This window comes from Carcharhinus amblyrhynchos, chromosome 5 (genome assembly GCF_965287045.1).
Source record: "Carcharhinus amblyrhynchos chromosome 5, sCarAmb.v2.hapA, whole genome shotgun sequence".
Taxonomy (NCBI): domain Eukaryota; kingdom Metazoa; phylum Chordata; class Chondrichthyes; order Carcharhiniformes; family Carcharhinidae; genus Carcharhinus; species Carcharhinus amblyrhynchos.
Window position 1 is genome coordinate 39113839 of NC_137328.1, and position 144179 is coordinate 39258017.

The 144179-nt window shown below is 42.3% G+C and overlaps 1 protein-coding gene and 1 long non-coding RNA gene across 6 annotated transcripts; both read right to left on the bottom strand.

The window, feature by feature from the left end:
- Nucleotides 1-1149: 1149 nt before the first annotated feature.
- Nucleotides 1150-68311, bottom strand: cdkn2a/b (cyclin-dependent kinase inhibitor 2A/B (p15, inhibits CDK4)). 3 transcript variants are annotated; one of them, XM_080188685.1, is made up of 6 exons: nt 68226-68311; nt 24541-24672; nt 13433-13662; nt 10411-10526; nt 5529-5681; nt 1150-3769 (listed from the first exon to the last, which is right to left on the bottom strand). In XM_080188685.1, the coding sequence occupies exons 5-6, from the start codon at nt 5649-5651 to the stop codon at nt 3506-3508; spliced, it is 387 nt and encodes a 128-aa protein (XP_080044811.1). In that variant the 5' UTR covers nt 5652-5681; nt 10411-10526; nt 13433-13662; nt 24541-24672; nt 68226-68311; the 3' UTR covers nt 1150-3505. The 3 variants fall into 3 exon arrangements, with proteins under 3 accessions (XP_080044811.1, XP_080044812.1, XP_080044813.1); XM_080188686.1 differs by lacking the exons at nt 13433-13662; nt 24541-24672; nt 68226-68311 and having other exon boundaries at nt 10411-11420; XM_080188687.1 differs by lacking the exons at nt 10411-10526; nt 13433-13662; nt 24541-24672; nt 68226-68311 and adding an exon at nt 7407-7534.
- An 810-nt stretch (nt 68312-69121) lies between these two features.
- Nucleotides 69122-78823, bottom strand: LOC145342989 (uncharacterized). 3 transcript variants are annotated; one of them, XR_013886672.1, is made up of 3 exons: nt 78749-78823; nt 72622-73186; nt 69122-71371 (listed from the first exon to the last, which is right to left on the bottom strand). It is a non-coding gene; the product is annotated as an uncharacterized LOC145342989 (long non-coding RNA). The 3 variants fall into 3 exon arrangements; XR_013886670.1 differs by having other exon boundaries at nt 78312-78818; XR_013886671.1 differs by having other exon boundaries at nt 69122-71402; nt 78312-78818.
- Between the last annotated feature and the right edge of the window lie 65356 nt (nt 78824-144179).

Here is a 144179-nt window from a genome sequence, read left to right on the forward strand (position 1 = left end):
TCACACAGCGAGTTAAGTTAATCAGTCCCCCCCCACCCCCCGCCACCATCAGAATGATCAGAAACCTTTCCATGTTTTAAAAATTAAAGGCGAGCTTGATCAGTTCGTTTTAAGCCTTCCGAATCTAGTTGACTCGCTGGTAGTTTGGAAATTGTTAACAGATATGCGGTGTCGTGGCAGTGAAATTGGCATCAGTCTGGACATCCCGTTATAACTGTGTGTGTGTGTGTGTGTGTGTGTGTGTCGCTCAGCAGTTGACTCAATTTCAGAGTGTGGCTCGACTGAAATGCATTTCACAGTGTGGGTGAGTAAATAACCAACTGCTACTGAACACTGTTGTCATCTGACAGCAAGAGGTGTCAATTTCCTTCCGAAATCGGGAGCGTCAATCCCGCGAATAATCGCGGTTGACACAGCGGCAGAGACAAGACGCGGAAACTGTAACTTTCATCATGAAGAGATGTTGCTTTCGAGAGGGGCGTTAAGACACGTTAAATACAGGAACGTTTGTTCAGCATTGCACAAGCGTCACTTTAAAAACGTGCCAAAGGGCAGGATTGGCAAAACTATTCACAACACATATTAAAGACGAGGACTTCGTAAAATTAACAGCGGTTTATAACTAATGTTTACTAATTGTATTACAAGATTAAGTGCGATTGAAACTGCAGGTCAGTCGGACTTTTTAAAAAATCCGTTCTATTCACAGAGATTCGCTGATTTCATTTCTTTAAAAGGTGGACACCTTTAAATAAACTATTGACCCGATTTCTTTCCCCTTTGCATTTGTATTTACTTTTGTGTTAGTTACTCGTTACGGCATCAATAAGATTTCGAGTCGTTGGCCGAGATTGATCACCACACCGAGAGTAGCCCATTCGTTTTAATTGATTTATATCAGGATTACAATTGGAAACCTAGACCATTGATTGAAAAGCGCTTCCTCACATCTAAAGTCAAATAAAAATAAAATTAAAAGATAAATAAAAACTTGGTTTAATCCAAATGCAACGGATTCACGTGCGGTTATTTGATTTACATAATATAATAATGTCCATCATTTCTGAGTGAAGAATTCAGATGGTGCACTAAAGTTTTGAAAATATATTAAAAACATTTAGAGAACACACATGAATCCTTTAACTCAAATGTAATGTTTCACAGTATTTCAAAACCAAACACAAATACCATTTGCTCTGTCGGTTTCTGCAAATACAACGCTGCAGTTTTTCAGTAATATTGGCTATAATATATTTTGGAAGATAATATTCATTTCAAACCGAAATTCTACAAATATTCCATGCTTGGGATATCAGATGGTCCCAACAATGCACTAAGACGAAGGATATTTGCAGAGATATCATTAACTTGTGGACTGTTGATATTTGGTAAGAATTTTGGAAGGGTTTCAGTTAAACAGGAGATGGGAAACTTCAATTTACAAAACTAAAGATATGAGGAACATTAAGTGCAGGATAAAAGGAGGAACTAGAAGGTGCAAAACATGGGAAGGTTTTATTTACATAAAAGTTTTTGTTGAAGAAAAGTTTGATTCTGTTCTGCTGTAAAAATTAAGGGACACTCCAGTTCAAACCTGAGGACTAACAAGGCAAAATTCATTATTACAGTGTACACAAACACTTAATGTAAGGTAAAGTCACAACGCATAAAGAAGTGAGAAATTGAAAGCTCAGTCACTGTCGACAGTACAAAAACACTTTCATAACTCACCCAGCATAATGAGATTCATTAGTAATTACAGAACCCGTCTTTTCTCTAAATGACATATGTTACATTTTCTCTTAATGCCTGTACCTCCAGAGCTTCCTGTTTTAATTTCGTTTCCAGTATTTGCAGTTGTGTCATACAGGCATTAAGATATATCAACGGTGGAAATCTACAGTTTATGGCAGAATGCATGCGGAATCGGGTGCATTTTTATATACCAGTGGCACATACAAAGAGGTATTGCAATTGCATAAAAATAAATAAATAATGGTCTAAATTATATATTTTTCATCTATAAGACATTTCTCAAGTGCAGCACCCTAATAGGGTACAACAGAATTTCATCTAAGCTTTTTAAAAGTGACAAGGGATACGTGGCATTTTTCATTCTGTACCCAATAGTCATTGAGGGCGTAGATCTGTGAAATGTTTACTCCATGAATCATACTTAACTTTAACATGTCACGATAGAAGAAAGCGGAGCCCATTATTGCCTTAGGACATGTAACCGGATTGGATCACACATTAAAACCGCTTCTAAATTTTAAAATAAATACCCTAGAACTGGGAGTTAAGGGTAATTATTTGCTCTTTCTTTTGGAGGAAATGCAAAACAACATAAATTAGGATTCAAAGACGAAATGGATTTCGCAATTGTAAATGCATCAGTCGAATGTTTGTTACACAGATATCTTGTCACAAGACGTTAAATATATTTTAAAAACGAGCGCATCCATGTGAAGTTTCGGGAACGCCGTGCAGAGATGGGGACGATTAGTAGTGAGTTGATCTGATTGAAAAAATTACAGTGAATAAACCTGGTGGCCCACTGTTTGGGCCAGAGTCAATTGACTTTCAATTCTAATGGGTGAAGAGGCACATATATTAAATGGAGTTAAACTTTATTGCTGGGTTGAAAGATTATGGGGAGAAGGCAGGAAAATGGGGATGAGAAGCATATCAGCCATGATCGAATGGTGGAGCACACTCGATGGGCCGAATGACCTAATTCTGCTCCTATATCTTATGAACTTATGCTGGAGGGATATCCGAATAAAGGTGATACTATTCGAGTTTGCCCCCGCTCCCCACCCCTCATGTGAAAAAAATAACATTGTACTCCAGAACCCTCTGCGGAACGTACATGGTATATAGAATTAATTTACCTAAACCCTTCCAATTCTCAATTACCTCTAAAGATGTCATTAAGTATGGAATGAATCAGGCAATTCTTTGAATATTAGCTGAGCTGTTGAAAGACTGCAGGGAAATTATAGAAATACATTGTTTCGATAATGAAAATTATAAAAACTTGGAACGGGCGAACGGTCCTATAGACGAGTTAATGCAGTCATCAGGGACACTAGAAAATATGTCAGCTCAAATAAAAATAATTAAAACGCGCTTTAAAGGTAATCAAAAAGAAACATTAGGAAATGGGATGGCAGAAAGAGATGTGCGGAAAAGTGGCCAAAATTTGGTTGAGCCATATGGGGGAACTTTCTTTTCTAGAAATCATAGGCTATAATCATATGTCATTACTGTAAATGTAGCGATTTGTCTATAAATTAAATGCCAAAAGATGTTACGGCACGTATTTCATTTGAGTTTTTATATACTATTTCTTAAAACATTTTTGTTGTATTTACAGTACTTTTATTTGAAATCTGTACATTTTACAGCAATGTCGAACTTTAAAAAAAAAGTCCTCCAAAACACCTTTCAAAATCAGAAACGAAAAGAAAGGCAGCATGTCTCCCAAGAAAAAGACAGTCAGTCAATCGCCTTGATTTAAGTTACCTAGATAGTTCACCACATCCCAGTGGCCGTTTTGCTCTGCCAGATCGATGGGTCGACAGTTGTTATTGTCCCGGAGATTGGTGTCAGCCATCCCAACTTCTACCAGGATTTTCAGCGTGTCCAAGAAACCTTCCCTGGCTACATCGTGAATTAATGCGATTCGATACTTATCTTGCCGGTTGGGATCTGCACCACGTTGCAGCAGAAGCTGACAGATTGACGGGCAGCCCATCTTCATCACCTGAAATAGGAGAGAGAGAGAGAGATTAAAAGAGAGAAGGATATTTACCTTTAAATTGCGACTAAATAATTAAGACCCAGTGCTCATGAAGCTGAATTTGCCACATCTAAATTTGTATTCGTCCCCTTCCTTACACCCCAATGGCTTTTTTCAAACAACTTTTTAATATTCGCCAATTATCTCAATGGACTAGGTGGCTAAATGCAGGCGTGTACTTAAATCTGTTAGCAAATTTCTTGTTTTCTTCATTCTATTCCATTTATTGCTCTAAATGTTCGAATAATTGAATGCGCAACTTCCCGAATTTGTTACTTCTGAAATTTATTGTTACAAAATGGTTCCATTCCTAATATTAAAAAAAAACAAACAACGGTACATTAAAAACCCGTAACATTTACAGCAAAGTCTTGCCTCAGATAGCTAACAGCGCAACGGAAGTTAAAACTTATAATAATTTCGATAATGTCTATCCCAGTTTAAATGGGATAGACATACGTCAAATTGAAAGGGGGGGAAATCGCCAACAAATCATAACTTCCGAATGAAAAAGAAAATCCGGGGTTAGACAACACATTACAAAATAAAATATTAGAAAATACAATTAGATGCTTTTAAATCTGAAGACTGCAAATAAAACTACTACAAATGTAATAGTAAGAAGTCTCCCAACACCACGTGACACTTCCTACTGTGCCCATCTCAGTCGAAGCCAGCATCTCCACATCACAAATATAGCAAATACTTTAGACGTTGATAGATAACAGTAAAAAAAAGTCACACTTTTAGACATTTATTTAGTTAACCTATATACAATAAGAATTAAAATTGTAGTTTATGATTTTTAAAATGCAGAAAAACATTTTACCACGCCCAAACCTTTGTTACATTTCCTAACCTCTCTTTCTGGCTGCGCATTCAATTTTCTAATACCTCGCCATAATGCTCTTTGGGTTGCTGTATATTTTTAAGGCGCGTTTTTATGTCGCTTAGTTTGGGTTCAAGTCTTCTCCCAGTCAATCTTAAAATGTACAATCTCAATGATTAATTGTTCAATATCCAGAGGCTACTGCTAAAGCAATTCATTACGAATTATGCCACATCAGATTAAATCAGTACGGATCCTTGGTCAAGGCTGGAAGATTAATTTTTTTCTCTTTGGTTTGCATCAGAATCGTTAACTTAACTGCGACCTTCTGAATGTTTCGTATTTCCTTGTTTAGTTTCAGATCAGCAGCAGTCTTTTTGAGTGCATTTTGGATAAACATCAATTTCGTTAGTTTTTTCCGCTATTGGGGTTAATAAAATGAATACATACTTCATTAAAAACATACTCCACCTAAATCGACCGATATTTAAAGTTTCCTTGTAATGTAGGCGTTAAAATGGCGCCAGAGTAACGTTTCTTTTGTAATCTATTACAAATAACTGAATAATTTTACAGTTAGTATTTTCTTTGTACCGATTTTTTAAACATTTTGTATCCGTCGATTAAAGTGTGGATCTGTTTAAATGATTTCCGGTATTTAAAACAGCCAGCTGTTTTAAAATTGGAATATTCTCTTGCCGCAAAATTATATTCCCACCTCCAAAAAAACCCAGAATGAGATTGAGGAAAGTGCTGACACAAATAAACGCTCAAGAGGATTGGCAATTGTTTAGCCATGCAAAGATTAATAATCAAGTTGCGTAAATCATACAGACATGTCTTAATGCAATCAGGGAAACGCAATATTACGCACATTAAATTGAAAAGATGTACCTGTATAGGAGTCCTGCCAAAACTATTGACACCATTGGGGTCTGCTCCATTCCTTAACAACTGAGTTACCTTGCCAATGTTCCCTTGGGCTGCTGCATTTGCAAGTTCGTCGTTATTTGCCATGGAGTTTGCTTAATTTGTTTTCCTTCTGCACTGTTTAGAGAATAACAGCAACAAGAATGAATTGCAACTGGTTACTCCTCTCAAGCCTCCAACCTGTTATCGCCCTCAGTGGACAGGTTCCTTTGGGTTGAGAGTATTTGAATAGTTGAAGTGGAGTGACGTCAGTAGACCATCCTCTGGGTTTAGAGTGGGGTTGGATGAGTGGCGGGTAGCTGGCTGGCTGGGTCTCTCTGCGCATTGAAGACAGTGGGGGGCCCCCGGCTAGGGGCGCTGACTGACAAGACGTTCCGCTACGATATGTTCAGACATGTCCTTGCTGCGCCTGTGCGTTTGACTGGTGAGGCCTGACGTCACTGTGCTGCGGCCGTCGGCGTCAGCGAAGGCCCGCCCAGTCCTGCGCGCCTGCGCAGAAACTGTGGCCGCGCGCCTGCGTAGCACGCTCCCACAGAACCGGGCAAGGGCATGTGGGTGCCGGGGAGGGCGGGAGGACAGTGACAGCGCTGTGGAATGGTAAATTCAGCACACAGAACAGCTGCCCCCCTCCCCCCACCCAGGATTCACAGATAGACAATCCCAGACTATTCTTCTGTCTGCACCCTCTCTGCAGGGGAACGGCAGCCGGGAGGGGGAGTGCGAGAGGGGGCAGGAGAGGAATCCGCTACTGCAGCCACCGAAAGGGCATGTGTCTGTTTTATTTGTTATTTTAATTTTTGCACGAGAATGTTTGCTGATTTAACTGCATGCATGCGGATAATTTAACTTGATTTCTTGCTTTCAAATGATACAGTGTTTATAATTAGAGACAGTGGCGAGGTCAGGTTGGGGTTGTCAATAGTTTTTTTTCCTGCAAGTTTCGCACTCTGGAGTGATGACCCTGCATTCATTTGGAAGTTCTGAGCCCGTCCCCCTCCCTAAAGAAGTAGTCATGTAGTTCAGTTTCTGAACTGTTCACACTTGCTTCCATTGTTACTCTCTTAAGTAAGTTTCATCCAGTTCAGCAGCGACTATACTGTTCAGTGGCTGTGAAGCACGTTTTGACGTCTAGAGGTACCGTAAAGCGCTCAATAAATGTCAGTATCACTTTTTTTCTCAATAACCGGAAAACACAGGGAACCGGAAAGATAATTATAATGCAAATAAATTTTAAAAAGGTTTAGACCCATCATACTAAATTCTGCCGCATTGAAAAACATAAACCTTCACTGGAAGTGCCAATATGGAAAAGGGTGCCAGTCGGTTTATCACTTGGAACTCATCTAGTAGATGAGAAGAAGGAGAACGCACATTATTTCGTTTTAATAGCAATACTGTGCAGATTTTACCAAGTCTCTGTGCACAACTATAAATTTTAATTGCGCCCTTTCAAAATATTGGATGATGCAAACCTGATGCAATAATTTTGGTGCAACAATCAAAACAAATACTGACATGCAACCGCTGCCGATGCAAACTTTCCTGACAGATTTCAACAAAAATATCAATACCCATTACTGTAAGTTCACTGAGATCATATATTTATCGCACTGTCTGTGTTGGTCTGTTTTATTCCGGGAAGAATATTAATTAATTCATTTTGTAAAACTCGCGATAATCGGCAACCACCACGTGCAGTGTATTTTGTTTCTGTTTTTAAAAAGCAATGGTTGAAATAAAAACATTAATATATCCCCGGTTCAGAATAACGGTGAATTGATACCGAAACAATGAATCATTGACATTATTGGTCCACAGTCGTAATATGAGTGAAAATTGTACCTTCTCAGCTTGGTTGCCACTAAGAATGTATTCCTCTGATGAGGTACTCGTTCCACGGACTTGTATATGCGGATATTCTGCTCATTTCTTTATTCCGGGTTTCCAAACCCACCCTCTGTGGGGGGTTTCACTTTTATTCATTGCTTTCCTTGCTGTCTACAGGGCTGAACACCCCTTAAATCAGTTATAGTTTCGCCCCGTAGTTGTATATAAATAAAGGTGTTGTTTCCTTTCAAATAACGATCACCACTCACCACCACTCCACAATCCAAAGTGAGCCCCCGCCCCCCGCCCTCAACACAATATCAGATTTTCTACTGAACTGATACATTTTTATTCAATGAAGATGATTTTTTTCCTAATATTAATTACTTCGGGGACCTGACTGGAAGATGAAAATTATATCTGCCCTTTAATGTTCAAAGAGAATAGATATCCAATGAGGTGAGCAATGCTGTTTGGTATTTTACTTGCCCGACACTATTCCCTTTATACTGTTTGCATTCTTCCAGCACCCAAATCATGTTCTTTTTCTTTTCAAAATGGCTCCCCTTTCTGGCAATATTTTAAATGATGTAGTATTAAGGACGAGAACCTCTATTGCTACATCTCAATTTTCACTGTAATGTGTTCATTGACAACTGAACAGTGCAATCTGCCAAATGTAATAATTTGAAGCTGAGCTCCTTAACCAGCCATATTTGTGGCAAATGTGGAACGTATTATTCCAAGCAAATTCGTTTTTTCTTTCGCAACTTCCCTCTACATACTTTAAGCACAGACATAGATACTTTTAATTTACATTGATATGAAGATACATTCTGCAAAGAAGAAGCAGTTGTATGAATAAAAACGAGCTTTTTTTTCTCTTAGTATTTGAAGGCTGTAGAAGGGCTGATTAATAATTGGCAACGTGACTGCATCAGTTGGGAGGAAACTTTAAAGAATAGTGCAGACAAGTTCTCAGCTGTCACAGGCCAAACGCTGTGAAATAACTTTGCACCAGCATGGAGGAAATGATAGGCTTGAAGAAGACATTTTAAAAGTTGTCGTTTGAGGAAACAAAATAAATCAACACTTGCCTAATGTGGATAGACAAGATGATCTGAAAAGCTTTTCTTCATTGAAGGTCATCATGTGTGATTTGCATAATAGAAATAAATAGAAATTAGTTGAAAGTTAAGAAGCTCTCTTAAATGAGACATTTTGCCAAGGAGGCGGCTGTTCGGCCCTGTTGCTTTGCCCTGAGTTTGCACAATATCCAGCCGAGCACTTTAATAAATATTACTCATGTTCAGATTCCCTCTGTATTTCAGAGGGGTTTGTTTTATGGATTTCTACCCCGTCCCATTTAGTAAGTTGTTGGAGAGCTGGAAAGAAACATATTCAAACTGAGAGGAAATGCTGGTACACTTTATGTTTCTAGAATGACACCAGCCATTCGTCATGTATTAGTATGTGACAGTTAAGCATAAATCAATAAATACAATATGCCTTTATAGACACTGCACCATAAAAATTAATTTGTTTTATGAGATTTGTGATTCGGATTTTGTTTTCTCAGTAATGTCAATGATAATAATAAACAGACAGAATGAAAACATGGCCTAACCATAAAGTTGCATTTCGCGAATGCCAGTAGTTCTATTCCCTTGGTTGTTTTAACATTTACCTCCTTTTACGAGATCTGCACAGATCCTATTTCAATTCAATTCCACACGTTACCCGAATTCAGGACGTTCTAAGACTTTCTTTATCCATTTGATTGAGTTGATCTCTAGTAAGATTGTTGAAACGACTTTGAATAACCCACACAGTCGACAAAGTCCCAAGAACATTGGCTGGGAATTGGAATCACATTTGTCGCATTAACACTACTGTTCTAGTACAAGTTTGCACAAGCAGACACAGAATGGAATTATTTAAAGTTAAAGTTAATTCTGGGATATTCACGGTGAGATTATGAGAACAAAATAGTGCCATTTGACAGGTCTGTGCAGAAATAGAAAGAATACCATCTAAACAGTCTAGGCGAACAATTCGCGTTTTTTCTCACCCACATACACATAGCTTTTGGGCTTTCAGTATGATTTTGCCCATCTTTGTTTTTAATTTGTTAATGCTTGTGGGGATTTGCAAAGCATAGTAAAACATTGGAGTGGTCGGGTTGTCTTATGTTAGACAAGCTAGGCTTGTAGTCACTGGTGTTAGCCCAGTAAGAGGCGACTTGAATGAAACATGCAAGTTCTTGAGCAGTCTTAGTACGATGGATGTGGAAAGAATATTTCCTCTACTGGGAGACTCTAGAACTAAGGGTCACTGTTTCGAATTAAGGGGTCCCCAGTTGAAGACAGAGGCTAGAGGTTTGTTTTCTCTCAGAGGGTGGCCAGTCTTTAGAACCCTCTCCTTCAAAAGGCAATGGAAGCAGAGTCTTTGAATATTTTAAGGCAGGGCTGGATAGGTACTTGATAAGCAAGGGAGTGAAGGGTAATGAGGGATAGGAGGGAATGTGGGCTGAGGTTAAATTCAGATCACCCATGATTTTATTGAATCGTGGAGCAGGCTAGAGGGGCCGCATGTCCCACTCCTGCTCCGAATTCGTACATGCGTATCACCTGTATCTGAGCAGCCTGAAGTCAAAGAACCAAGAATTTTCGGTAAAGTAGTTTCTAATTTCAAGGTTTTGGCTGCTGTATATTACTATCCACTCAATTATTTTCGAGCGATTACAATGGGACGCCTAGGGCGTGTACGTTGAGTGCTTGCAGTTAATAACTAAATGATTTAGAGTTCATTGAATCAAAAGACCCCTCCCAAAAGGACACGCGTATAATATAAACATTTTAAGTAATGAAACGTAATATTTGATGTTTTATACTTTAATGTAAATTAACGATTGGGAAGCGTGTCTGTCCAGGTGTGAAAGAAGTGAATATTGTGAATCTGTAGTCCTTTCCCTCTTTGCTTTCTCTTTCTGCGACACCGTCGGACTTCTACAACAAACCTGCTTTGAGCGTTGTTTGTGGGTGGGCTCTCTTTTCCTTGTCTGAGACCTTGCTGTGAGTTTCTTTAAACCCCAAACTCGCTTAAGTGAAATACATGACCATCTGGTGCTTCGAGCTGATTTAAGAAATAGTACATAAGATGAGATTGTTTAAATACTGGGAAGAAACATGCTTACCCAAATAAATGCATCTGGGGTGCAATAAACTATTGCAATGAATTGGAAGGAATTGTCAGAAACACAAAATAGACATAAAAATAAACTCAGTAATTAATGCTTTTAGTACAGAATTACAATATCTTACATTCATTAATTTAAGTCAAATTTGAAATGTTCTGCCTTGGTTTTATGCATATCCTGTTCTTAAATATTTATTTCGAAAATATAGCGAGCACATTTACATTCGACAGTGTTGCATTATGAAGTAGTTAGGCTGAATCCCTGACATGAGGCATCGCAGGGTCTATATCTGATATTATAATTTTGAACTCTACACACACTACACCATCGAATTGTATATAACCTTATCAAATAAAATGCCGGAGACGTGGTGCATTTCCTCGGCTAAGCTTAACAACATTGGGAAACTAAGGATTTCTTTCGTCGCCTTATGTGGGGACCGTGGGATGAATATTTCTTTTCCAAATTGTTTAATTCAATTCAACTCGAAAGAACCAAGGGGAAAGGAGTTGGAAAATCAAGGGGGAAGGAGCTAAGCGATAAACCAAGGGGTTGGTTTATTACAGGGATTGTTGTGATCTGCTATGCGGCGGAAGCAGATTTAATAGGAACTGTCACAAATAAATCGGAAAAATACTTTTAAAGGAAACATTTGCAGGAAGGATATTAGGATATAAATTAGGCACCTCTTTGAAATAACTAGCACTGGCAATATAGGCTGAGTGGAATCTTCTGTGCCGAATCTGTGATAAATACCGAAATCAAATCATTACAAATGTATTTACTAACCTCTAATTATATACACATCATTTTCATCACACACAAAAACAGAATAAGCGGGATAATCTCAGCAGATCTGATAAGGACTGTAGAGAGAGAACAGAGATAACGTTTCGAGTCTGAATGACCCTTCCTCAGAGCTGTGAGCCAGAGTCATACAGACTCGAAGCGTGAGCTCAGTTCTCTCTCCGCAGATATTGTCAGACCTGCTGAGATTTTTCAGCATTTTTTTGTTTTCGTTTGAGATTCCGGCATCTCAATATTTTGCTGTTATCTGTTATGTTCATTTTTTTTTGTTCAGATTAGCACTAGAGTGCCTACCCTATCGGTGTTGTAAAGCACTTTGGTGATTTCGACGGCAGTTTATATCTCATATTTCCAATATGAGTTGAATGAGTAATTTACTTCATTTGCAACGAAACTTGAAACAGGAACGTGGTCGTGAAACTGACATCAGCGTTCAATATGTTAAAACCACTGATCAATTATGATTCAGCATGGCTTATGTTATCCCCATGATATACACGGTTACGAAAATGTAACACGCATATTGGTGAGGATATTATTTAGTATCTAAAATTCTTTACATCTTGATCATCATCTAAAAACATTTTGTAACCTTTCATCAAGTATTGTTATGCAGCGAATACTAAATGTTTAATGTTGCAGTAAATTTGCTGCAGCTGTTTGCATAGAATACAATTGGAAGAAACGCCTACTCAGATCAGCCACTTTTTATGAACCACTTACGATGGGTATATGTTTAGCGGAAGAAATAATTTACATTTATATAGTTCTTGAAAAATGAATAAGAACAAGCGCACTGCAAATACTGAAGATGCTGGAAAATCTCTGCAGACGCTGTCAGATCTGCTGAGATGTTCCAGCATTTTCTCTTTTAGTTTCAGATGCAAGCATCGGCAATACTTTGCCTTTATCACTGCAAATACTGTAGTATAGACAAACACGGCAACATATTTGAACACTGTAGGGTCCCACAGGTAAGTTAGGTTAGCGACCAGATAATACGTTTTTGGTGGTGTTGGTTAAAGTATAAACGTCGGTCAAGGGGAGCTTTTTACTCAGAAGGTACCTTTGGATCTTTTACATCCAGCCGACAACTGCAGGGCTTTAGCATCCCACCTGTGACAGCAGTGCTGACAGTACAGCACGCTCCCCACACTGCACTGAAATATCTGTATTCACGTCTTTTTTTTTAATTGTTAGTGTCACAAGCGGGCTGACATTAACGCTGCAATGAAGTTACTGTGAAAATTCCGTGCAGTGGAGTGAGAACCAATAAATCTGCCTTAGAATTAAATTAGTTTTTTTGAGGGTAAGTTTAAGATAACCTTCATTTACAGAACTATAATTATAAAACAATGGCAGTTCACTTCTGCAATTTCAATTTAATTGTACCCATAGAGGAAAACATTGCCTTAAGTCTCAACAGATCAAAGTATTCATGCCCTTTCAATTTTTGATTTGAATATTGAAATTCTCAAAAATTCTTCCTTTAGTGCCCTGGTCCTGAATTTCATCTTCTGGGTCAAAAAAGCTACTTTGTTTCTCATGCATGTCACCAAGAAAGATGGTGCGCCCTCAGCCAGTAAACTAGTGGATACACATTCTGACAGCTAGTACAGCTTCACAGTTGGCTTGGTTGAGAATATTGGTAACTGAAACCTTTTTGTTACTGCTAAGGATGTGGGAAAATGACTGGCTGGCATTGATTAGCCAGCATCCGTCAGCAGATAAGATTATCAGACTTAACAAAGTACAAATTTAGCAACAACAATACCCACTTTAAATTTATCTGGTACCTTCAATATAATAAAATATCCTAAGGCACTTCACTGGAACATTATAAAACAACATTTGACACAAATATTAGGCCAGATGACCAAAAAGCTTTGTCAAACTGGCCTGCATCTGAATTTATTTTTATTCATTCATGAGACATGGCTGTCACTGGCTGGCCAATATTTATTATAAGAAGTCTCACAACACCAGGTTAAAGTCCAACAGGTTATTTGATAGCAAATAAATTTAGACTTCTTACTGTGTTTACCCCAGTCCAACGCCGACATCTCCACATCACAACATTTATTGCCCATCCCTTGCCCGAGGGCAATTGAGAGTCAACCACATTGCTGTGGCCCTGGAGTCACATGTAGGCCAGACTGGGTAAGGATGGCAGATTTCCTTCCCTAAAGAACATTAGTGAACCAAATGGGGTTTTCTGACAATCGACAATGCTCATCAGTGGATTCTTACTGATTTCAGTAGATTCTGAATGAAGAAAGAGAGATAGAGAAATAGTAATTTTAGTGAGAGCTTTGGGCCGAGGAGACAGCTAGAAGTATGTCCACAAATCTTAGACCAATTTAAATCCTGGACTTTTCATGAGGCCAGAAATAGATAAGTGGAATTATCATGGAGGATGATGGGAATGGAAGAGATTTACAGAGATGGGGGATGATGAAGCCATGGAAGGATTTGAAATTATAGAAATTGAAGACTTTCTTAATTGGGAGCCAAAATAAGCAACAACGAGTGTGGTAATGAATGAATGTGGCATGGGTGAGTTGGAACATGAACAGCAGAATTTTGTGTGATCTCAAATTTACAGAGGGTAAAAATTGGGAGGTCAATTCAAGAAGCATAGTAATAGTCAAATTAGAGGTAAAAAGAGGATTTCAACAGAAGACCTGACACGTGAATGGAGTCAGGCAACATTACAAAGGTACAAATAGGAAGTCCTAATGATGGAGAGCAAATGAGTTTGGTTTCACGGTCAAGTATGACATCAATATTGTGAGCAATCTAGTTCAGCTGCAGGCAGTTGTCAAGGAGGTGGATAGAGTCAGTGATTAGGGAATGGAGCATTGAAGACAGCAGCTTCAGTCTTCCCAATATTTATTTGAAGGAAATTTTTCCTCATCCAATATTGGATATCTGATAGGCATTTTGAAAGTTTAGTAACAGTGGAGGGGGTCAAGAGAGGTCGAGGTTAGGTACAATTAGATGTCATCTGCATGCAAGTGGAAAATAGTCTGTGCTTTTAGATGAGGTCATTGTTGGGGATGCATATAAGTGAAAAACAGGAGGGACCAAAGATAGATCTCTGGGGAATACCAGAAATAACAATGTGGGAGCTGGAAGGGAAGCCATTGCAGGTGAGTTCCATAGCTTTATTTAGATAGGTAAGAATGAAACCAGATGAGTGCAATCTCACTTGGCAGGATTACCACAGTACGCCTAACTATTTGATGGAGAAATGCAGCTCACCAATAAAACTGGCTAAATGTTAATACTTACTTTTAAAGGAGGTGAATATTGTAATATTTGTACAGACACATCATACAATCCCTACAGTACAGAAGGAGGCCATTTGGCCCATCAAATCTGCACTGACTCTGCATTTTATCCAGGCCCATCCCCTGCCCTATCCCTGTAAACACTTGCATTTATCACACTAATCTCTCTGACCTACACATCTTTGGATACTAAGGGACAATTTAGAATGGTCAATCCACCTAACATCTTTGAACTGTGGGAGGAAACTGGAGCACCTGAAGGAAACCTATGCAGACATGGGGAGAATGTATAAATTCTACATTGACAGTCACCCAGGATTGCCACCAGAATTGAACTCGGGTCCCTGGCATTGTGAGGCAGCAGAGTTAACCATCCATTCATGCAAGTCATTTCTAATTAAACATAGAGACTTAAGCATATTTTATTACCTTGTTCACTTTGAGCACTGTGCTAGGAAGCCTGTGTATGAGACTAAGAGGAAGAGCAGTATGCTAACCAAATTTAATCTGAAGCAGGAAAATGTTGCACAGCATATCAGGGTATCAGTTCTGAGAAATGAACTAAATAAATCAGTCAATTCAAGAGTCAAATCAGCCACCATATGATGAAGGATGGAAGAAATAGTTTCCTATGTATTGTTCATTTGTGCCAGTAAACTGTTGGTTTACTTATAGTCATTTCTGGCACCAAATAAGTATCATTAACAGCAAGTTGTGATACCTTACCATCAATACTCATTAAGTAAAATGGGACTAACGTCCAGGTTAGCTACATTAGAGATCCACATACTGTAGATCCTGTGAACTATTGTTGTAATCTATACCTCACAGGCTACCTTCGAAATATAGACTGTTTACCATATCTTGCTTTCACTGTACAAGTCAAAAGTGAAAGCATGCTCATAAGTTAACTTTCAATTTTTTAAGCAAAACTCTGTTTTGGAATGAAATGCATTCAACTGTATCTATTTTCAATGTACCTGCATGTGGAGTATGTACTAGTATAGTGCTGGGTTACTGTATCCTTTTTCTTCATTAGCACATGATCACACAAAAATTGCAAAGAACCATAATACATAAATATCCCTTCTAGCATACAACAGCAATTTACATTGATAAATCACCTTTAACATTGGAAAATACAACACCCAAAGATGCTTCACAGAGGCACAAGGAAAAAAATGGATGCCGAGGGAAAGTAGGAGATAGTCGGAGGAGAGACCAGAGGCTTGGTTGAAGAGTCCAGTCTGTGACAATGGCTGCAGAGGGTGATGGAGTCAATGCCAAGGCTATGGAGTTTGTGGTACAGTCACAGGCGGTGACTTCAGTCTTACCAGTATCAAGCTAGAGAATTAAGTCAGGGTGTTGGATCAACAATCTAAAAAACATATAGGAAATGGAAGACCAAAATAGGCAGTGGTGAGGTAGAATTGGGTTTCAGCAGCATGCAAATGGATGTTGGTCCCTTAACTGCAGGCAAAGTTGCAAGTGACCAGCCTGTAAATGACAAAATGAAAGAAAACACGAGACAGTCTACAGGGGATTCTCTGGAGGTAACCGGGCAGTAGTCTGAAAGGAAATTACTGCTGTGGATCCTGCTATGATTGGATGGGTCCTGGTTGAATAAAGAGACTGTAGTCCTGCTGAGTTGGATAATGGAGATGAGTCACTGGGACGAAGATAATTTGTCAACAATGCAGAGATCAAGGAGGATGACTGGGGTTAACACATCATATTCACAGCTATGGAGGATGTTTTAAAAATATTTTAGGTTTGGGCTGTTTCACTGCAGTATCAGGGTAGACACATAATTGGGAAGATTCACAAAGTAAGTTGCAGGAAAGTCAGAAAGGAATTTGGAATGTCATAACAAATTCAAAAACTTTGTAGAGGAAGGGTGGATTTGAGAAAGGGCTGGAACTTCCAAAGGCAGAGAGACCAAAGGTTTTATTTGGGATGCTTGATAATGGTGGTTTTAAAAGGGAGAGAGCAGTGTTTGAGAGAGAGACATTTCAAATATCAGCTCGCTTTGGGTGAAGAAGGGGAAATTAGATGATTAGCAGTATTAGCTTATGGGGTCAATGTGGTAGAAGATGGGTCTTTTGAGTTGAGTGCAGCGATGACATAAGGGAGATGAAAGAAAAAAAATGAGTAGATTGGATTCAGAGCAAGGTAAAGGGACTTTGGGGATGAGGATTAGCCTCGTGGTCAATAGGAAGCAGCAGAGGCAGCTGAACACAACAAAAGATAAGGTTTCACCTTGATGACAAAGATGACAATGAACTTCTTGCATTTGTTAGAAGTGAGGGTGGAGGGACAGAGGGAAGGCTTTTAAGGCAATAGTTGCAGTAGAGAGTGATTATTCAAGAGCAGAGTGAGACCTAACAGTCCCTGATTTGTTGGAGCCAGCTCTGGTGATAGATAGCTAAACTGGCTGTGCAACAAATGAGGTGGGGGAATCTGGACATATCAGGCAATGTGTTGCCCGTTCTTAATTGCCCTTGAACTGAGTGACTTAATTGGCCACTTCAACGGGCAGCTAAATGTCAACAACATTGCTGTGGATTTGGAATCACATGTTGACTAGGTCAGGTAAGGATGGCAGATTTCCTTCTCTACAGGACATGAATGAACCAGGTAGGTTTTAAAACAATCAATGACAGTTTCATACTCACCATTACTGAGATGAGCTATCAATTCCAGATGTAATTAATTAAATTTAAATTAAACTAGTTTCTATGGTGGTATTTGAACCTGTGTCCTCTGACCATTGGTCTGGGCCTCTAGACTACTTAAGGGAATGAAGATGTCACATATGTTGGGGAAACAATTGAGATAGCAGAGACTAAAGAACAGTAGCAATTAAAAAGTAAATTTTTATATGGGTACAGAGGGTGCAGTAATGCTTTTCTGGGAAATGTAGTTTGAAATTGCTAAAGACAAATAGTTTATCAGTCTCAATTGTGTTTGAGTGAAGCATTTTTTATTTTGAGCATCCTGCCATTTGGAATTTGCTCTCCACACTCCCAACCCTCTGCTTTTCAAACCAATCTGTTTGTAATGTGTTTGCAGAAGACAGTGCAAGGAGACACAGTGAAAAGGATGGTTTCCACTCTGCTGAGGAGCTGAATTGTTTCTACTTGTTCCCATATCAGAACAAATGAAGGATTTTGTAACTCATTGTTCGCATTGACCATCCACTGCTGGTCAGCAAGCTAAAAGGAAGTGTTTTCCCTCTCTCCCTGTTGTTTTGAAAATTCTATTGATCAGCTGAAAAAAGATCTTGTTTTCCTGAAGGGTGAAAATCTGCTGTTATTAGGGGCTGGACCAAAGTCTCTCTGGTGTTTTGGGAAGTTGTCTTGTCTTCAACCTGTTCAGAGTGAATTCAGAGAACTGCACACTTCAACCAAAGGGCTGAATTTCCAGTATCATGTGAGCATTAGTCTGTGCTCTGTTAAACCTGTAAAAAGGATCTTCTGTCTGTGGGATTGTTTTGATTGCAACATTGTGGATATCTTTATTAAGGGTTTTATATTATCTTGATTGTTTGTTTCTTGTTTGTAATTAATGTAAGTTCTTGCTAATAATCTTACTATACATGTTAACTATATTTTTAAATAAACTTTGTTTGATAAAATTTCCCTAGTGGGTCACTTGAATCATACCTGGTGAAACATTTCGTTCTTATCCTAGCCAAATTCAAGATGCAAAACATACGTTCCAGGCCCGCTCCATAGCATGCTTTGGAATTTCTGAGTTGAACTAAAACAGAATGAAGACAAAGAATGGAATTTAATGAAATCTGCAAGAATGGCAAATGTGCTGTACAGGATGACTTAATTAGGAGGGGTGCAAAATCTCAAATTCCTAATGGTGGGTGGAGATGCAGAGATAAAGTCAGTGGCATGTGTTGAATCTCACACCAGTTTGTGGCTGCTTCATATTTGTAATATATTTGTGTTCCAAGTACTCACTGGCATAAACTCTTTAACATTAGGTCTTACCATCAGGCTAAATTCAAAGGTGCCTGGGAACATCATGGCACAAATCCACATTTGTTTAAAGATGGCGTGCACCAGTTGGCTTTGTACAGTTGTGTGTTAAGTTAGTGATTTTCCTTGTTTAGCTCTATGACACAAGGAAAGGGGGCAGAAGGATGCTAGCTTGCTCAAGACTGCCAAAGGTGTCAGTGCTTAGGGAGGGAAGAGAGATTTAAGGGATGTCAGGGGGTGTCATTAGGGGTACGTAGCAATGGTATGGGAACAGCCTGGCATCCTGGGTGTGATGGGACACGTAGTGGGAACAGTCAGTTAAGATAAGAAAATAAGGGGCGTAAAAGACAATGTCAATACTGTCCATGTGATTGTCTATCTCAGCATGTTGGCTGGCAGAGTCCTTGCAGGGGCATTGAGTTCACCAACAACTTTTCAATTATTCCCACTGAGTGTGAAAATGTCCTTTATAATATGAAGGAGGGAGATTTCTATACATGGAAATTCACCCACAGAGTGGCAAGTACAACATTGACGCTCAGGTGAACATTCTACATGGAGTGAACAAAGAAACATATTGGCCGGAACTCTACCACCTCACCTGCCACAGAATCACAGCAGGCGAGGGTCCGCCAATGGAAATCTCCATTGATCTCGGGTGGGAATTTCCAATCTTGACCAAGTGAGGTTGTAAAATCTTGCCCATTGAGTGGAAACTTATCAAAAAATGACAATGTGTCAGGATCTGACAGAAAACTGCTGTGTTTCACAGGCAGATTTGCTTTCCAGATCTTATTACACTTTGTCAAAAAAAAAGATGGCTGGGTTTCACACCATAATTTTGAGGGTGGGGCCTAAACATGGCAGCAAACCTGGCTCTACTGAGTTAGGAAAGGGCAATGTGGTTACCTTCCACCACCCCACCACACAAGTCTCAGGGGCTTCCTCCAATGATCAACGGAGGCATTCCCCCGCCACCCCTCCCCACTAATCAATCAACAATCAAACAGTCATCACTGGAATCTCATCCTCTCTCTCCCTCCCCCTCCCTTCACCAACTGTCATCGCTGGCATTTCCCTCTCTCCTCCCAACTACACACATCAACCTAGCAGTCCATTCTATGTTGGGGTCAGTGCCCAGACATGTCCCTCTCTCTCAGGGGATACACTCACCTTTCGACCCTCCCCCATGACAGTTTTGCATCTGGGTGACATTGCATTAGCAAGGTTTGAAAATACGGTTAGGGGACAATATATGGTGGGGAGGGTGTTTAAAGATGTTAAAATTTATTAAAATACATTTAAATGAGGTTCTCGTCCTTTATGGGTGTGACCCTCATGATGTCACTGACAAGGAATGGGGAAATTGTAAACGTGATCTCTCCAAAGAGAGTCACATTTTTTGATTCTCTCCAGATTTCTCCGGCCTGCATCACCGTTCTCTCTAATGACAAATGCAGGCTGAAAATTTCCCCCAATGATTCTTCTGCAATAAAGAAAATTTCCCTAATTCCTGTGTAACTCACAATGTGTGCTAATTATGAGGCATGCCTGTACCTTTCGCTCTGACTGAGCTAGTCTCAACAAATAATGGTGAGGCATGCATGAATAAAGTAAAACCAACACAATGTGAAATTTTCACAAGTGAAATTTCATGTTGAAAAATACCCCGTGTCACCTTTGTGGACTCAGCCAATGGTGTTGGGCAGGAAGATTTTGGCTGTGATTCTGTGCCCCCCTGTATAACTAGGAGGTTCTTTAATAGCCCCATTGTAGCTGCAGAATTGAGAGCTCATGGCATCCTCTTCAGCATAAGCATATGCTTCTCTGGAGCATGTTGCCAAAACTTTGGGAAATGGGAAAAAGCAAGAGAGCAAAAGTGGTGCACACATCTGCCATCAAGAATGGGCCTGAAGTGGGAGATGAAGAGGATAAGCACATCTACAGCTGTAGGAGACTTCACAGATGTGGAACTGCACTCCTATGAAGGGGCTTGTAGAGGAGGGCAACATTTTCAAATTGGTGAATAGGAATGAAAAGCTATTACCTTATTTCATATGATGCAAAAGATTGTCAAGAGGCATAGCATTGACACATAAGAGAAAATGCTTGGGAAGGAATTTGGGACATATCCTCTGATTCCAGAGTGGAAGTGTGACCAACTGACCCAAGATGACCCGAGAGAATTTGTTTAGATATAACAGAATAGATCACGTGAAGCTGGGGAGCAAAAATATAATCTTGAGAAGAGATGTACATTAATTGTGGGATTTAACACTGAAGTTGGGATGTGTTACAGGAAGGATATGACACATACTAGAGTGCATTGTCAAGAAATAACACATGGGCAGTTCAAATAGCTTCAAAAATTCTAAGATTATTTGAGCCTTGAGATATGTTAAATCCCTGAAACAGAATTATATAAAAATACAGCACAGAAACAGGCCTTGAGGCCCAACTGACCCAAGCCAGCACTTATGCTCCAATTGAACACCCTCTGACTTTTCCTCATCTAATTCTAACAGCATAATCCTCTTTTCCCTTCTCTTTCGTCTATTTATCTAGTTTCCCCTTACATCTATACTTTTCAATTCAGTCTTTCCCTGTGGTAGCAAGTTCAACGTTCTCAAGATCTCTAGGCAGAGACATTTCCTCTGAATTCTCTATTTGATTTCTTAATGGCCAGCTTATATTGATGGCCCCTTCCCAAGTTCTTATTTTCCAAGTAAGGCATGATTGAGTTCATCTGCTTTCCAAAATGTAAAACCTCATACTTAACTGTGTTGAAATTAGACTGCCATATGTCCATTTTGGATTTTTGTTAATGTATGCTGGTACATATATTTGAACCTGTATTATTTTGTGTGACATATGAAAAGTTGTGTATCTTTATTTTCATTCTCAGGTCTTACCAGCTGGAATCGCAGAATCATAGAATCCCTACAGTACAGAAGGAGGCCATTCAGCCCATCAAATCTGCACTGACCACAATCCCACCTATGCCCTATTCTCGTAACCCCACATACTTGCCCTGCCAATCCCCTGATACTAGGGTCAATTTAACATGCCAATCAACCTAACCTACACATCTTTGGACTGTGGGAGGAAACTAGAACACCCAGAGGAAACCCATGCAGACACAGGGAGAATATGCAAACTCCACACAAACAGTGACCTGAGGCTGGAATTGAACCCAGGTCCCTGGTGCTGTGAGGTAGCAGTGCTAACAACCACTGTACCACAGAGCCACTCATTGTGAGTGGAGCATTGCTATCATTTTCCTGAGGGGAAGTTTGCAACTATCAGTGTGCAGTTTGACTTTTTCAAACTTCCAGGAGAGAGAAAACAAGCCTGTTTGTGCCTTCCCTATATTCAACTTTTGTTCTATTTGTTACAAAAACATACAGCTTTTTGAATGTGCATGGAAGTTTCCTGAACCACCTTGGTCCAATGGGGAAATATGTCCAGATTAACCTGTAATTACCCTTAAATATCCAGATCAGCAATACCAGAATATTTTATCTCCAGGCCCCAGTTGGAGAGTTGCTGCTCCCAAGTAGGAAATTTTAAAAAATGTTTTTTGTTTCAAATTTGAAATTTCGGAATTACTTTGCTGTTTGAAAAATTGTTTTGAAAAATTAAAAAAAACTCAAACAACTTTAAAAATACAATAACTTCTTCAATCTCAGAATAAAAAGGGTCCTTAATGGCAAATGTATCATATTGCCAATGTCCTTTTCCAACTGAGGTTACCTTCTCGCACTGGAGGATTCTCTCCGTTAAATACAAAGCTCTATCTCCGTCCGTCACTCTCACTATTCCCTCTGCATTTTACCAAATTCCCCGTTGTGTTGCCACATTAGCTCGCCACCCCCCTCCTTCCCCAAACATACACACACCCCCTCCCGCTCCTGAAATATGTTTCCTCGGTCTGTAGCAATCCTAGCTCACGACCTCACCCAGATTCTCTCCCCTCTCATTTCCTTCACATCATATTCCTCTCTCTATCGCTCTCCTCCCATCTCCCTTCCTTTACTTTCTCCAATGCTCTTCCACTGTCCCCTTCTCCTGCCTCCATTCCCCTGCCTAACCCCGGATTACCTGCCGACACTGATTTTGATTTCCCCCTCTACAGCACCACACAAGATTTTACATGAACTATTTGTGTGAGTTGTGCCAAATGACAAACATGTCATTATATAGTCCCGTGAAAGGGCTACATGGACTATAAACGTTAACTCAATTTCTCTTCACGGATGCTGCCAGACCTGTTGAGTTTATCCAGCATTTTCTGTTTTATTGCAAATATCCAGCACCGGTAGCATTTTGCTTGTATTATTTTGTCAAATCATAGGTTGATATTTTGTGGTGTATTTTTGTTGGCCCTTCCTTCCTGTAACCTTTTCTATGCTCAAGGCTTCTTAAATGTTTTCTGTGCCTTTGTTTCTGATTGTGTTGCACTCTCTCTCTCTCCCCGATTCACATAATACTTCTGGCGCTATTATGATGTTTGACTCATTTCCTCATTAATGTTTTTCTGAAAGAGAGTATCTTAAATGTCATAGGACTGCTACTGCATCGAGTAACGAGCTTAGTTGGTATCAGCAGTATCTGATAAAGGTCATTTATATCAGAGGGATTACCTATTCTGAGCAGTTTACAGGCGTATGCAAACGTTTGTTTTGGAAATGTCTTGTTAATGTGCTACCAGGTATAAATCTATTTAGTTTAGACCACTTCCTCCATTGTTTATGTGTGTCTCTTTATTGCCATAACACTCTCTCCTTTGGTGAAAGACAGCATTTATACCTCTTGTCTTTGATAAATTCCTAACACTGGCAGATTTTATTAATGCATTTATTAATACATGGGAAAAAGTCTCACTCCGTTCAGTTTTCTGACAGATGCACGTTAGACTTTTACATAAATTGATAGATTCGCTGCTATAAAATACGCGGAATTATTTTGATTGCAATTGTATCCTGCAACATATTTAGAAAAACGTGGATTAAATAATTTAAGAAATTAAATAATTAAAATATATAATTTTAAGTTGATTTTATTCGGATAGTTTCTGATTTAAAAAATGCTGAAATATCCTTGGTCTTCATGGGACTTGACATACATGTATAAGGCTGAACATGCTACCATGTGCCCTCGAGTGAATATGTCACTAGCTCCCAGCGCGGGCAGCCCAAGGAATATATGTTAAACAATGCTATTCAAATGGATTTGGATTTCTGAGTTGTAGTTATCGTTATGTAAGTTGAAGGGGGGTGTGCTGCTGAAAGTAAGCTTTTATTTGACAAAGATCACCGTGCTCGTGAAGCACCAAGGGACGCAGCGACTATCACGATTTGTATTATTGCCAAAAGTTACAGGTACATGGAGCACGTGAGTGCATTGCACAATGCACAGAGACTTTTAATTTACTGAGTAAATAACCAGGATGATATATACACCCTCAACTGGCTAATTCACATTCCGAGCTCAGAATGGACTGGAATGTCTGGGTGTTCGGCATTTGACGGGCGTTATCTCTTTAGAAAAAAAACAAAACCTACGACTAAAATAAAATAATCTTTATCAGAAGGTTCTTGACTGAAAGAAATAATTAGGTGAATTCTGACTGAATGTTTCTGGTGTGCAAATGTGTAATTCAGCCTGACTTGAGGCCAGTTAATTTTAGGGTGAAAAAGATCACCTCGGAATACTTCAAAAGCAAAATACTGAAATCTGAATGAATCAGAAAATGCTGGAAATACTCGGCAGGTCCGCCAGTGTCTGTGGCGAGAGAAACGGATCAGTGACCTTTCATCAGAACTCCACTTCTTTCCCCTCACTAATGCCAGACCTACTGAGTTTTTTTTCCATCCAGTCGTTTTCTCATCCAACCTCCGTCGCTGGATTTTTTTTCTCTCTTTCCAAGTCCAATTAAGTGTGAGTCGTACTTTAGCTCCAACTGATTTCGAAAGCAGAATACTGGAAACCTGAAATAAAAAATAACAAAGTGCTGGAAACACTCAAGCAAGTCATGGCAGATTCTGATGAAAGGTCATGGACTGGTGACATTAACTCTGTTTCCCTCCACAGTCTTTTGAGCTTTCTTGATATTCCAATTAATATTACTGACTGATACACTCCAAATTTATCCTGCTTCATTAGGCTCCACTTTCATTTCTGCTCCTGATTTTCTGCTGTGCTGACATGTATTAAATTTGGAAAGTTCCCCAATTCAGGCTTTGGCCTCTTTTAGATCAAATTCATGCTTTGGAAACAGCACCAAACATTGACTTTACTGATGTCCGTGGACACACACCCTTATCTCACACCCAATCCAGCAGGGTTAGCGGTTAGCACTGCTGCCTCACAGCGTCGGGGTCCCAGGTTCATTTCTGGCCTTGGGTCCCTATCTGTGTGGAGTTTGCACATTCTCCCCGTGTCTGTGTGGGTTTCCTTCCACAGTCCAAAGGTGTGCGGGTTAGGTTAATTGGCCATGTTAAATTGACCCTGATGTCAGGGGGATTAGCAGGGTAAATGTGTGGGATTACGGGAATAGGGCCTGGTTGCGATTGTGGTCGGTACAGACTCGATGGGCCAGTGGCCTCGTTCTGTACTGAGGGGATTTTATGAAAAGTAAGGTCTCCATGAGCAGCGAGACTTTCATTTCGAAAGTCCCCGCAGCTGTCATAACTTGTTATCGAATTCAAATTCGGAAGTTTATTTAGAAGAAATCTGGAAAAGAATGACTTTTTTGTGATTGCCTTAACAGCGATTTCAGAAAGAAATAATATTCTCCTTTGATTACCATTACTCGTGTTTTACAAATTAACATAGGACGAACCGAAATTAAGCGTTGCTAATATTACATCGGAGATGTTTCTTGAGAAAAGACGATTTATTTTACACCCTGAGTTTGGGGGTCGTTCCTGATTTGTTCCCAAATTTCTGGCTGCACATTAAAGCACCCAACCTATTCCCCAACCCTAGTAAAAGGGGTAACTTTCTGGTCAGCTCCACCTGATTGCTCCAATCAAACGCGGCTAACAGTCATTTATTTTCCACCCGTTTAGCATTAAAGTTGTAACCAAAGGGTAGGTTGGTATAACACTTTCACAGATCCTGGTCTATTTCTATTCCGAAACCCACTTTTAATTTAAAAAAAAATGACTGAATTGGGCATTTTGGATAGAAAATCGACAATTTTTTTTAAAAGAACAACCCATTCTGCCCGCCTGAATACAGTAACATTTATATCTCAGGCTGAGGCAGTGACGGTTTCTTACTGTGTCAACTCACACAGCAGGAAATGGACCCAGAGTCAGCCAATAGGCAAAGGGACTCCAAGCAGTACTCTCCTTCACCTCTACCCACTGTCACTGCAACGCTTGCATTTTGATAATTTTATTCAAAGATACAAAATAGAAGGACATTTTATGCAGAGGCTATTTTTCCGTTCTTTATAATAATCTGCAGTAATTTCTCTTCCTATTAGTAAAACAAAAACGCAGCGATTTAACTATTTTAAAATAGAGCGTGAGAAAGTCCGGGGGTGATCAGCCACATTTTACCGGCTGATTTTATTGTACTTTGACTGCTCCCGTACAGTTTAAGATTTTAAAAATTAATACAGTTTAAAAACGAAACTTTTTTTTGTAGGTTTAATGGTAGGAGGCGATCCATCAGGAATCAGTTCAAGAGTACACGCACTTAGCCACCGGGTTCCCACGCATTCTATATATCTTTTTAATGATCCCGTGAAATCATATTGGAAAAAAAATGCTGGAAGATTGAACTTAGCCGGACATTCCTTTTGACCCGATACTTCCTCTTCAAAATGACTCCCTCAAGCTCAACAAGATGGAAGGCTTAAATCCCGCGTATATTTCGTTGCACCTCTGAAATCCTGACCGAATATCTTCTGAGAATGTGAGTGCAAGCTTAAAGAAAATGCAACTCCTGATCTTGAGAACCCCGTCAACAATCACCTGCTGGGCGGGTCCGGGATTTATTCATGATTACCAACAGAGCGATGCGACAGTGCATGTATATGTTTGTTTAAAACAAACACTTACTGACAATTTTAATATAAAAAAAACGATGGCGAATATCGAAAGGGTGTGTCAGTCCGCCGGTCGGACTATCAGTTTGAAGCAGCTTCCAGCTGTAACTGCACACACAACATTGTGGTTAGTCGCAATTTCAAAATGTTATTTTGATATCTGTAAAGCTTGCTCCGTCTCTTCCCCCTTCCTGAGTGTTTGCACAGTGTTTCAATAAAGCATGGGCTGTTAAAGGCGTTTTCATGATAATATTCCTGGCTCTCCATCTGTTCCATCTCAAACGCACATTTACATGGTAGTAGGGACATTAGCACAGAGATAGGCCATTTAGCTCCTCCTGCCTGTTCGGCCATTCACTGATCATGGTTCCTGGGCAACTTCGGTCTACATACTGGCCTTTGTCCTATATCCCTTTGATAACTTCAGCTGACAAAAACCTATCAAAGTCATTTTTAAAAATAACTGTTGGTCGAGCATCCTTTATGCATCAGAGTTCCAAATTGTTATCCTTTGCTTGAAGAAATTGCTTCCTAATTTCTCGCTTCAAAGGTCTATTTTTTTATTTTGCTTCCTAGCCTGGGACTTTCCAAACACCAGAAACCTAATCTACCTCATCTATTTCTTTTGTAAACTTTGATCAGATCACCCCTGAATCATCTAAACTCGTAGACCTACAATACCAATTCTGTATTCTCTTCTGATAAATGTGACCGTTGCAGTCTAATATGAATTTCTGGTATGAGGAGGCAGTTTGAGTTTATACTCGCCGGAGTTTAAAAGTGGCACAGTGGTTAGCACTACTGCCTCATAGAGCCAGGAAGCTGGGTTGGGTCACTTTCTATGCAGAGTTTGCACATTCTCTCTGTGTCTGCGTGGGTTTCCTCCAAAAAGCCTGCTGGGTTAGGTGCATTGGCCATGCTAAATTCTCCCTCAAATTAGGGGATTTTCACAGTAACTTCATTGCAGCGTTAATGTAAACCTACTTGTGACACTAATAAATATCTTAAAAGGAGTGGGTTTTGATTGAGGTATATAAAATTTTAAAAGGGATAAAGTAAACACAAACCAAAACTTAGACCTCTTCCATAACAAGAGGCCACCAATATGGGTTGAGTGGGGGTAGATTTGAAACTGAGATGAGGAGGAACTACTTCTCACAGAGGGTGGTAAATATGTGGGATTCATTGCCCCGTAATGGTGGAGTTGGAATTATAGAATCCCGACAGTACAGAAAGAGGGCATCGAGTCTGTACCGACCAGGCCCTATTCCTGCAACTGTCATTTACCCTGCTAATCTCCCTAGGGTCACTTTAGCATGGCCAATCAATCTAATGTGCAGATCTTTGGATTGTGGGAGGAAACAAGAGGACTTGGAGGAAACACACACAAACATGTGGAGAAAGAGCAAATTCCACATAGTGACCTGACGCTGAATTAAACCTGGGTGCCTGGCACCATGCCACCATGCCATTCTAAATTGTTGATGGCTTCAAGGAGATAGATATATTTTTGATAATTGGGGATATGGGGAACAGGTACAAAAGTGGAATTGAGATCAGTCGTGATTTAATTGAATTGTAGCATCCCTACAGAAGGAGGCCATTCAGCCCATCAAGTATGTACTGACCTCAATCCCACCAAGGCCCTATTTTTATAACCCCACACATTTATACTGCTAATCCCTCTGACACTAGGTAGGGTCCATTTAGAATAGCCAATCAACAGCACATCTTTGGGCTGTGTGGGAGGAAATTGGATGGCCTGGAGGAATCCCACGCAGACGCATGGGGAGAATGTGCAAATTGCACACAGTGACCCGAGATCAGAATTGGACCTGGGACCCTGGTGCTGTGAGGCTGCAGTGCTAACCACTGTGCTGTGCATTGAATACAGGAGCAGGCTGAAAGGCTGGATTTGTCTACTTCTGCTCCTAATTCCTATGTTCCAAATCCTCTTGTAAAATATTTCATAATTGCTATCTAAATGATCTTGTCCCAGTAGGCTTGAAGATGTTTTGGGGAAAAAAGCTTTCCTGTCTGGGAGGTATGTTATTGCTGTGTAAAATTTTCATCAATATTTTACAAAAAAGCATATAGAATGACAGAGATCAGAGATAACCCCTTTTCAACATAATGCATGTAGAATTCGGATGAGCTCATTTCTGTACAGACCTAATAGTAACTTTGTGGTGAGATTATATTCATTGCTGTACTTCTCAATGTGTAACAAATCATTTTTGAAGAGATTGATACTTCCAAATTCTCTTACAGAAATTATAGTGTATTCTGAGACCGTTTTGTTTGCTGGATCTACATCTAAATTTACTAACAAAGAACAAAGAAAATTACAACACTTAAACACTTAAACAGGCCTTTGGGCCCTCCAAGCCTGCACAACCATGTTGCCCGACTGCCCTTCCAGGGCCATATCCCTCTATTCCCATCCTATTCATGTATTTGTCAAGCCGTCCCTTAAATGTCACTATGGTATCTGCTTCCACTATTTCAACCGGTAGCGAGTTCCAGGCTCTCAACACCCTCTATGTGAAAAACCTGCCTCGTACATCTCCTTCAACCTCTGCCCCTCGCACCTTAAACCTATGCTCTCTAGTAATTGACTTTTCCACCCTGGGAGAAAGCTTTTCACTATGCACGCTGTTCTCAATTCTGCATTGATTGGACTTCTGGTGATAATATCGTATTTTAATATCAATGTTGACCACAGAACTCTCACTATCTCGGATAGGGATTGAGTAAAAAAAGTTTTAGCACAATACAATTGTGATATGTCATTTTCTCAATGTAAAATCTTTCGAGACAACCCATTTTCACTCATTTCACCCCACACCTCTCGCCTGCCGTCAATCTCTAGGTTGTGATTCGTAATCTCTAAAATGTGAAATGATTCATGATTTAATTCCAGATTTGATTGAAGAAGTTTCATTCTTCCTCACACACGGGCCGAATTCATGTTTTTAAGCGGTGTGGGATTTACACATTATTGAAATGAGCTTTTCAGAGGCACAGCATTGAAGGGGGCTGGAGGAGGGGGGCGGCATTTGTGCCTGTGCTTAAAATAGCAGCAGTGAGGCAGATGAGGGCCAACGGTTAGTGGAATCAATATCACAAGAGCCAGTTCAAGACCGATGGACAGAATGGTCTCCAGAGCTATGTGATTGTGATTCTCTTTCTATATCCGTCAGTTTTTGACTAAAGCTAACATACAGACTCACAATATCGCATGATGTCAGAAAAATTGAAAGTAACATTTCATTTATTTTTAAGTCGCTGTTTCCTATAATATTAATTCGCCCTTTGATCACATTTGAGAAAACATTATCTGGCTTTGCTTTTATTTGTGTGATGGCGTTTTTTCGGTCGGCAGTATCAGAGTGAACCAAACACGGCGGGCAACGTTGGGGGAATTTCCCCAACTCATTTCAATGTCTAACGGAAAATTAGTCAGATTGAAACTGGCTTTGTTCTGGACTCGGCAGCCTCTGCTATAATTCCCCCGTAATCACTAAAGGGGTTTGGCTTTATCTAAGTGATCTTATCCTCTCTCTACCGCCCCAACTATTTTTAACACTAACAGCAACGGTCAATCTTGTACATTTGTGAAGCTATTTCACAAATAGTGCGGGGGGGGGGGGGGCGCGTAAAGCAGAATATTGCAACATTGGGCTGTCACCGTTCATAAACCAGTCAAAAGCCTAGTGTCTAAGGTAAAAAAATGCCTAAATGAAATGGTGAATGTCTGCCTCTGGAAATGCATGTACTGTGTTTATATTCACAGCTCTAATCTTTTGCACCATGTAGAAAAAAAAGATAATATAATTTGTGTATGTCGCATTCATAGTTCCAACCATTTGCTGCACTCAGCTGGTAAAATTACTCATATTCGCGAGTTGAACGACAACCAAAACTATGCTGAGCAAAAATGTTCTAATTAACATCAAGCAGTAGAAGTTGTTTGAAGTTCCTCCCCTTCTTTGCCCTTTTCTACTACTCTTGGGGTGTATTTGCGTCTTCTAATGTGGAGATAATTACATGATACTTGTTCATGGTCTCTGCCATTTCCTTGTTTCCCATCATTAATTCTAAGTCTCATTTTTAAGGGTCCAATATTTAATAAATTTATTTATTAGTGCCACAAGTAGGCTTAACACTGCAATGAAGTTACTATGAAATTCCCCTAGCCGCCACACTCCGATATCTGTTTGGCTATAATGGGGGAGAATTTTGCATGGCCAATGCACCTAACCAGCACGTCTTTCTTTGTGAGAGGTAACTGGAGCACCCGGAGGAAATCCACGCAGATATAATGAGAAAGTGCAGACTTAGCTCAGACAGTGACACAACCTGGGAATCAAACCCAGATCCCTGGCACTGTGAGGCGACAGTGCTAACCGCTTTGCCACTGTGCTGCCCCAGGGCCACTCTCTTCCTTTTCATATACTTCTGGTAGATCTATATTTCTTGCTAGTTTACTCTCAATTTTCTCATTTCCCTCTTTTTTAAATTCTTTGCTGGTTTACAAAATGACTTTAATGTCCTGGCCTGCTACTAATCTTCACAGCTTTGTACATCTTTTCTTCAAATTAAATTCCATCCTTAATTTGTCACTGATGGTGTATCATTTTTGTAGTTTCTTTCTTCATGTTGGAATTAAACAGTAAAGACAATACTCCCATATTTAACCCTTAGGATTGTTTCAGGAACCAAAGACAAATTATAATAGACAACAGGAAGCAGAGATTATGGAATAATTTGCTACTTTTTAAGTATATTCAGGACACTTTTGATGGTTTTAAATATGGGATTTTTCTTTTAATAAAGTCAATCTATGCACTGCCCCATTACAGGCCTTGTACGACCAGCTCATCACAAAACTGAACGTTCCTCTAAATACTGACAAGAATAACACAATGGGACCACCAAAAGTAAAGCCCACTGCAGATCTTGGTGCCTTATCAGGATAATAAACACAATGCATAAATGCAAAGTCACTGACTTAAAAGCTCATGAGTTACTGCTTAGTTTTAGGGATGTATTGGTTCTGAGAGATGCTTAGTAAAATCCTGGTAGATTTGCCAAACAAAAGATTTTATTTATGTGTGAGGTTAAAGAGCCGCCTGTTCAATAATGGATGTCCTTACTTGCAGCACACATCTAACCTTTCACCGACATGGAATAATCCTATTAATATACTGAGAGTATGATTAATATACGTATTAACATTTAGATTTGACTGATGGAAAAACAATAATTTTATAGCATTGCCAACACATTTATCTTTATTGTAACAAAACAGAACATGAAGGAGAAAATTATATATTAACACTGTTTAGATGACCACAGGAAATAATCACTTTGGAATAGTACTGAACACAAAATTGTAGTGTGATTACTGTTAACTTTTATTAATCGTTTGAGACTTTCACAGTATCCAAATATGGACCTTGTTACTCTGATGACAGCTGCAAACTCCCTCTAAATCCTCATTCCATCCAAACTCAGCAACTTCCTCCAATCTCACAGTTGTCCCACCCTCTATGGTTTTTCATTGCTCTCCACCAATTGGCCAGCTGCCTCAAAACTTCTTGCTTGAAACCCTCTGTTTCTTTCAAAAATCTTCCGTAAATCCATCTTTTTGGCAAAGCCTTTTGCCACCAGTCTTAGATTTTGTACTACAGCTCAGCAATGTTCCTTTATTTCTTTTACTGATTTTTCTTTTCCCCACCCATCCATATGCCAAGTATCCTTGCATTTTTCCACTTTAAGCCACTATACAAATGTGGTTTCTTACTGAAACAAAAGTAATTTGCAGCAGTTCTCAAGACTGAATGTTCAAAGGCAAGCTAGAGAAAGATGCAAAAGAACAGTGATGTGGTTTTTGTGGTATAAATTAATATTTTAATTTTTTTTTGTTTGTCTTCTGAAATGCCAAAACAGCAATTAAGCTTTAAAGGTTATTGTCAAATAATATAATATTTTGGTACATTATAGTGAAAGCAAAAGGGAACTTAATTCTAAACAGAATGAAAAAGCTATATCTGCATTCACCCATTAATTGGAACAGGCTGCCATCTGGTTCACACAACAGATTCATCTTGCCCTTTAGGACAAATACATTTACTGTAATGACTGTATTGTGCAAGAATCAGTTGAGTTGATCCTTGCACTTCTTTTTCTGTCTTTCCCTAATCTAACCAAGGTGGATATGAAACCTTCTGGGTTGTTGTGGGTAAATAATACATTTGAAATATAGTATAAATCTTGTCTTGAAGATGCGATTTACCTTCATGCAAATTGTGTGTCCTCCAAATACTTATATTTCAAAAGGCATGGTTCAAAGGTCAGGTTGTTCAATATGGTTTGAGAGAAAAAATAGCTCTTGGCCATCTTTTTGGGACTGGTTATAAGGCAGCATCAGGAAAGCACTGAAAGATGTAAAATAATATTCCTATTTCAACCAGGACTCTGAGTAACTTAAACATTATCTTTTTTCACTATTACTTACATAATGCATCATTAACAAGACCAGGCCAGAGGCTAGCAATCCTGCGGTGAGTATCTCACCTCCTGACTCCCCAGAACCTGCCCATCAGCTCCAATGCACAAGTCAGGAGTGTGATTGAATACTCTCCATTTGCCTGGATGAGTGAAGCTCCAATAATAGTCAAGAGGCTTGACACCATCTAGAACAAAGCAGCTGTGTTGACTGACATCTCTTTCACAAACATTCATTCTCTCTACCAATGAACAGTGGCAGCAGTATGTACCACCTACATGAGGAATGCAGAAATTCACCAAGCCTTCTTAGACAGCATCTTCTAAACCCGTGACTGCTACCATCCAGAAGATGAGAAGTAGATACATGGGAACACCACCACTTGCAAGTTCCCCTCCAAGTTGCTCAGCATCCTGACTTGGAAATGTATCAGGTTTATTTGGAATCACAATCTTTCAGAGTTTGCTCCTTCATCAAGTGAGTGACTCACTTGATGAAGGAGCAGCACTCTGAAAGCTTGTGATTCCAAATAAACCTTTGGACTTTAACCTGGTGTTGTGAGACTTCCTACTGTGCCCACCCCAGCCCACCATGGAAATCTGTTGCCATTCCTTCACTGTCATTTTGTCAAAATTCCAGAGCTTCCGCTCTAATAGCACTATCTACACCACAGGAACTCAAACAGTTCAAGAAGGCAATTCACCACCACCTTCTCATGGACAATTATGAATGGGCAATAAATGTTGGTCTAGCCAACAACACCCATATTCCATAACGGATAAAAAAAAAGAACGTGAACTAGTGGTATAGGCCGTAGGTGCCTATGGAAGAAACATTACTGAGGTTTACATGACCTACATTCATTCCGGTCTGCTTTATTCCAGTGCTCTGAGAGAAGTGAAGTTATATTTTTGTCATTGAAAGCTGAAGTTAAGTTGTAAAATGCTTCAGTCATAGAAAGTGAGAAAGAGTTCATTACACAGGGAAGATTATTCCCATGTCCCAGCATCACCTAATTCCTGCAGATGAAATAACATGCTTTAATGGACTACATATGAGTCACATTGCTGGAAAAATAGTGTAGCCACAATCAAATGAAACACTTCATTTATTTCTATAACAGCATTCACACATTCTTTTAAATTCCCCCCATGGTGAATTGCAGGATTAAAATTAATAAGGTCACCATATATTTTAATTTGAAGAAATATTACATGCTAGTCAGTTACTTAAGTAGCCTTATTGCTTTACAGGCTTTGTTCTTGTAATGCCACTAGATTTTATCAGTAGTTTACTGTTAGTAGAGATACGCTATTGAATTTGACATTTGCTTGTAGTACCTAAGCTGATTCCAAATATCTTCATACTACTTACCATTTTACCTACATTTTGGAGAAATACTAGACAATGAAGGACTTGTGTACACTGTATGAACATTGCAACCTTGTTGGATTAACACTAGATTTGAAAAAAAAACTGCAATAGTAACACACTGATGGCATTTGCTTTCCCTCATTCCTGTAATGTAGCTCCAGCAACACTATAGTACATTTTAGATAAAAAGTAATGAAGCCTTCCTTCATAAATTGCTGGATGAAGCCAATATTTTCACCTATCAGATGTAAAATAAAATTCAGACACAACACTTAAACTAACTTCAAAATACTAAGAGGTATTTAAAAAGGATTTACGCTTCAGCAATAATGTTTCAGCTTCTTGTGTCAACTAATGGAACTGCCACAGCTTTAGTTAAGTTTTTGGAAATGGAGAAGAGAGTAAAATGAGAAACAGCTTTTACAATGAGCCCAATCTTACTCTGCTGTTACAATATGCATTGTATTCCTGGCAGGTTAACCCATTATACTGAACCATTTAACATTTTACTTCAAAAGCTTTTAAGCATGTGATCTGTTCAGTCCAAAACTGAAGGAATATCAGAAATGTCAATATATATATTTAAATATATCATACCCAGGTGATGGTAAATTCTACTTTATATAGTCCACTGATGTCAACTGACATGCTACACTGCAAAAATCTTTTTAAAAATAGTCACACAAAATCTAGCATTGAACTGGATATGCAGATTTATTGTGTGAGTGTTTTAGATTTCTCTTCAAATTCTTTATCAATAGTCTGATCGTTAGAAAAGGAAAGAGACATCACCAAAATGGGCACTATCTGTCTTTATCAACTGATTTTATTGCAATGTTATTACTTAAGTACAGCTATTGAAGATAAGTATTATTCAAGTACTAATGAATTGTGATTAACCAACATATTAGTCTCCTTTCAGGACCCAATTATTATGTAAAACATTTCCCTCAATACAAAGGAGATAATGCAATATCTCCTCTCATTCAAAGCACAATTAAAAGTAGCAAAAGGGGTTTTGGTAGGAGTGGGAGGATTTGGATAGAGGAAAGTAGTGGCTTTCTGTGGAGATTAGCTAGATGGGTGATTGACATTCTGCATTTTGTTGCATGCATGGGCAAGTGTAATTATCTGAATTTTTGTATGCAAAGAATACTTTGAAGGGGGAAAATTATTAGATGAATTATCCTTTTGTTCCTGGGAAAATTGGATAGTTGACAAAATCATTTGTGTCTGACAAATGTTGCAACATCAGTTTCCCTTGTTGAGTTATAAATATTTTATTCTGACACTGCAAGGAAAATATGTTATAATCTTGTGATTTGTGATAGAGTACTATCAGACTGGAATCCTAACACAAAAATCTGGAGCAATTATTGTGTTCTGGACGTAGTCTGCTTCTTAAATTTTTAGTTCATGCACTGTAATGCTGAAACTTTACAGCAGGGATAAAGCTATTTAAATGGGAAGACCTGTTTTGTTACAGCCATATTAATTCTAAAGCAGAGAAAAGCTAAGGTATAATTTTAAATCAAATTTTTAAATTCTAAGTATCTGCTTGCTTGCCTTTCTATTTCACCATTTTCTTTTTTATTATTTCAACACTAGAAATGTTTTTTCTTTCCATTGCAATTTGATCTACTCTAATCTTTCTCACTTAATATTTTTAACTGTAACTACTGATCTGGAGACTGTTAGGGTGCTGGACCAGATCACTGGATTTTCAATAGGAAGCCAGACTAGACCCCAACAATTTTTTTCTATTTTGGCATAAATGTGAGGGTGGGATGCTTCACTACAAGAGTAATTCCACTGATAACATAGGGATCTTTTATGGAAAAATAAACTTTATTCAATAACACAACTTAACTATAATTCTAACAAATGAAACAGCTTAACTGTAAACCTTTGAACAATACTTAAAAATGAAAACAACTTCAATTTCTGACTTATCACTGTTACAGCTCCAAATAAGCACCATTCATTCTGCAAACTCAAAAGCCACTTTAATTACAGTTAGCAACCACAAATATACTTGTTATAATGAGTATAGGTGGCCTTGAAGCTTTCAGAGAAATTTGGTGAAGAGAGCAGTTTGTAGAAAATCTCAGTCTTCAAATGAATCCCAGCCAGAACTGAAAAGCTGTTTTTCTGCTACAGACCTAGTTCCTCCCATTAAGTACACTCTCACCTCACCCTGCCTACCTAAACCCACATTCCATTCTTTCAATCAGAAGCCCCAGAAGACCTTTTTTGTAAACAAAAATCCATTAGTTCTATCTTAGTAAACACTACATGGCTAAAAGGAGTAATTATCCTACTTGTCCAGCATCTGAGCTGCATTCATGCCAGGCACATTGACTGCCAGTAGCAACAAGAATGAAAACATTTAAAATGCATTATCTCCCTTCCACCCTCAAATATTTGCTTTTCAACCTGAGACATATTATCCTTACTATCTCCAATGGGACCTCTTTTGCCTTGACCAGCTGACGACTTTGCTTCCCCAGTTTCTATCCCTTACAGACTGAAATTGAGGTCAAGACCCAAACCTTGATTTATGAACAAATTCAAAATGATTTGCCATTTCTGCTGCCAGTCTCACAGTTTTAACCCTTTGTTCTTCATTGGAATTCTCACTACTTCAGGAAGTGAATTTTTAAATTCTTCCAAGATAACCATTTCCCTAAGAGTGTCATATGTTTGGTCTATTTTTAATGGTCTTATCCACTTATCAAAGTTTGTTTGATTCTTTCAAATTCACTATGCCCTGGCTCTTTCCTTAGATTTCTAAATTACTGCCTGTAGCCTTCAAACACTAATTCATATGCACTCAAGATGGCCTTTTTCATCTCATCATAATCCCTAGATACCTCCTTTGACAGAGACACTAACACTTCACTAACCCTACCTACCATCTTTATTTGAATCAACAATATCTGCATGGTCTGTGGCCATTGCAATTGTGTATCTACTTTTTCAGATGAACTGGAAAAGGCTTTTACATCCTTCTCATCAAACCTTGACAATCCATGATTACATTTAAACATATCCCAACAAGGTCTTTGATGAAGAGAAGTTAATTCCTGCTCATTATTCTCCTTGACGTCTGCCTTCGCCGCCACCATTTTAAATCTCTTTGCAGTTTGAGTTTCTGAAGTTCAAATCCTCTCACTTTTCTTTTATCCGTTACCCATTGTCTCTCAGTCTCTCTTGCCGCCCTTTCTTTCCTATGCTTCTAATTCAAGCTGTTTCATTTCTTTAGTCCATTGTAACAGTTTCAAATCTGTTTCTTGTTGCAAGAAACAATTTTGTTTCTAGTTATAATTATTTCATTTGTAATTGAACTTTAGCCAATTCCAATTCTTCAAACTGTGTCTCTGGCAACCTTAAGTGCAGAGCTATCACTGAAATTATCTCTGCCTCCCCATCCCTTCAGCTACAGTCAACTGCAGCTTGGTCACCTATACCAAAAGCTTTGTTTTAACCAGCCTTTGTAAACCATCCCTGAGTGACCTCTTTTATACCCAGGAAATCTCATTGAAGGAGACATTTTCACAAGGCATTCTCCATTTTAATTAACCAAATGCAACACCTGAAAGAATGCGCCAATTCCTCACACCCACTGTGTTCAATAACCCAAGTCGAACAAGGAATTGTACTTTTTAAACCTGACAAGAGCCCCCAGTTTTTGTCAGGGCAGTGGATCACAGCCCAAGTATACATCAGGAAGCCATATTGGAACCCAACAATGTTTCTACTTTGTCGTAAATGTGAGGGTAGGTTGCTTCACTCCAGCAGTAATACTGTTGACAAATTAGGGATTGCTTATAGCAAAACTAATTTTATTTAATAGCACAGCTTAACTATGACTCTAACAAATGGAGCAGCTTAACTTTTAACCATTGAACAATATTTAAAAATGAAAATAAAAAAACTTCAGTTTTCAACTTATTACTGTTTCAGTTCCAAATAAACAACATTTCTCCTACAGACTCAAAAGCCACTTAAATTATAGTTAGGAATCATAAATATACTTGCTATAATGAGCACAGAGGCTTTGAAGCTTTCAAAGAGATTTTGTGGAGTGAGAGCTGCTTGTAGAAAACCTTTGTCTTCAAACAAACCCTAGCCAGAACTGAAATCTGTTTTCTCTGCTTCAGACCGAGCTCCTTCCATTAACCACACCTTAAATGGGAGATTTCCTATTTTCAACCTGTGCCCCCTAGTTCTAGACTCTCCCTATCATTCCCTCCCTGTGGTGAGTTTAGCACCTAAATCCACATTCCATTCCTTTATTCAGAAACAGTAAGAAGTCTCACAACACCAGGTTAAAGTCCAACAGGTTTATTTGGTAGCACTCACCTGACAAAGGGGAGAGAGCGCTCCGAAAGCTAGTGGCTTTTGCTACCAAATAATCTTGTTGGACTTTAATCTGGTCTTGTGAGACTTCTTACTGTGTTTACCCCAGACCAACACCGGCATCTCCACATCATGTTTATTAGAAACCCCAGGGGACAATTTTTGTAAACAAAGGTCCGTTAGCTCCATTTTAGTAAACACTACATAACTAAAATCAATAGCTATCTTGCTCTCCAAGCACCTGAGCTGTATTTCTGCCATACTGACTACCTGTGGCATGGAGTTGAATTTTAAACATTCCCATTGAACACAAAAACTACATTCATATCAATTGCATCACTATTATCAAAAGACTATGGGGGTGATCTTGAACCCACACTCTCCATCTGCGAAATCAGTGGTGGTGGCTCAAGATCTGGTGAAACCGAAGAGTCAGGAATCTCGCTGGTGTGATCCCAATCTCCAATTTCTGCCACCCTTCACCGCCAATGAAATCCAGTTCACATCCATAATGAGCAAGAACCTGATTTTAATATATTTAAATACATTTTAATAAAATTATGCACATCTGTTGCTGTATTTTCCCCCTTTATTAAATTTTTGTGGCATGTCAATGAAGCTAACAATATGTTCACCCAAATGTGAACCTGTTATGGGGGTCTCTTCAGGGGCGCAAAGGTTAGCTTGGAACTAAATCATCATTCTCTCACTCCTGTAGAACCAAAATTCTAAAACCCCTCCCTAACAGCACTGTGGGGGACATCTACACCACATGTACTCTATGGATTCAAGGCAACAGCTCATCACCATTTTCTTAAAAGCAATTTGGAGTGGCCAATAGATACTGGACTTAGCAGCAATGTCCACATCCCATGAACAGATAAGACATTTTTTTATCGCTTGCTTAACAGCTTTCTTATCCATTCAGCTCCATTACTTAGAAGTAGGAACTACTGCAATATAAGATTTAAGCGTTATGCTGAACTTGATAACATTACAACTGTGAGCAGATCAATACAAGATAGGGCAAAGTATTTCAAACAAAGGCATACTCATCAACAGCCACCACAGTCTGACAATACATGAACAAGTGAACATCTTTGCAGTGCTGGATAATGGTAAGTGTAAAAATGGAACATGCTTGCAATATTTCAATTTATTAAGAGTAGCTATAAAAAATCGCATCTCATTTTTTTTTACAACTTGTGGCTTTGCAGGTTTAGACTACTTGCTTTTGAATTATTATAGTTGCAGAATTTGAAAGTTATCACTAAAATATGCTTATAATTTTGAATCAGTTTTACTGAGAATTTATAGAAAACAGGAGAGACCAGCAACTACTATAGTTCAGACTGATGCGCATTGTACAGAACCCATGTTGATGTGTAGATCCTTTAAGAAATTGTAATAAAGTGCTGTTTCATGTTGACAGAGCTCCTTGGAGATGATTAGAATATGTTATATTAGTAAAATTTCCATGGTATTGGTTTCAATTAATCGGACAGAGGAAAAAAATGGGTACAGAGCTAAGTAGACAAAAACAACGGGATGGATGAAAGATTTTTAATTCATTGAGGATTGAGGTAGGAGACAGAAGCAAGAAAAGCTGACAAAACAAATGGAAAGGGCCACAGCGCCACCTCTGGAGTAGTAGGAATAACAGCATCACCAATTAATTTCAATAAAGAAAGCAAGAATTTATATTCCCATGACACTTTGCAGGACAGTTCAAAGTGCTTAACAGTCAATGAAGCCCTTTTTGAAATGTATCAGTTTGCATAAACAAGGTCCCTCAAATAACAATGAGATATTGACCAGATAACCTGCTGTCATAATTGAGGGATACCAGTTTAACCACATAGCAGGAAAATTCCTCTTTCAATTTTGCCATGGGATCTTTCACATCCATCACAGAAGGAAAACATGTTATCCAAGTGATAGCACTTCCGACAGTGCGCTACTCCCTCAGTAATATGATAGCATAATGGTATTATCGCTTGACTATTAATCCAGAAACTCCAGTAATGTTCTGGGGACCTGCGTTCGAATCCCACATGACTAACTGTGGAACTTGAATTCAATTTAAAAAATCTGGAATCTACTGATGACCATGAAGCCATTGTCAGGAAAAACCCACCTGGTTCACTAATGTTCTTTAGGGGAAGGAAATCTGCTGTCCTTACCTTGTCTGGCCTATATGTGATCCCAGAGCCACAGCAATGTAGTTGACTCTCAACTTCTCTCTAAACAAGGGCATGGGCAATAAATGTTGGCCAGCCAGTAATGCCCATGTCCCATGAATGAATAAAAAAGATATCTCTGAGAGAGTACCTGAGTACAAAACCTCCTAATGCACTACCAGTGATCAAAGCTAAACATTGAGTTTGTTTTAAATTTGCTTCCCCATTTCCATGGAACTACTTGGGATCAAACCTAATCTCTCATACATGCAAAGCATTTACTACCATTGAAGTCTGGTAATGTCAACTAGCTCAAATATTTAATGCTGATGTTGATCTTCCCAATAATCTACTACTAATTATTTTTTGACAGGTCAGCAATGATTATATCACAGTTTTCAATCCATTAACTATGAAGTTACCCCACATCAATTACATGCTGACCTTATCACAGACAGTAAAACAAAAGGATCATATAAAAAGCACTCAATTTACTGTAAAGATTATTATGTAACAAGAATAACCCCTAATCGCTTAACTGTTGAATGGACAGAGTACAACTGAGTTAATGATTACAAGCAATTCATGGAATGTGTGAAGTTAGCTGGTCTCCATCAGGCTGGCAGCAATGATGCTGCTATTTTGCCCTGGCAACCTGGGGTAAAGAGAGAGAGATAAAAAAAATCAGAGTTTCCGCTTCTGATTGCTTTGCTGGCAAGTGTGACTGTGAGAGCAGTGGACAAAAGCAGATTCAAATTTCAGGGGCTGTGATGCCCCTGTGTTAGACTGGGTTTAGCCAGGAAGAAAGGCCATATGAGTGAAGTACTGATGGGCATCTCCTGCCTTGGAATTACAGCCTAGTATAAACCTATAGTGACGGCAGAAGAGAGGAAACATATGTAAAAACAAACAGCTGAATTGGAGTGATTCCAGAACTTTAATCATACAAACTTTGGAGGTCAAATGAAGGTCACAAACCTAGTCAATATTGACATTTTAGAATATCATCTGAACTCTTCAATGATTTCACTAAGCATAATTCTATGTGTAATATAAACTCACTAGTTTACATACCAGTACATACTGTTGAAGATTAACTGATTAAAACAATCTCATTTTGCTGCAGAATCTATCATGTAATGCTTTAAAAATTCATTTACAGGATGCAGGCATCACTGGCAAGACCAGCATTTGCTAATTGTTCTTGAACTTAGTGACTTGCTGTGCCATTTCAGAGGGCAGTTGCTGAGTCTAGAGTCATAGACCAAGTGAGGACGATTGCCTTTCTTGAAGCAAATTCGTGAACTAGGTAGGTTCTTACAACAATTGTGCCGCAGTCATCATTAGACTTTTAATTACAGATTTTTATTGTATTCAGATTCCATCATCTGCCATGGGGGGATTCAAACCTGGCTCCCCAGAGCATTACCCTGGGTCTCTGGATTACTCATCCAGTAACAACACCACTACACCCTTGTAATGCTGATTTCCTTTTGGTATCACAATGAACCTTAACATTTTTCACCTAAACTATGTAATATGCCCATCACTTGACAAGTAGAAAAGCAGATATTTTTCATACCAGCTATTCACTGCATAGTATCCTCGTGTCTGTGTGGGTTTCCTCCGGGTGCTCCGGTTTCCTCCCACAGTCCAAAGATGTGCGGGTTAGGTTGATTGGCCATGCTAAAATTGCCTCTCAGTGTCCTGAGATGCGTAAGTTAGAGGGATTAGTGGGTAAAATATGTGGGGATTTGGGGGTGGGCCTGGGTGGGATTGTGGATGGTGCACTCGATGGGTCGAATGGCCTGTTTCTGTATTGTAGGGTTTCTATGATTCTATGATAATATGAGTTCTGCAAATATTCATGAATCACTTGAGTTTTTTTTACAATTTATGATATATTGTCTGAGTCCAATGCTTGAATTGTAGCTTTGGAGCTAATTTGCCCAATACCTGTTGCTCTGCATGTCAGTGAAAACATCAAGTGCTGCAATAATCCATATGCTATGTTAAACAGTGTTTCTCTCTGAGGGCTGCAATAATTCCTGGTACAACTGGTTAGATTTTCCTTGTTGGCCATAGAATGTTAATTATATTTCTGTGTTCAATTTTTTGAAGTAAACAATTAGATGTTCTTGGCTACCTTCCTGAATATGTTTATGATAAAGGCTGAGAAAATTCTGAGAATAATCTTTCATGAGACACTCACATGTCTGGGCATGTGTTTGAACAGTAGGCAATCTGTCTGGGTTATATAAAGCATTGTGAAATCTTCATAGACCAAAAAAACAACAAAATTGCTGGAAATCTTAAATTATATTTACTGTGATAAAGCATGTTCTCTTCAGTTTGACATCTGCTGTGCTTCAATCTAGAATTTTGAATCCAAATTACAGCCCAACATCACTAAATATGCATTACATGAAAGATCCATGTTTATTTGTGAGACAGTCACTTCTGTTTCTTCACGTGTTAGCTTAGGGCGACATTATCATTTGGTATGGAAGATTGACTCTGAGCAAGATAAGCATGGTATTGTACTGAGCTAGTAACAGACAGGTCATGAGTTCAAATCTGACCAGGACAACTTTTAAAATTAAATTCAGCAGATCTGTTCACCTGCAACAGAAAATAAATCTATGAAGTTTGCCAGATTATCATAAAATCTGGTTCACTAATAGGGCTTGTTTATTCCTTCTTGCATTTGTCTGCTTATATCCTGTGAACTAAGCAAGCCACCTAGTTTTAGCCAATCTTTAAGAAGAATAGGAAAAAGATGGATGTGGTGACAATGAGCCATTATCCTACCTTACACCATTGTCAAAGGGTTATCATTACAAAAAGTATTGTAACTCAAGCAGGAAGCTCACTTTGACCTATACAGGGCAACAAAATGTGGGTTTTAACAGCAGACTTTCCAGCATCACCCATTTATGAGCAAGTAAAAATTAATTTCTTGAAAAAGTTTGGTTTGAGTTGGATTTGATGAAAGGCATTTAATTTGTTAATGTACTCTGAGCACAGAGGGTAAAACTGCTCAAGTCATTCATAGGTCTACAGCACAGTAGATTGCCATTTTTATCTGTAAGGCAATAATGTCTACAGGCAGCATGGTAGCACAATGGTTAGCACTGCTGCTTCACAGCTCCAGGGACCTGGGTTGGATTCCTGGCTCGGGTCACTGTCTGTGTGGAGTTTGCACATTCTCCTTGTGTCTGTGTGGGTTTCCTGTGGGTGCTCCAGTTTTCTCCCACAATCCAAAGATGTGCAGCTTCGGTTGATTGATCATGCTAAAATTTCCCCTTAGTGTCCTGAGATGCATGGGTTAGACGGATTAGTGGGTAAAATATGTAGGGATATGGGGATAGGGCCTGGGTGGGATTGTGATCGGTGCAGACTTGATGGGTTGAAGGGCCTCTTTCTGCACTGTAGGGTTCTATGATTCTATGAAAAATGTTGAATTGTGTTTTTCTAATGAACATAATAGATAATATTGAAAAAAATTAAATCATTATTTGCATTTCTAATGTAAACAGTAAAGCTAATAACTTTTAAAGTTTATTTATTAGTGTCACAAGTAGGCTACATTAACACTGCAAAGAAGTTACTGTAAAAATCCCCTAGTCACCAGACCCCGGTAACTGGATACACTGAAGGTGAATTTAGTACGGCCAATGCACCAAATCAGCACACCTTTCAGTCTGTGGGAGGAAACTGGAACATCCAGAGGAAACCCATGCAGACGTAGAGACAACTTGCAGGCTTTACACAGTGTCCCAAGCCAGTAATACAGACCTGGGTCCCTGATGCTGTGAGGCAGCAGAACTAACCACTGTGCCATCAATACTTTTGAGGGGATTTGCTTTAGAGTTACTGCATACACTTTTTTTTTCCAACATCTCTACTTGCATGCTTATTAAATTTGGTAATATAACTGATCTTTTATTCAGAAATTGTTCAGTTGTTATAATAAGAAAGTCCTTTAATGTAATTGCTGAAATTGCTTTGCACCCCTTGTTGAGAATGAACTGTTCCACAAATGATGATGCCAGTTGCTTCCTGAATGACTAGTTCAATCAGTGAAGGAGCTCAACATAAGTGATAGAAAAAATGTTTAGTTGTCAGAACTTAAATAATGCAATATTAGGCCAAGGCTTTTGTTGGACATTCATTAAAGTTAGCATCTATGTTAGCCATAAAAGTAAGACTTTAATGCCAGAATAAACATTAACTCAATATAGTACCAGGAAAATAATTTTCTTGGACACCAATCATTTTTAACCTCTGTTACTTAAGTATCTTATAGTATTGTATATTTGGACAGCACAGTGGCACAGTAATTAGCACTTCTGCATCACAGTGCTAGGGTCCTGGGTTCAATTCCACCCTTGGATGGCTGTGTGGAATTTGCACATTTGTCCCCGTCTGTATGGGTTTCCTTTGTGTGGCACACTCCAAAGATGCGTAGGTTAGATGGATTAACCATAGTGAATGTGTGGGATAATGAGGATAGGTGAGGGAGAGGGCCTGGGTAAGATGCCCTGTCAGAGAGTCAGTGCAGACTCAATGGGGTGAATGGCTTCCTCCTGCATGGTCGGGATTCTATACCTATGCACACCTATGCATCCTTTAATAACAGTGCACATTTGATCCAAATGTTAATGAACTTTACTGAAGTATTTTCCAGATGTGACAAATATTAATGAGATATACAAAAGAGACAAACCATATCATGGGAATATGAAGAATAGGAGGGAAACATATTTCCGATGGCCCCTCCCTGAATACCCACTTGTTGTGAGTCAGAGGAAAAGAAATCCCTCTAATGTAACCTGCAAATGAAAATATTGATAACAATCGGTCCAACTCTGACTGCTTCCCTGAAAAATACAAGTTGCCTGGAAACATTTGAGCCCTTGATACCAGGGCAGAGAATGGGGAAAAACAAAAACCATTGTATCAAAATGAGGAAAAGTGAGGAAAACTCGAATTCTTCATCTTTGGAATGGGGTAAACAAAATGGGGAGGGGAGGAGGGTTGCGATGGAAGGCGGCTCATAGTGGTCTATAGAATAGGTACTAAATAGAATAGAGAAAGTTAATATTAAGCACTGTTTCAAGTTAAACCTTAACTACACTGGCAACAGGATATAGGTACAAACTGAGAAAAGGTAAGTTCAGGGCTGCCTGCATGAAGAAATGCTTCCTGACAAGAGTAGTCAATATCTGGAGTGAATTTATGGATAGGGTCAACAGAATCCATTAAATCAGTGGTTTGTAATCAGTGTACAGTGGCACAAGATTCAAAAGGATTGAAGATTTATGTCACTAAATTAACCTTCATCTTCAGCACTGTGGTTGGCATCTCCAAGACCTGACAAACCTCAGGCCTCCTGTGCATGTGCTGGCTGGGAAAGGGCCGTACATGCGTGGTTTAGATTTTTTTCATTGGTCGGGTCCAACCACATGACCACCAGGGCTTGGAGCTGAAGACAAAGGACCCATCTGTCAGCACAAAAAGCAAAAACTCAAAAGGGGCGCAAAAACTCTGATGAAGCGAGAGAGACAGAGAGATAAAAAATGGGATATGATGTTCTGAAAATCACTATATTGAAACCATGTCAATAATTTGTATCTAGAGTTATGTTCATTGTGATTTTGATTTTACTACCACAATTATAAAATAGTTAAAAGTGGATATTCATGTTAGTGTATTGAAAAAATAAATAACTCCACAGGTAACACAAATACTTCAAAGGTATGTTCATCACCTAATCCCTCCTTAGACAGAAACCTTCCACAGCTTGCTTGTCCATCATAGTGTTCCCATGTCACACCATACCTTTATACTATATTAAAAAAATTGAGGCACACTTCCTATTTTCTCTGAATTGCTCTCTAGTAAAAGACTAGCAAACCATAATGTTTGAATATTTATTACAAGATCACTTTAGAAGTCTTTTATAGTTAGAATCATAGGATCCCTACAGTGCAGAAGGAGAGCATTAGGCCCATCAAGCTGGCACTGGCAACAATCCCACCCAGGCCCTTCCCCCCAAACCCCACATATTTACCCTGCAAATCCCCTAACACTAAGGGGCAATTTAGCATGGCTAACCCACACATCTTTGGAGTGTAGGAGGAAGCCAGAGCATCCGGAGGAAACCCACTCTGTCACAGGGTGAATGCGCAAACTCCACACAGACAGTCACCTGAGGCTGGAATTGAACCTCAGTCCCTGGTGCTGTGAGGCAGCAGCTCTAACCACTGTGCCACCGTGCTGTGGTTGTACAATGTTCCACTTTTTTTTGTAGACTCAATGGAACAGAGACAAATGTATTTGGGCCTGTTGTGATATTGTTTTGAGTTCAGTCACCTTAGTTGTTACATTGAGGAGAACCTATGTTCTGCAGTTGACTCACATTCAATAGCCACTTCCATGATGAAACAATGCATCACTCTTGACAAACCGGATATGTGAGCCAATCTGGAAGCCTCCCACATGATGAAAATAGTGTGACAGAGCCCCCCAACAATGATAGGCCATGGCCCCATTATTGACATCATTGTGGTTTGGCTGATATTTTCCCGGGATTACCGCCAGACAAAGTCCAACAGCTGGGTTAAAATTGAAACTGCAAGACAGAATCCTATAATGTACAATGATAAGCGGAGCATGCACTGTGGACCAAAGGGATCTCACAGCTGGGTTACTCTTCATTGTATTGGGCTGAGAGAAGCAGGAGTGTCTTTTTGCATATCTGGAACACCCTGAGGAAACTCATACAAATATGGGGAGAACATGGGTTCCCTCCGAGTGCTCCGGTTTCTGCCACAGTCCGAAAGACCTGCCGGTTAAGTGCCTTGACCATGCTAAATTTTCCCTCAGTGTACCCGAACAGGTGCCGGAATGTAGCGACTAGGGGATTTTCACAGTAATTTCATTGCGGTGTTAATGTAAACCTAATTGTAACACTAATAAATAAACTTTAACTTTACTCATTCAGTCGGCAAATTGTTCGCACTTTAGTGAGTCAAGGCTAGAACAAAATACGCAATGAGGGTTAGTGAACAGAAGAGCAACACTACTGATGAGCCTCTGTTGATTCAATCAGTACATATCTTTACAGAATAACACGACAGGAACATTACTATTCGCCAAATCAGCCTCGTCTAACTTGACAAAGCTTCTATCGACCCTTCGGCGTCTTTTAGTTGAGCGAAGGCCTGTAGTCAGTCGCATTCTGTTTAAAAACCGAGGGGGGGGAAATGTTTTCCCGGTATTGCTGCTTCCAACGCCGCGACACCGATGATGTGGATCCCCCGGGCTCAGGCAGCCTCGCTAGCCGCTCCCGGCGCCGCCTGGACGGGCTTCTTGAACGGATTCCTCTCGCTGAAGGTTAGAGTCATGCTTCTGTACCGGTTTGCTATCCAGCATTCACCACCAGAGCTTTGTCAACCTCGAGGGAGTTTCTAAACTGAGTTCTTTATCAGTGATGACGGCAGATTTCTAAATCGCTAAGCATTTTCAATTTCTCAGGCAACAACTTCGATGATTAATATCTTAATATCTTAACCACCGTTTATTTAAGGTTTTAAATCTTGCGAACGCCCTTAAAAAAGCCTAATATTTAATCACGTGCTCTCCCAGAATACTGTTCATGAAGTTAGAAATCTAGATATATTACACACCCACGCCCATAGCAACTGTACAATACTGAAATATTATACACATTTTATATTATCACACAAAATTTGCGTGCATTTTGAGAAATGAAGATTGGTTCATGGAAAAAGGTTTCTTGCTACACTGGATGTACCTTGCAATTCTGGGAGGCTTCATCCAGCCGATACAGTAAAAACATTTCAAAGCTGTGGTCCAAAAATAACCTGCAGGCAGCAATCTCAGAGCTTATGGTACACTCACAGCATTGATTCAGCCAGAGTTTCTGGGGTTTTACATTAGATATACGACACAGAATCAGGCCACTTGGGAGATCATCAAATGTAAAGTTTACTTATTAGTGTCACAAGTAGGCGTATATTAACACTGTAATGAAGTTGCTTGAAAATCCCCTAGTCGCCACACTCTGGTGCCTGTTCAGGTACACTGAGTGAGAATTTAGTATGGCCAATGCACCTAGCCAGCATATCTATCAGAGTGTTGGAGGAAACTGCGGCACCCGGAGGAAACCGACGCAGACTTGGGGAGAATGCACAGACTCAACACAGACAGTGAACCAAGGCAGGAATTGAACCTGTGTCCCTGGTGCATGTGAGGCAGCAGTGCTAACCACTGTGCTACCATGCCAAAGAGCCAGCAAGCACTCAATGGTGACAGGCACCTCTCCAGTGCCCTGCCTACTCTGTGAGGTTAGAAAAGCTGGTGTTGCCTATCTTCTTAGGTGGGGGTAGTGGAGGAGGAATAGACCAGATCATTCCCCTCTGAATATCCACTGTGTCCTATTCTTGGTTTCCTGTGTATGTCCTTTTGTAAAACAAGTGAACAAATATAAACTAAAGGGGTACTGTAACAAAAAAAAACTTTCAAAGGAAACTTAAAAATTAAACTAAAATGTTATTTCTGGGGCCACAGCCTACCAGTAAGGTTGGGCTCTGGTGTATGGGCAGACACTGCTTGTCCCCTCTCCAGGGACACACAGATGTGAACATAGTCTTGGAGGAGGGGCAGACAGCCCACTGTCTGGGACCATTAATGGCCAACTTAGCCAGGCCCTGGAGCAAGCTTGCAAAGTGATCCTCTGACCCCTCCCTCTACAGCCACACCAAAGATCAGGGGAATGATTTCCCCCAAAAATTCAACATGACCAATGGGTGGAAAAACAAGAGGCTTAGCCTCCTGTTTTTTGGGTGAGCTGAGTTTAATGAATTTACAGTTCTCTGAGGAATACAGAGGCTGTCAGGCCATTCACACCAGTAAGGTGGAGACAGAGCCTAAACCCACTGGAGAGGCTGGCAACGGAGTGCTCAGGGAGCCACTGGGCATGTGCCTATCTCCCAGCATACTGGGAGATCAATCGACATTCTCTCCTCACCACCGCCCCCCCCCCAAACCCTATGATCGCTGGCCTCCCAATTGCCAGCCTCAAACCCCCACTCGCCAGCTCCAACCTCCCCACCCGATCACCAGCCTCCCGATGGCCGTCCCTGAGTTCCAATGGCCAGCGCTGCCCTCTAATGGATAGCCCCAACCTCTAATGGTTGGCCCCACCACTAGCCCCCACCCCATGATGCTGAGTTACACCTCCCCCTCACCAATTCTACATCTTCCCCAACGCCATCTGTGCCCCCCATGAGGTCCCACCCCCTCAGGTTTAACCTCCTGGGCACTGCCCGTGGAGATGCCAGCGTTGGACTGGGGTAAACACAGTAAGAAGTCTCACAACACCAGGTTAAAGTCCAACAGGTTTATTTGGTAGTAAACGCCACTAGCTCTCGGAACGCTGTTCCTTTGTCAGGTGAGTGGGGAGCAATGCCCAAAGGGGCAAAGTCCTCAACCTCCCGGGAGCCTCAATGGCCTCTGGCCCCACCAGCAAGGCCATCACGTTTGGTCCCCATCATTGGAAACACTGTGATTCGTCATGGTGCGGACCTCCACCAGCGAGGTCAGAAACCGCGGTGAGCCTGGACAGTAGTATCCTGAGCTGGCTAAACAGATTTGAATCAGCCACTGAATATTAAAATTAGCCTTCCACCGTCCCCTGGCGTGAGGCTGATTATGTCACTAAAACTTTGTTTTAAATTTATGATTACTAGTCAGAAATTGCTGAGCCAATTTTGATAATTGTCATTAAAAGGAGCTCTCAGTGTGCGAAACACGAAACACAACACAAAAAATAAAGTTGGTATTTTATTTGAATATCTTTTGGAGTTAATTTATGTTGGTTCACAACAAATTAGTTGCAAGTTGGGCTATCGAATGAAGCACAGGACATCTTTGGAATGGTGTGTTAGGCTATTGCATCATGCACATGTGGACAAAGTTTATTAGGGACCCGAGTGACTCAGGCATTTAATTAAATATCTTTTCTGTATTCTCACTGGCTGCAAAGTTCTATCTATGGTGGTTTCAGTGTTATCCTGTGGGGTTGGCTGTTGAGACGGCTCCACCTCTACCCTTAGCCGTGGTTAGGCTTGTTAGATATAATACGCAATAAGGTACATTGCCAGAAGCATAAACCTGGTTAATCTAGCATAGCTGTATTTCAAAACATTTCCTAATCTGTCCAGACCTTTGGGTAAATAATAATTTGTACTGCCATTACCCACTACATTCATCAGCTTCATTGTATCTGAGCTCAGTTTCTGATCATGAAAAGAAAAGGTATTATTGATCAGGGCTGCAGAGGGTCTCTCACGTTGCAGCGTTTACCCCAGGGAGACCCCTGGCTCAGTTTGATTTCAGTAGAGGATTGGAGGTCAGTGTGCCTACAAAGCAGAAGAGGCTTGCGTTCTGATGGGTAAAAATGGCTAAATGGATGCCATTGTGGGTGGGGTATGGGATTGGGGTGGGGAGAGCCCGCAGGCCAGGACATCAAAAGAGTGGTGATTAGATCCTTAGACAGGAGCCATGGAGACTGGCCTCGCTGGGGTGAGGCACGTAAAATCCCACCAAATGGAGGCCAGTGGAGAATTCCATTCTGCGATCCGCGTCAGCCCTGATTCTGGGTGGTAAAGTACCAGCCATTGAATAGGCTCTGGGCAACCTCACCTCCCAGAGCTGGGCAGGTGCCAGGGTTTCTCACTGAAAAGGATAGCTGGACACTAGAATTGCACCTGTAAGGGGTCATTTTAACAACAAAAGAATCTCAAACTTAATCCCAGTCTGCTCCATCATTCCCATCAAATCCCTGTCTCAACTCCCAAACTCCCCTGCCCTCTGGGTTTAAGGTGAAAAAATGGGGCAGTCAACTAATCTGCTCCCAGGAGTTACCTACTTAAATATTATAATGAATTTGCAAATCTCATATCTAACCTATTTGGAATGGATAATCCTGACTGGTCAGTTTTCCCAGACCTTGGAAAACCCAACAACTAAAGAAAGGTGAATAGTGATGTGTTGGGAAAGTGAATACCTTTATTCGCACGAGTACTTTCGTCTACCCTACCAAGCCTACCTTATTCCTGGCCCTGACTCCTGTTTCCAAAGGTTCCTGATATCAGAACATCATCTTCCCCTCCTTTGGGATTGTGGATTCAACTCCCCATGATCTGACAATTCCACTCACTAACACTATTCCAACAACAGGTTCCTGGGGCTGTGATCTCCTCCAGAGTGTTCCCTACCTGACAGAGAGCCAAGACAGGGGTAGATTTTGGGCAGGGAACCCATAAGAGACAAAAGGCAGAGGAAAAACCCAACATTCTTGAATAAAACTCTTCTCCCCTACTCCCAAATACTGCCCCAGTAATTATTCGGGTCATACTGAGATGCACATTTGACGTCTCCCTGTACATTCAATTTTTGCCATCCAATGCCATTAATTAATGTTGATAAGTTATCGTACTTTGTCAGTTAACAGTGGCCATTATTTAAGTTAAGGCTTCAACAAATCTCAATACAAATGCTTGTCTACTCAAATGAGTGGGAAATAACTTACTGCTGATGTTCAATGTACAAGCTAAAGAACAAAAATGTCCATGTTCAATACAGGCTTGGTCATCTATTCTATAAACTGCACTTGAGAATATCATAGAATCTCTACAATGCAGAAGCAGGCCATTTGGTCCATTGAGCCTACATCTTCAACAATCCCATGCCCTATCCCTGTAACCCCATATATTTAGCCTGCTAGTCCGCCTGACACTAAGGGGCAATTTAGCACATTCAATCAACCTAACCCGCACAGCTTTGGAGTGTGGGAGGAAACTGGAAGCACCCGGAGGAATCCCATGCAGACGCAGTGAGAACGTGCAAACTCCAACTGAGGCTGGAATTGAACCTGGCTCCCTGGCACTGTAAGGCAGCACTGTGCCACTGTGCCACCCCAGGGCTCATTTTCTAAAATGCCAACAATACTACCAATATTTGAAGGTCAGTTAGGCTTAGCAAAGAAAATGCAGTTGCTAAATTTAGTTGAACTTTCCAGGTTGAGATCCAAAGATGTGAAAACGATGGCCAAAAACACATCTTAATGCCGAAATATCAAAAAGCACAACTGAAGTAGTCGTCATGAAAGAGAAATCTAATTTAGCTGTTGGGCCAGACTGTAAAGGCCTTGAAAATTATTTTGAAGGCAAGTATCTATCCAAGGGTCCCAGGCTGCTGATAAAATAAGTTACATTTGGTTCTCACATGTAATTTTAAAGTACATAGTATCAATTTTGGTCATTGAAAACAGTTTAACTGTGAATTACTTTTAGCAACTTTAATATTGTAAGTACTATGGAATGCAAATATTATGACAGTGTAATTTAGCTAAGAAACAAAGGATATCAATGCAGCTTAGCAATTTGCCTGAAAATGTACATACCAAAACTCCTTTCTACAAGAGATCCCTACTTACGTTTCACTTGCGTGCATTGAATCTCCATAATTATACCTGAATTTGTCTCCAATTCTAAAGCATGTATTCTCATTAGTAATAATTTGCACAGAATCCCTTTAGTGCAGAAGGAGGCCATTTGGCCCATTGAGTCTGCATCAATCACAATCCTAATTAGGCCCTATTCCTGTGACCCACACATTTACCCTGCTAATCCCCTGACACTAGGGTCAATTTAGTATGGCCAATCAATCTAACCCGCATATCTTTGGACTGTGGGAGGAAACCGGAGCACCCAGAGGAAACCCACGCAGAGATGGGGAGAATGTGCAAACTCCATACACACAGTCACCTGAGGTCAGAATTGAACCCGAGTCCCTGGAACTGTGAGGCAGTAGTGCAAACTACTGTGCCATTGTGCTGCCCCGTGCATCTAACGGTTGGTCCTAAAATTGTTATCTTTTAGTTCCACTCCGTTAGTTGAAGAAACCAGATTATTTCTGACCAAACGGCAGAGAATCAATAACTTTCAGCCTGTATCCATGCAAATAGGGGAGGAAACCCACTGTCTGTAGGGTCCAACAATTTCGCTGGATTCCTCACAGGATCTGCCGTCAGGAACCTCAAACCTTTATTGAATTCTGACCAACAGCTGAGAACCATTTTGGTCACAAGAGGTAGGTGACAACATGTCAAACCCTCTCCTCCTCCCAATTATGCATAGAATCACACTGAGTCTACCAACTGGTCTACAGCAGTGTTTATGCTCCACATATAATTCTTCCCATCCCTATTCATCTATTTTTATTAAGATATTTTTCCATTGAGGTACCTTGCAGAACAGTCCATGTAGCAGCAGAAGTAGCTATGAGCAAAAACCAAGGGAGGATAATATTTTGGAAATTCCAGAAACACTGTTAGGAGAATGAATAGGAGCAGCAGCATGGTATCATGGTGGCACAATGATTAGCACTGTTGCCTCATAGCACCAGGGACCCAGGTTCAATTCCGACCTCCTATGATTGTACTTCCTCCCTGTGTCTGCATGGATTTCCTCCGGGCACTCTAGTTTCTTCCCACAGTCCAAAGATGTGCAGAATAGGTGGTTTGGTCACGCTAAATTGTCCCTTAGGGCCTTATCTTACCATTTTGATTCTAAGTGCTGGGCGGACTTGACACTGGGAGTGTTTCAGATCCAACTTTTAGACCCATTCTGAGGCGCCCCTGTACACACTCTGCCTGCCAAAATATCAGTGAGTCCAAATCACACTGCACAAGCCTTTGGGTGGGGCTTAACTTGCCCAAAACCCTGCAGCTCTGATCAGTGCCATCAATATCGCACGCGCAGAAAAAAAAATAGAATGCTGCTCCACTGCCACATCCCTCCTGGGCTGGAGAATGCCTCCCCCTGGCCCCACAAACATTGCCTCCCCACCCCCTGCAACATTACTGACCCCTTTATTCCCCCCACCCCCTCCATCACCCAGACCGATTACAGGCCCCTCTCCCCCACTGATCTCAGGCAGAGTGGCAACAGACCCCCCTTTCCTCCACTGATTTTGGGCAGAGTGGAGTGGATCCCCCTCCCCCCACCACTGATCTCAGGCAGAGTGGCAGTAGACCCCCTTTCCCCCTCTGATCACAGGCAGAGTGGCAGCAGATCCACCAATCTCAAGCAGAAAGCCTTCAGGCCCACCACCTATCTCAAGCAGAGAGCCATCGGATGCTAGGCACTTACCTCCTCACTAACCCTCACTGATTGAGTGCCCGAGTCAGACTTATATGGAGCATGTCTGTTTTGCACTGATTCTGGATGGCAAACATGGTGGTAAAGGGGAAAGTGCCAGTAAAGTTGAGCATACAGCCCATTAAGTCAACTTAAATGCATGCACATGCCCATTTCCAATGCAGTTCCAATCATGGCCATTTTCAGGCCTTGGTAAAAGGGGGATTGGCGCGGAGGCAGGTGTGGATCGTGCTACTTGTCCCACGCCCAACCTTACAAGTTTTTGACCCCAAAAATGAGTGCACTGTGAAGGTAAAATCGGGCCCTTAGTGTGCCAAGATGTGTAGGTTAGGTGGTTTAGCCATGGTAAATGTACAGGATTATGAGGGTGAAGTGGAGTTTAGGCCCAGGTAAAATGTTCTTTAAGAGAAGTGGCGCATACTTGATGGGCTAAATGGCCTCCTTTTGCATTGTAGAGATTCTATGGATCTAGGAGCAGGAGCTGGGGCAGATTGCTTGTATTATATGATACAATTGGACTAGGTGTCGTTAGTTGGGCTATCTACTCAATCTGCTCAATAGACTGAAGCCAAACCTAGTTCATTTTGCTTTAGGGTGTAACTGTTCAGAGCTCTTTTAAAGCATCAGATGGCCTTTCCAGGGGAACATGCGGCAGCATGTTTCACCAATGGTTCCCCCAACCTGCAAAATACCATTCGGTGAATGGGTCCTTAATAAAGTTCTGTTGTCAGATTTTTTTTTAAATATCTAAAATTTTTAAAAGGCCATACTTTAGGCTTTTTTAAATCATATTTGTGTTCAATAGTTTTGACTTTGATGGTTTTGTTTAGCTTTGCACAGAAACATGGGAGTTAGTTTTAACTTTGGGCTGGATTAAAATGCTGTGACTGCCCATTACACAACACACATGAAGTTCTCTTTCACTAAGGTCGATGGGAAGGAAGCTATATAACAGGCAGAACCAACCAATCTTATTACCCTTTTCACAACATTACCCCAAAGTTAAATTTATCCTCCCAAAGATTAAGCAGACCCTGACTGAGAGGTCTTTGCATACTGTTGTACGTAAGAATATAAGAAATAGGAGCAGGAGTAGGCCATCTAGCTCCTTAAGCCTGCCCCGCCATTCAATAAGATCATGGCTGATCTGATAGTGGTTCAGTTCCACTTACCGCTCTGCTCCCCATAACCCTTAATTCCTTATTGATCAGTATTCTATCTCTATCTACCAGTGACTTAAACACATTTAATGAAGTAGCCTCCACTGCTTCAATGGGCAGAGAATTCCAAAGATTCACTACCCTCTGAGAGAAGAAGTTCCTCCTCAACTCTGTTCTAAATTGACTCCCACTTATTTTGAGGCTGTGCCCTCTAGTCCTTGTTTCCTTTCTAAGTGGGAAGAATCTCTCTGTCTCTACCCTGTCTAGCCGCTTCATTATCTTATGTGTCTCTATAAGATCCCCCCTCAGCCTTCTAAACTCCAACGAGTACAGGCTCAATCTACTCAATCTCTTCTCATTAGCTAACACCCTCATCTCTGGTATCAACCTGGTGAACCTTCTTTGCACTCCCTCCAAGGCCAATATATCCTTTTACAAATAAGGGGACCAAACTGCGCACAGTACTCTAGTTGCGGCCTCACCAGTGCCCTGTACAATTGCAGCAAGATCTCCCTGCTTTTATATTCGATCGCCCTCGTGATAAAGGCCAACATTCCATTTGCCTTCTTGATCACCTGCTGCAAAAACTTGACTCATGCACAAGGACCCCCAGGTCCCTCGGCACAGTAGCATGTTGTAATTTTACACCATTTAAATAATAGTCCATTCACCGTTTAAATAATAGTCCATTCACCATTTAAATAATAGTCCAAATAGTCCAAAGTACATATATACTTAGTCACACAAAATACTTTAGATAACAACAGAGAAAATTTTTTATTAATTTTGCACCCAGTATGATTGTATACCATTTTTCTCGATGCTGACATAAAACAGACTAATTCCTTTTTGCTGTCTGTGCCCTCTTTACTCCCCTTTAGCCCATCTCCCAAACCAAGTTTTTATACAAGTTGGAACCCATTTGAAATCTGACTGTTGTTTGAATATTCAGTCTCATTTGCACCGTCGTTGTGGCCTGAACAGGCATTGCAGGGTTGGTATAATAATTGCTCTGTGAGGTGTGCAAGTGATGATTCAAAGAGCATAACAGTACCATTCACTGAGAGCACATTCAAAATATTGCATCATTGTAATCTGAGAAAAATAAATGCATTGTACATAAAGCAGTTGTCTGTGCTGTGGCATGTTAATTGTCTCTTTCTCACTGCAATATTTTGAATGACAATAAAAATCCCCTGTCTTTCAATGAAGGTCTGGTCCGAGTGTAACTTAAAATTCTGCTCACAAACCCTCTACTTTGAAGCGATACTCCATATAACGGGTGGGATTTTCCAAACCCACTGCTGGTGGGCAGCATGGCAGTCAGCACCAGAAAATCTGGAGTGTGGCCTAAAAATATTTTCCCATTGGAATAAGAAAGGGCTGCAATTTTCCTCTCCTAATTTTCATGGTGGGTCAGGTAACCCATCCTCCTTTTGCATAGAAGAATCATAGAAACCCTACAGTGCAGAAGGAAGCCATTTGGCCCATTGAATCAGTGCTGAGAACAATCTCACCTATCCCCAAAACCCCACACATTTCCTCTGCTAATTCCTCTAACATTCACATCCAGGGACACTAAGGGGCAATTTAGCATGACCAATCAACCTAACCCGCACATCTTTAGTATGCAAAGAAACCAGAGCACCCGGAGGAAACTCATGCAGACACAGGGGGAATGTGCAAAGTCCACACAGACAATAATCTAAGCCCAGAATTGAACCCAGGAGCCCTGGAATTGTGAGGCAGCAGAGCTAACCACTGTGCTGCCTTGATGGATCCCACTCATGGTGATGGCAATGGTGTGCAGGTCCGAGTGTATATCTAGCACAAACTGCTGGATCAATGTTTATACAAGAATCGCCACCATTCCAATGGTGACCTTGATGCACTGCATGTCATTACCACGGCATCAGACAGAATGGGGACAGACTCCTCCATCCTCTGTTCTAATTTGCTGATAGCCTTGCTTGCTGTTCCCATGCCTGTCTTTGGAGCTTCAACAGTTCTCTGAAGGCTGGTTCCAGAGGCTCGGCATTAGTCAGCAGGAGCCTGGTCTTCAGCAGTCCTCTCAGTGTTGATGATCCTGGCTGTCATTGCCTCCACCGGCTGACCAGATGGTGACCCCAAAGCCTCTCTAAAACTAGCTCCCACCGAGGTGTGTGTATTTCTGAGTTAATGCAGAGTGCAGGGGAATGCACTGATGTCTCTACAGCTGATGGATCCTCAGGAGCCTCATCCAAGGTCACCTGGGAGCTGATTTGCTGACTGGTGGTGTGCCTCCTCATTTTCTTGCTGGTGAGTGTAACAGAGAGAAGAGATAATTAGCGACTGGCTGGATAGTCATCTACATTAAATAGCACTCACAGTGTCAGGGGTGGGTGAAGAGTAGCGGATGGGGCCTCACTGGGTGTTGGGAGATGCATATCTCGCCTTCAGCACTGGAACAGTCCCTGTCTCCTGCTCCTCAAAGAAGGTGAATGGCATGAGCTCCCACATTCCCCCTTCACTCTGGGATGTCTCCCTGTTATTTTGATTGATCTTGTCCTGCGTGAAGACAGATGGGCAGACTGTGAGAAGGATGGATGCCAGAGCAGATTATAAGCTTGCCTATATTTTGTGTGTGCTGCATGGACCTTTGTAAGGTTTGAAGATATGAATTACACAGGATATGACAAGAGATGAAGATGTTAAAGTGTATGAAAGAGCATTAGTCATGATGTCCTTGGTGTTGGTAATGTGTGAGATTCCTATAGACTGTAGCACAGTGAATGCCTATAGCCTTCTGGGAGTGTGGGCAGAATTCTCTCATTTGGAACTAAGTCATATAAACATCGAAATATAGAAAATACGAGCAGGGGTAGGATATTCAGCCCTTCGAGCCTGTTCCACCATTCATTATGATCATGACTAATCATCCAACTCAACAGCCTGATCCCGCCATCCCCAATATCCTTTCCCTTCGTCCCAAGAGCTATATCCAATGTTTTAGCCTCAACTACTTTCTGTGGTAGGGAATGCTACAGGCTTAGCACTCCCTGGGTGAAAAAATATCCCAATCCTAAAATGTTTACTTAGACAATGATCCCTGGTTCTGGACACCTGCACCATCGGAAACATCCTTTTGCATCTACCCTGTCTCATCCTGTTAGAATTTTATAGGTTCCTATGAGATTCTCCTTCATTCTTCTAACCTCCAGCCAATGAACAACTCAACCTCTCCTCATATGTCAGTCCTGCCAACCTAGGAATCAGTCTGGTAAACCTTTGCTGCATTCCCTCTAAGGCAAAAACATTCTTCCTCAGGTAAAGAGACCAAAACACAATATTCCAGGTAGGGCCACCCCAAGGCCCTGTATAATTATAACAAGACATCCCTGCTTCTGTACTTGAATACTCTCACTATGAAGGCCATCATGTTATTTGGTTTCTTTACAACATACTGTATCTACATGCTTACCTTCAGTGACTGTTGTGTGAGGACACCTAGATCTCATTGCACATTCCTTAGAACCATAGAACATTATATCACAGAAACAGGCCTTTTAGCCCTTCTTGGCTGTGCCGAACCATTTTTCTGCCTAGTCCCACTGACCTGCACCTGGACCATATCCCTCCACACCCCTCTCGTCCATGTACCCACCCAAGTTTTTCTTAAATGTTAAAAGTGAGCCCGCATTCACCGCTTCATCTGGTAGCTCATTCCACACTCCCACCACTCTGTGTGTGAAGAAGCACCCCCCCCCCCGAATATTCCCCTTAAACTTTTCCACCTTCATCCTTAACCCATGTCCTCTAGTTTTTTTATCCCCTAGCCTCAGTGGAAAAAGCCTGCTTGCATTCACTCTATCTATACCCATCATAATTTTATACACCTCTATCAAATCTCCCCTCATTTTTCTACGCTCCAGGGAATAAAGTCCTAACCTATTCAACCTTTCTCTGTAACTCAGTTTCTCAAGTTCCGGCAACATCCTTGTAAACCTTCTCTGCACTCTTTCAACTTTATTAATATCCTTCCTGTAATTAGGTGACCAAAACTGCACACAATACTCTAAATTTGGCCTCACCAACATCTTATACAACCTCACCATAACATTCCAACTCTTATACTCAATCCTTTGATTTATTATGGCCAATGTACCAAAAGCACTCCTTACGACCCTATCTACCTGTGACACTACTTTTAGGGAATTACATATCTGTATTCCCAGATCACTCTGTTCTACTGCACTCTTCAGTGTCCTACCATTTACCTTGTATGTTCTACCTTGGTTTGTCCTTCCAAAGTGCAATACCTCACACTTGTCTGCATTAAACTCCATCTGCCATTTTTCAGCCCATTTCTCTAGCTGGTCTGAATCCCTCTGTAAGATTTGAAAACCTTCCTCACTGTCCACTACACCTCCAATCTTTGTATCATCAGCAAATTTGCTCATCCAATTTACCACATTTTTTCCAGATCGTTGATGTAGATGACAAACAATAGTGGACCCAGCACTAATCCCTGACACCACTAGTCACAGGCCTCCACTCAGAGAAGCAATCCTCCACTGCCACTCGCTGGCTTCGTCCATTGATGTGGAGATGCCGGCATTGGACTGGAATAAACACAGTAAGAAGTCTCACAATACGTTAAAGTCCAACCAGTTTATTTGTTAGTAAACCCACAAGCTTTTGGAAACGTGTGGAGAAAGGTCTAATCAGAAGTTTCCACACACCCGACGAAGGAACAGCGTTTCCAAAAGCTTGTGGGTTTACTATCAAATAAACTGGTTGGACCTTAACCTGGTGTTGTGAGACTTCTTATTGTCTTCTTCCATTGAGCCAATATCTAATCCAATTTACTACCTCTCCATGTATACTTAGCTTTATTCTTCATTTATAGCCACTCAAATAATAATCTGTCTTGCTGTTTTGCTACCAAAGTGAATAATCTCACATTTATCCATATTATGTTGCATCTGCCATGCATTTGCCCACTCACGTAGCTTGTCCAAATCACACTGAAGCATCTCTGCATCCTCCTTACAGCTCACCCTCCACCCAGCTTTGTATCGTCTGCAATTTGGGGATACTGGGGGTGATTCTCCTTGCCTGCTGTGCTGCTAGAGCAGGGCAGTGGGCTGGCAGTCTTCAGCGGACCTCATTTCACAGGCTTCCCACTGGAAGCCCAGGCCTCTGCATGTCTCCCAGCTGAAGATTTCCAGTGTCATCAGCTCCATGCCGGAAATCAGCGCAGAGCTGATTACAATAGGAAATCTTCATTTCCATGTGACTAGCGATCTGGGACTGAAGACTCTGGGCTGCTGCTGTCTCCCACTCCCCCCACCCCTCGGGAGTGATTTACTCCAGTGGAGTTTACTTCTGCTCCCCACTAACGGGCTGGAGGGAACAGAGGTCATTGAGGTTCCCCAGGAGGTCAGGATAAGAGAGTGCCCTTGGGCAGTGCCCAAGGAGAAAACTGGCAATTCCCCCCTTGGCACTGCCCACTGGGCATTGGGCAGTGCCAAGGGGTGGGGCTGATTGGGGTGGGGCCTATTGGGTGGACGATCATTGGGGGTGGGGGGTTCCCACTGCCACTCTGCACAGGCATCACAAGCAGAAGGAGGGGGGATAGTGATCGGGGCTGGCCATCCAGGTGGAGGTGAGGGATTGGGGAGATCGGAGCTGGCTAATGTGGGTGGGCCATAGGAGTTGGTCTGGTGAGGTCTGGAAGACCAGCAATCGGGGTATGGGGTGTTAGCAAGGGCAGTGATAGGGGGTTGCAGGGCTGGCCAGCGATCAGGCTGGTCAACAATTGAGAGGCTGGCAATGCGGGGTTACTGCACATGCACTTATCTCTGCTCTGACAGAATGGCGCACGTGCAGTGGCCTGCTCAGTGCAATACTGCTGGTCTCTTGGGTGGGAATAGGCCCCACTCCCTAATTTTCAGAGGAAATCCCGCTAGGGCACTCTGCAGTGCTCAGAGTGTCAGAGATTCATTCTGAAAATCACGCTTAAAAAAATGGACAGGAGTACTCCCATTTTCATGCAAATTGGAGACCTAGAATTTTTGGGGAAGAATCCTGGCCATTACATTTAGTTCCCTCATTCATTGATATATATTGTGACGGGAAACCAAACCAAATCTTCCGGCCCTGCTGTCATTAATTATGCACCTGAGGTTTAGCACCATATTCTGTGGTGGGACATCCCGCCAATGTATCTGGGTGCCATACTGAAAAGGTGTCCAACATCACTGACCCACCATTGAAGAAAAAAGATGGACCTCCTGAAAAAGACAATGAATCTCCAGGAACACTCCGAGACTGGAAGGTGGAGCTACTTGATGACACTGAATCTGGAAGATCCACCTTTAGATGATTCCGCTCCCCCCCCCCCCCGCCGCCCCCCAACTCATTGCTGTGGTGTTCTGGGGTCCAACATTACTAATGGCCTCCACCTTGAACTCCAGAGGCAGCCCCAAGCATTGTTCAGGTAAGTCCCGACTTTTGCACGCCATGCTGTTCCAGACATGTTCTGAACCAACATGTGTGTCACGGAGAACTGGGCCTGTGGGGAGAACCCAGTCAGGCCTTCATTTACATCTGAGGACTCTGTGGGAAATTCATGCCAGCATAACACCAACTTTTGGGCTCCCACAGAATTCTACCCCCCCTTGCCTGCCATGGGGGGACATGGGGAGTTGTACCCTGAGAGTTGAGAATGAGGAGAAGGTTGATATACCCTGACAAAGCAGATGAGATCATTCATCCTTTATAGCCACTGGGTAGCGGTCCTCTCCTGAGGGCTGCAGAGACTGATCGCCCTGGAGTCCTTCCCCCAAGCCTCAATACTAAGGTTCGTGGATCTCCAACTCCCATCATGGGGGTAAAGAATCTCCCCCCACCATATCCCCAATTGCCTGCTGGAATTTCGCCAGTGCCAAGTCGCTGAACTTGGGCAACATGATTTGTCTCTGCTGGTTGCAATTCTGGCGCTTGTCATAACATGTCCTGGACGGCAGGGAGTGATTGAGTGTGTGGGTGCAGTTAAAAATAGCACTCGGAATTATGACCTGATGAAGTAATGGGAGGGTAGATGAATCCACCCTCCCATGCACTGTTCATTCATACATATATAATGAGATGAAAAGTCAACAATTTGGAATGGCAATCCCACCTCACCTGGTAGCACGAACCACACCCAATGATCTGGCTCCGGAGAGGAAAATTCCAGCAGTGATGTATTTTGAACGTAACTATTTTACATTTGTTAATTCATGAATAATTTAATTTTGATATTTACTTCTCCAGTTTCTCCTAAAACCAATGACTTATACTTGGGTAATGTTAAATTGATAATATCAGCCCCTCACCCAGTGCCCATTCAACGTACCAGCCTAGATAGTTACCCAGAAATTGGTTCATGCCAGGCTTTCAGCAGCTGATAGGAACTGCTGTGCCAAAATGGCGAGAAACAGACAACATTGATCCATTTGTGTCACCAAAGCATGAGGGGCTTGTGCGAGGCAACAGTTGCACCTCAAGAATCAGTTTGCTAGGAGAAGGTAATCATCAGCTGTCATGGATATGAGCACCAGAGAAAGAAGTAAGTCTGGAGGGAGATGTGATGGGATCAGGACAAGGCAAGCAGAGATTGACAGTACCCTGCAGTTTTAACATGAAGCTTGGAGAAGCACTCCTGTGTCTTCTGCTTCCATATTCAGGTTAATTTTTTTAATATACATTTGTGGTGACAGAAGGTCCTTTAAGGGGTATTGGTTTGGCTGCTCTGCAATGTGAGTATTAGTCACCTGTCCTTCAGCACCTCAACATCTGATGAGGGGCCCGCAATAGGCCTATTTATATAGGCCGTAAGATTAAAAACAGTATCAATTTGGTGCCCTGAGAACTGAAAACTAATATAATGTGTAACCTAGAATGACCATATTTGACTTTGCTGTGTCTGTTTTGTTCCTTTAAAAGCAGTCAGTAAATCTAGGCCTGAGTGCTGGCAGGGTATTTGACTACAGCTAGCAATACAGACAAGTCAAATCTCATTGTCAACTCTCTTTCTAGAATAGGTAACTAGACAATGATCAGGAACAACAAGCCATGACTGGTACCAGAAAATCCTGGCACATGACTGAATACCCTTCTTAAGCCCAGTGACTCTGAGGCACCCCAGTAGTGTCTAAGAATGGTCTTGCAGGTCTGCAGGTTCAGTTTTATACCAGACAGCCATCAATGATCGATGCAGTCACTGGATAGCCTCACAAAGTGATGTTTTAACTGATCAATAACTTTCGTCTTTCACTTGTTTCATAAACTATGAAGTAGTGCTGCAAACACTAGTGCAATGCCTGTACCTCTACAGATATTATTCAAAAGAGGAGATAGAAAGGTCAATGGATATAAAGTGCTTCATTTTGAAGTGCAGGGAACTATAATTACATAGGTAAGCACGGCACAGGATGGGTATTAAAAGTACTGCCAGTGATTCTGTAACGTTGGTCGAGCAACCAATGTTATTGACATGAAGCACAGCAAGAACCAGTGGGCTTTGGCTTACCCACAGCACCTATCACTGTGCATGGGGTTACCTGTGACAGCTCTGCTTTGGAACACAAAGCTTTGGCATTCTATTTCCTGTACTGGACACAATGACAATTTTTTTTGGTAAATCATTCCATCTGTCCTGTCACCCAGATTTCTGTACAAAACTACTTGACCAGCTCCCTACTCAGTTTTGATTGGGTTAACAGCAACGCTGCAAAAGCTTACTGTTTTCTGTGTGAGCAGTGCATTCAATAGTTTCTGAATTCAATACTATGAGCAAGTGATCTGAGAGTAGATTTTCCTTTTGCCTGCATCCTGTGCTGAACCGGAGAGCTGAGATTTCCTGTCTAAGGGCCCTGGTGTGGCCTTACCACAGTTTAAGGTCTAAGGCCTGCAGGAAGAGAGGAAATACAGTATTGGCCATCCAGGATTGGCACAAGATCTCCATTGGCAGTCAGAAGATCCCAGTCGTCTCCAAAAATACTAAACTAAAAAATAACCACTTACCTTTCCTTTCTTTGGCTTGTTCCTGGCCTGCTTGGTAATGATCTGAAGGCAGGCCACATTGTTATGGTTCTTTGGATGTCTCAGAATTTCTGTGCTCAGTGAATGGTCTTTCAGAAAGGAGGCCAGAAATGGTCCTGCCAATTTACCTCATGGTATTGTTGGGCTTATGCCTTCTCTAGATGTTTTGTGGGGAGGTGGTGGCATAGTGGTATTATCAGTGGTGATCCAGAGACCCAGGATAATGCTCTGGGCACTCAGAATCCTGCCATGGCAGATGGTGAAATTTGAATTCAATGCAAATTTAGAATTAAAGTCTCATGAAACCACTGTCAATTGTTGTAAAAACCCACCTAGTTCACTAATGTCCTTTGGGAAAGCAAATCTGTCTTCTTGACCTGGCCTGTCCTACATGTGACTTCAGATCCACAGCAACGTGGTTGACTCTTAAATGTCCTAGGAGGTGGGCAATAACTGACGGCCCAGCCAGTGTTGCCCACATCCCATGAATGAATAAAAAAAGTATAGGGCCAGGTCCATTCATCCCACCTTCATAAAATAAAAGCAAACTACTTCAGATGCTGGAATCTGAAACCAAAAGAGAAAATGCTGGAAAATCTTAGCAGGTCTGGCTGGATAGAAAAGAGCTGATCTTTCAAGTCCAAATGACCTTTAGTCAAAACCCATCTTCATCCCTGCGTGCATACACACACACACACACACACACACACACACACACAAGAAGCCTTACAAAATTCCAGAACAATGTAAAAGGAGAGATGCCAATTAAAATCAAACTCTGACCTTTCTCCTGATCCTTGAACCTAGGAAAATGGACTTTCCAAGGGGGGATGTGCAGTAAGCACATTTTACAAGGTTTATCATTAAACACTGATTTGAGCATATTTACTGTACAGGGAGAAAGTATTTCAATATGAATGCAGAGTACTGAATGCAGCACCTGGTAACCAAGGAAACTGACTTCCTATGGCAATCAAAGATAGGCTTCTTCCACAGCTATAGAAAATTGATGAAGGGCTATTGAGTTAAACTGGCTATCTTCTTTGTGAAATATTGTCATGACAACCAACAGTACGACAATGAGGCACATGCCAAAATACATTAATTTGCATTATGAAGTCTTAAATAACAATCTTGCTGCTGTCTTTACTTAGAGAGTGTCTTAGACCTACTTCAGAGTGAAAGTGCCTAGGGTGGCTATAATGACTGCATGACTTGCCAACTAGACCACTACCAACACCAAAGCAAAAAAAAAGCCCAAAATCTGAAATAAAATTAGAAAATGCAGATCAGGCAGAAAATCTCAGGTATTCTCCCTCAGGCTCTCTCTCTACAGATGCTGCTTGAACTCGCATTTTCAGTTTTTATTTCAGATTTCCAGTATTCACTTTTTTTTTGCTTTCGGACGGTTGCCTGCTCACAATCCAACAGCATGTCAACAAACTCTGACGCAGCCTTTCTGCTAATTCCATGCCCAATATTGCTCCTCATAAAGATACGGCAAGGGCCAACATCCTCTTTAATGTCGTTTGTTATTCATAGTGGTCAAAGTCCCTGAGAAATGGCTAAAGGTGGATGCCAGAGCATCCTGAGAATGCCACTGTGGGCGGCACAGTGGTTAACACTGGTGCCGCACACTGCCGGGGATCCGGGTTCGATTCCTAGCCTCGGGTGACTGTCTGTGCGCAGTCTGCATGTTCTCCCTGTGTCCGCATGGATTTCCTCCGGGTTTCCTCCCATACTGCAAAGGTGTGCTGGTGAGATGCATTGACCATGTTAAAGTCTCCCTCAGTGTACCCAAACAGAGTGTGGCGACTAAGGGATTTTCACAGTAACTTCATTGCAGTGTTAATGTAAGCCTACTGGTGACACTAATAAATAAAATTAAAACTATGTTTGTTGATTGGTTGTATTTTTGTCCCACTATCAGTGGTTGCATGGAAAGCAGTTTAAACAGAGCACTAGATGCTGCTCATTTTTACTGTTATTAGAATTGTGGATGACTATGGTAGCTAAAGCAAGTATAAATGCCCTCGGATAGTTTATCCACATCCCCCATCTTTTTCCTTTTTATCTTTAAGGTGCCCTCACAAACACACTGGACATCTTCAATATGAAACCCACCTAGCAGCCATCTTTAATACCTGTCATCAAAAACCATCCAAAGTAAAACTAATTGGATGTAACTAAGATGTAACTACCCTTGCAGTTTATTGTTTCATGAGGTTGTTTATAACTGATATTCTCAGCTCTTTAACCCAGTTGCAGCTTATTTGGGTAGCCGTGGTTGCATACGCGTAATGCTAGGATGAATCAGGGATATTTTGACTAGAAACCACATCATTCTCCCTGAGAGACATATCGAGAAACAGAAAAGTCCTCATTTCACTATGAAAATTCGCTAGCACCACACAAGATTAGACAGCAGAAAATTCGGATGCTAGAAGAGGAAGCAGTTTGCCACTCGCAGTCTGACTTAAACTGAAATAAATGTTCACAGTCATAACATATTCAGCTGTGTACAAACATTGAGACGATCACAATGCTTCAAATAATGGTATCTCTACCTTCGCATCTCAGCTTCTCTTCAAGAGAATTTTCAATAAAAAAAAATGTTCAGTCACGAGAGGAGAGAGCTTGCACTGGACACTAGTCAGCAGCAGTGAATCAGAAGCAGGAGCAGCAGCAGCACAACCAGTGAAATGACAGTTGGGACCATGTGATCAGTTCAAATTGAAAGGAAACAAGCATTTTTTTTTGCTGATTAATCCATTAGCGCCTGCCAAGTTCAAGCAAGATGCAAACCAGTTCACATAAATATAAACCACGGATTAAAAACGACTGCTGGCATTCCACAAACTGAAAACAAAATTGCACGTTACCTGAACAGAATTCAAAAGCAATTGACTGGGATGCAGAGAAATACTGGAACGGATTTGATCATATTCTGCTTACAAAGAGCTGTTCCTTTCCTTTCATCTTTAATTACTCACATTTAAAAGAAAACACTTCAAGGAGGAATATTTGCATCCATGTGCAGCCAGTGTCTATTTAAACGTGTTAGTGCTTGCGGACCTGCACTGTGGGTTTGCGTGGGAGGTGGGAGATCACTGTTTTTCCCTTGCTGTCTGCCCCTGGATTCAGAATCCAATATTAGTACCTGTTGCACATAATTCTGAGGCGACATGTGTGTGTTCAACAAACTGCGTGGTTTGGTGTGCGTTTCCATTCACACCGCGGAATACAAGAAAGCCAACACCAGGGCGGTAATATGACCTTGGCCTGCCAGACAGCTTGAGCCAAAGGCAGGTGATGTGGAACATGAAGCCAACAATTTGTTATGCTGCACAGGTCATCAGATTCTTCTGATCAAACGCTCCCATTTTTCAAGCTCAGCGGATTTCAAGCTTATTCTTCTTGGCCTTTTGGGATTAATGATGACATATTGGCAACTCAAAGCAAACACATTTGCAAAATTTCACTTTATTAATAGAAGTAAAGACTTTGGGTATCATTGGGAAATTGTGACCAAAATGTGGTTGAAACTGTGCTGGTTATGACTACAGCTTATGTTTCCACTGCAGTTATGATCACAGACCTGTTTCCCACAAGCAAGTGCAATATGGGCAGCAGATTGGAACATCATTACTTACTTTTCCATTAAGAAATATTGCTTGATGTATTTAAGAATTATGCAGTACATTTTTATTAATACAACCAAAAATGGATTTATAACCAAGAAAAGGTGGCCAGCCCACTTGTAGGTAATGAACCAAAAAGACTACACAAAGTTTCATAATTTCAACGTCAGTTTCTTAAAAATCACATATCTTTAAAAGTAAAAGCTTTAACATGTGTCTACTGTGTCTTTATCCCAAAGAAAATGAATAAAATTCATCAAGACTTTCCAAAATGACAGAGTCTTACAATTTCAATTCAGGTTCTTGCAGTTTCAACCCAGGAGCAGTCTTGTGGGCAGAACCTGGGCACATTGAATCTAGAGCTTGTGTGGAAAACTGCTGAAAATGACAAATATGAGTGGTTTTTGGGGAAAGGTAACTCACTCACATTTAAAATTCATTGATCTTTTGCACAGGCTCAAAGAACAATGAACAATACAGCACAAGAACAGGCCTTTTGGCCAACCAAGTCTGCACTGATATGTGGTTTCTATCCCTCTGTTCGCCTTGTGTTCATGTGTCTATCAAGATACACCTTGAATGTTGCTATCATGCCTATTTTCATCACCTCCACTGGCAGTGCATTCCAGGCACCCACTACCCTCTGTGTGAAACGCTTTCCCCTCAATTTACGACCTCTCACCTTAAACCTGTGTCCTCTTGCAATTGACCCTTCCACCCTGGGAAAAAGTCTCTGACTATCCATTCTCTCTATGCCACTCATAATTTTGTAGACTTCTATTGGATCCCCCCTCAGCCTCATCTTTCCAGTGAAAACAATCCGAGCTTATCCAATTTTTTCTCATATCTAAAACCCTCCAGACCAGGCAATATCCCGGTAAATCATTTTTACACTTTCTCCAAAGCACCCACATCCTTCTGATAGTGTGGTGACCAGAACATTATTTCAAATGCGGCCTAATTAAAGTTTTATACAGCTGTAACATAACTTGCCAATTTTTATACTCACTGCCTTCTTCAACACCTTATCTACTAGTGTTGTCACTTTCAAGGATCTGTGTATCTGTACATCCACATCCCTCTGTATGTCAAGGATTCTGCCATTTACTGTATAACTTGCACCTGAATTTGATCTTCCAAAATACATCACCTTGTATTTATCTAGATTAAACTCCATCTGCTCAATCCATTTCACTCCAATTGCTCATACAGAATTCTCTTGAGGCAATTGGATGAAACTGTCTCACGCATTTGTGGAACAGCAAGGATGATTGGCATGTAAAATCAGTATTATACTGGTGGAGAACAGGTAGTTGTTATAGATAGGGCTGCAGGTTAAGGATGACATAAGGAGAGTTTTACGATGCATTTGCCCATACAATGCGTGACCTACTGAAACTTCCATAAACAAACACTGCAGTTTGGAGGCTCTTATCTCTATATTGAAAGTAACAATTCTTTGATTTCCGTTACCCATTGGATGTGCGTGCCTAATGCTGCACAATGCTCAGAAGAATGTATAAGATGCCTTTAGTGCAGAGGTTAAAATCTCCACAGACTTTAACTTGTGCTGTTTTAGTGCACTCATGATAAATATGTGTACTCATGGTAAATTTTTGTCTGCCACTATTTCAATGTAATCATTAAAATTTTTTTGAATGACTTGGATTAAAATAGACTGAGCTATAAAGGAAACGAGATAACTAATCAACTAAAAATAGTGCACAAAGGAAATTAAGGTCTCATGTGCTTTTGTAAAATTAAATAATGAAGGTAAATCAGGAACACACTAACTGATTTATACAAATTTAAGGTATATTGAATCTGCAAAGACAAAATCCATTGAGTCGGTGAACTTGGACCTCAATTCATTTAATATTGTAGATCCTGAATTTGGCAATGCAAATACTTCCAAATGTCTTTCTTTTCTGTTCTGTATTTTCAGAGCTGCTCGATGATGTCAGCTCCAGATTAGCCCCACCTACTGAAGTCCCATTGGTCTGCTACTTCACCCAATGATAACTCAGTGCTGGGATAGGTGGTTTTTGCCCAGGGTATCCAGGCAGCAACAGCTGTAGTGGTTTGAAAATTGTACAGTTACATCTGAAGAGAGCATGAAGAATCATTAAGAACATTTCAATCATGTGTCAAAGGAAAGAGTATACAAGAGGCTAACACTTATCTTCCCACTGAAATGTTTCATATTTGGGAGATAACTGACCCAGGGCATCTCTGTCTTTCCTTTCAGGATCTGCCAGTCTTTCATCAGAAACTGATCAGGATCTGGAACAAGATTGCCTCTAGCCAGAGTTCTTTCACATTAGGAGTTGTGTCAGGGAGTCACTATCAGGAATCCACGCCTCCACCAGTAAGGGTTCACCACAGGAAGGTGTCTTGTATGTATACAGTAGGGGAGATTTTCCACTTCAGTTTTTAGTGAGCAGGAAAGTGGAAGGAGCGTAGAATATAACAGGAGTCCCAAAATAGCAATTATGCCCAATGGATTTTCTGTTGAGATAGTCCCTGCACCACCCCCCCTGCCCCCCCCCCCCCCCTTACCAATGACGTGTTGGGGTTTTTGCCATGAAGGGTTGGAAACCTTATCATCATATATTTAAATGTCATTAGGCTTCCTCACTGCATCATCCCCTGGTGTAAGAAAATCCTCCTGCCAATGTGATGTCACATCGGTGGGATTGAAAACAGGTTTTGTAAAATGGGGAACTGGGGAATAGAATTGCCAGGAGTGCACAGCTAAGTGCAGCTCCCAGGGGAACAAGAGTCATGCCAAGGCGATTCCTTGACACTGCCCCCTCGACTGGGCACTGACAAGGGGCAGTGCCAGAGAGGCTGCCTGGTTTCACTTCTGTTGGGGGGATTTAGATTTGGGGAAGTTCCCTGGGGAAGGGTTCCCTGATGGAGTTGGTGGGGGGGTCCTATGTCTGTGGGATGAGTGGTTCCATATCCATGGGGTGCCGAGGGCATATCTGTGGGTGACTCCTGCGTCCATGGGGTGGGGGGAAGGAGGGGCACAATCCTTCTATTTGTAATTTTTTTAGATCAGGACTGAGGGTGCTTGCAAGGTGGGCTGCCAGTTTTGGCAACCAGCCTCCAGAGTTATTTTCTAATTATCAAAAATATGGCAAGAAAAGTTGGCATATGTTTTACCTAGTGTCTTTTTAAACCACTTTAGTTGAGTTAATGTCCCAGGTGGATGGTGTTTTAAATTGACTCCAATTATTGGGGGGAATTTTAACAGTAAAGGGCGTGTGTTTGGATTCAACAGACTTGTTATAATTATTGAAAATATCAGCCATCATACCTTCTTCTGAATGCAACTCTGAATGCTGATGTCTCAATATTGGAGCCTGTTTCGGCTCCATCACCAAGTGCTCCATCTGCAGGAGCACAATTGACCATCAGGAGACAGGGCAGCATTTTTTTAAATTTATTCTTTTATGTGACATGGGTGAGGTTGACTAGTTCAGCTTTATTTCCCATCCCTAATTGCCCTTGAGAAAATAGTGGTGAACCTCCTTCTTGACCACTGCAATCTATGTCGTGTAGGCACACCCACAGTGCTGTTAGAAAGGGAGTTCCTTCTAAGTGGTGGAGATCAAGTACTTGGAATCGAAGTAGCCCCGGTGAGTTGCTGCAGTGCATCTTGTAGATGGTCCATATTGCTGCCACTATGCATCGGTGATGAAGGAAGTGAAATCTTAAGATGCTGGATTGGATGTCAATCAAGCGAGCAACTTTGCTCTGGATGGGAGAAGAAGTAGCATTATAATATTGTCATTGACTAGTAATCCAAAGACTGAGGATAATGCTCTGGGCACCCGGGTTCAATTCCCAAATGGATAGTGAAATTTGAATTCAATAAAAATCTGGAATGAAAAATCAAATTAAACCATTGTCAATTGTAGTAAAAATACATCTGGTTCTCTAATGCCCTTTAGGAAAGGTAATATGCTGTCCTGACCTGATCTGGCCTACATGTAACTCCAGACCCCTAGCAATGTGGTTGACTCGATGCACGGTGGCACAGTGATTAGCACCACTGCCTCGTAGTGCCAGGGACTCGGGTTCGATTCCCGGCTTGGGTCACTGTCCGTATGGAGTTTGCACTTTCTCCCTGTGTCTTTGTGGGTGTCCTCCACAGTCCAAAGATGTGCGGGTTAAGTGGATTAGCCATGCTAAATTGCCCCTTAGTGTCAGGGAGCTAGCTAGGGTAAATGCATGGGGTTATGAGGATAGGGCCTGAGTGGGATTGAGTTGGTGCAGAGTGGACAGGCCAAATGGCTGCCTTCTGCATTGTAGGAATTCTATGATTCTAATGGCCCCGTGAAATGGCTCAGCCAGCCACTCAGTTCAAGTGTAATTAGAGACTGCCAACAAATGCTGGCCACCAGATATAGCTCTTTGCTAGCTCTTTAATTCTCAGAATTCCACTATGACCCTCATATAATTTATCTACCCTCACCACCAGTTTCTGTGTTGTGTCTGCAGGATTGATACTAGGAGGTACAAAGACTAGCAAACTGAAGGAGCTTTATTAATGAAGTGGGTTCAGTACAGGCTGCTTCTCTATTCTGCACAGTTACCTGCGCTGGTGATCAGTAACTTCACTTCTGCTGATGTCCTGCATTTATCATTATACAGTGCTCAGCACAGCCTCAGTGCTGCTTCTCTGAAATCAACATAAATACGTAACACCGACCGTGTGCAAAGCCTCTGTGCCAAGTGCCCACTCTGCTCACCATCTGCCCAGTGCCAAGGGCACCTCCTTTTCAAAGGCTGAGTCTGCCTTTGCTCAACTGGCCCCCTAATGGGGCTGGAGTGACGCCTGGGGCAGCTACGACCAGCTCCCACTCTATACCCATCTCCCTTCAGCTGGTCTGTTCTTGAAGATGTGGGTAACCCATGCGCTTGTTTCAACATGTCAACATTCAACTTTGACAATCTGTTAATGAACTTTTAAAAAGCTTTAATTGGCCTAAGTATGGAGAAGAGCAGGATTTCTGCCTCGCCATTCCCCATCCTAGTGAACAGTGTGAGTGTCAGGAATAGTGCAGCCCAGCACCAGTATTTTGGAGGCCGCTCAGTATGTTTCTGTCATCCAGAGACTTAGAAAATTCAGTCCAAGGTGTCTGTTTTCCTATTGAAAGAGCCAGATATGTTCACATTCTCTGTCTACACACATTTGGTCTAAGGTCTCTACAGATTTATTTGATTGCTGTTCCACAGAGTTGTCTACCCATGGAAAAAGACATTCCCTTGATGCCTGCAACGTCGATCCTCTCCATTCCCTCTGCAGTCAAAGGCCGTGTGTGCGGAAGGCCTGTCAGTGTGTCACAGCTGCCTTGCAATGATGATCCTTTTCATCGATGGCCCCTGTGGTGTAATATCTATGCTCAGCTGTGTAGAGCTTGCACTAACTGAGACAGACACTCCGCACCAGTCCCTGCCTCCAGTGTCTGCTCTTGCTCACTTGTGAACTCTGAGTCACCAGGTGAAATCCTAAAATGTGAGTATGTGTTGACATATGATAAGCATGAATCTTGTTTCACTGAGTCCATGGAATAAGTCACCTCTTCTGAGGCTTCATTGTCCGGCAGATCCACTGCCTGCTGTTGTACATGTGAAATCTCTGGTGGAGAGGGAAGATATGTATCAGTACTGGAGAGACTGTAACTTCCATTGTTGTGTTATGATTATATTTCACCCGCTACTGAAATCATGGGGGCGATACTTCAAAAAGGGCCGAATTGGTGGGAAAACTGTTCTAGATCACCACTGTTTTCTCAGTTCAACTTCACACTTGAATTTCCACACTCTGTGCAATGCAGAGATCACAATTGTGAATCTCATTAAAAACCCAGTGGGACAGGGCCTATTCACGCTGGAGTTTGACAGTTCTGGAACTCTGCGCATGTGCAGTGGCCCCGACCTGTCAGACTCCCCATTTGCTGGCCAGCCTGGGACCACCGCAGTGTTGCCTCTCCAGCCCCTGCCATGGCCCAATCGTGGCCCCCGCAACAATTCCCGGACCAACCCTGACCCCCCCCCCGCATCCTGATGTCCAGCCTCCCGCACCCAGCAGCGGTGAACCCCCACCACCACCCCCCTCACCCTGGCAGTCCCCCCTCTCTGCTGACCCACCCCTGGGATCTCAGCCCCTCCTCCAGCAGACCCCGCCCCCGCTGACACACCCGGGAGGCAAGCCCTCCCCCACTGCAGACTCACCCCTTCCCACAGCCCGCCCGATCACTGGCCTCCCTCCATTCCAGGCCGATCCCATGCAGAGTGTCAGCGGAACCCCCCCACCCATTGCCCCTTGGCTGTGCCTGATGCCCAGTGGGCAGTGCCAAGATGTCTTCTGGGTATGGGTACTTTGCCCCTTGGGCAGTGCCGGGGGCACAGACTGGCTCTGCCAGGGTGCCCATGTCCAGGGGGCACCATCCCCCTGCTGCCAACCCCCTGGGGGGGTGGGGGGGGGTCCCTCTTTCATTCCAGTGGGGTCTCTTGCTAGTTCCCCGAACATAGGGATCTACTCTAAACCCCACAGGAATGAAGTACTCCTGGCAGAGTGGGAGATTCAATCGGGACCAGCAAGTTCCTGCTAATGACATAGTTAAGCTACATTAAAAAAAAATTCAAATGAATTACCTGTCTTCGGTTTTCAGTGTGGTCTGGTCTCTGACTGTTCTGGGAGATTCACATGCATTCTCGGTGCGTGCGCAAATCCCAGAACAAGGCCGATGACGTACATCGCCCAGCCCGACCCACCAGAAAAGTTACAGGTTGGGATGGGAGGATCACCTTCCACATTACTGAGAGTTGTACGATATGTGGGTCATTGAGTAAGCCAGTTCCTGCCCCCACAACATCCAATAAATTCTTAAATGCTTCCAGGGCTCTCACTGTGAGTCTGTTTTGAGGGACGGTTCATAGCTTTTACTGGTTTCAAGCTGTGCTCTCGCATGCCTGATCCTTGCTGCCTCCAGCCCTCCGGTGCCTGGGTGATGTTGCTCATTGTCGTCCTCCTCCTCTCCCTCCTCCCGCTGGGCAGCCTCCTCTCCAGCGACTTCTGGCTGGGTCGGCCTCCACATCCACACCCTCCTCCAAAATGCCTCCTCGCTGTTGTGCCAGGTTGTGTCAGGCACAGCACACCACCGTAATGCGTGACGATATCAGGGGGCTATATTGGAGGGCCCTGCCAGAGCAGTCCAGCCACTGGGACTGCATTCTGAGCAGCCTTATACACTGCTCCACTATTGAATGGGCGGAAACACGGGTCTCGTTAAATCCGGTCTCCGCCTCACTCTCAGGCCTCCACACAGGCGGCATCAGCCAATTCTGAAGCAGGTACGCCATGTCCCCCACGAGTCACGCCTGCACCCTGGGCTCCTCCACAAAGATCTCTGGGACATTGGAACTCCTCAATATATACGCTGTCGGAGTGTCTGGTGCAGGCGTGCATGATGTTCAGCTGATGGTCTCACACCAACTGCACATTTATTGAATGGAAGCCATTTCTGTTCATGAATCTTCCTGGGTCCTTCAGCGGGACCTTGAGGGCGATATGGGTGCAGTCGATAGCCCCCTGCACATTTGGCACCCCTGTGGTAGCTGCAAATCCTGCAGCCCAGGCTTCCTGCTGGGCCTGGTCCAGGTCAAATTTAATATACTGGCCAGTCTGGGCATACAGGGCTTCCCTGATCTCCTTCACACACTTGTAGATAATTGATTGGGAAACGCTGCAAAGATCTCCACTGACGGTGTGGAAGGACCCGTTGGTGTAAATGTTTAAGGGGGCCACTACTTTCACAGCCACTGGGAGTGGGTGATCTCTCATGCCCCGAGGTGCCAGGTCCTGCAACAAATGGCACAGATGTTACAGTGTCTCCTTTTGGAGCCAGAGCCATTGGCGGCATGTGACAGTCGCTCAAAGGACACACGTGTGCGGAACTGCCGGGATCTCCACTCCCTCCTTCTTCTAAACCCCTCCCACCTCCAGGGCGAACAGTGCCCACATCCTGCCTTTGGCGACCGTATTCCTCTCCTCCTGTGAGTGGTAAGGCCTGGGCCTCCTCTGCCCACAGTGTGGCCTCCAGCTCCTCCTCCTCAGCTCCAGCAACAACCAAAAGAACAGCAAGATTGATCGGTTGCATCACAAAAACCATCTCATTACCCTGAAAGTGGTGGGGGGGGCGGTTGCGTGGGGGCATGAAATTGAGAAAGGGGAGAGACAGATGGAGAGGTTAAAGATCTCTGTTCACCACCAGGCCAGAAACACACACTCCCCATTCTCCCCCACAGCTCCCCAGTAACACACACTCCCCATACCCCCCCACAGACCCCTGGCATCACGCACTCCCCGTACCCCCACAGACTCTATGAAAAACAGCAGCTCCCCGTCCCCCAGCCCACACACAATCGCAGTTCCCCTCACTGGAACCGCAACATGGCCACCATGAAACAACCCCCCCCAACCCTGAGCAGTGCCGAGCCCTTTGAAAGCAGAAACTTACCTCCTTGCTCACTTTCATTGCTCTAGCACCTGAATGTGACTTTTATACTTGAGGTATTTTCCTGACCGGCTGCAGTGAGCGAGGTGGTAAAGACAGATGAGCTGGGACGATTGGGAGTGAAGCTCACTAATTATATTGTGATGAATGCAAAAAAATTGCAAATTGATGTTTCGCCCGCTTTGGACAGGGGTCCCGATCGTGACTTTTTCTTTCTTGGTCAAATAGGCATGGGCACAGAAACAGGCACCATTCCCGCTACTCACATCACGCCCGATTTTCCAACATTTTCCCGCTGCACAACAGGCACCTGTATGCCTGAAGCAAAGTTCCTCTGCATTTGCGAAAACGGGGCCTTGTGGCTGTATTATTCGGTTTCCTTCAAGCAGCTAACATTGGTTAAATTTAGGAAAACCAGGTCTACAGGTAGCAAACAAATGTAGGCTGCTGCCAAGAAGGTAAATGTTTAAAGTATGCTTACCTGAATGTGGTGGGAGAAGCTGGAATGCTCCTCTGAGCTATGTACGTGGGCTGTTGCTGGCTGCAGATTCCTCCTCACTCATTAAAACCTTAATTCCAATCTGACCAGCTCCCCTGATCCCTGCCACCACTGCCCTTCCATCTGGGCCTCTCCGCTTCCTTCCCCAGTCCTTTGAAGTCCCCAGAGGCAGCCTCAGCCAGTTGCCAACACACCCCTAGCTACCATTGCCCTGCCTGACCTGGTTGTCTGCCCTTCCTTTTGATATCCTGCGCACCAGCGCTGGCATATTATTGTCTAATTCCTCTTTGCTAGTGCACTCCCTCAGCAAGCCCAGAACAACATAACAAATGCATGTGAGTCCTTTCCATTAAGATGTCGTGGTTATCCCCTAGACCCTAGGGGCCCCTATTTATAAGATTGGAATCTTCTGTTCTCACCCAAATGTGCAGCATTCAATCTTTTCTGTTTTGTCTCTCCCGACTTGCCCAATACACTCACCAGCTGGGCCGTGCCTTTCCTCTCATGACCAGTAGGTGTCAACGATGGCTACAAACAAACCCCAATCACACAGAGGCCCATCTTGTCACAAGTCACAGGTTTGATTTTATAACCACACTGGGTTTTCTGCATTGCTGCTGTATAACCACAAAATAATTTAGTTTGTAGCAGATACATGGTGCAAATTTAAGTCAGCAAACTAGTGCTATATTTCATATGTGTGCTGCATCATGGGCCATTTTCTGTGTGCATGTGGATTTCTTTGGGAACAATGTGATTGGGCTGAATGGCTTGTTTCTGTGCCATGTACCCTCTGTAATAATAATGCTGCAAGTGCCTTCCCTGCATGCATTGGAAAACTTCTATCCAGATGTCTGGATTGCAAATTTGCTCAGCAATTTTGATGTTCGCTCTTGTCAAGCAATAATGAAGCTGCAAGATTGTGTTATTTAAATTCTTTTGAACTTAAATTGCCTGGAAGTACAATAGAATGTTGTTTCTGAATCTGTCACAATGTTGTCATGTCCTAATGGGGTAGCCAGTGGAGTAGGTCACCTGTTCACACAAAGGCTGTAACCATTGCGGGAGGTGAACTGGAAGCCAATGCATCCAGCTTCTTGGTGTATATACTTATTCAGTGCCCTCCTGTACACTGCCCCATCAAGATCCACGTCTTAATCCGCAGGGTGAGGTGGCACATAAACTATCCTTTCATCCAGCAAGGGAGTTGATGTTCTGGTGGGTAGGTGTTACATTCACTGACCTTGATTACCTTGTGAGGTCATGACCCTTATTGTGACATTATTGCCAGGTCTCAGGGTCAAGACGTTAAGGGGATAATTCTCCAGGTTTGAGATGTGGCTGGTGGTGCCTTTCCTGCTGGCCAGACTGGCAGGATTCTGCACCACATTCTGTGCTTGGAACCTCACTAATTATGCACAGATGAGAGTTCCCATCTGACTCTCCTGGCGGGTTGGCAGTTGCTTTGTCCACCCATCGTCAGCTGGCTGGTCCAAAGGTCCTGGCACTACATTTAAATAGTAGTCCAGCACGCTCCTATCACTCTCTCCAACCCATCTGTCTTCACAGGATCGTGCAGGATGTCAGCAATCCAGAGGGAACAAATTAGTAGTCTCAAGGAGAAGTGATTCAATCACCTTTCTCCCAAGGCAATTGCTCACTTGGTGCCCATGGCCCACTTGGACCTCTACCCCCAACATCTGGAGGTTTTGTGCATCCCCTTCCAGTAAATGATGTCGTATCTCTTTGACCTCCTTGTTTGCGATCTTTACATGCAGCCTTGTTGAGGTCCAACTTCTCTCCCCTTTGTCTTCCCTCTTCCTTCCATTATTCATATTTTTCACTTCCTGCCCCTCTGCCTGCCATTGTGAGCTCCCACTCTCTCCCCTGCCCCCTGCTGCACAGCCCTCCTTCCACATTCCCCGCCCCCCACCCTTGTCTTCATCAGGCCACCACACCTCTCCACCCTATCTTTGCATGCCACCCTGGTTGGACTTCGGACCTTTGTTGTGGTGATTGCATGAGTCCCACTGCAAAGTGCTGTCCAGATAGACTGGTGTGTGGCATCAGGGAGAAGGAGACCCCTATACTCCCCAATCCCAGGCACAGTACTGAACTGAGACATTGTCACAGGAAGATCCATGGGTCCAGCAGCATGGTTTTGTCCATGAAGACTAGCTCAGCATGCAAATGGAGGACAAAAACTGGCCTACCCTGGCAGAGTGGTGAACAGCGCATCAGTGCAGTACTATGACAGAAAGGTTTTGTTGCACTCACCTCAAGGACACTTGTGAAACCTTGAGCATGTCAGTCTATCAATTGCGTTTCAGTCCAATGTAATTTCCTCTGGGGTGATGCAAGATTGGAAAGTCTGAGGGGATTCCGGCAGGCAGCTGTTTTAATGAACATTCATAAGATGCAAATAAGCGCAAATAGTATTCATGCCACCAGTCAGTGCGAAGACCAAAGTGTAACTCTTCAATAAAGATTGCAATGAGAATGACTGGTTGGGACTTCTTGCTTTGTTTTTAGATTTCAATAGAGATTAGAACCTAACAACACAAGCGTTTTTAGGGTGTGCAAAAGGACATAAGGAAGTAGATTCATTCTTTGATTAAAAATGATCACCGAATGTACTGCATCTACAGGAAGTGGATATCACAGTTCATCAGTTGTTCCAAAATCTGGGCAACTTTTCGTGTTGTGAGATGTGAAAACAATCTTGTGACCAGTGAACAGAAATCATTATTTTCTTGGTTGGACAGAAATGTCTTTGTACAGAATCCATCAATGAGATTTAATCAGGTCATTAGGAAAGGAGCAAGAGTAGGCCTTCAGCCCTTTTGACCTGTTCCACCATTCGATAATACGATCTGTAGTTGTGATCTGAACTCCACTTTCCTGTCTGCTCCCACAACCCTCGACTCCCTCGTTGATCAAAAATCTGTTTAACTTAGCCTTGAGTATATTCAATGGATGGAATCTTCTAATAAATGATCAGAATGTTTGATTCAGTGAGAAAGTCAGCACGTACCTCTCCAGCTGCACTTTCGAAGATTGCAACCAATGCATTTGTTATTTTGCAGCCATATCCTTCAAGAATCAAGGATGCAGGCCATCAGCTCCAGGGAACTTGTTAACCATTAGTTCCATTAGTTTCCTGAGTACTTTTTCTCTAGTGATTGTAATTATTTTAAGCTGCTCCTTCTCCTTTGCCTCTTGGTTTTCAACTATTCCTGGGATGCTGTCTGTGTCATCTACTGTGAAGACAGATACAAAATACTTGTTCAAAGTCTCTGGTACTTTCTTGTTTCTCATAATGAATTTCCCAGCCTCATTTTCCTGGTGACAAATGCTTTCTTTAGCAACTCTTCCTTTTTATATACTTGTAGAAGGTTCAGCAGGGATTACGTAATACGGATAAAGTAATACAGAGCAGAAGGAGGAAAATAACAGATGCTCTGAATAGGTGGTAAACTCATTGATCTTTGCCCCTTCCCCCAATTTATGTCCTCTTCTCAAGATACTTCAAATCAAAGAGAAGCATCTGCTACACTTTAATTTATTGATGAATGAATTGTTGCATGCTTATTATATGAAGAGGTGGGGCAACTTGCTTGTTGCAATGTTTGTTATATCATTATGTACCGATATAATGCATTAAGAAGTGAGATAGAACATGCCCAGGGTATTATAGATCAACCAGTATAATTTTGCTGGCGGGAAAGAAAATTAGATCTCTAGGATGGCATGATGGCACAGTAGTTAGCACTGCTGCCTCACAGTGCAAGGGACTCGGCTTCGATTCCTGACTTGGGTCGCTGTTTGTGTGGAGTATGCACATTCTCCCCATGTCTTTGTGGGTTTCCTCTGTGTGCTCCGGTTTCCTCCCACACTCCAAAGATGTGTGGGTTAGCTGGATTGGCCCTTAGTATTAGGGGGATGAGCTAGGGTAAATGCATGAAGTTATGGGGATAGGGACTGTGTGGAATTGTGGTCAGTGCAGACTCAATGGGCCAAATGGCCTCCTTGTACACTGTAGGGTGCTATGATCCTATGATTCTGTGATTTCAAATACGGAATAAGAAAATTAAAAAAAATCAAAAAACCAGGATTGGTCTGCATGAATTTAAAAAAGCAAAATCTTACTTAACTAACATCAGAGAATGAGGGAGTGGCAGAAAGAGTAGGCAAGGGCAATGTAGTGAATGTAATATATCTAGATTTCCCAACAACTTTCAATAAAGTATCATGAAATAGATTAATAACTACCACCAGAGCATTTGGAGTCAGGGGACAAATAGCAGAATAGCTAGTTCGCTGGCTGCAAGAAATAAAAACTTAGGATATCATTTTGTTGTTCAGAGGGATGAGAGTAGTTATTTACCTACTGACTTTATTTCTTGTTTTGGTCCATTAACCACAATAACATTAAAATTGGACGGGTTTTATAGAAGGTTGGTTATCTTCTTCTACTTGTGAACTTGTACAACATTTAAGCAAATCCTGCCCAATATCTTAGCAAGAATAGGGGCAATCTAATATTGATCATAAAACAAAGATCAGCAATTTTTATTGTTATTGACATGTAGTTTGATACTATTGTTTTTTACAATAATAAATGGTAACATTTAAGAAGAATCACGGTAAATCATGCAGTTTAAGTTGGACAAAGTATTCTGTAGATGATAATACTGGCCAGACCACCAGTCACATTCTAAATGGGTTCCATGTCTACACCCGTCTTTTCTCATAACTCCATGTTTGAATGCCTCTAATCTGGTTCTGCTCCTGCCATTGTACTGAAATAACCTTTATCAAAGTCACAAATGATTTTCTATGTAACTCTGACCATGGCAAACTACCCCTCTTCATCCTTCTTTAACCTGTCTCCAGTCTTTGACATGGTAGACTACACCTCCACCTCCAGTTGGGTGAGATATCATTCACTGGATTCCATTCTTATTTAATCAGTTATAGTCAGAGAGTCATCTGCAATTGCCGCTCTTCGTACTCTTGCATTCCTCCCTCTGGAGTCCACCAATGTCTTATTAATGACTCTCTCCCAGTTCATCAATGTGCTGCTTTGTGGCAAGATAATTTGGAAACCAAAAATCATGATCCCTAAGTTCACTGATGTCACCCAACTCTGATTTGTCACACTGCCTCTCCAACATCTAGCCCTGGATGAAGAGGAATGAACTCCACTTGAATATTCAGAAGACTGAAGCCATTCTCTTCAGCCTCCATTATAAATCCCATTTCCCAGCCATCGACTTCATCCCAATTCTCTGACAACTATCTGAACCTGAACTGGAGCATTTACAACTTTTGTGATGATTTTGACATTGCAAAAATCCTCTGACCATGGATCTGTGCCATCATTCAGTCAGCCTACTTACACTTCCTAACATCTGCAGCTGAAATCCTTTGTTATCTTCTAGATCCAATGTTCTCTTGGTTAGCCTTCCTCCTGGCATCCTTCATACACTTGAACTCATGAAATCTCTGCCACGTGTGTCCTAACTCGCAAGTCTACTTCACCCATCACACCTGTGTGTGCTGATCTACTTTGGTTTCTGGTTTAGCTGCAAATGGATTTTCAGACTTCCATCCCTGTGTCCAATCACACCAGGCCCTTGCCTTTCCCTGTCCCTGTAACCTCCAGCAACCACACAATCCTCTGAATTCTCTGCATCCTTTCACTTCTGGCTTCATACACACACTCCCTACAGTAATCACTGTACTGTTGACAGTCATGCCTTTAAAAGCCTACCTCTGAGTTTTGTAATTCACTTCCTAAACTTCTGCGTTTCCAAACCTTTGGATCCTGCTTAAGATGCTACTTAAAATCTAACTCTGTCCCCTCGTTATATCTCCTTGTGTCTGGTTCAGAGTCAAAATTTTTATCCTCTCCTGTGAACTTTGAGTGATTTTGTCAAAGATGGTAGGTTAATGAAATTGTAGTTATTGTTGTCTAACACTTCATGCAGCTTTGTATGTAGAAAGGAAATACTAGCTTGGTGCAGTGTTCATTGGGAGGTTCACCTGTTTCCAGGGCAACTGTGGCCAGTCACACAATCAGCCTCACAGTGCTGACTCATTGAGAATATTTTGCAAGCATCTGGCAAAAAGAATAATCCCTTTCTTCAAGTCCAGTTTAAATTTTATATCACACAATACTTTATGATACATTTTAAAAATTGCTGTTCAATATTATGCTGTAAAGTTGGGCACAAGCTTGGTATTATAATGCTATTAATGTTTATCAGCATAATAACCATTTATTAATATATGTTTTTTGACATACTAACTGCCTATAGTTAGACTAATTTTAGACCAACTGGCCTATGGTTTCCTGTTTGTATTTCACTTCTTTCTAGAATAGTAATGTTACTTTTCCAAACCATTGGTGCATTTCTAGACCTCAGGAACTTTAGAAGATTGCAACCAATGCATTTGTTATTTTGCAGCCATTTCCTTCAAAACTCAAGGATGCAGGCCATCAGGTCCAGGGAATTTGTTAACCAGTAGTTCTATTAGATTTCTGAGTACTTTTTCTCTAGTGATCATAATTATTTTAAGGTGCTCCTTCTCTTTTGCCTCTTGGTTTTCAACTATTCCTGGGATGCTGTCTGTGCCATCTACTTTGAAGACAGATACAAAATACTTGTTCAAAGTCTCTGGTATTTTCTTGTTTCTCATGATGAATTTCCCAGTTTCATCTTCCTGGCTTTCAAGTGTAAGTTGACAAATATTACAGGTATATTAAGAGCAAAAGGACAGTAAAGGATAAAATTGGTCCTCTTGAAGATTAGCTTTGTATGAAACCAAAAGAAATGGGGGAGATATTAAGTGGGTTTTTTGCATCCGTATTTACTAAGGAAACTAGCATGGAGTCTATGGAAATAAGGCAAACAGGTAGGGAGGTCATGGAACCTATACAGATTAAAAGGGAGGAGGTGTTTGCTGTCTTGAGGCAAATCAGAGTAGATAAATCCCCAGGACCAAACAGGGTCTTCCCTTGAACCTTGAAGGAGTCTAGTGTTGAAATTGCAGGGGCCCTGACAGATATATTTAAAATATCAGTGTCCATGGGTGAGGTGCCAGACGATTGGAGGATAGCTCATGTTGTTCCGTTGTTTAAAAAAGACTCAAAAAGTAATCCGGGAAATTGTAGGCTGGTAAGTTTGATGTCAGTAGTAGGTAAATTGTTGGAAGGAGTACTAAGAAATAGGATCAAATACTTGGATGGACAGGGAATTAATAGGGAGAGGCAACATGGCTTTGTGCATCCTCGGTCATGTTTAACCAATCTATTAGAGTTTTTCGAGGAGGTTACCAGGAAAGCGGATGAAGGGAAGGCAGTGGATGTTGTCTACATGGACTTCAGTAAGGCCTTTGACAAAGTCCTGCATGGGAGATTAGTCAGCAAGGTTCAGTTGCTAGGTATACATGAAGAGGTAGTAAATTGGATTAGACATTGGCTCAGTGGAAGAAGCCAGTGAGTGGTAGTGGAGGATTGCTTCTCTGAGTGGAGGCCTGTGATTAGTGGTGTGCCACAGGGATCAGTGCTGGTCCATTGTTGTTTGTCATCTATATCAATGATCTGGATGATAATGTGGTAAATTGGATCAGCAAATTTGCTAATGAGACAAAGATTGGAGATGTAGTGGACAGTGAGGAAGGTTTTCAAAGCTTGCAGAGGGATTTGGACCAGCTAGAAAAATGGGCTGAAAGATGGCAGATGGAGTTTAATGCAGACAAGTGTGAGGTATTGCACTTTGGAAGGACAAACCAAGGTAGAACACACAATGTAAATGGTAGGACACTGAAGAGTGCAGTAGAACAGAGTGATCTGGGAATATAGATACATAATTCCCTAAAAGTGGCGTCACAGGTAGATAGGGTTGTAAAGAGTGCTTTTGGAATATTGGCCTTTATAAATCAAAGTATTGAGTATAAGAGTTGGAATGTTATGGTGAGGTTGTATAAGACATTGGTGAGGCCGAATTTAGAGTATTGTGTGCAGTTTTGGTCACCTAATTACAGGAAGGATATTAATAAAGTTGAAAGAGTGCAGAGAAGGTTTACAAGGATGTTGCCGAGACTTGAGAAACTGAGTTACAGAGAAAGGTTGAATAGGTTAGGACTTTATTCCCTGGAGCGTAGAAGAATGAGGGGAGATTTGATAGAGGTGTATAAAATTATGATGGGTATAGATAGAATGAATGCAAGCAGGCTGTTTCCACTGAGGCTAGGGGAGAAAAAAACTAGAGGGCATGGGTTAAGGGTGAAGGGGGAAAAGTTTAAAGGGAATATGGGGGGGGTGTTGTTCTTCACACAGAGAGCGGTGGGAGTGTGGAATGAGCTGCCGGATAAAGTGGTAAATGTGGGCTCACTTTTAACATTTAAGAAAAGCTTGGACAGATTCATGGATGAGAGGGGTGTGGAAGGATATGGTCCAGGTGCAGGTCAGTGGGACTAGGCAGAAAAATGGTTCGGCACAGACAAGAGGAGCCAAAAGGCCTGTTTCTGTGCTGTAGTGTTTTATGGTTCTATGGTTCTAAATGCTTCGTTTAGCAATTTCTCCTTTTTATATACTTGTAGAAGATTCAGCAGGGATTACATAATACAGATAAAGTAATACAGAGCAGAAGAAGAAAAATAATAGATGCTCTGAATAGGTGGTGAACTCATTGATCTTTGCCCCTTCCCCCAATTTATCGCCTCTTCTCAGGATACTTCAGATTAAAGAGAAGTGTCAGCTACACTTTAATTTATTGATGGATAAATTATTGCATGCTTATTATATGAAGAGGTGGGACAGCTTGCCTGTTGCAATGTTTGTTATATCATTATATACTGATATAATGCATTAAGAAGTGAAATAGAACCTGCCTAGGGTATTACAGATCAACCAGTGTAATTTTGTTGGCAGGAAAGAAAATTAGATCTCTAGGATGGGATGATGGCACAGTAATTAGCACTGCTGCCTCACAGTGCAAGGGACCCCGCTTTGATTCTTGGCTTGGTTCGCTGTTTGTGTGGAGTTTGCACATTCTCCCCATGTCTTTGTGGGTTTCCTCTGGGTGCTCTGGTTTCCTCCCACACTCCAAAGATGTGTTGGTTAGGTGGATTGGACATACTAAATTGCCCCTTAGTGTCAGGGGGACTAGCTAGGGTAAATGCATGGGGATATGGGGATAGGACCTGTGTGGGATTGTGGTCAGCGCAGACTCAATGGGTCAAATGGCCTCCTTGTACACTGTAGGGTGCTATGATCCTATGATTCTGTGATTTTAAATATTGAATAAGAAAATAAAAAAAATCAAAAAACCAGGATTGGTCTGCATGAATTTAAAAAAGCAAAATCTTGCTTGACCAACACCATTGAATTCTTTGAGGAGGTGGCAGAAAGAGTAAACAAGGGCAATGTAGTGAATGTAATATATCTGCATTTCCCAATGATGTTCAGTAAAGTATCATGAAATAGATTAATAACTACCACCAGAGCATGTGGAGTCAGAGGACAAAGAGCAGAATAGATAGTTCACTGGCTGCAAGAAATAAAAACTTAGGATATCATGTTATTATTCAGAGGGATGAAAGTAGTTATTCAACTACCCACTTTATTTCTTGTTATTAGTCCATTAACTACAATAACATTAAAATTGGATGGATTTTATAGAAGGTTGGTTATCTTTTTCTATTTATGAACTTGTACAACATTTAAGCAAATCCTGCCCAATATCTTAGCAAGAATAGGGACAATCTAATATTGAACATAAAACAAAGATCAGCAATTTTTATTGTTATTGTCATGTAGTTTGATACTATTGTTTTTTTACAATAATAAATGGTAACATTTAAGAAGAATCACAGTAAATCATGCAGTTTAAGTTGGATAAAGTATTCGGTAGATGCTAATACTGGCCAGACCACCAGTCACATTTTAAATGCCTTCCATGTCTACGCCTGTCTTTTCTCATAACTCCATGTCTGAATGCCTCTAATCTGGTGTGCCCCTGCTATCGTACTGAAATAACCTTTATCAAAGTCACAAATGATTTTCTATGTAACTCTGACCATGGCAAACTATCCCTCTGCATCCTTCTTTAACCTGTCTCCAGTCTTTGACATGGTAGACTACACCTCCACCTCCAGTTGGGTGAGATATCATTCACTGGATTCCATTCTTGTCTAATCAGTCATAGTCAGAGAGTCATCTGCAATTGCCACTCTTCGTACTCCTGCATTCCTCCCTCTGGAGTCCACCAATGTCTTATTAATGACTCTCTCCCAGTTCATCAATGTGCTGCTTTGTGGCAAGATCATTTGGAAACCAAAAATCATGATCCCTAAGTTCACTGATGTCACCCAACTCTACCTCACCATCACCTCTCTGATTTGTCACTCTGCCTCTCCAACATCTAGCCCCGGATGAACATGAATGAACTCCACCTGAATATTCAGAAGACTGAAGCCATTCTCTTCAGTCTCCACTATAAATCCCATTTCCCAGCCATCGACTTCATCCCAATTCCCTGACAAGTGTCTGAACCTGAACCGGAGCATTTACAACTTTAGTGATCGTTTTGACTTTGTAAAGATCCTCTGACCGTGGATCCATGCCATCATTGAGTCAGCTTACTTAAACTCCCTAACATTGTCCATCTCCTGACATGCCTGAGCTAATCTGCAGCTAAAACCCTTTATATCTTCTAGACCCAATGTTCTCTTGGTTAGCCTTCCTCCTTGCATCCTTCATACACTTGAACGCATGAAATCTCTGCTACGCGTATCCTAACTCACAAGTCTACTTCACCCATCACACCTGTGTGTGCTGATCTACTTTGGTTTCTGGTTTAGCTGCAAATGGATTTTCAGACTTCCATTCCTGTTTACAATCACATCAGGCCCTTGCCTTTCTCTGTCTCTGTAACCTCCACCAAACACACAATCCTCTGAGTTCTTTGCATCCTTTCACTTCTGGCTTCATACACACACTCCCTACTGTAATCACTGTACTGTTGACAGTCATGCCTTTAAAAGCCCACCTCTGAGTTCTGTAATTCACTTCCTGAACTTCTGTGTTTCCAAACCTTTGAATCCTGCTTAAGATGCTACGTGAAATCTAACTCTGCCCTCTCGTTATATCTCCTTGTGCCCAGTTCAGAGTCAAATTTTTATCCTTTCCTGTGAACTTTGAGTGATTTTGTCAAAGATGGTAGGTTAATGAAATTGTAGTTATTGTTGTCTAACACTTCATGCAGCTTTGTATGTAGAAAGGAAATACTAGCTTGGTGCAGTGTTCGTTGGGAGGTTCACCTGTTTCCAGGGCAACTGTGGCCAGTCACACAATCAGCCTCACAGTGCTGACTCATTGAGAACATTTTGCAAGCATCTGGCAAAAAGAATAATCCCTTTCTTCAAGTCCAGTCTAAATTTTATATCACACAATAATTTATGATACATTTTAAAAATTGCTGTTCAATATTATGCTGTAAAGTTGGGGGCGTGCTTGATATTATAATGCTATTAATGTTTGTCGGCATAATAACCATACACTAATATATATTTTTTGAACGTGTTTATCTTTACACCTATTTATTATCAATCATCTTTTGACTGCAGTGAGTGATGCTAAGATTTTTTCCAACACTGCAATATATCTGTAGGTTTAATGTTATATGTGGAGCCATTCTGTGTTTGCAGAGCTGAGCATTGTCTATGTTTGAAAATGAATAAACCATGTTATATAGCAAACTGAAAACATTTTTTCCTTTCATTACTGATCGTTAATTTGCAATGAAAATTGGGGAATAGCATGTGAAACATAGCAGGATGTCAGGAAATGGAATGCAGAGTTTTAAAATTAAAATAATTGGAATTCGTGGTGGAGTAGCACTTATCTGTTCAATAGACTGAGGATGCAATAACAATTGGGATTAAACCCACTGGCATCTGAAACCTGAAACAAATTCCTGCACCAAGGCACGCCACCATGTTTAGGCCAAAAGATCATCCTAAATTTGTCTTCAGCCTTCAACATTTACTACCGGCGAGTCTTGGACATAAATTGATTTTCCTGACAACAATTATGTCAGACAGTCTTTGCTGGTTTGTGTGCCAACACAGCTGCTTTACTGGTCTTACTCTGCTTATTTTGCCAGTTGCTTTATCTACTGCTCCTGGTTTCCAAATCTCATTGTTTCCTGTTGTGTGATACATTCATACTCCACATTGTGATGCAGCACTGAATTAGCTGAGCTTGAGGCACAGTCACCCCATTTGCTGAAAGTTTCTCAATTTAAAGCACACACCAAAGACCAGTGATACTATTGGCTTTCTGTGAGGAATTCCTCAAGGGAGTGTCCTAGGCCTAACCATCTTCAGTCGCTTCATCAATGACCTTATTTCACACATTAGGGCTGGAGTTCTCCAGCTATTCACGCCCTGCCGTCGTTGCTAGCAAAAAAGGAGAATTTGACGGTCAGCCAAACCTCCATTCACTGCAATGGGACAGGAGAATCCCAGCTGCAGCGGGACAGGAGAGTCCCAGCTGCGGGTGAGGTTGGAGAATCTTGGCCACAGGCGAGATTGGAGAATCCTGGCTGCAGGCGAGATTAGAGAATCCTGCTTTTCTGTAGATGTTTAATGGTGGAAAAAAGCGCCGGAGTGGAATGATTTAAGAAGAAGATCAGAAGCGAGGATGTTCACTGATAACTGCACCCAGATGATTGCATAATGTTCAGCAATATTTGTGACTTCTCAGATACCAGAGCAGTCCATGTCCAAATGCAGCAAGAACTGGACAATATCCAGACTTGGGCTGACAAGTGGCAAGTTACATATGTGTCACACAAGTGCTAGACAATGACCATCTCTAATAAAAGAGAAGTGAATCATCAACCCATCACATTCAATGGCATTGTGATCGCTGAATCCCCCACTATCACTATCCCGGGGCTTAACATTGATCAGCCATATAAATACTGTGGTTACAAGAACAAGTCAAAGACTAGGAACCTTGAGGTGGGTAACTAACCTCCTGACTCTCCAAAGCCAGTCCCACCATCTACAAGGCACAAGTCAGGAGAATGATGGGATACTTTCCATTGCCTGGATGAGGTGCCACACTCAAGAAACCGTCCAGAACAAAGCACCACAACCATTAACTTCCTCTACCAGTGACGCACAGTGGCAGCAATGTGTACCATCTACAAGAAACTCAACAAGGCTCCTGAGACAGAACCTTCCAAACTCATGACCGCTATTATCTAGAAGGACAAGGGCAGCAGACACATGGGAGAAACATTACCTGAAAGTCCCTCTCCAAGCCACACAATCCTGACTTGGAAAAATATTGCCATTCCTTCACAGTCATTGGGCAAAGTCCCTCCCTAACAGCACTGTGGGTGTACCTACACCATATGGTCTGCAGTGTTTCAAGAAGGCAGCTCATCACCACCTTCTCAAGGGCAAGTAGAGGAGGGCAATTAGAGATGGCCCAGCCAGTAACATTCACATCCCATAAATGAGTTTTTAAACATCCTTAAAAGGTGCATCATCCTCAACTTTAGCCAAACCAGCTCAGTATGAACACTGCAACAACAAGACCAGATCCTCATATCAGCCCCTAATTTTAGTCTTCTGCCCTGAACCCATCCTATTCCTATTGGATATTTTAGGCTAAAATTGGGGCCACTGTCAATTTATACAATGGCCATTTCTTTGTAAAATATGGGGTTTAGTTTGCAAACACTTCATCAGAAGATTTCAAAAGTAAGGAAGATTTGCCAGGGACAATGTATGGAACCAGAGGTGAATACCCATATTTGAAATGAAGCCAATCGCCCCCCAGAACTGATTGTCTATGCCTAACAGCATGTACATCACCAAAAGCCTTTAGTCATAGAAGAATGTCTCAAGGCACTTTACAGGTAAAGATAATGAAAAGATCTAAAGTGACAAGGTTGAAGAGATTATGAAGGCGATTTAAGGCAAGGAGATGGCTTTTCCATTGATGTTTAATGATGGAGAAAAGTGCCAGAGTGGAATGATTTAAGAAGGTATTTTAAAAGAGGAAGAGTGATGTGGTTATGAACTTTATTAACAACAGTATGTGGGAAGTTGGGTTGAGGAAGGGCTGGAGGGCAGGATGAAGATTGGAGTGTCCATGGCAAAGTTTTGGGTTGGGCAGATCGCAAAGAAAGGGCTCTGACTGGGGTGTGGGGTGCAGAAGGAGATTTTTTTTGAAAGGAATAAGGGCTTTAGAAATGTATTTCAAAGATGTTCAATTGAGTAGAAAGGAGATCATGAGCCAGTGTAGCCAACAAGCCTGATGGTAGATTATGATAACAGAAAATGTGAACAGGAAATGTGACAGGAAGTGAGCACAGGTGCAAGACTATAAATAGCCCATATATAGGTGTGATATTTATATTTAAGATGAAATGATTAAGTTATGGTGTAGCATTCTGGTTCTTCCACTAACCCACCTTAATCATTGTAAATTTTCAAACTAAGGTCTAAGAATATTTAATTCCATTCCAATGTGAATAGAACATAGAAAATAGAACACTACAGCACAAACAGGCCCTTCGGCCCATGAGTTGCACCAATCACATCAACACCTACAAATCCATAGATCTATCTATAACCCCCAATCCCACTAAATCCCATATACTCATCCAGAAGCCTTTTAAAAGACCCCAGCGAGTTCGCTTCCACCACCACTGATGGCAGCCGATTCCATTCACTCACCACCCTCTGAGTGAAAAACTTACCCCTAACATCACTTCTGTACTTGCCTCCCCGCACCTTAAATCTGTGTCCTCTCGTAGCGACCATTTCAACCCGGGGAAATAGCCTCTGAGAATCAAATTCCCAAAACCAGCTGCAAAATATACACATTGAACTCACTTTTTGCACTAAATTCACAAAATTGAATTGTAAATGAGCATCAAGTTTCTTTTTTTTCTGCAACTGGTTAGTATGTATTCCTGCAATGTACAGAGTGGGAAACTCATTTGTTCATGCCAAAACCTACCCGGTGGTCGCACCAGACAGCTGACACAGTTCCAATGCCCACACAATTCCGACTTATTGCCTGAAATTAAGAAAATCCTGTTCCAAAACCTATCATGTAATAGCATTATTGTCAATGGCTGATGGGATCATATTTTTAAATGTAGATTATAGCTATCCTAAACCAAACTGTTGTTTATGTGTTTGTGTGCTCTTAGAATCCCTACAGTGCAGTGGGAGGCCATTCAGCCTGTTAAGTCTGCAACAACCCACCTTTTTATCTTACCCACACGCTATCCCCATAACCCCATGTATTTACTGCACTAATCCCCATAACCTCCACATCTTGGAACACTCAGGGGCATTTTGGCATGGCCAATCCAGTTAACCTGCTCGTCTTTTGACATTTGCTGCAGAGATGTTCAGGATGTTATATAAACACTCAGATCTGTCTGAATGGCCAGTGGGATGATATTTTGGGTGGGAAATTGGGCATAGTAGTGTTTGTTTTTCTTGTGCACCCAGAGTTCTCTTAAAGCTGAAAGATTGCATTGTGGTTCGGAGACACACCAGGGCACCAGACCCCATCTGGGCGCAGGAGTTAGAAAGTGCAATGGAAGTCCACTGGTTGTATATGGAACTGCCAGGTCATGACGTCAATCTGCATGGAACACCAATTTGACATAAGCACTGTCAGTTTGGAATGCAAGGCTCCACCTTACTAAATCAATCCAAGCCAGATTGTGAAGGATAAACTGTCGCTAGACTAGCAATCCAGAGACCCATGGGAATGCTCTGGGGATCCACATTCAAATCCTTCCACAGCAGATGGTGAAACTTGAATTCATTAGAATTCTGGAATTAAAAGTCTAATGATTATCATAAAATCATTGTCTATTGTCATTAAAACCCAATTTTAGGGGAGCTGATGCCTAGTGGTATTATCGCTAGACTATTAATCCAGAATCCCAGCTAATGTTCTGGGGACCGGGGTTCCCCGCCACAGCAGATGGTGGCATTTGAATTCAATAAAAAAATCTGGAATTAAGAATCTACTGATGATCATGAAACTATTGTCGATTGTCAGAAAAATCCATCTAGTCCACTAATGTCCTTTAGGGAAGGAAATCTGCCATCCTTCCACGGTCTGGCCTACATGTGGCTCCAGATCCACAGCAAAGTGGTTGACTCTCAACTGCCCTCTCAAGAGCAATTAGAAATGAGCAATAAATGAAATAAGACACAAATCCTTTCCTTCTTAGTAGGTTTATTCACAGGATGCAGCATTGCAGATCTCTGCTTCCTGGCTCACCACCCAGTATTCTAACTGTATTTTAAGCAAACTAAAAACAAGTCAACAATTCAACTAAAAAAAAATCCCTTAAGGGCTGCCTCTTTTTATAGAAACATTGAAACTCGAAGTAGGAGTAGGTCATTTGGCCCTTCGAGCTTGCTCTGCCATTCATTTTGATCATGGCTGATCATCGATCCTTGCTCCACATCCCATGATCCCTTTAACCCCAAGAGCTACATGTTCTCAGTCCTTAAACAAAAAACGGCCCACCAGCATGTAGGTGGCACGGTGGCACAATGGTTCATACTGTTGCCTTGCTGAAGACCCAGGTTCAGATCCAGCCTTGGGTCACTGTCTGTGTGGAGTTTGCGCATTCTCCCCATGTCTGCGTGGGTTTCCTCCAGGTGCTCCGGTTTCCTCCCACACTATCCAAAGGTGTGCAGGTTGTGGATTACTCATGCTAAATTGCCCCTTAATGTCCAAGACTGTGTGGGTTAGATGGTTTAGCCATAGTAAATGTGTGGGATTGCAGGGATTGGGGTGGGGTTGGGGGGGCTGGGTAGAATGCACTTTCGGAGAGTCAGTGCAGAATCGACAGGCCGGATGGTCTCTTTCTGAGGTGTAGCGATTCTGTGATGTATCTTTAACAACATAATCAAGCAACCATTGCACAGCTGGCAACCTTATTTAAGCTTGTGGTTAAACAACAGGAAAGACAAGCACACCTATCATTATGAACTCAATTTAAAAGAAATATCACATTTATGTGTTAGTTGTGTCAGTTCTTGTGGCTGTTGCTCCAATTTTACACAAGTTTGGTTCTATCGATAATTGCTTCATATTTCCAAAGGCTACAAGGAGTGTTTTTTAAAAAATGTTTAATGGGATGTAAGTGTTGCTGGCTAGGCCAGCATTTCTAATGCTCATCCCTAATTGCCCTTGAGAAGATGGTGAAGAGTTGCCTTCTCGAACCCCTGCAGTCCCTGTGATATAGTGCTGTTAAGGAGGGAATTGCAAGATTCTATGGCAGATCCTAAAGTACTTTTAGCTGATGTCAAGGCTTTGGCACAAATCATTTGTTCCCAGATATGGGAGCATTAATAGGAGGGAGGAGGTGGGAAGATCTTGTGTACAGTTTTGTTCACCTCATTATAAGAAGGATACGGAAGCATTGGAGAGAGTGCAGAGAAGATTTACTAGGATGCTGCCAGGTTTGGAGGGTAGGTCTTATGAGGAAAGGTTGAGGGAGCTGGGGCTTTTATCTTTGGAACAGAGGATGAGAGGCGATTTAATAGAGGTTTATAAGATTATGAGGGGGATTGATAGAGTGGACGTGCAGAGACTATTTCCTCAGGTGGCTGTAGCTGTTACGAGGGGGCATAACTATAAGGTTGGTGGTGGGAAATATAGGAGGGATGTCCGAGGTAGATTCTTCACTCAGAGAGTGGTTGGAGTGTGGAATACACTGCCTGCTGTGGTAGTGGAATTAGACACTTTATGAACTTTCAAGCAGTTACTGGATAGGCACATGGAGCACACCAGAATGATAGGGAGTTGGATAGCTTGATCTTGGGTTTGGACATAGCTTGGCACAACATTGAGGACTGAAGAGCCTGTACTGTGCTGTACTGTTTCTATGTTTCCATGTCTCACTTCAGAAGAGGCTATGTTCACCCAGGGCATTCAGGGGGCAATTCTCTGACCTGAAACTGAATGAAAGTCATTAAATGAGTTGATTGAAAGGGTAGAGGTTCCCATCCAGTCCCCTACCCCCTTTCCAGTGGAAAAGTTGGGGCCAAGCCCACAGGCACTTGGCTGGCTTGCCACACAACCGTTTAACAGAACCTCTAGTTGGCTTGAAACCGGACTTCTACCGCTACCTGCCTCCCCCCCACCTGAGAAGAATGGTCACTGCTGTCCAATTAAATGGTTGTCAACTTGCTTGTCCCAGTAGCACTACCCGTGGTGACAATTGCTGGGCTTGTAGCAAATCCTCATGGGGAAGAGGAGACTGGAGCCCAGAACAAGGGCAGGCAGACCATGGAGAGAGTGGTGTGCAGGCAAGGATGGGGGGAAACGAAATGTGGGGTGGGGTGAAGATAAAGAACCTTGCGGGGACTCTATAATGTGCCCAGAGAGGAGGCACCCTGCTTCTGACTTGATCATAAGGCCACCACATTTTACAGGAAGACCTGAACACTTGGCATCGACTTCCCACACCATAGAAATAGTCCCAGTGGCAGAGGCAGGAGGATGTGGCCATTAATTGGTCATTTAGGGGCCTTGACTAGGCCAATGTTTAAGGTGCTTCTTGGCTTTTTGGCTAGGATCAAGCGTTAGGTCCAGCCCAGGATGGGGTGCAATGCCTCATCTTGTCAGCTTGGATCTTGTATGGCTCTCTTGTGAGGACCATGAATTAGATATACTTAGATTTTGATTTTGGAATAAGCAAGGAATGGATTTGGGTTGATCTGGCCCATTCTGTGCATTGACTTTGTAACTTTAAGGAGGGAGTGAAACATTTTTTAAAAAAAGCAGGCAGCCTTACATCTCTTCTTCCTCAGATAAAATACTGACAGGGTGGGCGGTGCTGGGGAGGTGACTGGCACAAAAAAATACTGTCAAATGCCAAAATTTACATCTCACCCACCTGATATTCAACCCCTGGAGTGTCAGAAAGTTCAGTCTAATGTATGAGATGTCTGTAAATAGGTCCACACTTAAATCTACTAATGGTTGCCTCCAGGACTGCAGCCCCAGAGCAGTGCAAGTGGCTCTGAAGGTGACTGTGCGGATGAGCTTTTATACACAAGAGTCAGTGGCACATAAGAACATAAGAACATAAGAAATAGGAGCAGGAGTAGGCCATCTAGCCCTTCGAGCCTGCCCCGCCATTCAATAAGATCATGGCTGATCTGTTGTGGCTCAGTTCCACTTTCCCGCCCTCTCCCCATAACCCTTAATCCCCTCTCTTATCAAGAACCCATCAACCCGCTTCTTAAAAATATTTAGCGAGGCAGCCTCCACCACTTCAACGGGCAGAGAATTCCAGAGATTCACCACCCTTTGAGTGAAGAAGTTCCTCCTCAACTCCGTTCTAAACCGCCTCCCCCTTATCTTGAGGCTGTGCCCCCTAGTCCTACTGTCTTTTTTGAGCGGGAAGAGTCTCTCCACCTCTATCCTATCCATCCCATTCATCATCTTATATGTCTCAATGAGATCTCCCCTCATTCTTCTAAACTCTAACGAGTACAAGCCTAGTTTATTCAGCCTCTCCTCATAGCTCAATCCCCTCAACTCCGGTATCAGCCTAGTAAACCTCCTCTGCACTCCCTCCAGGGCCAAAATATCCTTGCGCAGGTGCGGCGCCCAAAACTGCACACAGTACTCCAGCTGCGGCCTCACCAATGCCCTATACAGCTGCAGCAAGACCTCCCTACTTTTATATTCAATCCCCCTCGCTATGAAGTCCAGCATCCCGTTCGCCTTCCTGACCACCTGCTGCACCTGCAAGCTGGGTTTTTGCGACTCATGCACAAGGACCCCGAGGTCCCTCTGCACCGTCGCCTGCTGCAGTTTTTCGCCACGTAAGTAATAGTCCTTCCTACCATTCTTCCTACCAAAGTGGACCACCTCACACTTGCCAACATTAAATTCCATTGGTTAATTTAGTTAGTTTCGTTTATTAGTTTATTTATCAGTGTCACATGTAAGCTTACATTAATTCTGCAATGAAGTTACTGTGAAAATCCCCTAGCAGCCACACTCCGGTGCCTGTTTGGGCAAACTGAGGGAGAATTTAGCATGGCCAATGCACCTAACCAGCATGTCTTTCAGACGGTGGAAGGAAACCAGAGCACCAGGAGGAAACCTACGCAGATACGGGGAGAACATGCAGGCTCTGTACAGACAGTGACTCAAGCCTATAATCAAACTCAGGTCCCTGATGCTGTGAGGCAGCAGTGCCAACCACTGTGCCACTGTATCGCCCCTAGCACTGCTGTCTCACAGTACCAGGGATCTGGGTTCAATTCCAGAATTTGGTCACTGTCTGTGCAGAGTCTGCCTGTTCTCCTCTTGTCTGCATGGATTTCCTCCGGGTGTTCCAGTTTCCTCTGAAAGACATACTGGTTAGGTGCATGGCATTGGCAAATTCTCCTTCAATGTACCCGAACAGGTACCAGAATGCAGCGACCGGGAGATTTTCACAGTGACTTCATGTAAGCCTACTTGTGACACTAATACATAAACTAAAACAAACCTTCAACGTCCAGCTGGTGTGTAGCCATAGGCAATGGATCTTGCAGGTCAATGTCTGGTATCATGGCGGCAACCATGATGCATTTGTTCTGTGATAGCCTGCTCTGTAAGCAGCATTTGAGGCAAGATAACAGACCACAGGGTGGGTATTGGGCAAAAAGTCAATCCATTGTCTCATGATTCCGATTCACAACCTACAACATGTGTGCATACAATGAGAACCAATCAACTAAATGTAAGGTGAAAGAGCAAACCATTGGCCTGCTAACTGGCTGAGTAGCTAAGATGAAGCCCTGCAGTATTCAATGGAGTAGCCACAAGATTCAGGGTGGCAAGCTATATGCTGCACTGGCTTGCCATCATGAGAGGATTTCCACTGCCTATTGGCCATGAAGCTGAGGAGCAGGGTGATGCCAAAGAGGACCTGTGAGGTGAGGATGAAGGCATTAGTTTAGGCAGCTCCATTCTGCTTAGGCTGATTCTGCTGAAGAACTGATTTGAATTCAGTGCCAATAACTACAACCTCAATTCCACATTGATCAATGGTCCCACACTCTTTATCTTCCCTCTGTCACTGATCATCATGTTGTCTTCTTGGTCCATGAGGCAGGGAACCAATTAAGTTTTTTTAAGATCTTTGTTAACCAGAATAAAAGAGATGTTTCAGGTGAACTCCAGTCTCCCAACACAATAGAGGCAGGTTAACTGCCTTGAGGCTTTTTCCCCTCTGGAGGGGGGTGGGCAGCAATTAAGTTAAGGATGGCTGATATGTGTGTTGTGTTGGTGTCACTCCTTCAGAAGCACTTACTGCCTATAGTCTTTTCTTTCTAAAAAGTCTACTTCAAATATTCCGAAAAGTGACTCCTGTAAAATCTTCAGGAATGTTTAACCAAGACCATGGGAGCACAGTGGTTTGCATCGCTGTCTCATAGCACCAGGGACCTGTGATCAATTCCAGCCTTGGGTGACTTTGCACATTGTCCCTGTGTCTGTAGAGAGATGCACATTCTCCCTGTGTCTGCGTGGGTTTCCTCCGGGTGCTCCAGTTTCCTCCCACAGTCCAAAGATGTGCGGGTTGGCCATACTAAATTGCCTCTTATTGTGTCCCAAGATGTGTAGGTTAGTGGGATAAATACAAAGTTTTATGGGGATAAGATGAGACATGGGCCTGGGCTCTGTTGAAGAATCAGTACAAACCTCCTGGGCTGAATGACATCCTTCTGCACCATGGGGTTTCTACGATTATGTCTTTCTTAAATCCTACCACATTATTCAGTTATTACAGTCACATGTACAGTTGAGGGTTAGAATTGGGAGGAATATTTAACCTTAGTCATATCTGCAAGTTTTTTTTATTGTTGATATTGTAAGAAACTGAAGAAAAGTTAATTATTGCAGTGCAATTCTGTCCAGGTGGATCATTGCTGACACATGCAGTAAAGTGGAATGTCTGAGTGCAATTCTTTGATCGGTTGCAGCAAGGATGGTGAGATCATGTCTGAGAATCTAGGCTAATTGAAATATGAACATGTGCTGGGCTCAACAATAAGAGGCGATTGTGTGATGGTGGGAATATCTGTTCGAGTCATTGTATGGATTACCTTTGAAAGCAAGTTTTGTAAATCACCTGTGGTTGGAACGGCTATGGATATTTCCCACAGTGGGAGATGAGTGGTACCCTGGAGATGTGATGTGGATGACTAAAACCAATTCTTTGTTACTATTTCTGCAATCTTACATGAGGAGAAACATAGAAATTCAGGGTCCTGTCGAAATAAGAAAAACCTGAGTGTTTATTAATTCATGGAAAACGGAAGTCACTGCCAGCACCTGAAGAAAGTGGTGGATGTTCTTGAACTGCTGCGGTCCTCAAAGGAATGCTGATATATTTCCAAGTTAGCCCCAGGAGTGTGAGCTGTGGCTCAGTGAGTGGAATTCTCACCTCATTATCATCAAGTTTAACCCCCATTCCTGGGCTAGAACACAAAAATGAAGCCTCCCACTCCAGTACAGCAGCGAGGGAGTGCTGTAGAGTTGAAGGTGCTGTCTGGCTCATGAGATATTAAGCTAAGGCCCCATCTGCCTCCTTGGTTGAATGTAAAAGATCCCATGACACTATTTTGAAGAAGAGTAGGGGAGTTATCCCTCGTGTCACCAGCGGCACGGTAGCATAGTGGTTAGTGCTGCTGCTTCACAGCTTCAGAGACCTGGGTTCGATTCCTGGCTTGGGTCACTGTCTGCATGGGGTTTGCACATTCTCCTTGTGTCTGCATGGGTTTCCTCCGGGTGCTCTGGTTTCCTCCCACGGTCCAAAGATGCACGGGTTGGGTTGATTGGCCATGCTAAAAATTGCCGCTTAGAGTCCTGAGATGCGTAGCTTAGAGGGATTAGCGAGTACATATGTAGGGATATGGGGGTAGGGCCTGGGTGGGATTGTGTTCGGTGCAGACTCGATGGGCTGAACGTCCTCCTTCTGCACTGTATGTGTCCTGACTAATATTTATCCATCAATTGACATTATTAAAAAAAGTATCTAGTTGTTATCATAGTGCTGCTTATAGGAGTTTACTGTACATATCTTGGCTGCTGTGGATGCTACATTACAATGTGACTACACTTCAAAAATACTTCATTGACTAAAGTGCTTTGAGATGTCTGCTGGGAAGTGTTACATAAATGCAGTCTCTCTTTTTCTTTAGTTTGGATGTGGCTACAAGGGAAATGTTGGTGTTTGCATGTTCCTGCTACTCGTGTATGATTTTCACAGTTTTGGAAGGTGCTGCTAAAGAAGCATTGGTGTCGCAGTGCAAATTGTAAACTTTTTTTTTGCTGATGGGATGTGGGCATTAATAACAAAGCCAACATTTATTTCCCATTCCTGATCACCCCTTGAGATGGTTGTGGTAATGAGTGGCAGGGTGGCACAGTGGTTTGCACTGCTGCCTCACAATGCCAGAGACCTGGGTTTGATTCTGGCTTCGGGTCACTATCTGTGTGGAGTTTACCTGCTCTCCTCACGTTTGCATATATTTCGTCCAATGCTCCGATTTCCTCCCACAGTTGAAAGATGTGTAGATTAGGTGTATTAGCCATGGTAAATGCGTGGGGTTACAAGGTTAGGGCTAGGAGCTGGGCCTAGGTGGGATGCTGTTTCAAGTTGATATTGAATCGATGGGCTGGATGGCCTTTTTTTTGCAGTTAAGGATTCTATAATTCTGTTCATGTGGTGGAGGCACATTAAGGAGGCAATTGGCGGCAATTGTCTGCGGCTCATTCACTTTTACGGTTGGCGCTTAGGGAAATCAGCCAGGTGGCTTTCATGTTTTGCTACAAACACATTACAGGGCAAGATAAAATGTGTGGGGTGATATAAAACAGAAGAAGAGGTTTGAGGGCTGAGGTTCTATGTGGTACGTGTCAGGTGCTTAAATTGCAGTTTAGCCACAGTTTGCAAAATGAGCCCATTTATTTTATACAGCACTGCTACCTCACAGTGCCAGAGAGCAGGTTCAATTCCTGGCTTGGGTCACTATCTATGTGGAGTTTGCATGTTCTTCCCATGTCTGCATGGGTTTCCTCTGGGTACTCCGGTTTCCTCTCACAATCTGAACAATGTGCTAGTTAGGTGCATTGGCCATGCTAAATTCTCCCTCAATGTACCTGAACAAGCGTCAGATTGAGGCGACTAGGGGATTTTCACAGTAACTTCAATGCAGTGTTAATGTAAGCCTACTTGTAACTTCAACTTTAAACTTTAGCTCGCTGAAACAGGACCACAGCAGTTGTCAACCTTCAGGTGTCTGACTGAAAACACCCAAATACCTATTCACTCTTACTTTGCTCAGAATAAAATTGTGGTTCAGAATCACATAGTGCTGAGCACAAGGTTCAGATCATAAAGCTAAAGACAAGAGACAGAAATGAGATTAGTATCTAAATTTTGCTCTTTAATTTGTCTTGGGTGAACATCTTTCCAATAACAATGGATAGATAAAGGATTTTAAGGTTTGGTAAAATGAGCTATTGTCTTTATCTGTGTTAACATAATGAACAAGTATCTTGAAATGAGATGTATATGAAATATCTCTACGTACTATTTTAATTAATGTCGCTATCTTTCCTTACTTCTTCACTGAGGGGGGCCTTCCTGATCTCTGCACCTCTCCAGTCCACAAGTCCATAACTTTCTCAGATGACTGTCGGAACCCTGCAGGATATAGAATGCTGGCGCTGCAGAAATAAATGGAAGAGAGATAAATCAAGAGTAAAGGAGGAAAAATGAAAAGAAATGTGAATGAGAAAGTGAATGGAACAGAAATTGAGGAGGTGAATGAGATTGTTGACAATGGTGAAGAGGGGAGAGAGAAGTCAAAAGGATGAGGTCAAGAAAAAAATAGGACAGAGCAAACAATTTTTTTTTCGAGAAGCTTAACATTACTACTGTCCTTAGCTGGAATGGCATGAAATATTATAAACCATGTTGGTGAAGCAGTCTTGAAAAATAAGAACAAATGAAATAATCAGATACTAAACTGTGATGTACACGAGTCTGTCTTTAATGAACAGGCTTCTATCTGTATTTCCACAGCGCTATGATCTGGACAGTACAAAGCGAGGCAAGTCAGGTGCATTAATTTGTGAACTTCAAAGGCAACCTGTTGTGGAGGCAGGAACCTTTTGAAATTTAAAAGTCGTGCCAATTTTAAAAAATCATGCAATGGTGTATGATGAGTTAAACATGTTTTCAATGCAGTGATTAATCATAGGGCTTTGTCATCATTAACTTGACCAGGACTGTTCAAATGTTGACATTATTTAAAGCACTTTATCCATTGAATAAAGTCCTCTTCTACATTCAAAAATATTAAAATGTGATTTAAATTGGTGGTCTAGGCTCTGTGGTTATGATATTACAATGATTGAAAGTCCAGAACTCTTTTCAGACTTCTCTAATTGAAACTTCATTTAACTTTTGAAAAAAAATTGGAGTTGATTTCTGAACGTTTAATTAGGGATCTTCAAATAGTTTACTTTATTGAGCTCTGTGGTGTCTCTTTATTTGGCTGTGTAATGTACTCTCATTATAAATGCATACTGAGCTCCAAGAACCACTAATGGATCGAGATTGGTGGGAGCTTGTTTTTCAGCTTTGATTGATAGGAGAGGAAAAGTATGCTTTGGTTGATTGACCGTTTTATGAGCATATAATAAGATTAAATATTTTCAAGAGATTTTTGAATAGCTGTTTATTTATTTTGACATACTAATGAGAACTTGCGATAAGAAAGTATTTATTCTGAGGGAATTTCAATGGCTGTGTGTTTGATTGATTGATTGATTGATTGTGTTTGACTGATCGCCTCCTAAAGAGGCGAACTTTTTCAAACAAGAGTTTGGATGGCTGACTGTAATGCTGCACAGGAAATTAAAAAAATACTTCCAAGTAGTCTTATATGGCTCATGATTCTAAGCATAGTGTATACAAACTAAATGGGCATGAAAGAGCATGGAGAGGCATAGGAGATGGGGGTATGGAGGGGATATGCAAGCATGGAAGGGATATGACAGGGTATGAAGGGAGTAAGGAGGATGCAAAAGAGATATGAGAGGGCACATGGTGGTGGGTGGGGGGTGGGGTGTTGGGGGCAAGGGGTGAGGGCTAGAGAGTCTAACCATGTAGAGAGCTGGGCTTTATAAACTTACAACCTAGGAATCTGGTTGCCTTTGTTCCCACCTTGCGTCCACATTGAAAGACAGAACCCCACCCCTGACTCCAGGAGACAAACATTCTGGATGAATAAGATCAGAAGTTTGGCATACAATTTCAGACAGGAGCCCAACTCATGTCTCCTTACTCAAAGAGGAGGATTCAACCGGAAGTCTCTGTTGACTTGGGACAAAGGAAACCTGAGACATTAATGAAGCAAGGAAGGGAGTGAGAAGCACTCTCAACAAGATGAGGGAAAGAAGAGAAATGGAATGAAATCCAGCCATTGGAGAGGGAGTGTGTGTGATCTCTGGTTCTGTGGGGAATAGGAGGATAGTAGGTCTCTGGCTTAGTGAGGTCACTTTATAATGTAGCAAAATCTCCTCACCTAGTATCATCCAAACAGAAGCTCTTAATTTTTATGTAGTTACAAGTGCCTATCTGAGGCAGGTGTTTGTCTTAGATCTACAGTTGCAGTTTAGGTACCAACCAGGTACAACCATGTTCATGTTGCCTGGTGCCTGACCTGTTGGAATTAGAATAGGACTTCCTCAGAGAGAGCTGTGCACAAGCCTGATGAGAGGGCCCAACCAGTGAATATATGAAACACTGGTTACACACCCTGATCAATTTTCATTCCTTTGATCGATTTACCTGCTGCAGTTCAATTTTACTCTCAGCATGTTTAGAAAAAGGAGGAGATGACCTCCCCACAACCACAATCCCCATAGCTCCATACCACACTCTCTACACTTTGAAACTGACGCCAAGCAATTTAAAAGATCCTTGGGTTCTGAATTACAAAGCAGTCTCGATGGCATTGAATTTATACTTCTTCCAGTGTTAAGAGAGTGTTATGTGATACTACTGTTTCTGGGTTTCCTAAACCTAATCACTCTCAAGCCAGGTTGGGTTTATTACTGATAGTTGGTTTAGCTCAGTTGGCGGGACAGCTAGTTAGTGATGCAGAGGAGCACCAACAGCGCAGGTTCAATTCCTGTACTGGCTGAGTTTATGCATGAAGGCCTGCTTTCTCAATCTTGCCCCTCATCTGAGTTGAGGTATCCTCAGAGTAAATTACTAACAGTCTTTGAGGGGGAGAGCTGACTGGTGGTGATTCAACCATAGTCATAGATGACTGGTGGTGATTCAATCGTAGTCATAGATGACTATGGTTGAATCACCACCAGTCAGCTCTCCCCCTCAAAGACTGTTAGTAATTTACTTAATAAGGTAAAGTCACCATAGTGCCAGATGACTATGGTTGAATCACCACCAGTCAGCTCTCCCCCTCAAAGACTGTTAGTAATTTACTCTGAGGATCATCTCAACTCAGGTGAGGGGCAAGATTGAGAAAGCAGGCCTTCTTGCATAAACTCAGCCAGTACAGGAATTGAACCTGCGCTGTTGGTGCTCCTCTGCATCACTAACTAGCTGTCCCGCCAACTGAGCTAAACCGACTATCAGTGATAAATTGCAGATGCTATTTTGATTAATTACATAAAGGCGTAAATTGTAAATGAATTCAACTTTTAGAATGCTGAAAGCTTTATAAAAATTTCAACCTCCCTGGGAAAGCTTACCAACAATGTTTCCATCTCATTGTGATATACTGAATCTTAGACAGACTTTATTCATATTATATCAACACTTTTTTCATTCTGGTAGTACCAGATTATACAGGAACAGTTTAAGTGAAGAGCCGCAGCTGTTGGAACAAGCAATGGTGCTGGTTTTCACAGGAAACCATCAAACTCTCAAGCATAGGCAGGGGTCTCACAATGTAACTTCACTCAAAAATGTCACATGGCACTTAGGTTTGTGCTATAATTGGAGTAAAAGGTTAATTGAGTAACTGTTCAGGCCATGGTCTTGCAGCTTATAACACTTTTCGTATGTACACTGAGTCACATCTTTCAATGCTATGTTTTTCTTTTAAAATATGGACAGTCACAGTATTATTTTGACACTTGTGTTTTTTAAAAGAAGGTCATCAGTTAACCTTGGGTTGTCAATAAGCATGGCTTTTCTAAGAAACCACCTGATATCATGGTTCTTGAGAGGGAAGCGCTTGTATTGAACTTGTATTGAACTGCAATCACTTTAATTAACGGGGAACAAATTGGCAATGGCTTGTCATTTACTGGAACTCATATAACAGAGGCAGATTCAATTTTTAGACCTATAATGTTTTGGGAAAAAAGCTGAGAAAGAAGGCGAGTCTAACTCACGTTTGATAAGGTGCCTCATAAGAGGTTATTGCAGAAGGTAAGGGGGCATGGAGTTGGGGGTAGGGTGTTAGTGTGGATAGAGGATTGGTTGTCAAATAGGAGGCAGAGAGTGGGGGTCAATGGGTGCTATTCGGATTGGCGGATGGTGACTAGTGGAGTGCCCCAGGGGTCGGTGCTGGGGCCTCAGCTATTTACCATTTATATAGATGATCTGGAGGAGGGAACCGAGTGTATGGTGTCGAAATTTGCTGATGACACCAAGATTGGTGGAACGGCAAATTGCGCGGAGGGTGTGGAGAGTCTGCAAAAAAATCTAGATAGGCTGGGCGAATGGGCCAGGAAATGGCAAATGGAATTTAATGTTGGCAAGTGCGAGGTGGTCCACTTTGGTAGGAATAATGGTAGGAAGGACTATTACTTTCGTGGCGAAAAACTGCAGCAGACGATGGCGCAGAGGGACCTCGGGGTCCTTGTGCATGAGTCGCAAAAACCCAGCCTGCAGGTGCAGCAGGTGGTCAGGAAGGCAAGTGGGATGCTGGCCTTCATCGCGAGGGGGATTGAATATAAAAGTAGGGAGGTCTTGCTGTGGCTGTGTAGGGCATTGGTGAGGCCGCAGCTGGAGTACTGTGTGCAGTTTTGGTCGCCGTACTTACGCAAGGATATTTTGGCCTTGGAGGGAGTGCAGAGGAGGTTTACTAGGCTGATACCGGAGTTGAGGGGGTTGAGCTATGAGGAGAGGCTGAATAAACTAGGCTTGTACTCGTTAGAGTTTAGAAGAATGAGGGGAGATCTCATTGAGACATATAAGATGATGAATGGGATGGATAAGATAGAGGTGGAGAGACTCTTCCCGCTCAGAAAGGACAGTAGGACTAGGGAGCACAGCCTCAAGATAAAGGGGGGTAAGCTTTAGAACGGAGTTGAGGAGGAACTTCTTCACTCAAAGGGTGGTGAATCTCTGGAATTCTCTGCCCGTTGAGGTGGTGGAGGCTGCCTTGCTAAATATTTTTAAGACACGGGTTGATGGGTTTTTGATAAGTGAGGGGATTAAGAGTTATGGGGAGAGGGCGGGAATGTGGAACTGAGCCACGACAGATCAGCCATGATCTTATTGAATGGCAGGGCAGGCTCAAAGGGCTAGATGGCCTACTCCTGCTCCTATTTCTTATGTTCTTATGTTCCTATGTTCTCTCTTGCCTTGCCTGAAATTCTGTGTGTGGTTATCAACTTGCTGTCAGAGAATTCTCATTTGAGTATAACCTGTCTGCATTCACAAACCTGAAAAGCTGAGATGAGAAAAATTGATCCCGCTCTATATATTCTCCTCCATGCCAAGGCTTCATTGGTGAGAACTTCAAAACATCTACCGGTAGCCCAGCTTCACACAAGGAAACTCCAGACTGACAGCATTGGAACCCTGCCATCTCATTCTTTATGCTATAAAGCCTACCCTTCAAAGCCAATCTCTGCAGAAACCCTGTGTGGTTGTCTATAGTTTGCATTTCTGTGTTGAGATATTTTTAAAAGAGATATATAGTTCTACTTCTAGAGGACAATTGTGTGTTAACTAATTCCTGCAACTTGTTTTAAAAAAGAACTTTTTTCATAATAAATCAATCATTCTGATTATATTGAAAGAATCCTGGTTAAAGTCTGGAGCTGACAGCAGTGAAGGTAAATAATTGGCCATTTTAATGAGTGAATTAAGTTTTTAAATGAATGGTGCAGCCTGGGGAGTAGTGGGATCCATAACACTGTGTACTCCTCCCATCCTGCTCGCAACAAGTGATGTGGAACATTGCAGATGGAACTTCACCTTAATCTTCACTTTCACCTACCTGCTGTAGCCTGGAAAGAATAGCCCTGAAGAAGCTGCCCAGTGATGTTCGCACCTTCCATCTGGGGATTTACTCTGGGAATTATATAGGAACTATGGGAGAATTCCTGTGGAGATTTATCCTATCAGGGCTCGGAACTTCCTTGGGTCTGATGCTGTTAGTATGGTGGAAACCCTGTTTTTGTGTGCGCACAGAGTTTTCACTATGATTTGATTTGATTTATTATTGTCACAAGTATTAGTATACAGTGAAAAGTATTGTTTCTTGCGTGCTACACAGACAGAGCATACTGTTCATAGAGAAGGAATCTCTATAGTGCAGAATGTATTATTATAGTCATAGCTAAGATGTAGAGAAAGATCAACAATGCAAGGTAAGTCCATTCAAAAGTCTGATGGCAGCAGGGATGACGCTGTTCTTGAGTCAGTTGGTACCTCACCTCAGACTTTTGTATCTTTTTCCCGACAGAAGAAGGTGGAAGGGAGAATGTCCAGGGTGCATGGGGTCCTTAATTATGGACCCCATGCTTTGACAAGGCAGCGGGAAATGTAGACAGAGTCAATGGATGGGAGACTGGTTTGTGTGATGGATTGGGCTACATTTAGGACCTTTTAGAACAAAGAACAAAGAACAAAGAACAAAGAACAACCCAGCACGGGAAACAGGCCCTTTGGCCCAACGAGCCCGCGCCGCCGCATCACCCTACACCTATTCTACCCTGCATGTCTACGAATGGGACCCTACTCAGTCAGATTCAGGGAAGAAATAGTGTCAATTTGGTAGAAACCGATTAGCCTAAGAGCACATCTTTGGGGTGTGGGAGGAAACCGGAGCGCCCGGAGGAAACCCACGCAACCACAGGGAGAATGCGCAAACTCCCACAGACACAGGCCCAAATCCATGTATCTGCACAGCTAGCAGTGCTAGTCACCGAGCTGTTGTGGCGCCCGTCTATCGGTCCAGGATCAAGCACACACACCGACATGAAGTACTAGGCCACTCCTGGACTTCCAAGAGCAGCCCACGCACGACCCGCCGTGTACATGCCCCTCGCTTGACACGAGGTGGACCTCCACCTGTGGAATAAAGACAAAAAATATTAATCATACAGCCTGCCCTTCCGGTGTCTCCCGAGGTTTAACCCTAATTTAATAGCCCCTACCATATCCCTCCATTCTCGTTTCACTCATGTGCCTATCTAACTGCATCTTAAACGAGTCCAACGTTCCTGCCTCCACCACCCTACTCGGTAGCGCATTCCAGACCCCCACAACTCTCTGCGTAAAGAACCTTCTTCTTACCTCCAAATTATACCTCCCCCCCTCACCCTTAAGTGATGACCTCTCGTGTTCGTACCCAGTCTAGGGAGCAGTCTCTCACTATTAACTCTATCTATTCCCTTCAGTATCTTATATACCTCTATCATGTCCCCTCTCATTCTCCGTCTTTCCAAGGAGAATAGCCCCAGTCTCTTCAATCTCTCCTCGTAACCCAGTCCCCCCATGCCAGGCAACATCCTGGTAAACCTCCTCTGCACCCTTTCCAGAGACTCCACGTCCTTCCAGTAGTAAGGTGACCAGAACTGGACGCAGTACTCCAAATGCGGTCTAACCAACGTTCTGTATAACTGAAGCATTAGACGGCAGCTTTTATACTCTAAGCCCCTTCCTATAAAGGCTAACATCCCATAAGCCTTCCTAATAACGTTCTCCACTTGTGACGCAACCTTCATGGATTTGTGAACCTGCACTCCCAGGTCCCTCTGTACGTCTATAGTTTCTTGTAGTTTCTTGGGCAGAGTTCGAGCCATAGCAAGCTGTGATACAACCAAAAAGAATGCTTTCTATGGCACATCTGTAAAAGTTGGTGAAAGTTGTAGCTGACGTGCCAAATTTCCTTAGTCTTCTGAGAAAGTAGAGGCATTGGTGGGCTTTCTTAGCTTTGGTTTCAATGTGGGGGGACCTGGACAGGTTGTTGGTGATCTGGTTCCAGCAGTGTTACGCTGATGGAGCTGGAGCAATTTTGAAACTATTTTTCTGACCAACGCGTGTTCATCACGTTGACCCACATTTTGCTGGACTGGGATATGCCATGAACAATCATAACATTCAAAGATATGGGACAAGTGCAGGAAAATAGGATTAGGGTGCCTTTAGTGGCAGTTATTGTCGGTGCAGACTCGATGGGTCCTTTCTGCGTTGTATGACTCTATGTTAATGCTTGCTGTATTACTCAGACTGTCCCCTCAGAAAAATGTTTACGCTGCAGGTGGTTGGATGTGAGAGCTGATAACGGGATGGTGATGATAAGAGGACAGGCTGAATTCTCCGGCCATGCAGGTCTAAAAGCCAGAAATCCCTGCCCAACCGTCAAGGCGTTTCACATTCTTTGCAACCCGCTGGCTAAAATTCCAGTGGTGGACGGGGTGGGAAAATCCCGGCCAACATCCTTGAATCATGGTGAACGATGGTCCCAACAGCCTATCTTCTTAACCAATGAAATTTAATGATTGGGAAGGTAATGGAGATGGATGGGGAATTCAAGTCAAATTAGGTATAAAAAAAAGACTATTTATAGAGAAAGAGAGATTAGTTCAAAAGAGAGTAAATAATAAGACTTAAAGAAAAAATTATGGGCGAGACTCTCCGACCTCCCAGTTGCTTGTTTCCCATCAAGGGGAATTCCCATTGACGTCACCCTATAACAGCGGGAAATCCACAGGCAGGAGTGCGCTGCCAGCAGGACCGGAGAATTCCGTCATTGCGAATGGCCGGGGAATTCCAGCCTATGTCTTCAAAATCTCAAAAAAAAACTCCCCACGTTTTAGACTGAAACTCTGTAGCCTCGAGTGTTCTTTCTCTAGACCTGAGGGAGACGACTGCAGTGCATAAACATAACCCTTGACATTAAAAGGGCTTTATGCATTAAGTACCAAATCTAACATACTGTGGCAAGTTTAATTCATAATTAATGTAAAAATACAAACATTTCTTAACACAGGGAATTTGCAGAACTGCCATTTTTTGCAATAATAATGAGCAGAGCACCAGAAATTGTCCAACAATTTATAGCAATTCACAACTCACAGCATCCTTCCAACTAACAGCTGCTAGTTTACACACTCATAACAGTGTGCGCATTAAACTTGGTGTTATTATCCCAGCAAATTGTGGGGTCAGTCTTAGGTCTTGCACAAATACTCAAGCAATAGAGTTCACTAATGCATGAATTCTTTGATGTCTGGTAATAAGAAAGACAAACAGCATCACCAAGATTGATATCTGGCCTGCTGTCTCGATGGGTTTGCTTTATGGAGAGTGAATACACTTTACCTGTCTTCTGTAAACAAGCACGTAAGATATTCCCCTGTTCCATGCTCAATTCTGTTTATTATCTGTCTAGCTGGCAGGGAAAGGCACTGCAAACAGATGTTATGATGATATGTACGTCTGCGTGCTTGTAGCAAACAATACCATGTGAGATTAAAAACAAAATCCAGGGAAAAAAATTTAAACTCAACAATTCGAGCCGCACTTTTATAATGGCCGGAATTTTCCGGTCGTTAACACTCAGTCACTGCTGCGAGCGAGGATGGAGAATTTGGTGCTCAGCCAAGTCTCTTGTTCACTGCAGTGGGACCAGAAAATCCCGCTGGTGTGAACGGCTATAAAATTCCACCCAATGTGTTTGAGTAGTGATAAAATAGGGTTTAAAAACAATAGTAATAGAAGATGCCTTCCAGCACTTATCGACTGCAGTGTTAATAACATATAGAGACATGGAGGTATTTGCATAATCATTTCAGCCTTCAACTCATATTTTTGTCCTATTTCTAAATGTAATTATTCTGTTTAGTTTTGTATTTCTTCTGTAATTGAAGATATTACAAATTTCACTTTGCATGTTTTGCCTTTTTTATGTTTTGCAACATTGAGGCCTGAATTTTAGCCTGAAGCAAGGTTTGTCCTGGGGGGAGACAGGGAGAGGGTTGTTGGGGATGACAATTGTGAGGTGAAGTATGTCTGCAGAATTTAACTGCTAAGCTGCTTGAAGTAGCTGTCTTATAGTAGGTTTCCTGTCCACTTGATTGACAGGCTGAAGCCTTTGGGGCCAAAAGCCCACATCACAAGGCCAAGGCCTACAACAACAGATGGTTGTACTGGTAGATGTACGAGATGAGAGTGGTCCACATTATGGAGGTTTGGCCCAATGGTTGTCCTGCTGGAGGGGTCATGATTGTAGGAAGATGTCCAAAGAAGGTCCAGGGAAGGAGGGGCAGGTTAGGGGACACATTGGGCAGAATTTTTGCAAAATTTGGCAGAGTGCTAGGTTCAGATTGCAAACCAGAGTGTAGCTCTCCAGATGTATGGCCGATTTTCTCTCCAGATTTTCTGGTTTGAGCTGTCACTCTGGCGGGTGGGAGTGAGTGATTCCTGATAGATCCGGTAAAGGCTATCTCCACAGAGATTGTGGCCCCCTCTTTAAAGGCTCTCCCAATATGTGCAAGAAATAAATGCCCACCCCCACACAGGCATACAGGATTCCCCCTCTGTCAAGCATTGGAGTCAATCTCCATCCCTATGAGTATCGGGGCAACCATCCACACCACCCCCCCACATGCATTGGGGAATTTCCCCCCTGCCAGGGGGCAGTGCCAGGAGACAGTGCCAAGGTCACTGTCCAGGCATTCTCTCATTACCAGAAGCTATACTTGCCTCTGTGCCCCTGGTATGGTCATCACAATGTGTTTTTGTTTTTGAAAACCAGTAGTGATTTGTGCCAGTTTGACACCATGCCAGCTAGGTTGGATGATATGTTAAGGGCAGAAATGGAAGTGTTAAGCCTGTTAATGAGATTAAAAGATATTATAATTATGCTAATCAGGCTTGTGCCATTCCTGGGCATGAACCTGATTTTGTCATTGGTGGGGGGCTGGGAATATTGTGTCCAGAAATCCCACTGGTACAAATCCCATTTTTGGCCTCTCGCGGGATTTAGTGGCCATTGCAGCTAGCCCATGGCTAGTGTGACCTTGAATTTGTGGCCATTATTGATTCGGGGTGGTGTGGTGATGGAACGCTCTCAGCATTCTATCACCATTTTTTCCGCACATGCGCAATTGGAGGCACCAATCGAAGCTGCAAGGTTTCAGGCACATTAAGCCCCACCCACAGGATTATGCAGCACAATTTGGACTCACTGATATTTTTGCAGACAGAGTGTGCGTGGGGGCGCCTGAGAACGGATCTAAAAATCGGATCCGAAACATTCCTAGTTTCAAATCTGCCCAGCACTGAGAATCAAAATGGTAAAATAGGGCCATTAGTGTCTGGGGGATTAGCAGGATAAATAAATGGAGTTAAAGGGGTAGGGCCTGGGTGGGATTGTTGTTGATGCAGACTTGATGAGCCAAATGGCCTCTTTCTGCAATGTAGGGATTCTATGATTCGATGAGTAGATTGATTTCCCACCCTTTATCTTCATTGAAACCAGAAGTGGATGCTTTCGCTTCCTGCATTTTAACTTCTGGTATGATTATTGTTTGCCCAACTTTTGGGAGTTAAGTTTCAACCCTCTTTCTTTCTCACATTGTATAGACACTATTTTCTATTCATGTGAATTATGTGTTTGTAAAGTTACTTCACTTCATATTCTGCACGATGGAAATTCCAAATTATTTTGCACGCGCAGCATTGTAAACCAAATTAAGAGTTAAAGCTTAAAGTTCTATTTACTAGCCACAAGTAAGGCTGACATTAATACTGCAATGAAGTTACTGTGAAATTCCCCTAGTTGCCACAGTCCAGCGCCCATTCAAGTCAATGCATCTAACCCCAGCACATCTTTCAGACAATGGAAGGAAACCAGAGCACCTGGAGGGAACCAACGCAAACACAGGGAAACTCCCCATTGACAGTGACCCAAGCTGGGAATTGAACCCGGATCCCTGACACTGTGAAGTAGCAGTGCTAACCATTGTGCTGCCCTTGTGCTACTGTGCCACTCTTGAGAGGTGAGTATTAAGGAAACATTTCCATGTAAGAAGGCCATGGTGTATGATTATTTTCTAGCTGTAAGGAATGGTCAGACTTGCAAACAAGAACCAAAATAGAAAAAGGAAACAAATTTGGGATTTTGTCAAATTTTTGTCAAAGTGTTACTCTTGGTGCGAAAACTGGTGCGAATCCCGCCTTCTCAGTAGCATGATCCGGACCACAATATTTAGGTACTTGGAAAAAAAATTACCCCCACATGAAAAATGCTGCTCCTTTGGCAAGAAATGTCTGATTTTCCTGCCCTGGGGGTAATCGAAGCACTTTAATCAAGTGCATTTAAACAGGTCCATAGCGCTTGTTCTCATTCAAGCAAGGAAGATGGCAATAAGGAATCCATCTCCATACTTCACGGAGGGGGGGCCCTAACCAGAATTGTGGATGCCATGCAAGAGAGTAGGGCAACAACCCACCCTCAGGTTGGCAGGAGGCCCTCCAGCAAGATCACAAACTCCTAGGAGACGGTGGCAGCTTTGGTGAGTGCCAGTACCTTCCACAAAAAACTGGGCGGCACAGTAGCATAGTGGTTAGCACTGCTGCTTCACAGCTCCAGGGACCTGGGTTCGATTCCTGGCTTGGGTCACTGTCTGTGTGGAATTTGCACGTTCTCCTCGTGTCTGCATGGGTTTCCTCCGGGTGCTCTGGTTTCCTCCCACAGTCCAAAGATGTGCAGGTTAGGTTGATTGGCCATGCTAAATTTGCCCCTTAGTGTCCTGAGGTTTGAGGGATTAGCGGGTAGAATATGTAGGGATATGGAGGTAGGGCCTGGATGAGATTGTGGTCGGTGCAGACGTGATGAGCCGATGGGCCTCTATCTGCACTGTAGGATTCTATGATTTCTATGAAGATGAATTAACTATTCTTTTCTGCCAGAATAAGTGCTCCCTGTATCCTCCCAGTTTTCCACATTGATTGTCATCACTATGGTAGATAAATCCCTAGGACCTGATGAAGTGTATCCCAGAATGTTGTGGGAGGCTAGGGAGGAAATTATGGGTCCCATAGCCAAGATATTTGAATCATCGATAGTCACAGGTGAGGTGCCTGAAGATTGTAGAGTGGCAAATGCTATGTCTTTGTTTGAAAAGGGTTGCGGGGAAAAGGCTGGGAACTACAGGCCAGTGAGCCTCACATCTGTGGTGGGTAAATTGTTGGAAGGTATTTTGAGATACAGGATCCACAGGCATTTAGAGACACAAGGACTGATTCGGGACAGTCAGCAAGGCTTTTTGAGTGGAAAATCATGTCTCACAAATTTAACTGAGTTTTTTGAAGGAGTAACCAAGAAGATAGGTGAGGGCAGTACAGTTGATGTTGTCTACATGGACTTTAGCAAGGCCTTTGACAAGGTACCGCGTGGTAGGTTGTTGCATAAAATTAAATTTCACGGGATCCAGGGTGAGCTATCTAAATGGATACAAAATTGGCTTCTTGACAGAGGGTGATTGTAGATAATTGTTTTTCAAACTGGAGGATTGTGGCCAGCAGTGTGCCACAGGAATCAGTGCTGGGCCCACTGTTATTTGTCATTTATGTTAATGATTTGGATAAGAATATAGGGGGTATGGTTAGTAAGTTTTCAGATGACATCAAGATTGGTGGCATAGTGGACAGTGAAGAAAGTTATCTCCGATTGCAACGGGATCTTGATCAATTGGGCCAGCGGGCTGACAAATGGCAGATGGAGTTTAATTTAGACAAATGTGGAGTGATGCATTTTGGTAGATTAAACCAGGGCAGGACTTACTCAGTTAATGATAGGGCGTTGAGGAGAGTTATAGAACAAAGAGGTCTAGGGTACATATTCATAGTCCATTGAAAGTGGAGCCACAGGTGGACAGAATGGTGAAGAATGCATTTGGCGTGCTTGGTTTCATCGGTCAGAACATTGAATACAGGAGTTGGGACATCTTGTTGAAGTTGTACAAGACATTGGTAAGGCCACAGTTGGAATATTATATGCAATTCTGGTCACCCTATGAGAGAGGATATTATTAAAATAGAAAGAGCGCAGTAAAGATTTACTAGGATGCTACATGGACTTGATGGATTAAGTTACAAGGAGAGACTGAATAGATTGGGACTTTTTTCTCTGGAGCGTAGGAGGCTGAGGGGTGACCTTATAGAGGTCTATAAAACAATGAGGGGCATAGACAAGGTAGATAGTCTATATCTCTTTGCAAAGGTAGGGGAGTCAAAAACTAGAGGGCATAGGTTTAAGGTGAGATGGAAAAGATACAAAAGTGTCCAGAGGGGCAATTGTTTCACATAGAGGGTGTGAGTGTCTGGAACAAGTACCAGAAGTAGTAGTAGAGGCGGGTACAATTTTATCTTTTAAAAGGCATTTAGATGGTTACATGGATATGATGGGTATGGAGGGATATGGGTCAAGTACAGGCAATTGGGATTAGGGTTTTAAAAAAAGGCGGCATGGACAAGTTGGGCCGAAGGGCCTGTTTCCATGCTGTAAACCTCTATAACTCTATGACATTCCACAGCATGTCACCTCGGTCTCACATGCTGTCATTTACAGGACCCCAGCAGCCACAAGCTTGCTTACACCCCCTTGGACTCTCTGATCACAGCACCTGCCTGCTCACAAATGCTAGGTTTCATCAACATCCGACCCTCCAGGCAGCCAGCTAACATCATCCCTGTTTGTGCACCTGCAGGATATGCTTCCTCACAACTGCCACGAGTGAGTGAACAGAGATGGTAGGCCGCTGAAGCTGAAGATCCTGACTCCATTTGAGGAGAGGGTCCTGAAACTCGCAAGGGGGGAGAAGGAGTGGGTCTGTGCTGAGAACAGGGTGGATCTTTGCAGAGAGTAAGGTGGGCCTGCACTGAGAGTGAGGTGGATCAGTGCTGAGGGTAAGGTCGCTCTGTGCTGAGGGTGAGGCGGATTGTGCAGCGAGTGAGGGGAGTCTCTGCTGAGTGAGGTGGGTCTGTGCTGAGAATGAGGTAGGCCTGTGCTGAGAGGGAGGCGGGTCTGTGCTGAGAATGAGGTAGGCCTGTGCTGAGAGGGAGCCGGGCCTGTGCTGAGAGGGAGCCGGGCCTGTGCTGAGAGTGAGCTGGGACTGTGAGACTGAATCGAGGAGCCTCTGCACGCTGGAGTACTGTGTCCCAGACCTTTGCCCTGACCATGAACTGATAGTACGTTCTTCTCCTTGCGGGGAATTCACCCAATCAGCCTGGCCAATCCACCCGCAGGGTCCCAAAAACTCAGAGGAGATGTCAGAGGAGAAAGCGGATGTGTCATGGCTATCACCCTCACTGTCTGCCAGCGCAGAGACACACACCTCAGTAGGTAGCTGATCTTAGTTAGGCTTCTTTCTAGTGAGTAACACACTGCTTCTGATACCCATCATGTGGAGGCTGAATTGCTCCTGGAATTAGACAGTCAGAGGTCTGCTGGATCCCAGCCTGGCGCCTGCTTCTGGATACGTTTGTCCCTCAGTTTGAGCTGAAAAGGCAGAGCTGGGAATACCGGGAGGGATTATCAGCGACAATCCTGCAAGGCAGAACGGAGGAGTTGCAAAGTTTTCAGTCACAGGATATGGTGCCAGCGATGCATGGCTCTCAGTCCAACACTGCAAGTGTGGCGTCCGTAGTCAGATGCATGGTGGGAGATGTCTGAAGCATGGCTTAGTCCCTGAGGACCATGCTGCTGACTGACAATGGTGGGCCTCCATGACTGGCAACGCATCGTGACAGTGAAGCTTCTGGAGCTCACTCCAACTGTCCCTCCAACCCATGGAGTAACCCAGGGGCCCACGAGTACCTGGTGGGAAGAGGATTCACTGGAGAACACCATGGGGCCTTCCAGCTAGGAAACCTGGAAGAGCCCAACCAACCTGAATCCCCCTTTCCTGAGACCGGCCCAACTCAAGCACGGCAGGCAGAACAGGGTAACACAACATTGTCAGTGCCACCTGAAAGTAGGCCGGGGCACTCAAGGTCTTGGCCCTCCAGAGGATGCCCTCCAAAGGCATCTCAGTCAACGAAGCATGGAAGGTAACAAGCCGCATACACCTCAGATGTGCACCCTGGGGACACACCTAGATGTAGTGGGAGGGTACAGAAGATTAAGGAATTGTCAGGGCATGAGTGAAGTTGGGCACTAGTAGTTGGGGGAGATGGTCTCTGTCAATTTTTGAAATGTCACTAAATTAAATGTTAGTGTTGCTCATCTCTTTAACGCCTCAGGATCTTTTACCCACCTCCCAGTGGCATGATGTTTCTCCCCATGAGAACACAACTGTTCTCACTGGGCCTTCAGGCCCACCAGACGGTTAGGCCCTCTCAGTGAGAATGTTTCAATCACTGTGATAGGACTCAGGCATGATTCAGTGAACCCCAGATCCTCGCCACGAATCCTCCTCTTGGCAAAGGAAGGTAGTGCACGGCTTTGTCAAGGGGTGGCCATCTCTGACAAGTCTGTTAGAGTTCTTTGAAGAGCTAACAAGGAAGTTAGAGAAAGGCAAATGAGTGGATGTGATTTATTTAGATTTCCAGAAGGCCTTTGACAAGGTGCTGCATAGGAGACTGTTAAATAAGTGTCCATAGTGTTAAGAGTAAGATCCTGGCATGGATAGAGAATTGGCTGACTGGCAGAAGGCAGAGAATGGGATAAAGGGGTCTTTTTCAGGACTAGTGACTAGTGGTGTGCCTCAGGGGTCAGTGCTGGAACCACAACTTTTCACAATAAATATTAATGATTTGAAAGAAGGAACTGAAGGCACTGTAGCTAAGTTTGCAGATGATACAAAGATATGTAGAGGGACAGGTAGTATTGAGGAAGCGGGGGGGGGGTGCTGCAGAAGGACTGGGACAGGTTAGGAGAGTGGACAAAGAAATGGCAGATGGAATACAATGTGGAAAAGTGTGAGGTTATACACTTTAAAAGGAGGAATGGAGGCCAAATGATTAGACTATTTTCTAAATGGAACAATTGTTAGGAAATCAGAAACATAAAGGGAGTCTGTAGTCATTGTTCAAGATTCTCTTAAGGTTAACGTGTAGGTTCAGCCAGCAGTTAGGAAGGCAAATGCAACATTAGCATTCATGTTGAGAGGACGAGAATACAAGAGTAGAGATGTACTTCGAGACTTTATAAGGCTCTGGTCAGACCCCATTTGAAGTATTGAGAGCAGTTTTGGGCCCCATATCTAAGGAACAATGTGCTGGCCTTGGAAAGGGTCCAGAGGAGGTTCACAAGAATGATCCCTGGAGCTTGTTGTATGAGGAACGTTTGAGGATTCTGGGTCTGTACTCGCTGGAGTTTAGAAGAACGAGGGGGGATCTTATTGAGACTTAGGCCTGGATAGAGTTGATGTGGAGAGGATGTTTCCACTAGTAGGAAAAACTAGAACCTGAGGGCACTACCTCAGGCTAAAGAGACGATCCTGTCAAAACAGAGATGAGGAGCAATTTCTTCAGCCAGAAAGTGGTGAACCTGTGGAACTCTTTGTTGCAGAAGGCTGTGGAGGCCAGGTCATTGAGTGTATTTAAGATAGCGATAAATAGGGTCTTGATTAATAAGGGGATCAGGAGTTATGGGGAAAAGGCAGGAGAATGAGGATGAGAAAAATATCAGCCATGATTAAATGGCAGAGCAGACTTGATGGGCCAAGTGGCCTAATTCTGCTCCTATGTCTTATGCTCTTATGAGAGGGAGAACAAAAGAATAGAGTGTTATTTAAATGGAGAAAAACTGCAGAAAGCTGTAACACAAAGGGACTAGTGCGTACTTCTGCATGAAACACAGAAAGCTAGCACACGTGCAGAAGGTAATCAGGAAGGCTAATGGAATCTTGGCCCTTATTTCAAGTGGAATTGGAATATAAGAGTAGGGGAGTCTTGCTGCAACTGTACAAGGTACTGGTGAGACCATTGGAGGCAGTTCAGAGAAGGTTCACTCGGATAATCCCCGTTATGGAGGGATTGTCAAATGAGGAAAGGTTAAATAGGTTGGGACTTTACTCATTGGAATTAACAGCCATGACAGGATTTGCAACTGTGTGTAACAGGCCCAGTAAATGGCACCCCATGTGATTGAAATCGGAGGGAAGTAGGGAAAGAAAGGCGATGGCTATCACTGGTAAGTTGAGGGTTGTGAACTTTTCATTGACTTCAGTGGATGAATATTTACTCCTGTTGAAAACTGAGGTTAGTTTGGTTTAGAGAGAGTTAACATGTGGTTTTTACATTTTAAATAAAAGGAGCAGAAGTTACTGTTGCCAACATTGGCAGATGAGCTGTTACATTCCGATAACATTCCTCTCCTGCTTTCATCAAAACTTGAATTAAAAAAGTTAAAGCCTCCAGTAAAACAGCAGAGATGGAAATTCCACACAGGCATGTTAAGTATTTATCAATAACATCAGTAATTACTACCCTATAAAATTTGAAATTCAGAGTATGAACCTTAACTTTGGCTGTTGTTTAAGAGACATATATTTAGTTTCTAATACCTTTGATGGCATTTGTTTACCAATTTTAGTCAAGGCATAATCCTGAGAACTTTTCAATAAGACCATAATCGTAATAGTACTGGCTTGACCCTTGGGTTTCCAACTCTGATTAGTATATGCCTGGTCATTTCATTATGTGACTTCCAGCCTCCAATTGTTCGTCTCCCCATATTTCCACCGTTGACATCTGCTATGCCCCTGTATGCAATCGCCACCCTTCGCATGGCAACCAGCTCTTAGACTGGGGTTTCCACCATTGAGTTGGGAATCACAAGTGGGCCCATTTACCAAAATTGTGATTCTGCTTCCTGCTCATCCTTACTATTTTCATCGCGGGTTGGCAAAAACTGGCTAGAGTTGGGGCCATCACCTCAGAAGCAGGCCTGATGTGGATGGATGCTGAGCCAGGCTGTTTAAAAGGACCACCTCAATTTACTGGCACATCAGTCCAACTCAGTACATGAGTGTTAGGAACTTTAACTCTTACCCTGATCCCTCCTGCCCCTACCCACCCCAATAACCCCTTATATCCCCCATGCTATTTCTCATAACCTTCATGTCCACGCATTGCTCACATGTGCCCTCCATACTCCCTTTCCTACTCATCTAGTATAAACTATGGAATGAACTCATGAGATTTATAATAGACAGGAAAGTCTTTGAGATGCTTGTGAAACTTAAATAAATAAATAGCCATTCAAATATTACTTCAAAAGTATATTAATTCTCTTCAGTACTCAGAAAACTATCAATCAAACACACCACAATTCAAATTCCACTCTTAAGTGCTCATAGAACCATTAAAGTAAAGGAAGAGTCATTTAAAAACAATTCAAAAACATAATCTTATTAACTATTCATAAAACTTCCAATCAAGACAAAATTCACAGGCCCCTTGACAGTTATGTCAACAATCACTGCTGAGTTCAATGCATAAGTGTGGTTTGGAGCTCAGTCAAACATTGATAGTAAGTTTCCACTGTACAGTTAGATCACCAAAACCACCAGAGCCAAACATATTAAAATGTCTGATGTAAAGAAATCTTCCATCTATTTCAAAGGCTCAAAGTATGTCTGGACTGTCAATCAAGTAAGTCAGCCATCTGTCTGTTCATTGATTTCAAAAGGTTAACTCATCAGTCAATGAAAGGATTAAATCACAGAGGGAAAATTGACAGATTGAAAAGTTTGAAGTTTATTAATTAGTGTCACAAGTAGGGTTACATTAACACTGCAATGAAGTTACTGTGAGGATCCCCTAGTCACCACACTCTGGCATCTGTTTGAGTACACTGAGGGAGAACTTAGCATGGTGAATGCACTTAAACCAGCACATCTTTTGGATGTGGGGAGAGAGCAAAGTACCCAGAGGACACCCATGCAAACAAGGGAAGAACATGCAGACTCCACACAGACAGTGACCCAAGCCAGGAACCTGGCACTGCGAGGCAGCTGTGCTAACCACTGTTCTCCCATGCCCATCAATACTTTTGACAGCAAAGAGCACTGTATCCATTGATGTTCTAATATCTGTGAACAAACCCACAATGCTGGTCAAGTTAATGATCATTTACCTTTTCAAAAAGAAACCCTATCATCAAATATGATTAAAACATATTTAACTTATCATAAATCATCATGTTATAACACATGAAGCTGTCAACTCCTCTTGCATTTACCTATCAAAAAGTTCCTGACTCTGGACAGGTTCCCTCTATGGTTTACAACACCTCTGAGATGGGTGTCCCCTACCAAAAGCTATGGCAGTAGATGAGAGTCTAAAATGCCCACGCCCTCACTTGAATAGGCAAGTGCAGGATTTCTGTGTATGGTTTCATTACATGGACCCTTATCTCAGCCCTTAAACTTGGGAGTAAGAATCCTGAATTTAAGTCTGACCCATCATTTGTAAGTCTTGCCTAACTCCATTCAGATATGTGTGGAAGCATGAAAATCCAGGCCAAGGTAATTCAGCTGCCCTTAACTATCAGATGGTTTTTTTTAATAATTAATATACTGTAAAAACTGATTTTTGATGTCCCTATTATTTTCTGCCGATTATTACCTGCAAGAGTGTTCTGGGGGTTGATCATTACCTCCTGCAGTCCCCACGGCAAGCCTAAGCCTGTGAAGATTGTGGTTATTTTCCCCGAGCCAGACCATTAGCATATTTCCACACATACAGTCACTTCATTTAATTGTTTCCAGTTCCGTTTCTGTCTAAGTTTCTCTTTACTGAAGTTCGATGGAGTAAAACATCTCCATTTATGCTTAAATCCTATCCTATTTAAAATTACCTTCTATTTCAGAGTTGATTTGTATGCCAGCATGATTTGAATATTTTCTACTTGTGTTGCAATGCTATTAATTGGAATTACTGAGTTAACTTTTTAATGAATGTATAAGCATTGGTCGCTTACCAGGTCATAGTTCAATTTCATCCTTGTGAATGTGCCCTTTGAAATTTACTGCTGCTTTCTTGTTGACAGCTTTAACAAGTGATAATTATAGGTTTCTAGAGTCGAACTGTAAATAGGATGGAATGCTTAATCATTTCTAGCACAAATGTGCTATAGATGTTTGCAGCTATGAATGGAATCAAATTGAACTTATGGGAGTGGGAAAAGAATTGGACAAAGACATTTAATAATACAGAAAGTCAAATGTCATTTTCCTGATGGCAGGATGAAAGTTGGGAATTAAATTGGCCGTGGATTAAAGGTGGATCAAAGATGGGTCATGTTTCCCATCCACAAGCAATGAAAGCCTATATGGTACAGGGGAAATCGATGGTGAGGCTGTTTGAATCAAAGGTAACCAAATTCTACAATCTAATGGAATGGGAGGCAATCCAACACTTGTGGCTTTGAATTTCTTTACCATCATGGGGTTGTAGATCTTGCTGCAAAAGTTGACATTGGTCAGTGACTGACTGCCCTCTCTGATATTGCCTTTCTGACATTTGCATGTAATAACTGGATGTGCAGTATATTTGGTTGTGAGTTATTGCTCAGCATTGTACTAGCTCCTGGTTTCCAGCAATCTGAGTTGCCTGACACTATGCTGCAGCTCCTTGTTGCCCTTCTATCCCTTTCTACACCTGGGCTTGGTCTGTCCTCTGCTGGTACTTATCCACCCCCTCTTGAAGTCAGCCAAAGTGCGGAACCTGCAAGATCTCTTGACTTTTGCCTCAAGAAAGGTAGCTGTGGAACTGCCACCAGATCCGGCTCACTCCCTGCAGATCAACTTTCTTCACTGTCCATTATGCCACCAATCTTAGTGTCATCTGCAAACTTTGTAACCATGTCTCCTATATTCTCAACCAAATCATTAATATAAATGACAAATAACAGTGAACCCAGCACTGATCCCTGCAGCACACCGCTGGTCACAGGCCTCCAGTTTGAAAAACAACTCTCTACAACCACCCTCTGGCTTCTGTCAAGAAGCCAATTTTGCATCCATTTAGATACCTTATCCTGGATCCTGTGAAATTTAACTTTATGCAACAACCTACCATGCGGTACCTTGTCAAAGGCCTTGCTAAAGTCCATGTAGACAACATCAATTGCTATTGCCCTCATCTACCCCTTCAAAAAACTCAATCAAATTTGTGAGATGACTCACAAAGCCATTCTGACTGTCCCTAACCAATCCTTGCGTCTCTAAATGCCTGTAGATATTTTCTCTCAAAATACCTTCCAACAATTTACCCACCACAGATGCGAGGCTCATTGGTCTGTAATTCCCACACTTTTCCCTGCAGACTTTTTTAAACAAAGGCATAATATTTGCCACTCTCCAATCTTCAGACACCTCACCCGTGACTATCGATGAATCAAATATCTCAGCTAGGGGACCCACAATTTCCTCCCTAACCTCCCACAACATTCTGGGATACACTTCATCAGGTCGCAGCAATTTATCTACCTTAAAGCGCTTTTAGACTTCCAGCACCACCTTCTCTGTAATATGTACACTCCTCAAGACATCACTATTTATTTCAAATTTCCTAACATCCATGTTTTTCTCAACAGTAACTCATGAGAAATATTCATTTAGGATTTCATCCATCTCTTGTGAATCTGCACATGACCTTGTTGATCCTTAAGGGGCCCTACTCTCTCCCTTGTTACTCTTTTGCCCTAGCTTTATCTGCCAAAACAATCTCGTGTCCCCTTTTTGCCCTCCTGATTTTTCTCTTAACTCTACTCCTACACCCGCTATACTCTTCAAGCGATTCACTTGATCCCAGCTACCTATGCAGGTCATGTGCCTCTTTCTTCTTCTTGACCAGGGGCTCAATATCCCGAGTCATCCAGGATTCCTTACTTCCGCCAGCCTTGGCCTTCACTGTAAGAGACATATTCTTACCCTGAATCCTGATTAACACGCTTCTGAAAGTGTGCCACTTACCAGATGTCTCTTTGCCTTCTCACAGACTCCCCCAATTAACTTTGAAAGTTCCTGCCTGATACCATCAAAATTGGCTCTGCCCCAATTTAGAATTTTAACTTTTGGGCCAGAACTATCATTCTCCATAGCTATCTTAAAACCAGTAGAATTATGGTCACTGGTCTCAGAGTGATCCCTCACTAACACTTCTGTCACCTGCCCTTCCTTATTTCCCAAGAGGAGGTCAAGTTTTGCCCCCTCTCTAGTCAGGCCCTCCACATATTGAATGAGAAATTCCGCTTGAATACACTTAACAAATTTCTCTCCATCCAACCGTCTTAATACTATGGCTGTCCCAGTCAATGTTGGGAAAGTTAAAATCTCAGCTGTTACCACCCTGTTTTTCTTGGAGCTATCTGTAATCTCCTGACATATTTGCTCCTCAATTTCCCGCTGACTATCTAGGGGCCTATAATACAACCCTATCAAAGTGATTTTTCCCTTCTTATTTCTCAGTTCTACCCATATAGACGCAGTGGCTGAACCCTCGGATATATCCCCTCTCAGTACAGCCATGATGCTTTCCCTAATCAAAAGTGCAATTCCCCCTCCTCTCTTACCTCCTGTTCTATCTTTCCTAGAGCGTCTGTACACTGGAACATTGAGCTGCCAGTCCTGTCCTTCCCTTAGCCATATTTCAGTAATTGCTATAATAGCCCAGTCCCACATACCCACCCATGCCCTGAGTTCATCTGCCTTGCCCTTCAGGCCTCTTGCATTGAAATAAGTGCAGTTTAATCTGGATTTCCCTTGCTGTCTGTCTTGCTTTTGCCTGATCTGTCTGGTACTAGGATTACTGACTCTGCCTTTACTACTTAATGTGCTCTGTTTAACTTCTGTGCTGTCCTCACACTTCTTTTCTGCCTCCTGCTTTGGATCCCACCTCCCTGCCAAACTAGTTTGAACCCTCCCGAGTGGCACAAGCACATTTCCCCGCTAGGATGTTAGTTCCCCTCCAGTTCAGATGTAACCCATCCCTTTTGAACAGATCAGCCCTTCCCCAGAAAAGATTCATATATTTCAGCAATTTATGCATCATTTACTGAAAAAAACTTTCCATTTTCTCAAAAAGAGGTAGAAAAACAGCCTAAATAATAGTTAAATAACTGTGACCAGCTTTTGGGAGCAGTACAGTTGATTAAGAAGTGTGACCACCTCTTTTCAACTCTTAAGGCAGAAAACAATATGTCAATTTATACAATGGCAGGGCATCTATCAACATTAATTAGGCTTACCCGTGAATGTTTAGGTTTTAAAGTTTTTTGTTTTGTGTGGTGAGTTGCAAAAGTGGGAAGTGAAAACAATGTGAAACTGGGCATCCAGGACCTGAGTGAACTGGACAAAAAACTGTGCACCTCCTGATCCTATTGGAATGAAGGATTGTGAAATTGACATTGCAAGGACTGAGAGGGAAGGATAAATTATGATATCCCATCAAATATAGAGAGAAAAACATAAAATTGGAAAGACAGAATGGATCAAAGAAGAGAGAAAAAGAGATTGAAGGGGAAAATGTAAAATTGTTTAAAATTTTAAAAACCTCCAATGATTAAAAGACTGAGATCCAACAGTTGTCACAGTTACAGACAAAATATTGTGGATGCTGGGGTCTGAAACAAAAACAGAAAATGCTGGAAAAGCTCAGCAGATCTGATAGCATCAGTGGAAAGAGAAACCAACATTTCAAGTTAGGATGACACTTTGTCAGAGCCAGTAATGTTTAATTTTCAGTGCCAAAGAAGTGGATTTTTAATAATTCACATTTATTGCATTATTAGCAGGGCAGCATGGTGGCACCATGGTTAGCACTGCTGCCTCACAGCGCAGGGACCTGGATTCAATTCTCTGCTTGGTCCCAGTCTGTGTGGAGTTTGCATGTTCTCCCCATGTCTGCACTGTCACCACACTCTGGCACCTGTTCGGGTACACTGAGGGGTAATTTAACATGGCCATTGCACCTAACCAGCATGTCTTTCAGACTGTGGGAAGAAACCAGAGCACCTAGAGGAAACTTGGGTGGGTTTATTGACTATAAATCCAATCAGATGCATGCATTTTACCTATGATTTCTATGCCATAATTTCTGCGATATATGTATGTGACTAGTGTATTGTGAAATCCTTCCTTCTGATAGATTATGTACTGCATAGCACTGGGAACAAGTTTCCTCTAGGTGCTCTGGTTTCCTCCCACAGTCTGAAAGACATGCTGGTTAGGTGCAATGGCCATGTTAAATTACCCCTCAGTATATCCGAACAGGTGCCAGAGTGTGGTGACAAGAGGATTGTCACAGTAACGTCATTGCAGTGTTAATGTAAGCCTACTTTGTGACAATAATAAATAAACTTTAAATTTAGACTTGAATTGACAAGACATAACTTCCTTTGACAACTTTAGTTTGGATCATTGCACAAATAGAGCAACTTCACAACATTCATTGCATTTCAAAAGTGAGGGGAACTTTGAGCAGATAAAGATGTGGAATGAGAGTAATTAAAAATTAATCCAACAGTATTGCATTACTAACTCCATAAAGGGGAGAGGAACAAATACTGGTGGATAGTCCTATCAGAAATTAATCACATGACAAATGGGTGTAAATTTCAACAGAGGAAGAGCCAGAATGTGCAAGAAATGTTATCAAATTAATGCTATCTCAAATGAGAAGAATAAAATAACCTGCAGAGAAAAGTGGACTTGGGGGTAAAAAAAATGAACAAACTGCAAAGACCTGCAAAGGAAACGAAATACCAGAGCTGATCAATGTTGGTGGAGACCACAACCTCAATTGAGCAAAGTTTTTGGGACAGGGAGAATGTACTCTGATGTTTCATTTATGTCATTGCAGAAATGACTGACCAAGGTGGGTTTATTGACTATAAATCCAATCAGATGCATGCATTTTGCCTATGATTTCTATGCCATGATTTCTGTGATATATGTATGTGACTAGTATATTGTGAAATCCTTCCTTCTGATAGACTATGCACTGCATAGCACTGGGAACAAGTGGATATACACATAAGTAAGAATGAATTGATTTTGGCATTTTGCAGTCTGATCAGAATGCCTACTCAATCTGAACTAGAGTTACCATTACAGACAGAGAGTCGTTTTAGGCCTTTTGAATTAAATTCATCAATTTGGGAATGTTTTATATCCAAAGTGTCCTTGATATGTTAATTATAGAATCATAGAATCCCTAGAATGCAGAAGGATCCATCTGGTCCATCGAGTCTGCACTGACAACAATCTCACCCAAGCCGTAATCTCATGTATTTACCCTGCTAGTCCTGCTGACATTAAGGGTCAGTTTAGCACAGCCAATCAACTTAACCTGCATATCTTTGGATTGTGGGAGGAAACCCACATCATGGGGAGAATGTGCAAACTTTACACAGGCAGTTACCCAGGGCCGGAATTACCCAGATCCTTGGCACTGTTTGTACTCTGACAACACCTAGCTCTATCTCACAACTTGTCTCTCAATCCCTCCATTATCTCCTGATGGTTTAATTGCTTGTCCGACATCCGGTATTATGGATAAGCATAAATTTCCACCAACTAGTTTTATGGGCAGGGGAAGAGCTGTGGCATAATTTTCCCCTTTTCCCCACCTGTTATAATTCAGGTCAGAAACTCCAAAATGTTTTATGAAGTTTGCCTGGATCATAAGTTTTGCAATTTGAACTTGGCTAGGGTAAGCATATGTTTCACTTCAAATGACTCATAAGGGAGCTTTCATCAAGCAAGTTTATTTAAGAATACAGTTAACATATAGCAATAAATTTCACCAATTGCAAACAAGGAAAGAAACAACCATGATATTGTATAAACCTTAACAATTCTATGAAATGCTCCAACTAAACAAACTTCCCTGTAAACACACACCTGACATAGGTTTAGCACAGAAAATACAAATTCTGATGTGATGCTGGACCTTAGTCCTCTGGCTGGATTTGGCAGCTTTCCTGACCCACACACAGCCAAGCTTAAAGTCAGAACAGCTTCCCAAAACACCAAGGGGAGAGAGAGAAAGACTCTAGTTACAAGTTAGCAAACCACTAACAGCAGAATTTTCCCTCAGAAAGGCAAGAAAACCTGCTTCCAGCTAGCCAGCGGAATGCACAATACAAGGGAGATAGAGAGAGAAGCATTGCTTTTTAGTCTGATGCCCAAACACTTTCTAAACTAAAACAGCAGCCAGGAATCCAAAACTAAAAATAAAACAACTCCTGTCACCTGACCATTCTTCCCCCTAACAATGCAAAAGGTCATAAAATCCCGGACATTGCATGAAGTCCAGAACAAAATAAAACAAAACTCCATTTAAACCATTTAAACAGCAATGAAAGGGCTTCTATTGCAGACAACTCGGCAACTATGAAAATATCTGCTTACAAAAAGAAGATAACATGATTTAAAAAAAAAATTCTTCCACTTACACACCTCTCATCTGACCATAGCAAGATGTATTTTTTAAGAAGTGTTGTAACGCCTTGAGTGCTGTGAATTTAAGATAAGGCACAGAGCAGACTTCCTTGTAAGATTAAATAAAAAAAAACAAAAGAACATTTATTTTTCAATACCCAAAATGTAATTGTAACAAACATCACAAACATAGTGCTTTTTAAATAGAAGAGATAACACACCATTATTATAATCTATGAATGTAGAAAACATGTGGTAATAATGGTTGATATATGCAGCAATATCTTAAACCATTTATGAAGATTTCTTTATTTCATGTTCCTAAGGAAACTAAGCATTTTTCAGAGAAAACAGCTAATCTTCACCTGATTTCTGATGTCACTGCACACAGTGACCAGATGGTTTTTCACCACTATCTGGCCAAATCCACATCAAGTCATTTCTTCAGTGGTTGCTAATAGTCCAACTTATCAAAAATGTAATTGCCCAGATGAGTTTGGATCCTCAAAAGTAATTGTCTCATCCTTAATTTTACATTTATCGGTTATACTTACAGAATAGCCAGGCTTATGAAATAAGCTTTCAATAGAAGCAAAGGATTTAGTGACATTCAAAAACAGTGTCAAATTTCTACACAGAATCATATAATTCTGCCGTGCAAAAGGAGACCATTTGGCCCATCGCGCCTGCACTGACAACAATCCCACCCAGGCTCTATCCTCATAACCCCACATATTTACCCTACCAATCCTCCTGACAATAAGGAGCAATTTAGCATGGCTAGCCAATGTAACCTGCACATCTTTGGGCTGTGGGAGAAAACCAGAGCACCAAAGGAAAATACATTTCAGTTTTGGTCATGTGACTCTTGGACTGTGGGAGGAAACCGGAGCATTCAAAGGAATATACATCTCAGTTTTGGTCATGTGACCACAGCAGCAATGCTCACACAAATAATCTGATGCATAAACTACTGTCACACAATGAAAAATGCAATTCATACCTTATTATTAGATTTCTTTCACACCCATCTCTGTGGTTCATTTACATTTGAATGATTTTCTAGGAACATCCACACGCGAGTTAGTCCTTGTACAAAAACCACAAAAAATGTCACCTGACTCCCTCTGGAGTTCATTTTGTTAAGGTAAATTGTCCATATGCTGCGCTTTTAGAAAGTAAAATGTCCATTGTCTTCACATAGAATCCCTATAGTGCAGAAGGAACGGAGAACGGAGTTGAGGAAGAATTTCTTCACTCAAAAGGTGGTGAATCTCTGGAATTCTCTGCCCGTTGAGGTGGTGGAGGCTGCCTCGCTAAATATTTTTAAGACGTGGGTTGATGGGTTTTTGATAAGAGAGGGGATTAAGGGTTATGGGGAGAGGGCGGGAATGTGGAACTGAGCCACGACAGAGCAGCCATGATCTTATTGAATGGCGGGGCAGGCTCGAAGGGCTAGATGGCCTACTCCTGCTCCTATTTCTTATGTTCTTATGTTCTTAAGGAGGCCATTCAGCCCATTGAGTCTGTACCAACTACAATCCTACCCAGGCCCTATTCCCATTGCCCTATGTATTTATCCTCCTAGTCCCCCTGACACTAAGGGGCAATTTACCATAGCCAATCAACTTAATTCACCCAACTTTGGACTATGGGAGGAAACCCATGCAGACACAGGGAAAATGTGCAGACTCCACACAGACAGTTACCCGAGGCCAGAATTGAATTCAGGTCCCTGTGAGGCAGCAGTGCTAACCACTGTGCTATCGTGCCGCCCACATATTCACAAGGATATGATGCAAATGTAACACTGAATCTTGGGAGGATAAAAGCCATTGCCGTTAGCCTCCAGCATAAACACTGATGCCTTCCTGTCCCTGGCAACTATTCAGACACTTTACAATCTTGGTATCATAATTGACACCAAGGTGAGATTCCAATCATATATCCATGCCATCACAAAGATCACCGATTGCACCTCTATAAACTTGCGCAACTCTACTCCTGTTTCTTTCATATCTGTGTTGCTTACAGATTTGACTATTCTAATGCACTTCCAGTCAGCCTCCTATCTTTGTAAACTTGAGTTCAGCCAAAATTCTGCTGCCTGTGTCTTAACTCACGCCAAGTTTGGTTCTCCTAACACCCCTGCAGGCCTACGCTATTTCCCCATAAAGCAAAACCACAATTTTAAAATTCTCCTTCCTGTTTTCAAAGTCCTTCATCCCCTCCCTATCTTTGTGAGCTCAGTGACAAATTTTGTTTGCTTTCCCTCCCGTGTGGCACCTTGAGAAGTGTTGCTAAATTAAAGGCTCCAAAAGTTGTTTACAATTCATCTTTTCTTTCCATGGACGCTGCTTGAACTGCTGAGTGTTTCCAGCACTTTCTGTTCTATTTGCCTGGTGTTAAAATGTTTGTCTATATTTGAAACTGCTGAGTCTTTAGTTGATTTAGATGTCTCCATCATTAATGCTGAAGTCACCTCTCTAATACTTGCTTGTACATTCCCTTGGATCATGACTTTACCACCAAACATTAAACCTTCATTTTAAACACTGTCACTGACCTCATACCTCCTGGAGAGCTTTCTACTACAGCTTCCATCCTCCTGGCCCCAATCACTAACGGTCTACTTTGAGCTCCTTCCCAAGATCCACAAACAGGACTATCCTGATAAGCCTATTGTTTCAGCCTTCATCTGCCCACTGAACTGCTTTCTTCACACCTCCACTCTTGTCCAATCTCTTCCCACGTTATCAATGCCTTTCATCCCTTCCACAGTTTCTACTTCCTTGGCCCGGACCATTGCCTTTTCATTTCTTTACACCTCCCTCTCACAGCTAGATGGTCTGAGGGCCCTCTGTTTCTTAAGGAACAGAGGTCCAATCAGCCCCCAACAATCATCACCAAGCCTCCCCCACTCTGCCTGACTGAACTTGTTTTCATGTTGAGTAACTTCTCTTTTAACTCTATTCATTTCTTCCAAACAAAAGGTGCTGTTACAGGAACCTTCATCTTTCCAAGCTTTGCTTGTATTTTGTTGAATATGTGGAACATTTTTGTTTAAGTCCTACTCATTTCTATTCCCAGTACATTGATAACTACATCAGTGTCACTCCCTGCTCTTGCCCTGAACTGGAAATTGAATTTACTTTGCTTCTAATTTCCATTTTCTCTTGCCCTCATATGGTCCATCTCTGGCTTTTTCCTTCCTTTACTTGACTTCTGTAAATCCATTTCTAGGGATGGGCTATCAATTAATATTCTTTGTTAGCCCACTGACTTTTCCCAACTATCTTGTCTACAGTTCTTCACACCCCAGTTCCAGCAGGGGCTCCATCCCATTCTCCCAGTTTCTCTGTCTCCACTGAATCTGGTCTGACAATGTAACCTTCCATACTAGCACTTTCAATATGTCTTCCTTATCCCTCATCAGAGGATTCCTCACTGCTGACCCTTCCTCCAAACCCCACCATGTTTGACGAGGACTCTTGATCATTTTCTTCCATTTTGTGCATTTCTACTCTCACCGCTTCCCTTCCCTCTCAGAACCATCATAGGGCTCCCTTTCTCTTTACCTTCCACTTCACCAGTCCCCATATAGAACGGATCATCCTCTACCATTTCCGTCACCTCCAATGATATGCCACCACCACAAAACATATTTTCCCATCTCCTCCCCTTTCATTCTCCATCCATGAAAGCCTGAACCAATCCATAATCTCCTGAACACCCTCTCCTCTTCACACAGGATGAGTAATTTACCTTCTGCCTTCTTACCATTCAAGATCCCGAGTTTTATATAGCTGCTATCATTTTTTTCCACTTTGACTGGCTCTATTCTATTTACACTTGTTTCAACAGCTGCTGTTCTTTCACTAAAGCTCTGCTCCACTCAAAGCAGGAGCTGTCAGCACAGTCAGGAAGTTTTCTATGGGGGCTCAGACTGATTATTCTGCCACCATTGTGGAAATGGGGTGTGAGAGAAACTACATAAAGGTCACTGCAGAATTGTACACGTGAAGGAAATAGCAAGAAGTTATTTCTGATGCCCTGGACTTGATTTGGAAATCGAGGGAAAAACTAGAACATGTTTTTCTTGTGCAAACCTGCCAAGCTGAGAACCACTACAAGGCAATGGCCTGAAGAGGCTTGGCAATATGTGCATGTGGATTTTGCAGGACCTTTGAAAGGACATTTGTTGTTAGTAACGATTGTTGCTCACACCAAATGGCCAGAGGTCACTGTGATGAGATCTACCTCATCTGAGAAGACAATTGAGAAGGTAAGAGAAGTATTTTGTTGTAGAATCATAGAATCCCCACAGTACAGAAAGAGGCCATTCAGTCCATCGAGTCTGCATCTACTGTCCAACAGAGCATCTTATCCAGACCCACCAACTGCCCTGTCCCTGAACCCCATGCATTTACCCCACTAATTTCCCTAACCTACACATCTTGGGACACTAAGGGATGATTTAGCATAGCCAACCCAGCTAACCAGAGCACCAGAAAGAAACCCACACAGACACGGGGAGAATGTGCAATCTCCACTCAGACAGTCATCCAAGGCCGGAATCAAACCGGGGTCTACGGCGCTGTGTGACAGTGGTGCCAGCCATTCCATCGTTTTGGATTTTCTGAATAGCTGGGAAGCAACAATGGGCCTCAATTTCCTCCAAGAGAATGGTCTTCAACATATCACTTCCGCACTGTATCAACCAGCTACTAATGGACTCCTCATTCGAACATGAAACACACTTTGAAATCAACCAAGGGACAAGGTTCACTTATCCAACACTTTCACAAATTCTTGCTGGTCAACCAGGATACTAGTCGTTCGTGACCAAGACCTCTCCTGCTTTACTCATGATAAAAAGGCATTCTGCATTTGATCCTTTAAATCCTCCAAAAACTAAGGAAATTGTGCAACAACAGCAACAAGTGGGACAGTGAGAAAGCAAGTTGAGGGATAGGCTTTGTCACCAAGGGCAAGGGGTTTTGGCTCAGAGCTACTCCACAGATGAGAATGGTTACTGTCACGGTCCTTGTGCAGACTGGACCTGCCTCCAGCCATTCAACCTGAAACGTTGGCTGTGTCCTCCCTCTGCAGGTGCTGTCAGACCTGCTGAGATTTTCCAGCGTTTTGTGTTTCCGTCTCTGTCCAGACCAGAGATGACATTACCTGGGGGAGACATGCAGACCAGTTATTGGCTGGAAGAACAGATCCACCAAATCTGGAGCCTGTTGAAAATTCAGGATTAGACTTACAAAGTCCCGATTAAATCTTCTTACAACCCCTGCACTACTAGGTACCATTGAGGAAGGCAACACCTCACTTTCCATTCAGATGCAGAGACAACCTCTAGTTCCTACGTCAATGCCAGTCAACAAATGGTGTTTGTGTGAAGAAGAAGACACCAGAGTTTCAGAATCAACCAGCTTGGGAATGACAATCTCCAGTCTGACTTATTAGCAGTGACTGACTTAATGACTGTTGCTCATGTTGAACTTGTTTTGAATTTGTTTGAGGATGTCAAGTTTAAGTGGGGAGGAAATGTAATGGGCCAGGAAATGTCAGCGAGTGGCCAAAAACAGGAATCTTCCTGGGCCATTTTTTTCCACGTAATCAGCTTCATGCCAGGAAATAGCACAAGGCTGATTACAATGTGGAAATTCTGATTTGCTTTTATTTAGAGAACCTGGGCCGCAATGGTCCAAGCTCACTAATGTTTCTATATCACGCCAGTAGAGGTCCACATCAGCGGGGATCATGTATGGTCCCTGGCAGCAAGGGGCCATTGAGGTCCCCTGGGAGGTCAGGGCAGGTGGGGGTGGTGCCCCTTGGACGATGCTAACCTGGCACTCTAAGCCTTGCATCCTGGCACTGCCCACTGGACACCTTGGCAGTGCCCACCGGGGAGTAGGGGTGCTAAGTGATGAAGGAACAGGGGCAGCTCTGCATGGGGATGGTGGGGGCTTACAAGGGGATGGTGGAGCCAGCGCTTGGAGGCTGTGCTGGCCATCAGGAGGCTGGTGATCTGGGGGACAAGGGTTGGGGCCAGGAATCGAGAGAGGGGTCAGGGCTGGCAATGTTTGGGGGGTGATTGGGGTCAGTGACCGAGGAGGAGGTACATGTCAACCAATCTCCCAGTAGCACAAGCATAGTGACCCATCAGCAGTCTGATGCCAGCCTGGCGTAAATCCTTTGACGGCCTCTGTGCTGCACAGTGCTGGAAATCTATTAAATTAAGCTTGCCCAAAAAAATGGATGTGAAAACAATTGGGCACTTAGTCTTTTTTCAGAAAATCATGCCTGATATATTTGTAATTATCTCTATTGGTTTACTGGAGCTCTGCTGGGAAACAGAGAGGAGAAGCAGACTTGGAAGGGATTACGCAGCAGTTATAAAGCTCCATTCGGCTTATAACTAAAATCTGTTCCATGTATCCTGTCTCCAATATACAATAGGGACCATGTCCTGGACCAGCTATAACAAAGGAAAGCAATTTTACTAAAAGAGAAAATGCTGGAAGATCTGTAAGGAGAGAAAAGAGCTTTGACAAAGCATCATCTGGACTCAGAATGTCAGCTTTTTTCTCTCCTTACAGATGGTGTCAGACCTGCTGAGATTTTCCAGCATTTTCTCTTTTGGTTTCAGATTCCAGCAACCACAGTAATTTATTTTTGTAAAGCAATTTTACCAATTATCATAGCACTGTCAAAGATCTCTTGGATTGCTTTTGATTGATCCTGAGAGAGCTTGACAGAGTAGTGGTGAGACGTTTTCACTAATGGGAGAGTCACGAACAATGGGGTATAGCTACAAGATAAAAGGTCGGTCATTTAAAACTGAGGTGTGGAGAAATTTCTTTTCACAGAGGTGGTGAATCTCTGGAATTCTCTGCCCCAAAGCATAGTGGAGGCTGGATCATTAGAAGTATTCAAAGTGGAGGTGGAAATATTTGATAGATTGAGGAATAGTCAGGGATATGGGGAAAATGGGATAGAAAAGGAGTTGAGGCCAGCACAGGGGCAGCACGGTGGCGCAGTGGTTAGCACTGTGGCTTCACAGCGCCAGGGACCTGGGTTTGACTCCCAGCTTGGGTCACCGTCTGTGTGGAGTTTCCTCAGTGTGTTCCTGTTTCCTCCCATATTCTGAAAGACATACTGGTTAGGTGTGTTGGCCTGAACAGACGCTGGACTGTGGCTACTAGCGGAACTTCATTGCAGTGTTAATGTAAGTGTTACTTGTGACTAACAAATAAACTTTAATTTTAGTTTAGATTAGTCATGATCATATTGAATGGCGGGGCAGGCTTGAAAGGCCTGATGGCGAACTCCTGCTTCTAGTTCTTGTGCTCTTGAGTCTGAGGGGGTTTAAGAGGTGTTTTCTCCAGCTATAGTAAATTGGAATAGGCTTGAGGGATCAGCTGATCTTTTTCTACCCATCATTTTTATACATTTGGATGTTTCTATTCCGAAAATACTCCTGAATGGGTTCCCATGAAGAGTGAAATCATTACAGTAAAAACAGTAGGGAATAGCTTCTCAACAGATTGGTGTTTTTACATCCCCTTCAAGTTCTTAATATTAAATTGAAATTAATTTTAATGTAATTTTATTCACAAAGGCAGCACCCAGTAATAGGGAGCATTTTTACATCAAATGACAGTTTAGAGATTTGCATCCAAGTCCCTTGGGATATTATTGTATAATTTACTGTTAAAAAGGCATGAATGGCCCTTAATATGTTTTTATCAACTTTCTTCCCTTCTATAGGGAAGTACCTGGCCTTCATTCAGCACCCCATATGAAGTATTGTGTTGGGAACTCCCCTGGTGTTGCTCCAACTATGACACAATGCATTGAAGCATTCGTCTATGTTGGCTCTATGTCACCCTTTCATATTACTAATAAATTCTGTGGTCACATATGTGTAAGAAAGTGTAAAGTCCCTTAAAGGACATTTCATTCCTGCTGTCGTCAGTTGTTATTTAGACATCAAATGGATGTTAAGAGGCAATCATTGTATTTAATTAACAAAGGCAGAAGTTTAACCCCACCAGGTGGTGGTATATGCTGAGTCCTTGATTTGCGGTTTCATCAAGCAATGACTGGAGTGAAAAGTTAAACAATGATTTGAGTGAGGCAGCACAATGATTAGCATTGCTGCCTCACAGCACCAGAGACCAGGGTTCATTTCCAGCCTTGTGTGTGGACTTTGCACATTTTTCCCTGTATGTGGGCAGGTTTCCTCCAGGCATTCCAGTTTCCTCCCACAGGCCATAGATGTGCAGGTTGGGTGGATTAGCCATGCAAAATTACCCCTTTGTATCCCAAGATATGTAGGCTAGTTGGATTGGCCATGGGAATTATGTGGGGTTACGGGGATAAGGCAGGGGAGTGGTCCTGGGTAAGTCATCCAGTCGGAGAGTCGGTGCAGACTTGAAGGGCCAAATGGCCTCTTCTGCACTGTAGGGATTCCATGATTCTATTCTATATGATAAAATTTGTGAAGTTGTAAGCAGATTAACTCAATGATGAGCTCTATAACTTGACCTGATTCTTAACCAAGTGTTGTGTGGGAATTAAAGCTATGTGATCTGTTCAGGGCATGGAGGGAAAATGTAAAAGAACAATCAAGAAGGTTTGCATGGAAAAATAAATTCCAGAGAAGAGTACATGACCTTGAAAAATATCCCAAAAATGTTTGAGTAAACTGTGAGGAAACCAATATATGTTCTTGGAATGAAAATGGAATCAATCAATATACCTAATATACCATAAAAGACATGATTGAAGTAAGGCTAAAATAAAATAGCATAGCATGCAGTGGGCACGTGATGCAGGATGCTCTTTAACTGCAACACTGCAGTTGGTGAGGTCAAAAGAAGGGCACCTCATTTGCAGCAGGGTCAGCACGTATTAGTGCCATTGTGCATGCATCTTAACAGTTGGCACCCATTTTGGGGATCGCTCTAGGGACATGGTCACCACATCCCCCATGCCCACCACCCCCGCCTACACATTAAATTTCATGGTAACTTCTCCGTGGTCCCCATTTCTGTTGTCCAACACTTTGCCTGGCTGGGCACATATCATCCATCTCCTAATCCTATCCTCAATTTGGTAGGTTCCACTTCCCCGCTTCTGACTTGGAGAGGTAATCTGCCAGCACTACACCAGTCTCTTATCGAGTTGGGATGTGACAAGTCTGAGCAAAGGGAGCCCTCACTCTTCGTTTAGGATCATAGAATCATACAGTGCAGGAAGCCATTTGGCCCATCGAGTCTGCATCGACCACAGTCCCACCCAGGCCCTCTTCCTATAACCCCTAGCATTTAGCCTACCAGTCTCTCTGACATGAAGGGGAAATTCAGTACGGTCAATCCATCTAACCTACACATCTTTGAACTGCAATGTTTGGGCAATGTTAAATAAAAGCTTCCATTTGAACCATATGCAACTAAATCACAAATGCATTACCCTTTCTATCAGAAAGTTTTAAAACTCATAAGTTTTGGAACGAGAAATAAATGCTCTGATGGAAGATTTTTGCTGATATAAACCAGATCCAACCCTCACAATAGATGTGGTTTTGAATGATGATCAATTCTTTTTTTTAGTTCTGACTCTGGGTGGTTCTATACAATTTTATCTCTCTGAGATACAATACTGCAATACATTTGTAACACACTAGAAAATTAATTGCTCGTTGAAGATATCCAGTTCCTGTCAACTTTAATATACAAAGTGAGGGAGAGGGTTTAAGAGAAAATTACACAATTCTGTGAGTTTATTACTGTTGGCCATAAACAACCCTGCCATGTATAATGTCTTGGGAATGTGGTCAAACAAAATGTTTGCCTATTTTGATTATCTATCAGGAATATTTGTGCAATGACCCTTGACCCAGAAGCAGAACAGTAAGGGAAATTTGTAATTTCTTTAAGATGTCTGTGGAATCTGTTTTTAGGACTGTTTGAAAAGGATTTTTAAGAGTTTGCATCAATAGTAAAGGGATCAATATTGTACCTTTCCTGGAATGTAAGTAATACCACGTGACCTGATGACCCTGGGCCTGGAAACAGTAGCGAGAGGAAGGAAGTTAAGAAAGAAGCTGGCAAACGAAGGGGAGCTGTGGACAGTTACAATGGGAGGAGCCTGAGAGTGAAGACCCAAATGCATATACAAAAAGAAAGCAGAGCAAGACAAAAAGAGGAATGCACAGGATTGGATCGTATGGCCCCTGCTGGGCACGCTTTGGGGGAAAGCATGTAAAATATGACACATGGGTAGCCCACTATCTTCCCACCCAGCCCCTACCCAGTTCCCATAATACTGGGAGTGGGTAATGCATCCACTAGCCCATTCACCTGGTGGTCTGTTGGGTCTCTTAAGTGGCTAATTAATGGCCAGTTAAGCTCCTGACTCCACCCCACAGCCCTCACATTGCTGAACAGTGGAACGGTGAGTGTGGGAAGGCAGTTTTTACACCACAGTTGGTGAATCACGGACATCCCCCCATCAAAAATCATACCCCCAACTTTAAGCCCACTCATCTCACCTCCAAGCTGCAACTCAAACTCCTAATACTCACCTCCGTTGAGTATCTGATTTCTCCATGCCCAAGAAGCCCAAGACTTGGATGGTTCTAGCACCCATTACCATTACTTGTGGATCTGCTTGTAGTCTTAGCAGTGCCCATTCTTCTTTTCTGGCACAGTGGGGACTACAGGAGCTGCTGGCGAATCTGTGAGGGGCAGTATTGATCCCAATCTCTGCTTGTTAAGGACACCCGCTGTGTGTTATCACCGTGGGGCAGCCTTATTTAAAGTCGCATCTTCCATCCACTGGAAGAAACAGCTTGGACCAGTATTCCCAGTTTTTACTGGTGTCCCATTTTAAAGTATACAAGACCAGTTCAGACCATATTCTTATTTGCCCATTATTGCTGTTTTATTCTTCCCTCACCCCTTCCTCCCCCTATCCCCTAACCCCTGTAAAGTTCAGCTCCCAGAATTCTTGAGAAGAAGCAAGTCACTCAGGAAGTTTTTCTACCTGGCACAAAAGAAAACAGGAGATCTTGGAGGTGCATTTGAGCTGACTAAAAGAATTTAAAAGATGGACAGCTGTGTGAAAAGTTTGGAGACAATAAACTGTTGGGTGTTTTATCAGAAGTGGTCAAACGGTGAACCCAGGGTGTTATTGGTTGGTCAGTCAATAAGAAATTCTGGAAAACTACATCATGAGCTCATTGTGACCCAAAGGAGAGAGGATTCATAGAAGTGTGCCTTGCTGATGATAACTGTACCCATGAAGGCTGTTATCAGATGAAGGCTGTTATCAGATCAGCCTTCTGACTCCCCTGCCTGAATAAGGAACAGCATGTTGTGGAACTGTGTAGCCATGCAATGCCACACATGCTGAAGGGGAATGTGTGTGATTGTGTAAGACATACCTTTGCTGCAACGGCTGTTTAAAATTTACCTCTTAATTTTAAGTATCATTTGCCTGTTAATTCTTGTTTAATTTACAATGGTTCTGCTTCATGCTCATGTAAAAATTGTAAAGAAAGAAATCTTATTGATAACTTCCTTTCTGGAATCATTTGGCAAATTTGGCTATTGACAGTTCCCCAACATGGATTGTAACAAATGTCAAGCTTACACAGTAGTGATGTGAGCTCAGCATGCTAATCCCATTGATTGAATCATAGTCACTTTAGGCTGAACTGCCTCCAGCTACTAATTTAACTAATTGACACTGAAGTTTGTAAAATACCCTTCCAAACCAATGTGTATTGGTTCACAAGGGCAGCATGGCAGCACAGTAGTTAGTACTGCTGCCTCACAGCATAAGGAACCTGGGTTCAATTCCAGCCTTGGGCCACTGTCTGCGTGGAGTTTGCACATTCTCCTCATGTCTACGTGGATTTCCTCCAGTTTCCTCCCACAGGCCAAAGATGTGCAGGTTAGGTTGATTGGCCATTCTAAAATGACCCTAGTGTCGGGGGGGTTAGCAGTGTAAATATGTGGGGTTACAGGAATATGGCCTGGGTGGGATTGTGTGGTTGGTGCAGACTCAATGGGCCAAATGGCCTCCTTCTGCACTGTAGGGATTCTATGAATTTTGATGTATTGAACCCACCATATCAATAACTGATTTATCAGCTCACTGCAATGATTCAAGTTGTGTATGGGTGGTAAATCAGGCTATACACAATATACACTTCAATTTGCTCCAAAGATCCGGAATAACAGATATATGTACATATGCACATTCATGAACATGCTTACATACACTCTGCAGTACTCTCTGGTTTTTGGAACAGAATGACCTTCCATGAGCTACAATCAAAATTACTGGTTTACTGAAGTGACATTGTTTAACATACCGTACCCAGTCTGCATCCTGCCATGTTGAGAAGGAAGGATTGGCATTCATGTAATACCCAACCACATCTTCCAACACCATGGCTTCCTTTGAAATCCTGTTACATAGATTGTCACAACAATCACTTTGCATACAACAAGATCCTGAAAACAGCAATGAGGTGAATGGCCAATGAACCTGTTTTGAGAGTTGAAGGAAAAATATTGGTCAGCGCAGCAAAGAAACATAACAGTCATGTCTGAATAATGCCTTAAGACTTAAATATGAGAACATGTAGAGAAAACATTGGCAAAATGGTTTAAAGCAAGGATAGAAGGATTGACAGTACAGTATTGCACTGTGATGGCAGTCTAGATTATGTGCTCAAGTCCTGGGTCAGAGTTTAACATTCCCTCCCCGTATCGAGTTCTGAGAAGGGAGAGTTGGGGAGAATGAATTATATAGTTGAGATTCCACCAGGATCCTACCTGCGGGGTGGGCAGAGCCTTGGGTGGGAAACCTATCCTTGATCCAAATCAGGCCCTTAACGGTCACTTTCTGCTCAGTCTCAATTTGTAGGTTGTCAGAAGGATGATTGATTGAGAGGGGTTCCCAAAATTCAATAAAGTTTGATCTGGGATGGAAGAATGGACGTGTCCTTGATCAAAAGACTTTTTCTGGAGACCTATAGACTTCACTTCTCCCCCGCCCCCAGCCAATTTAATCCACAGCACCCGGATCACAACATGGAAATTCCCCAGACCTTTCCCAGCCCCACCCCTGCACCCATAGCCATTGACAAAACTCACTTATCTTTCCTTTGGTTCCCAGCACATAGTTCTAGGCAGTTAGCTGCAGTGCCTCTTCTGGCCACTGCAGCACTGTTCCCAGAATGACTGGTTAGCTTCTAGCCGACCTGATTTTCCAGCAGCTCTTCAAGGTGGGACTTCCCCCTTGACAGGCAGAAGTTCCGCTTTCTGTCAATTGACACTTGTTTGAGTGTGGAATGGCATTGGGCCTGTTTGACTTGGCAGAGTCACATTCCCCAGGATGCCGAGCCGCTGCCATCCTGAAAATTCAGGCCCTGAAGTCAAGCTTGAATCAATAACCTCCAAACACTCTTTACTTGTTACCTTCAATTATTCTTACGTATTCTGTCCTGATGAATGCAAGTTGAAAATCTTCAGCAGCATGTCGTCACTTTTTTCAGCAATGTTCAAGTCTGTACTATCAAGTGACTGTAAGTGTCATTTACATAATTTTAGCATTAATAGATTGGGCCCAAACCATAAATAGCACTGTAAGAAGTCTCACAGCACTCGGTTAAAGTTCAACAGGTTTATTTGGTATCACGAGCTTTCGGATCGTTGCTCAGGTGGCTCACCTGATGAAGGAGCAGCACTCTGAAAGTTTGTGATACCAAATAAACTTGTTGCACTTTAACCTGATGTTGTGAGACGTCTCACTGTGCCCACCCCAGTCTAAAGCTGACATCTCCACATCATAAATAGCACTGTATAAATTTAGTGCACATTATCTAGTTTTCTGTTCCAACAATAATGCTAACCATGAAATATATCTACCATTGCAACAGTGTTTCATTACTATTTTCTATGCTGTGGCCTTCCAAACTGGCAATAATAGCTTTATGCAATTCTTTCCTTCAACTTCTGATTTAATAGAAAATGATGTTTATC

What these genes read in the sequence shown, in the direction of transcription:
- cdkn2a/b (XM_080188685.1), bottom strand. Translation starts at nt 5,651, where the DNA reads ATGGCAAATAACGACGAACTTGCAAATGCAGCAGCCCAAGGGAACATT. An exon ending in TTGGCAGGACTCCTATACAG is followed by an intron (nt 3,770 to 5,528) that starts GTACATCTTTTC and finishes CTCCTATTTCAG; the next exon opens with GTGATGAAGATGGGCTGCCC.